At 42.1% G+C, this 127,832-nt stretch overlaps 1 protein-coding gene across 1 annotated transcript; it reads left to right on the forward strand.

Annotated features, from left to right (window-relative positions):
* Positions 1–25,687: 25,687 nt before the first annotated feature.
* LOC129783035 (CDC42 small effector protein 2-like) lies at positions 25,688–88,655 on the forward strand. Its single transcript, XM_055792704.1, has 5 exons — positions 25,688–26,267; positions 39,136–39,453; positions 76,103–76,204; positions 87,290–87,407; positions 87,847–88,655. The coding sequence occupies exons 2-4, from the start codon at positions 39,400–39,402 to the stop codon at positions 87,386–87,388; spliced, it is 255 nt and encodes an 84-aa protein (XP_055648679.1). The 5' UTR covers positions 25,688–26,267; positions 39,136–39,399; the 3' UTR covers positions 87,389–87,407; positions 87,847–88,655.
* Positions 88,656–127,832: the final 39,177 nt, after the last annotated feature.

The following is a 127,832-nucleotide window of genomic DNA, read 5'->3' on the forward strand; positions in this document are numbered from 1 at the left end:
ATGGGCAGGCAGGTGTTCAGCCATCCCCAGGAAAGCAGGGCTCCATCACGCGTAACAGTTACTCGGGAAGACAAAATGCCATAATGCCAAATGTCCCCCCCCTTCCTTCTTCTTCCCCCAGTTTATATACTCAGCATGATATCATATGGTATGGAATACCTCTTGGCTAGTTCGGGTCACCTGTCCTGGCTGTGTCCCCTCCCAATTTCCTGTGCCCCTCCAGCCTTCTCGCTGGCAGGGCCCAAGAAACTGAAAAGTCCTTGATTTAGTATAAACATTACCCAGCAACAACTAAAAAACATCAGTGTGCTATCAACATTGTTCTCACATCATAGCCAAAACACAGCACTGTACTAACTACTAAGAAGAAAGTTAACTCCATCCCAGTTGAAACCAGGACAGTGACTGAAAAACCTCAGCAATATCTGTAACTCATCTTCCCATAATGGTGACTTTTTATTTTCCACTCAAATCTGTTAAAATTACAGCACAGCAAAACCTAAATATTTTCCCAGCTAAAAATAACCAATCAAAAAGTTATCCCTTCTTCTTTCCTCTCTCAGCCACCTGCTCCAAATATGCTTTTTGGTATGAAGATACTGGCATCTCAAATTATATCAAAAGAAAGAAAACCAATTGTACAGTAAGACAATAATATTAAGAATGTAAGTCAGCTAAGAAGGTAAGAGGTTTCTTTAAAGAAACAAATTCATATTTCAAATATAGCCAACTTTATAAAATTGTCTAGAACTTCCTGTATATAAACCATAGGATCTTTCATGCTATAGCATGCATGCTGATCTGTCCTATTGTTCAACTGTGGGAGAACACTCACATTGCTATATTCTTATTCACATTTTCTCTTTTGCAAACAGTTTTCTATGGAGAAATATTTTTTCAGTTCTGCTTTTCAATAAATCAGCCCTACAGAATCTTCTTGGGTAAAGAAGAAACACTGTCTTTTAGCTTATCTGTTCATTCAATGAGAAGAAAAAAGAAAACAGAAAATATATTTATAATTCTTATAAAATGCAGGAATAATAATAAAAAAGCAAGTTCTAGCAGCATTTTTAGCATTATGTTTGATTCAATCCAAACCTGCTTTTCTGCAAATCGACAAAATACTCTTATGTAAATAAGCATATACAGGTCTATAGTACTGTTACTCTTCAAATGGGGGAAACTGTAAGAGTGTGAAGGGAAAGACATTTGAAATATTCTGAAAATTTCTTGTTTTCACCAAATGCAAAATGCTTAGGCTTCCTTATTACTTGATAATATTTTTTTTTTTCTTTTCTGGGCTATACTGTATCTCTGTATTTTTGAGTCACCCTAGGGTCTATTCATAACCATAAAACATCAATTCTCTTCTAAGAAATCCAATTTACAGACCCACTATTGCCCTGTTTTCCTCTTCTCTATAAATGGTCTTTTGTATATACAGTCTTTCAGGAAATTACTTCATCCTTCCCCACTCACTCTCTACTATCCTACTCCCTGACTTGTACACACACACACAAATCAACACTAGTGAATAACTGTATTTTTGTTGGAACACTTCCAGCTAGTCCACATGTTCCACTCTAGAAGCAGTAAAGCTTTGGCGCACTATTCTTGATTTAAACACAAATATACACACAATCATTCTGAAAGGGAAGTAAACCTCATCAAGCTCATTCCCCAAATATCAGCCTTTCACTTCTCCCTCATACAACTTCCTCTTTTGTTAAAAAACACAGGACTACCAAGTTAAAAAAAAACAACAAAAAAACCACAACAAAAACCCACAAACCAAACCATCTTATTTCAATATTCTACTATCAGTGTTTTGAAACACTGTTTCTTCCATTTATTATTCCTTCACCTGCTAGTAAATTACCATTTCTGAGACAGACAGCTACCCCTGGTGCCAACACTTCAGTGATTTCTTTTCCAGTGAAATCTATAGAAAGTCATTGTGATGATTTCTCCAAGGCATTTTTCCTCCCTTTGAATGGCTGAAAGCTAAACTGAGCAGAAACTCTCATGTTTTCTGGCTCTTGAAATCAGATGCTAGCATGCATTTTTCCTTTAATGAAGACCTTTAAAAATAGTTAAAATCATATCTTCCTTGAATTTATCAGCTTCTGAACTCATGCTGTCAGTATAACTCACTGTTGACCAGATTACAGCTGACTTGTGCCTTGGGAAACAGCAAGTTAACTCCCCCCACCTTCCCCCTCAAAAAAAAAAAAAAAAAAGAGAGAGAGAGTGTGTCTTGTGAATTCAACAAATTACAACTAAGCTGCGTGGAAAGGATTCCACCCCTTTCTGAACTACACATAAGCAACTGTCCTGTAAAAACAGCACCTTAACAGAAACTCTTATTTTACTTGCCAGCAGTTACCTTTTATGCATTTCATTCCTAATATTTTAGTCTCTATAAAGGGTGGAGTTTTTTTACTTGTTACAGCTTGCAAATGTGTATGAGAGAGCAAGCATATGAGACCAAAAAACCTCTGAGTGTGGAACTGTGTGTGATTGCCATAACTGACAGTTTGGGACTCTAATAACTTGCAGTAAAATCTAATTTAAATCAATTAATTTTTAAGCTGAAATTATACATTTTAACATTAGTTATTGTCTGGAATTAGTTCTGTAGCATCCACAATTTTACTGACTAATACAGGATGACTAGAATGACTAAAGAAATGTTTAAAAGATGATAAGCAGTAGCCTTCTTTTGTGTAGTTTAAGCTAAAGCTAAAGAATTATTTTACTTTTTCCTTTGTCCATGTTAAATACATGGTGCTATCTACTCTGAAAGGAGTAATTAATCTTTGTTTCTTGAAAAAAATTATTTTATTTCTTTGTGTTACAGACACACACCCCATTAGTGAACATCATTATTTTTAGAGACATATTACACAACATTGTTGTACAGCACAGCAAGATAATGGGTATCTTTTACAACATTCCCTATAATAGTCAAACAATAGAAGTTATGAACAGAATACATGCCTTCAGTAAAAAAGAAGTGGGAACTATTTTCTGATTGGCAGTTTTCAGTAAAATTGCAGTGTAAGAAGGAAATATCTTTTCTTATTTATTAATTTATTTTTAGTATAGCAAACAGAACAAAACCTCAGTGGAAATGTTATTGTTCAAAAAAAAAAAAAAAAAGAGGCATGATCTCTCAGAAGTCCTGATTACACTACCAGCTCAGACATGCAATCAGCTTCTATGTGGGGGCAGAATTCCTATCTAACTACAAATAACAAAAAGAGTTTTGAGGGTCTTTGTGTAAGTAATGTTATAAGCAATTAGTGAGTGTGCTACTGCAGTCTAGCCAAGTAGAAATAAGTATATTTCAAGATGAAGTCAGAAAGTTTCAAAGCTGTCAGCTGCAAAAAATTGGTCCATGTTAAAAAAAAATATTTAAGCACTTGAGACTGTAACATTCAGATATATTCATTACAGCTTATATAAAATTCTAAGTGGGAAGGATGGTCTCATAAGTAAAAGTATGCAGTCAGGAAGGACAGTATGAATTCTTCAACCAAGGCAAATTTGCTCTGTGAACCAGGGTAAATATTTCAGAAAGTGAGTAATTTTTGTGCTATTTTGAGTGATTTTATTTATGGTAAAGACTACCTTTTGCTATGTGCCTAACAAAGGCAGATTTCATTTTAATTAAAGACTCTTGGTGATGCTGAAATATTTTTATTTGTAATAAGCACAACTCCATGGGTCTCTTAAGGACACTCTTCAAGAAGCTGTCTTCCATAAGCCTTATTACCTAGCATGTTGTGGCAAAGCATAGTAGTTGTGTCCTTCAAAGCACAGAGAGTAAAAGGGAATATTACCCCAAAGGATCAAGAAAAAAATAATTATAACACATGACAAACTAAAGCCATGTTTTCAACTAAAAAAAAAAAAAAATATTACTCTTCCACACCTTCCTGTTCCCTGAACACTGCTGTAGGTTAATTACTGGACAGTAGATTGAAACAATTCAAAAAAGCCCACACAGAATAAAGAAGAAACAGGAAGAAACATGTTAGTCTAGATGAACTGTAATAGCCTTTGGGGTCATCTCATTAAAGGAAGTCTTGGTAGAGAGATAAAATAGCCAGAATATAACCTGGTATCAAGAGTCTTCCATGAATAGATTTGCACAATGGATGTCTTTTTCCTTGTCGTGGTTTAACCCTGGCTGGCAACCAAGCACCACACAGCTGCTCACTCACTCCCCCTCACCCAGAGGGATAGGAGAAGAATCGGAAAAGAATGTAAAACTCAAGGGTTGAGATAAGAACAATTTTAATAGGTAAAGCAAAAGCTGCGCACACAAGCAAAGCAAGGAATTCATTCACTACTTTCCATGGGCAGGCAGGTGTTCAGCCATCCCCAGGAAAGCAGGGCTCCATCACACGTAACAGTTACTTGGGAAGACAAATGCCATAATGCCAAATGTCCCCCCCTTCCTCCTTCTTCCCCCAGTTTATATATTCAGCATGACATCATATGGTATGGAATACCTCTTTGGCTAGCTTGGGTCGCCTTGTCCTGGCTGTGTCCCCTCCCAATTTCCTGTGCCCCTCCAGCCCTCTCGCTGGCAGGGCCCAAGAAACTGAAAAGTCCTTGACTTAGGATGAACATCACCCAGCAACAACCAAAAGCATCAGTGTGCTATCAATGTTGTTCTCACATCATAGCCAAAACACAGCACTGTACTAGTTACTAAGAAGAAAGTTAACTCCATCCCAGCTGAAACCAGGATACTCCTATTGCAGATGACAGATGGACAAGGACAGATAATGAACCTTGCAATTAAACATCAGAAAGTACTGTAGTTTTAGATTTCTGAAATAGTTTGCAAACTTTAAACCTCTTAAGAAAGAAGAGAGAAATCTGATGAGTCTCTTCTATTTCTTCTCTACAGAATCAAGATTGCATCTCCTTGATCAGACCTGTTCCTTTTGCATATAGGGTCTTAATTCAGATTTAAGAAACATTTTTTTATATTTTCGCTTTGGTTGCTATATTTCTTAAAACACATCTGCCACAGCTGAAAAGACCCTGAACAGATCAAAGAGAGTTTAGGTAAGTAATTTTCTGATCTTATGTTAAATAATGGCTTCTACTGGCATTAGATCACTAGGGCATTATCACCTTCAGTCTGCACCCAAAGAACTCCAATAAAAGTAACAGAATAAGACACACAAAAATTAAACAGAAAATCTGTAGACAATGTCCTTACCCAGGTAAGAAATGACACTATCTGACCTGCAGGTAAGAGACAGTTACCAAAGAATCCATACTGATTTTCAGATCCTGTGTTGAATAAATAACCTGGACACTTAAAAAATTCTTTTAATTGTAAACTGTGAATGTGATATGGAGTAGGAAGGATGACAAAGAATAACAAAACTCTAAAAATAGAATCTGTAGGCAAACCTAAATTTCTTTAGGACAAATTCTCTCTCTCTCTCAAAAAAAAAAAAAAAAAAAGGTAACTTCCTAAAGTGTTGGGATTAAAATCCACCACAAATTTGAACAGACACTATATCTGACAGAAGACCAGAATTCTCAAAGGAAAATTAAATATAAGTTGTGTGGTCAAACACGCACAAAAAATAGGTTTACATACTCATTTTCAGTGGTTAAAAGCCATGAAGCTGAGTAAGATAAAGGGGTAGAGCAAAGTGTGGTCCTTTACACACTCCCTCCTTAAATACAAAACTTCAGTTGTAGATGATGAGTTGTAAATGTCCCCATTCTGCTAACACTAATGCAAAAATACCAAAGAACAGGCTGTAGCCAGGCCTTGGCTTACTATAGCAATATACAGGATATTCTTAAAGAAGGATGGGTAGCTGTGGCAGAACCTCCCCTACCCAGCTTAAAATCCTCCTCATGTTTTGTTTTTCAAAGCACACTTACACACCTCTGTTTACATGAGTATTTTCCTAATAGATGGCACCTAATAGGTGGCAAATCTTATTACATTTTTTATAATTATTTATACTAAACACCAGAAATTATAGCAACCCAAAAATCAGTGCTGCAATTTCTGCCAAGAAGATACTGAAGCTTAATGCTGAAATATCATAACAGTAATGATTTGGTTTACAAAAAAGAGGAAGCAGCACTACTGTTGTCTGTTTGTAAGGCTTTAACTAACATCCTCTAGTTTTCAAATTCTTTCTTGTTTTTCACTATAGATATTTACATTTTTTCCCTCTTTTTCTTTTTTAAAGTAAATAATTTTTGTATCAAGATGAGCAAATGCTTCCCACAATGCATCTGCCTCCATGTACACTGATTCCCTCCTCCATGATAAGGTCAAGACCCAGTTTGAGTGCTCTCCCAGAACACTGCATTTCCTACCAGACTGTCCCTTCTCCCACAAAAGTGTTTCTCTTAGGCTCAGTCATGTAGGTTAAGAGCACATCACAAAAAAATTCTTAAAAAGATGTTAGCTTACCTGCTCAGACCTAAATGATCTCTTTGCTTAGCCATAAAGTTTAGCCTCATTAATTTGCTGAAGTGCTTTTGTAAAGTAGGACCAATAAGTCAGTGGATTTTGGCACATAGGCTTCTAGACACTTACTTGGTCAATGTAGCCTGAGAAACAGAGTAGTCTTCAATGTGGAGTCTCTTTTTATTCTGGGCAAGGATACTAAATATTCTGGCCAGAGAAGATGGTGAAAAGGAAAGCTGGTACTGCAATATATTCCAATGTTTTTCCTTCAGGATACTTCCAGGGAAGGCAAGCCCAAAGAATTCCTCAGAAAGCTTCAGGTGAGGGTTTGCCCCTGCAATTCATACCACCATGGTGTAGACATCTCCAAAGCTGTAAGCAAGAGAGCCAACACAGGAGTTTAGATAAGTGTCTTTGAAAAAAAATATAACTTAAAAACCAGCACCATTTCTTGCAGCCAGAAGAGCAACAGAAAAGATGCATGTGGAAGTAAGACTGTTTGTAGCTCCCTAAAAATGCAGAAAAATGTGTAGCATAAGCAAAAAGAAAGTAATTACCTGTTTTTTAGATGTTGGACACTGCCTAGACACTTGAACCGTCCATTGACCATTATTGCCATTCAAGTGCACAGGGCTTCACTTTCTTCCATACTGTAAACAGAAGTAACCTCATTAGCCCTGAAAGCAGCACTGAAAAGCAGAGCAGCTGAGCTGACTTCAATATGTGATCCCAGTAAATGCAATGGCAGGGGTAACAACACAGTCAAGTTGCTACATGCCTGTGAGATGTGATCACCACTGATCCCCCTTCCTTGATGATGCTCAGAGCACAGTTCCATAGGAAATGCCGTGCTTTGGGATCCATCCCTGTTGTTGGCTCATCCTGCATAACTGTAAAACCATATTTTTCAAACTAGTTTTATCTTTTACTGATAAATACCATCAAATCTGAAATTACTTGTTTGTTCTCATTTCATATACTGGAAATAATAAAACATAAGGAAAAAGTCTGAGTATTTATCTTTCTGCTTTTCAAAATGTAAAAATGGGAGCTGGAAAATATTGTTTATCCTGCAATTATAACATGTTGAAATATACAACTCTGAAACAGGTCAAATTCAGTTATCAGAAGTTGAAATAGAGCATTAGACTAATTTTTTCTTATACTATTGTCACCGAAATCGGGAATAAGAAACTCCTTAACACCAATGTAGCATTAAGAAGCAGGCATTCTTTATTGCAGCGCTGGATTCACAGGGGATTGCTCCACCTAACGTGCATAGCATCCTTCTCTCAGGTAGCTCTTTTTATGCAGTACACATGTACATATTAAACAAATTTCCCAGAAAACACATACATATTCATGAGATTACCCAAAACTAATTATAACATTTTCCCTCCCCCTCACATGTGGTGACGCAAGTCGAGGCGGACTTAAAAGAAACACTATGTCTGCGTGGCTGGGTTCGGACAAAATGGCCTTTATTGTTTATACAAACTATTTATATATCTTAGACAGTGCAGGTGTTAGACCCTGATAGGTTTTTGTGTCCTTCTTCTTGCTTGCTATTTGCTGTTGCTGTAGGTGCCCGTATGCTGCGGTTCTAAGTTCCGGTTCTTCACATCCTGTTTACAGACCTGACAATTTGTGGCTGTCTTAAAGGTACACGGCTAAGTCTTTGAAGTCAACTAACTTGTCTGCAGACCCGCTGCAGACCCCAACAGGGGGGGACATTTGGCATTATGGTGTTTGTCTTCCCAAGTAACCATTATGCATGATGGAGCCCTGCTGTCCTGGGGATGGCCAAACACCTGCCTGCCCATGGAAAGCGGTGAATGAATTCCTTGCTTTGTTTTGCTTCTGTGCGCGGCTTTTGCTTTACCTATTAAATCTCAACCCTTGAGTTTTACATCCCTTTCCGATTCTCCTCCCCATCCCTCTGGGTGAGGGGGAGTGAGCGAGTGGCTGAGTGGTGCTTGGTTGCTGGCTGGGGTTAAATCACAACAGGGACCATGGCTTTGGAAAGGCACAAGAGGTTAGCTTTTCTGGGGAAACTTGTACACACACCTGCTTGTTCTGTCTCTCTAGAACTCCTAAATATTCAAGAAAGGACACCAAGGAGCAATAAAGCTCTGAAGACACCTAATGCATTAACAGTTAATTACTCACGCTATTGCAAAGACTGAAAGCTCATTGATACTCTGGGGGCAGGACAACAGGCCAAAATCAAGCAATGTGAAAGTACATTTTTAAAAATGTCTGTGTATCAGAAAAGGAAACCATTCTCTAGAGCACTCAGCAATACCAAGTTTTAGAGATACAGTTGCTTCTGTATTGACACAAAGTGAAAAACTGAAAACAAAATAAATCAAAGATCTAGATGAGAGATTTCCTGAGTCACTCTTATTTACTCCACAGGCATTTCTGAGCTTTGGGAAAGCTGAATTTTTAAACTAACTGAAAATGTTAAATTTCATTCAGTATTAAATGGCTGCTCTCAAACCAGGCAGCACAGAAAGCCCACCCATTCAGAGGCAAATATTGAACTATGCTAAACCATAATCTTCCTATACCACTGCAACACCATGTGAAGGACAACGGGGAGGGAATGAAAACAACAAAAAATAAGAATGGAAAGTGAGACCTAGAATTTTGCATTGCCATGTGCAAGCACTGCATTATACAGATACATAGAGATGCACCTGCTCTTACTGTGCAAGCAAAGATTCATTTAATCATTAATAAAACCCAACAAAACAATACAGATTCTGGCATATCAGAGACACACCTACTGCACCTCAATTCAAGGAACACTTATAACAGCTATTAGAAAGCAGACAGGCTGCACTGAAATAACCAGATGCAAATTAGACAGACAAATACAAAAACAATGACAATTTATGTAAACATTCAATTCATCCAGAGATTTTTCTTTGGGAATCTCTCACCATTTTAGTACTACTCTAAATAGAGAGACAAGAAGAAAGAAAAAAGAAAATTTGAAGTCTTGCCTGCAATTTGAAAAAAAACCCAACAAACCAAAAAACAAAAAGAAAAAAAGAAAGCCTGCCTCATACACACCAACACATCACAAACACAACAGCATTCCAGAGGCTCTACAGCTGTCAATTACATGAGGCTGGAGAGTCAGACTCACTCCTAAAGACTAGGAAAGAAAAAAATACAAGCTAGAGACTGCAAAAAAGGTCCAGATTCATTGTGAGAAGGTGGAAAAACAACAGCAGAACTTAGAGTATTAAACTCAGTTTTACAGAGAAATTCTTGCTATCCACTTGTTACTGAAAGATTGGTGAAAGAAACTTTCTAAGACTTGTTTTGAAGTTCAGAAAGCAGATGTTATTACAGTGCTGGGAGCACAGAGGATATCTCCTCCTAATGTGCTCACCTTATCCTCAAATACATGTTCTTTATATTCTGTATAATCACATATATGCATTGTTTCCCCAAAATGCCATACATATTTGATTATTTCCCAGAATTCATTTACATTAGATCCTCCTTCTTTTGCACATGTGTAGTTTTCTTCTGAATTGAGTCAAAGGGCGGCTTTTGTGACCACAGACCCAAATCCATTTCTAGATACCTCATGACCTGGTCATCTTAGTCCTCTTACGATGTTTTCTTGGCAAAACCTGCTAGGTTTCCATGAGATTCAATCAGTTCTTTTCTTTCATCCTAGATGTTCCTTTCAAGTCAGACCATAAATCTCATTCATACAATACCAGGTCTTCTTGATAACAATCTAATAATTATACTGCTACAAGGACTTCTTGGTTACAGTCTAATAATTATACTAAGGCTTTACATATACTAAGGTTATACATTAAACTTCTAGTATCACTGGTAACACATTTTTTCAATCAGTCCAAACAATTATTTTTTTTCCACTAGTGTTACTGAAAATTGTAACCAGGAAAACTCTCCAAACCCAATGATAGTTTAGAAAGCTGACATTGGTTTATTGCATCACTGGGTGCATGGGGGATTTTTCCTCCTAACATGCACACCAAGTTACTCGAGGGTACACATTATATACAGTAGAGTACCTGCATATTCATAGTACATAATCATTTTCATTCACGCACAGGATTGGTTACAAGTTTTTTGCTTCTAATGCAAATTAGAGCACATCCTCAGATAGCACTACTGAATTTTTTTACCAATTACGCATGCTTTCCAAGCAGGATTTGCGCTCTCTTTTTTTTTTTTTTTTTTTTTTTTTTTTTTTTGAGAAGGGGGGTTGGTGGCTATTTGAGTTGGAGGTCAGGCTCTCCCATTACCACAATTACCTTTGTCCTACTTTCAACTGATTTTCTGAGGATTGCAACACCTTATCAGCTTGTCTCCTCTTGGGGCAAGAACTTTCTCACTTGGAGACACCTTTCTGCATAATTTAGATAACAGTGTTCTTATTATCTGTTCTTTGTTTCCCAAGGCTGGCTCCCTTGATCAGAAGTCCTTTCATTCATCAGTTTTGATGACTTGAGAGGATGGATCAGCTTTACCTAAATATTGTGTACATACTTGTTTAACATATAGTTAAACACTAAATCAGAGGTCAGCAATACAAGAGTTTAGGCAACACTGACTGGGTGCACCATACAGCAGCCAGAGAATTAAAATTGAGCATGTCAAATTCTTGCAAGGTTCAGACAACAAATTACTCAAACCTCCTAAACAGGAACATCCTTGTATTCAGTTAAAGGGAACTTGGGTATTCTGAACATCTGCAGATTCGAGCTCACCTTTAACACATGCTTGCAAATCAGAAGGATGCAGACACAGGAAGTGCCTGAGCAGACAGCCAAAATATTACATCCTAACTAAATCTAGCACGTGACTTACAAGCTGGTCACTCACCATGCTACAACAAAATCTACAACCTTGCACAGAGGCCAATAAAGCGCCATGGACAAGCTGCGGCAGAAATTAAAAGAATGAAAGGATACAGTTTAATTAATACTTTTAAAAAAGAAATGCAGTGCTAAAAGTGGAGTGTTCAAAATACATTTTCACGATCAGCAATTTGACAAATTTTCCTCTTCCCCCTAAAACACAAATGCAGTGTTAATATGCTTTCAAGAGCAGACCATGCGCTCTATCTTTATGGTGGGTTGACCTTGACTGGATGCCAGGTGTCCACCAAAGCCATTCTATCACTCTCTGCTCAATTGGACAGGGGAGAGAAAAATATAACAAAAGGCTCGTGAGTCAAGATAAGGACAGGGAGATCACTCACCAATTACTGTCATGGGCAAAACAGACTCCACTTGGGGAAATTAGTTTAATTTTACCATTCACATCAGAGTAGGAAAATAAGAACTAAAAATCAAAACGTAAAAACACCTTCCTCCCACCCCTCCCTTCTTCCCGGGCTCAACTTCACCCCCAAATCCTCTACCTCCTTCCACCGAGCAGTACAGGGGTATTGGGAATGGGGGTTGCAGTCATTTCATCAAACATTGCTTCTGCTGCTCCTTCCTCCTCACACTCTTCCCCTGCTCCAGCATGGGGTCCCTCCCACAGGATGCAGTCCTTCAAGAACAGACTGCTCCAGCCTGGGTCCTCCACAGTGTCACAATTTCTGCCAGCAAACCTGGTCCAGCATAGGCTCCTCTCCCATGGTATCACAGGTCCTGCCAGGAGCCTGCTTCAGCATGGGCTTCCCACAGGTTCACAGCTTCCTTCGGGCATCTACCTGCTCTGACATGGGATCCTCCACAGGCTACAGGTGGATATCTGCTCCACCATTAACCCCCATGGGCTTCAGGGGAACAGCCTGTCTCACCATGGTCTTCACCACAGGCTGCAGGGTGTCATGGTTTAACCCAAGCTGGTAATTAAATACCACGCAGCCACTTGCTCACTTTCCCCTCATCCAGAGGGATGGGGAGGAGAGTTGGAAAGGAATGTAAAACTCAAGGGTTGAGATAAAAACAATTTAATAATTGAAACAATAAAAATTAAATAATAATAATAATGATGACAATAATGAGGGAAGGGGTTAAAGAAATTTTAGTAGATCTAATTGCTTAATGATTACCTAGATTGTTGTTGATAAATAATGCTTTGTTTTACTAACCATTGTATAAATTAACTGAAGCAAGGAGTCTATAGTTCCTCCTGAAAGACAGTTCGTGATGAGAACTAGCTAAAACCAACTCTATAGTTTGGACAAAAAAACAAGGAACAACTGAGTTTGTGCGAAGAGAGAAGGTAAAAAGTTCAGAGCGAGGGAGACTACCAAGCCTTCATCCCCACGACCCCCACCAAGAGGCACCACACAAGCACAGTTGGGAGGGACTTATGGAAATTACTTTTTGGAACTAATTTTAATATGAAGCAGGGCTAAATTATGAATATGTATAGGCATATTTGGAAATCTTATGTATATGCAACATTTAATTGTACAAATTGAGGCAAGTTGTTTCCTCAGGCATACACAGCTTTGGTGGGATTACCCTCTGTGCTGCCCAGTGCTGAATAAACATACCTACTTTACAATCTGATAAGATTATGGAGTCTGATTCTGCACATCAACAATAGTTATAATGGGGGGGAATAAATCCAAATGGACAGGAAGAAAGAAACACATGATACACAATGCAACTGCTCACCACCCACTGACCAATGCCCAGCCAGTCCCTGAGCAACAATCTGCCTACCCCAGCCAACCCCTCAGGTATATATACCAAGCATGACATCCCATGGTATGGAATACCTCTTTGGCTAGTTTGGGTCAGCTGTTCTGGCTGTGTCCCCTCCAAATTCCTTGTGCCCCTCCAGCCTTCTCACTGGCAAGGCCTGAGAAACTGAAAAGTCCTTGACTTAGTATAAACATTACCCAGCAACAACTAAAAACATCAGTGTGCTATCAACATTGTTTTCACATCAAAGCCAAAACACAGCACTGTACTAGCTACTAAGAAGATAACTCTATCTCAGCTGAAATGAGGACATGGTAATCTCTGCTTTAGCACCTGGAGCACCTCCTCCTTCCCCCTTCTTCATTGACCTTGGTGTCTACAGATTTGTTGCTCTCCCATAGTCTCACTCCTCTCTTCTGCTGCAATTTGTGTTGCACAGATATTTTTCCCCCCCTTATTTAATATGTTATCCCAGAGGCACTACTGTTGCAAATTGTCTTAAAGTTTTACTGAATCTTTCTATATTTTGTGTATATTTGTGAAACAGTTAACTATAGGAACATCTTGATTTTAAGAAGCCAGCCTCTATGTTAGCGTTTTGTTAACACTTATTAACCAGTGATGAATGGCTTGTTGTGCTACTTGTCATTTGAGTCTGTGTTACTTGAAGTCCTTATTCTCTGAACCATAACCAGAGCACCTGGGTTCTATTGTGTATAGGTTGAGTTATTGGACAACTTGGCAAGGTAGATACCTGGCCATCCAACTTGGCAACAAAACTGCCTTTTAAGGTGTCCCAAATTGAACTACCTTCATTATAATACTAAAACACACACCCACAGGTCAAGAAGACCCTTGCCCAGGTGAAGACCTGTAGAGGAATGAAGGCAGTGGGTTGATTAGCATTGATAATATGCAGCTATGGCCTTGCCTCAGAGGCAGTGGGTTGATTGACATGGATGATGTGCAGCTGTAGCTTGTTCCCACTAAGTGGTTAAATAGCCCTGAGGATTAGGGGAGAGGTGGTTGTGCAGAGGAGGGGTAGTGTGATCTGGTCTCTAGAGGAAGGTGAAGCAGTGTGGATGGTAGAATCTGATTGATGGTAAAAGCCTTGTAGCTTATTAGTTTCTTTGTGCTGCAGTGATTGGTGCCCCATGTGAGGCTGAGTTGGACTGCAACAACTGATACCCAATGTAGCTGAGACAAGCAGGAGAACCTGTGACCCATAACAGACACTGTGGGAGGTGAGCTGTTGACAACTAATTGATATGGGTGTATTGCAGTATTTGTTGTCTATTTTAACTCGAGTTGCAGCTTTTGATGCCCAATGTAGATGGGGGCTAACTGATATGGGTGCAGAAGAAGAAAATTCTATGTTAACAGTGCTTATAGATATATTTAAAAAAAAAAGCATGAAGTATAACAAGAAGGCAATAAGAACTTTACTAGGCTGGTGCAAAGTAAGTGATGTGCTAGTTATGCTGAAAAATGTCTTGTGTGTTCAGACACAGCAAAATGCTGGAAAAATACTTTGAGGCTGCCTTGAGGGGAGATGAAGTTGCAACAATGTTGCTAACGGCATGGAGGTTAGTCTTAGACTTACTAAGAACAATTAAGAGTGGACAGGGAGACAAATTATATATTTGCAATGCTTATGGATGTATTTGAAAAAAGGTGTAAAATATGATAAAACAACAATAAGAATTCTGTTAGTGTGGTGTAAAAAGTATGACTTGCCAGTTACAGTGAAAAAGGCTTTCAGCATTCAGACATGACAAAGCATTGGAAAGGTACTTTTTTGGGAGGCCTTGAGGGGAGACAAAATTGCCACAGATTTGTTAACAACATGGAGATTGATCATAGATTTGTTAGGACAATCAGAAGTGGACAGAGAGACAAACCCTATATTAAAAATGCTAATAGACATATTTGAAAATAGAGGCATAAAGTATGATGAGATGGCAATTAGAAGTCTGCTAGGGTAGTGTAAAAGGAATGATTTGCCAGTTAGGGTAAAAAATGTCTCCAGCATTCAGATATGGCAAAGTGCTGGATTGCTATTTTTGGGGGCTGCCACAAGAGGGCACAAAATTGCTACAGCGTCATTGACAACGTGGAGATTGGTCTTGGATTTACTAGAACAATCAGAAGTGGACAGGGAGACAAAGGCTGCAGTTGAAGCAGCCACATCCCTGGTTGCAGAGATGATGCCCAATAAGGTACCTTTGGTGCCATCGGATTCTCTGTCATCACCCGATTCACGAAGTCGGGGCCAGCAGGAGGAGCAGAGCGATGCCAGGTCAAGTGGGCGGAGTCAGTTCCCTTTGGGGTGGCAGGGAGATCCGGTCATTGTCCTGTTGCCTAGCTATGATCCTGAGCCATCTGTGATAGGTTTATTGGAGGAGACCTCAGGTCATGTTCAACAACCAGTCCAAATTACAGCATCGGGACCAGATCCTGCCAAATTCTGGAAAAAGATGTGGGAGCAAGCACTCATGGAAGGGGATATCGATGCTTGCAACTGCCATGGGGGGCAGGGTGTTAACCTGCCCAGTGCTTTGAAGGGATGATAATGCCCTGTGCCCCCCGCCCTCCCCCCCCCCCCCCCCCCCCCCCCGAAGTGGGGACCTTTCAACTGGGGAGTGATAAAAGAGTTAAGATCAACCTGTATACAGTATGGAATAGGCTCACCCTATGCTCTATCATTGTTATGTAGTATTTTCACAGCAGAGCTTACTGCTCATGATTGCCATACGATTGTGCAAATTATTTTGACCCCTATGCAAATGTCAATGTTTGAGTCAAATTGAAGGTGCTTGGCAAACGAGCAATCATTGATGAATTTAGAATACCCCAGGATGATCCATGTTTTGGGGCAGGGGTTCCACAATTGATGGGGGAGGCTCCAGTTAACTCTCCTCAGTTACAAGCTCACTTACATCATTTAGTCCTGCAGCAGGGAAAAGAATTGGCTCTACAAGCTTTATTGCAGGTCCTGGATCATGGTGCTCCACAATAATCATGTACCACAATAAAACAAGGCCCAAGTGAGGGGTACGTGTCATTCCTGGATAGGCTGAGAGAGTCCTTGGACAAGCAAATACAGAATGGGGCAGCGAAGGAAGCATTGTTACTTCAATTAGCTAAGGACAATGTGAATAAGGATTGTAGAAAGGTGGTTGCAGGCATGGTGAATTGTAATCCCACTTTAATAGAATTAATGGATGTATGTGGGAAGGTGGGAACCACTGCCTTCCAAATGGAGCATCTGGCAAAGACCTTTGCTGATGCAGTCAGGGTTGTCTGCTGTTACACGTGTGGGCAAGAAGGTCACCTAAAGAAGGACTGTCTAAAGAGATTGAGGCCTGGAAAGGCTGATGGCTCTGGTTTGGTATGTGGTTGATGTAACAAACCAGGGCATTTTGCAAAATACTGCAGATCTAAATCTAACACTCAAGGACATTTACTTGCAGGTGGCAACAAAAAGCAGGGAAATGGGGGGAGGAAACATATGATGATACAAATGAATCCTCCACAACAATTCCAGGCTTATGTAGCCACCTCACAGCCTGAAATTCAGGGAGCGCCAGATTGCATGTTACCACAGCAGCCACCATCACAATAGAGGATGATAAAGTACATAAGGTCCCACTGAATGCTGTGAGACCTATTGGCAGTAAATTGAGTGCACTGTTGCTTGGATGTTCTAGTGCAGGGGTCCTCAAACCTTTCAAACTGGGGACTGGTTCACTGTCCATCAGACACTGTCATGGGCCAGACTATAGTTTGGAAAAAAATGAATGAATTCCTATGCACACTGCACATATTTTTATTTGTAGTAGTGCACAAAAACAGGGAAAAGAATGCAGTGTTTTAAATGAAGAAGAATTGTAAGCAACAAAACCAAATATTTCTATGTGAACTATAAGCCTGCTTTTGGCTAATGAGATGGTCAATGTTAGGTTCCATATTTGTCACTGCCAGTCGTAGCAAGTGATGCAAGTGTTCATCAGTTAGTCTGGATCTGACTGGAGATTTCAGATGTTTCATTCAGGGAAAAAAGTCTGCTCACAGACATAGGTGCTGCCAAAGATGGTTGCAATTTGGAGTGCATGGTTCCTGAGATTATGATATGTCTCTGAGGGGAGAGATGCATAGAAATTAGTAAGGCTGCTTGATTTGAATGCATCTTTCAGCGAGTCACAAGTCTGTAGCTCGGCCAATTCCATTTGGTAAATCAGATCAACAGTTTCAATGTCAACAGAAAATGGGTTCCGGAAAAGCTGCATGTCCTGTTCATGGAGACGAAGCCCTTTAAATCTAATTTGAAACTCCTTTTGCAACATTTCTAGTACATCCATACATGTTTTGTTTGGGAATGCAGCTGCTGGTTTTTCTGCAGACAGGTTTTGAGTTGTGGGGAGATGGCAGAAGTTTTCCTCCTTTACTTGGTTAATGAGCAGGTCTAATTTGACTTGAAATGCTTTCACATGTGAATACATATCACAGATGAGCTTCCCCTTTCCTTGAAGCTGGACACTGAAATTGTTGAGTAGCTCTGTTACATCTGTCAGAAACGCAAGGTGCCATTTCCGTTCTGCATCTTTGAGCTCTGGTACTTCTTTGTTTTTAGAAAGCACAAAATCATAAACCTGTGGAAGTAACTCATAAAATCGTTTCAAAACTCTCCCTCGACTCAGCCAATGGACTTCTGTGTGGTACAGAATATCTTCATAGGCAACATTTAGCTCAGACAGAAATTCCTGACACTGTGGTTTAGTGTGTGAGATCTAATGCAGTTAACACAAGAAAGCACAATTTTCATGACAGAGTCCAGTGATTTACAACACAGGGCTTGTTGGTGGATGATGCGGTGTATGGCTATTGGATGTGAATGGCTGCGTTTGTCCATCTCTTTGTTAATGTGTGCAACCACTCCTTTCATGGACCCCACCATGCTAGGAGCACCACCAGGTGTCACACTGAATAGTTTACCCCAGTCCAGCTCCAAATCGTTCATAGTTTGGCAAACTTTCTCATGGATATCCTCTCCTGTAGTTGTTCCTTTGGTGCTTTTCAGTGCAGCAAGCTCCTCTGTGTCTTCGAAACGATCATTTGTCCCACGAATGAAAATTAGAAGTTGTGCAGAATCACGAACATCATTGCTTTTGTCGAGTGCCAATGAGAAACAGCAAAGTTTTTTTGAGGAGTTTTGCAACTGCAGATTCAAACTTTCACCCATTTCTTCAGTCCTTCGTGTAATTGCAGGTCCTGAAAGCCTCACTGTACTAAATAAATCCGCCTTCTCTGGACACATCTCTTTGGCCACAGAAAGAAGGCATTGTTTAACAAATTCTCCCTCTGTGAATGCTCTGCCAGTGCGCGCTACGAGCTTGGCAACTTGATAGCTTGCTCGAAGTGATGACATGTTGAGCTGCTTTTGCTTCACAAACGTATTTTGCTGAGTTGTCAATCCATGTTTCAGTCTTAATATTTTATCTTTTCTCACTTGTCCGACCAAAGAATCATATTTACCTTTATGTTGAGTTTCGTAGTGTCGACGCAAATTGTATTCCTTTGACACAGACACTGAATTCTGGCATATCAGACAAACAGCTTGCTCTTTGTACTCCGTGAAAAAATAATCAGAAGTCCAATTTTCTTGGAACACCCCGCACTCGGAGTCAATTGTTCTTTTTTTTTTGACATGATGGTACGCGCGCTTCCCACTGGTGCTGGCTTGCTTGTCCTGCCTGGGAGCTGGAGGGAGGGAGAGACGGGGGAGCTGCCCCCCTCGCTGATGCCGCCGCCCCCCTCCTCAGCCCGGCCGCGCAGTCCGGACAGGGTGGCTAGAGGGGACTGAAGGGACTTTACCGCGCCGGGGCTCTGGCGATTCGCCCGAGTTGGCTGGACCTCGCAGTGCAGAGGCTGCCGACTGAGCTTGCCCGGCAGAGGAGATGGGGGGAGGGGGCGGGGGGGTCTGTAAATACCGGGGACCGGGTTGAGGACCCTGGGGGGCTGTATCCGGACCGCGGGCCGTAGTTTGAGGACCCCTGGTGTTGAGTTTGTTAATTGTCTCTTTAATACTAGCATGATTTCTTTGTAGATGCTTTGTTAAACATGTTTTACAGATGTATAGGATTTTGCCTGTTATGTCGTATGATAAATTTTCAAATTCGGTGGAATCAGAAGAACCCATAGACTCAAAACAGACACTTTGTGATGATCTGGAAAACCATGCGGGTAGTCAATAAGACCAATTGTTGGGTATGTACACATTTCCCAGAATATTCAAATAAGGGGAATACCCCTTCCTGTTAACATATACTGGAATCATTTTTTGGAAAATACTTCCTTTCAAAGAGATCCAAAGATAGACCTGCAAGAATGGAACGTGGATATTCCCAGAGTAGATCTAGGAGCACAGTATATCCAACGGTGTAACCCTCCAAAAGGATTATGAAAGGCAGATTGTATGAATGAAGCCATCTTTCTAAAGAAATAAGTCATGTACAAAAATTATAGGTGTAGGAACGGCAAAAGGTCAAAATTATGCTTATGGACCTGTACCTGCAGGAAAGGGCTAGATTTGGTTATGTGAAGACAAAGCTAGGAAATCCCTACCCTCTAATTGGAGAGAAACTTTTACTTTAGGTGCATTAGTCCCAAATATAACTATTATTGAGAAGTTAAGACTGCATTCAAAAATTCTTGTCTATGTGAAGGTGCATAAACAAAGTATTGATAACCCCCTTGTGGAAAGAAATACTGGTTTCCACTCATTTGTCAGATGGTTTATTCCATGGTTAGGAGTCAGTGAATGAGAAAAAGTAATATTAAACATATAAGCAGAATTAGAAATAATTGAAAATTGGACTGCTGACACTATATTAGCTTTACAAGAAGTAGTTTTGGAAGCAGGAAAGGTAGCCTTAAAAATCTCATGGCCTTGGATATGCTATTAGCCTTACAAGGTGGAGTTTGCACCGTAATTAATACTAGTTGTTGTATTTATGTGGATCAGTCTGGGAGAGTTACTACTGATTTAGAAGAGATTTGGAAGCATACTTAAATCTTGCATGAGATCCAGAAAGATGATACCTCTTATGGATTTCAAGAAGTTTGGAATTGGCTAATGTCCTGGTTTCCTGATTTATGCCTATGGATTAAGTAGTTAATTGTAATTATTGTACTTGTGATTGTTATATTTGTATGCCTGTATGTTACATTACAATGTTATATTGCTACAGCTGAGAGGAGTTCAGAGAGAGCGGGACATACTTGATATAAGGATATATATAAATAAGTCCCAAAGAGGGAAATTGTCTAAAACCCCCAGATTCTTGAACTCCGATTTAGTGCTTAACTACATTTGCATAGAGTTTAGGTCAAGCTGACCTTCTAGAGTTGTCAAGAATGACGAATGAAGGGGCTTCCAATCAAGGGAGTCAACTTTGGGAGAGACAAAACAAAGAACACCCTATCTTCATGATGTAAGCCATGCACACTTAGACTACCTTGTTCATGTTAAACTCAGGTTAGTCAGCTCTTATGGTCTTTAGCCTTGCCCTAGAAGTGAACTATCCTTATTATAATTCTAAAAATCACACCCCCTAAGGGAAAGACCCAGGCCCACTAAAAGACCCTTCCTCAGAGAGCATGCATGGTAGTAAGATAAGTTAGGTAATGGATATGCAAATGCGTAGTCAATAAAGACCTGCCCTCTGGGCAGGGAAAGTGTGATAAGATTTTGCATATAATGTTTGTAACTTTGTACTGCAGTATGCTAGCTTTGTTTGCTAGCATCCAGACTTGTGCAACTCTGTAGTAGAACAATATCTTGTCTCAGTGTGTAAGACTGGCTTGTTGCACACTGGGAACAGACTCGCATTTTAGAGACAACAGCTGTGTATGAACACACCTGACACATCCTTGTTCTGTGAGAGGAATTGCTGTGGGGAGTAGCTCAAATCATGTGTCATAACAGGATATGATAAAAATGCCACAACTCTTTAAGAAAATACAGTGGTACTCCTAATGTGGTGTGGTGGGTTAACCTTGGCTGGATGCCAAGTGCTCACCAGGCTGCTCTATCACTTCCCCCTCCTCAACTGGACAGGGGAGAGAAAGTATGACAAAAGGCTCATGGGTCGAGATAAGGACAGAGAGAGATCACTCATCAATTATTATACAGGCAAAACAGACTCAAGTTGAGGAAATGTAATTTATTGCCAGTCAAATCAGAGTAGGATAATGAGAAATAAAAGCAAATATTAAAACACCTTCCCTTCACCCCTCCCTCCCAGGCTCAGCTTCATTCCTGGTTTCTTTACCTCCTCCCTCCAAATGGCACAGGGGGACAGGGAATATGGGTTGCAGCCACTCTCTGCCACTCCCTCCTCACACTCTTCCCCTGCTCCACTGTGGGGTCCCTCCCACAGAAGGCAGTTCTCCATGAACTTCTCCAGTGTGGGTCCCCATGGGGCCACAAGTCCTGCCAGAAGACTTGCTCCATGAGCATGGGCTCTCCATGGTGTCACAGCCTCCTTTGAGCACATCCACCTGCTCTGGCGTGGGATCCTCCACAGGCTGCAGATGGATGTTCCACTGTTAACCTCCATGGGCTGCAGGGGGACAGCCTGTCTCGCCATGGTCTTCACCACGGGCTGCAGGGGAATCTGCTCTGTTGCCTGGGGCACCTCCTCCCCCTCTTTCTTCACTGACTTTGATGTCTGCAGAGTTGTTTCTCTCGCATATTCTCATTCCTCTCTTCTGGCTTCTGTTATGCAGCAGTTTTTTCCCCTTCTTAAATATGTTATCATATAGGTGCTACCACTGTCACTGATTGTCTCAGCTTTGGCCAGCAGTGGGTCTGTCTTGGAGCCAGCTGGCACTGGTTCTGTCTGACATGGGGGCAGCTTCTGGTATCTTGCCCTGCAGCCCTCCTGGTACCAAAATCTTGCTACACAAAGCACTGTCCACATGTATTGAGTTTATGGGGATTGTTAACATGTCAGCAGGTTTGGCCTAAGATTCCTGTGATGTTCCTATAATTCACATGCTCCTGCATGAAATTTGGCCAATAAGAGCTGGAAGTTCTTACTTATGTCACGTCTTAGATGCACAATATTGAAGTGACATATTGCATGCTTGTCCTCCCCCTTCTTGGTCTATACAGTTAACAAAGCAGGAGGATATTTCTGTAGAAAGTTTTCTGTGTAAATATGCCTACTCACAAGATCTCCATTGAACTATAGTTTTCTGCATGAGCTGTTCCTCAACAGAATATCTGTTGGCATTTTTTTCTTCAGTAATACTTTGCTCCTTCTCCCATTGTTCAGGAGTGATCTTTTTTAATAAAGAAAATGAGCTTGTGGTTAGACTGAGTGGATGTACTGGGTCTGGCTGGGATGGAGTTAACTTTCTTCGTAGCAGCCCATATAGTGCTGTGCTTTGCATTTGTGGCTGGAACAGTGTTGATAATGCGCCAATGTTTTGGCTGCCTCAGGGCTTTCTCTCCATCACCTCCACCCCCAAAGGCCAGTAGGCTGGGGGTGGGCAAGAGGTTGGGAGGGGACACAGCTGGGACAGCTGACCCCAACTGACCAAAGATATTCCATACCATATGATGTCATGCTCAGCAATAAGAGCTGAGAGAAAGCAGGGGACAGGGGAGGGCACTGGTGGTTAAAGTGCTATGTGTACTGAGGCCTTGCTTCCCAGGAAGTGGCTGGACATTGCCTGCTGCTGGGAAGTAGAGACTAAATTTCCTCTTTTTTGCTTTGCTTCCACACATGGCCTTTGATTTTGTTATTAAACTGCCATTATCTCAACCTACAAGCTTGTCCATCTTTTTTTCTCCCCTGTTCTGTTGAGGAGGGGGAGGGAGGACTGGCAGTGAGCCAAGGTCAACCCACCACACTAGATCCGCACTCAAATTCTGGATTAAATTTCTGGGTTTATAATGTACTACGTGTATGACCTGAGGCAAGGTATATTGCCTCTTTATACAGCAATTTCTCATCTTGAAAGTGGAGATAATATTTTCTCTACATGACAGGATTCTTGTGAAGTATAGTTCATTAATAATAATTAGAAGCTTAAATAAAATGGTAACAATATTTGCAACAGTTCTTTGTATTCATCAGATAATGATACTCCATCATCTAATCATGTGCAAGTGAAACACCATGAGTAGGGTATAGTGCTGGGACTGGTGGTTTTCAGTGGCTGGATCTGTAAAAGGGAAGATGAGTGACTAGATCTGTGACCTGATTCAAACACCCCTCACGTGGTCCTTCAGAAGGTAATTCAGAAATAACATCTGGTACCTCAGTGGCTTAAAGGCCTCTAAGAAAAATGTCCAAAATCATAAAAGAAGTCTGTAAAAATATAAAAAAAAAAGGCAAGAGAGCAAGGAAAATCAATTGAAGTCATTGCAGGAGCACAGTCTTATGCATTGTATTTGTCAGTTGATACAGCTTTTATTAAAGACATGAAACCCATATTGTTAATAAGCCTAAATATCAGGCATATTCATATACACTAAAAACAGAGACCAAAAGTTTTTTAATAATTTTTATACTTTTCAGACTGTTTTATAACAGTTTGCTGATTTAGGTATAGACAAGGAAACTTTCTACTCTATAATCGGTCTCTGTGTCTCTATGATACTGTCCGAGTTCAGCTTAGTGGAAACTCTTCAACACTGCAACATATTCCATTTTTACCAATGCAGCTGAACCACACATAATCTGTAAAAGAAGGGCAACTAGCACACAGGTGAGATGGAGGAGGACGGCAGCTTCTTTTAATTTGGAGAACTGGAACACAAGAGAACCGAGGTGTCTCTGGGTATAGCTGCTACCAGTTCCTTGCCACTCAGTGGGGAAGATCTGATCTTGCACGTTGGTCAGATTTCATGTTTGAGTCATGCTTGCCACTTTTAGTGGCAAAGTGAAACCTTTTTTCTTCTTTTTTAAGGACAATATATGGTCCAGTCTAATGGAGTGGAATAAGGTCTGTTCAAGAGTCAGTGTAGCCTAAAATATTTTTTTTTTTGCTTTACTAACCTTTTGTTAGAATAAAAAATAGGTCAATATAACATTTTTGGAATGTGCAGCTGTGGCCTTCTGTGGTGAGAAAAGGAGGTTTGAAGATAAGAAAGTAATAAATAAGAGAATCGAGGGTTGCTCTTAGAGATAACAGGAACAAGGACAAGGCTACAAATTAGAACAAACCAGCTCAAGACTGACATAATTGTACAACTCCCTAGAAGACCCCTTGTGAGCATGCCTGGACCCTGAGGTCAACGAGTAGACATGGTGAAGATGACTATGGATCACTGCTAGAGACCCCTAAATGATCACCGACTTATTTCATGATGCGTGTGCAGAGTGTATTAGCATATATTAGCCTATATATGATGATTCTGGGAAATATAATGAATATGGAAATGGTTTAATGAATATGTATAACTCAAACACTATATAACCTATGTGATTTCGGGCGATGGGTGCACTCAGCTTTGTGAAACTATTTGCATGTGTGCCCAGCGCTGCAACAAAGAATGCCTGCTTTCTAAAACTCCAAAATGAGTCTTAGAGTTTCTCTGCTGACTTTTACGGTAACATAGTGGTGCAATACCTATTTTGAATCAGTAAGAGCTATGGGTGTGGAGAAGTCAACAGGAGCCCTAATCATTCTAAGTCAGGCTCGTATTGCTGCCATAGACTGAAATCATAATCCTATAAGGGGAATAAGTAAGGTGGGAAAGGTTGTCAACTTACAGAGAGGGTTTGCTGCTGTAAATAGCCTGAGATCACATGCCAGAGCATTTTGTCATCATTTTTCTTTTCTTGAAGGTCTGACCTGGATCATATCAATTCTCATTAATGTATTTCACATGTCTCTCAAGGCCTTATGAATGCCAGAACAGAATTAACTGTTTTTTATGCTAACTGTCCTGTGATGTGCAATTTCCTGACAAAGCAAAGGTGAGCATCTGAGCAGGTAAGATGACTCCCTCCTCTCCTTCCTCCAGATTCTTTTCTCTCAATTGACTTCAGGAGGAATCTGGAATGCTGGCTTTACCCAGCTCCCTAACTTTATGGACCTGAAAGGAGAGGAATCCTACTTAGGGAGAAGGATTCTCCTGGCTGGACACGGAAAGCTCTCTGGTAGACAGGGAGAGTTTGTCCCCAGGACCACCCATGCATGGCACCAGCTGAAGTCTTATTTCCCAGATGGCTCAAGTGCCCTATTAAGATGATTTCAGAAAACAGGATGAGGCAGATGCGAGGAAGCTCTAGGAGTGCCTTGCTGACCAGGGCCTGTGGTGATGAGAGCTGTGTAGGAGGAACATACCCCACATAACTGAGCATAGCTAAGGTGGACCTGCCAGGCCTGCTCCCACTGGCTGACCCACCGCCGCTCCCTGACCCAACTCACCGCCCCAGGCTGGCAGCAAGGGGCCGCAGAAACGACTATATACCCTAGGCCACCCCATCCAGCTGCCCCCAGCGGGGCTCGTGCAGCGCCCCGGCGGTGCCGCGCGCGGCGCCAGAGGGTGCTGCGGTGCCGGCGGCTGCCTCGCCGGGCCCTGGCGCTGCGGCCATGTCCGGCGCCGGTTTGAAAGTGCGGCAGCAGAGGAGCGGGTTGTATATAAAGGCTGACAGACTAAAACAACTGCTTTAGTTGATTAGTCTCCTTTGTTTCTTATCTTCTTCGTCGTGCTGATGAGCCCAGGTGGTAGCGTGGAGCGAACCGGCCTGGTGGATCCGTTCCCATCGCTGCACTAGCGCCGCTGAGGTCGCCATTTTTACCTCCTCCCAGACCCTCCCGGCTGGGCTCGCCGTGCCGCGGAGGGAAGGCGCTTCGCCGGCGGCAGCAGACAGTGTACGGAGCTTAGCTGCGGCAGGGGAGTCGGCCGGGAGGGCGAAGACACACTAGCGCCGTTCCTGCCCGTTGCGTATGACCGCCCGGTCGTCGCCAGTTTCCTCCATTGATTTTGTCTCCGTCCTCCTCTTGGAGGGGTCCCAAGCGCCGTGGGGAGGGGGCACGGGACTCCCGAAAGGAGGGGAAGAAGGTGCTGAGGAGAAGCGGACAAAGAGAGGCTGCCACTGCGGACAGTGGTGAGTAACCGGGACAGGGATTTGGGTTGCCCCGTCAGCCCAGTCGGCGGTTTTACCACCCCCTCCTTCCCCCGTGAGCCCGAGGAGAGGCCTGCCTGCCATCAGGGGTACCACTGGGGCTGGATTGGGCCGGGGGGTGTGAAGCAGGTACCTGCGGCCGGCGGCGAGTCGGGCTGTGCCTCGGGCACCAGAACTGGGCACTCCCTTTTCCCTTGGACCGGGGGGCTTGGGTTTCTGCCGGCTCCCCGCCCGCGGAGCGAAGCAGGGGGGCAGCCCTGGCAATCTCTCCCCGTGGAGTCCCCAGCCTGCAGGCGGCAGCTCTTTACCGATGAGCCCACTGGTATCTTCCGTACTACAAGGCCTTAGCCCTGCGGCTGGGCTGGGCGAGGAGCGACGGCGGAGCGGCCGAGGCCCAGGTGAGGCGTTATGAGAACAGCCTCCTTGCAGGGGTACCTACCCTCAGAACAGGTAGGGTCTTTGTCAGCAGTGCGGTGAGCAATACTGTTGAGTCGTTTTAAAAACTGTTCTCTTAGGACACTCTTAAAACCAAAAGTAATCCCCCGCCTCCTACCCACCCCACTCGCCTCCTGCTCCCGCTCCCGTTTCACTACCCTATGTCACATGAGATTATCTTAAAACTTCACATTTTAAAATAATCTCGGATAGTTGTCATCTGTAAAGTCAACCTACCAGAATTCATTTCCCTCCCATACAAAATGTGTAATGGTTCACATAAATGTACAAAAATAGACATAGTAAAATAGACGCAGCTCAGTCCAGCGCATAAATGTTTCATCTTTACCAAGCACAGTGAATCTTTTGAAATGTAATTTATGTCCAAGGAGCAATGTCTCAATCACGCTGAAAATTAAACTGATTTGAAGAATCAGTCAGCAATATACAGGCAAGCGGAGGTTATCTTTATTCAGCAGCGCCGGGTGCATGGGGGATTGCTCCACCAAAGTCATGCACACCGAGGGGACTTTTCAGTCCCCCCTTTATACAAGCAACTCATACCTATTCATTAGTTTTCCAAGAAATCGTTTACATATTCATTACAATTCTGAGAATTCATTTACATATCTCGTGCCTGCGCAATGTCCTTGAGGAGTTGTCTCTACGCAGACTCTATTCCTCAGCGGCCGTGTTTAAAGTCTCCATCTTCGCCACGTTGCATGTACAACAGGAATCTAAGACCAAATGTCCCTTTTTAAAGATAACCAACCCAAGGACTTAGCAGTCTGTGCATCCGTCATGTGGCAATGAGGGTCCTTGGACATCTCCTGACTTTTAACTAAACATAGGTGCGTCATCCTTTACATAAGTGGTACAGCATTCACTGTTCATTCCCCCCTTTTCTAACAGCTATTGTAAATTCTTTTACAAATACAGAAAATCATCATATCTTATGATCATTCTTTGACAGCACCAAACAAAACGTTGAAGTAATATACATATTAATATTCCTAAAACTACTATAATAAGTATTATAACAAAAGCATGCTTTAACCATTCTAAATTAGGTAACCACGAAGTCAGTTTGTTCCATATAGCTTCAAAACTGCATGAGAAATTGTATTTAGTAATTTCATGCAAAATCTGAACCTTGTTCCATATCTTATGGATGTCTGTTTCAATTTGATTACTTTGGTCTATGTATACATAACAACTTTGATTTATTATCATACATACTCCTCCTTCCTTTAAGGTAATTAAGTCTAGGGCCATTCTGTTTTGAATTACCACCTTACTCAAAGATTTTACTTTCTGGTTCAATCAGCTGATTGCATCTGTCGTTAGATTAAACATTTGTTCAATTTCTGCAGACATGTTTACTACAGTCTTTTCTAATTTACTAACTCCTAACCATGGGATAAACCCCCTAACAAAACTGTGGTATCCAGTATGTCTCACAACAATGGGGTTTTCACTTCTCTTAACACGTCTCCAGACATTATGATAGATTCCTGGAGGTGGAGACATTTGGTTATAAATTCGATCTTGGGTGGTTAAGTATCCTACGGTACACATACCTGACCATCCTGGGGGAAGTTGTTTCCTGCTAAATCCATCCCCACATAACCACCAATAACCTTGGGGAAGTTTGCAAGGTCCATGTGTTGCAGTTAAATTTGCTCCTAAGAATCTCCCTGCTTTATACCAGCCATAAGCCCAATTAGCATCTTGTCCTGATGGATTGTGACCTTGTAATTGGGTATTATTACAAAAATCTATTACTGTTATGTTTCTAATTTGATCCACGTTCCAATTTCCTACATAGATGGTAGTCTTATTTATCCAATAATCATTCCATCCATCAGATTGTGATCAAGTGTTTTGCCCTGGATTCCCAGGGCATGGTCCTCCTGTTTTACTTTGAGCTTTCCAATGGCAGTTATTATCACTTTTCATAAATACTGTGGTGGTTAGGTTTAATATTTGTAAATCAAATCTAGGACCCAACTTATACGTTTTGTCATCATATAGACAGTATCCTTTACCATTGCCTGGCTTTTTCCAAAAGTCTGGCCATGTAGGCCGTTTGCCATCTAGAGAATTCCAGTTTTGGGAGGCCACCCCATACAGGGGTGTTACCAGGCCTCCCTTAGGAAGAGAGGTACATATCCAACATTCCTTAGCTTTCAAAACTGCAATGTATCCTCTTTATATATTCCATTATTTTTTAAATAATACACTTAAATGGTTGACATTTAGCTATGAGGCTGAAGGTTGAATCTGAAAATAAATTCTGTTGTTTGTTCAGTATCCTTTTAGATCACAACTTTTGTCTTCTATTGTATATAGCAAATTTATCTTTTTATAAGAGTTATATCTCTTTATAGAGATGTATTGTTTTTACACATTGTTTCTGTTTAGAATAAGTCTTTGAAAATATGCAAAAGCACAGCATAAGCATGAAACTGTAAATACATTACAAGACTGTCCAATTCTGTGTTTACATAGTCTGAACAGCTATTTAAAGCTATTATACACTGCAAAACTTCTCACTATACAGTTTCAATTTCCATACCATCCTTTCTGTTGAGCATACTTACAGGTCATATTCTGCTAGAGGCAATTTGAAAACATCAAATACTTCCTTATTCTTCATTAAGTAAACTGAATGCAAGTAGGATACAAAGCACTGAAAGGAAAATAAAAGTATTTTACAAAAAAAGAAATTATTAATTCAGTTACCAACACATGAAACTAACATTCTGCTGTTGCTCTAAATACAAAGTAGAATTCTACCATTAAATGTTCTAACATTGATTTCAAACTGAAATTCTTTTAACTAATACCCATCATCCAAAATTTCAGTACTACAGAAGTGATGTGTCTTCAAGTATTCAAGTATTTCATTAAAAGCACATTAATTGGCTGAATTTACCAGTGGTATGTCATTTTATTTTCACTAGAAAGAAAATATAGCAAATTAGTCATAAGGAAACATTATTGGGTTTTTTCTACCAGTTTTTCTGAATGTTGTTATGCTATGATGACATCTGAATTACATGGAAGCAAGATGACACTGTATTGCTATCAGTCTGAGGTGTCCTGACTTAATCTTGGCCACTAACAGAAGTGATTCAACTCAATGTAGCTGTCTTTCACTGTAGCCTAGAAAAATTCACATTACCTTGCATTTGCCATCAGCTAACCACATACACGCAGTCAGTGAATGCAACTCAGCTGACCAACAGAAATTCACTATACAACATTTACTAAAGTCCAATCTTGAAGTTTCAATTAATCCCAGACTTTCACTATAGAAAACTGGAAGCACTGCATAACAGAATAACTAACTTAATCTTGTGTTATTTTTTCCCTCCATCCTTCCCAAAAGGAAAGATTCTTTTTCTTCTATTAGGCATCTTCTCATCTTCTTTCATTTACATAGTCTATTTCTGCCTATCATCAGCTCATTTCTTAAAATAACCATTTCTGTCATCACTGATAGTACTAGATAAATCTAATTACAGTTTATTCCTTTTCAAACTGCAGTAAAAGAAAAAAAGCTAAAAAACCCACTTTATAAAATTTCATAGCTCTTTCTTGCTGCCAAAGCAGGGTGATGTTCTGATAAATTACATTCATTAGTCAGTAAGTTGCATTGTTTTTTCCAATGTAGTAGTCTGTGGTTTTTGTTTTGGGGCATCAGTTGAGAGAAGTCAAATCAGCCACCTATTCCTCTTTTTATTCACTAAGGGCATTCTGAGATGGCCTCTTGTGGTCTGACGTGTAATACTACAAACTTATTTTTTCTTTTCTCCCCCTCCCCCCCATCTAAAAATGATTCTTTAAATCTATTAAGCAAGAATTCAGAGTAGTTCGTATCACTAGTACAAGCACTTGCTGATACATGGGCTTAATCTGATCTCCCAATAGTGCTGTAAAATAACATGTGATGTTATCCATAGAGAGTATTACAGAGACATACAGAGTATTTAAGATACAAATGTATGAAATATGTTTCACTCAGACATAAAGGTTTGTCTTGCCTTTCCATGGCTACATCTCACCATCTAGTAGCAGCAAAATCTGCACATTCCTTTGTTAGCATCTAGAGGCAGCAAATCTGGAAGTAAACAAACTTTTAAAACATCTGCAGTTTAAAAACTCTTTGCATGTTTACTGGTTCTTTTATTTAAATATTGTGTTGTAAATGAAGCATGGGTTGCTTTGGTGTTTGGTGGTGGGTTTTTTTCAAAAGATAAAGTTGCTGAAGATTTGAGAGTAAAACAATTTCTAACTCTCTAAAAGCTGATGCCAGAATGTTTCTGATGCTGTTCTTTTTTAACAACTGTGTCTTTCATCTCCCTGCTAGAAATAACAAAGAAAAGCAGAAGAAAACAAACAAACAAAAGAAAATGTGTTCTTAAGTTAATTTAATACTGTTGATTTACCACAGACTTAATTTAGAAGAGTCTTGGCTAGTGTGAAACCACTACAAAAAAACCATATAAGTATACGCAAACTTTTTCCCCCCAGTTTAAAAAGTTTGACGTAAAAACTATTCACACAGCACATGTATGCAGCAAAAATTAACTACCCAAAATAATAGCAACAATACAACATAAAAACTGTAATATTTTAAGAATCAGAAAAGATCCTTACGCTTCTGTCATTTGTAGCCTAATTTCTGACACATGCCAAAACTCCTGATGACTTGGAGAGATGAAGAGGCACATGATGGAAGGCAATAGTTGAAGCAACCACCAGATGGCTTGAAACATAAACTGTGCCTCATGCCACTGCCCAGAATACAATGGTTGCTTCCACCATTTTAAGCACATGGTGCTTGTCTTGGAAGGTTTATGGAAGTGTGATATAGTCAGTCTGCCAGGCCTCCCCATATTTATATTTCAGCCATCGTCCTCCATACCAGAGAGGCTTTAACCACATGGCTTGCTTAATTGCAGCACATGCTTCACATTCATGAATGACCTGTGTGATACTGTCCATGGTTAAGTCCACCTCTCGATCACAAGCCCATCTATAGGTTGCACCTCTTCCTTGATGGCCTGAAGTGTCATGGGCCCATCACGCTATAAGTAATTCACCCTTATGTTGCCAGTCCAGGTCCTCCTGTGCTACCTTAATCATAGCAGCCTGATCTATCTGCTGTTTCTTTTGATGTTCTTTAGTGGCCCGACTCTTGGGTATGTGAGCATCTATGTGATGTACCTTTACAACCGGGTTCTCCACCCAAGTAGCAATATCTTGCCACAATGCGACAGCCCAAATGGGTTTACCTCTGTGCTGCCTGTTACTCTGCTTCCACAACTGCAACCACCCCCACAGGGCATTTGCCACCATCCATGAGTCAGTATAGAGGCAAAGTATTGGCCATTTTAGTTGTTCAGCAATGTCTAAAGCCAGCTGCTTTCACCTCTGCAAACTGGCTCGATTCACCTTCTCCTTCAGCAGTTTCTGTGACTTGTCATAGGGGGGGCCTTCCACCTCCGATGCTTTCCTACAATATGACAGGACCTGCTGCGGGCATTTCGGGCGAGCGGGAGTCAGATTCAAATACTCACAGAGTTCAAGATCTGATCCGTTTATTGTACAAACCAGGTAGACTTTTATAAGGCATTCTATAAGCGTGCAATAATGTGGTTGGCTATTTTACAAGCGTATAATAATATGATTGGTTAACAATTGTTTACTGGGAAGATTTCTGTTTCTGCTTGTTCTGGCATGTAGGCTCCTTTCTGCGGTTTCCCAGCTCCTCTTATCACGTCCCGTTGGCCTTGGTTTTGAGCAAACATCTGCAATTTGCTCCTTTTTCTTCATCCCACTGTTCTGGCCGTGACCTCGTCTTATTTCTTCAGTATTTTTCCACTTGCTTCAGAGTTCAGCATAATCATTCAATACAGCAAGAGCCCCAACACCTCCCCCTTTCTTTTTAAATACAGCATTAATACTGCGTTCCACACAGCTCTGAAAACATTGTAAAAGGCAAGGCACTAAAAGTAACAAAAGAATAACAAACAACAATATAGACAGACCTTGTTTCAATAAATCCCTCAACCACCCTCAATTCTTGTTGAGGTAAATAAATTGATACATTTAAACGGTAAATCAACTGTTGCAAAAAATACGTATTTTTAACAAGTGTAGTATTCCACCAGGTACAGTTATCACTAAAGCCAAAATTCGTGTCATTATACTTCTTATCTAACCAACCCCAATATGATTGATTTATAGCCGTATAGTTTACTCCCAAAGGCTCAAAAGCTAGTTCAAAGCAGAAACGCATTTCTTGTAGGTGACATCTGAAGCACCTTTTTTTTTCTTTTTTTTTCCTTTTTTTTTCTTTTTTTTTCTTTTTTTTTCTTTTTTCTTTTTTTTCCTTTTTTTTCTTTCTTTTTTCTTTCTTTTTTTTTCTTTTTTTTTTCTTTTTTCTTTCTTTTTTTCTTTTTTCTTTTTTTTCCTTTTTTTCTTTCTTTTTTTCTTTTTTTCTTTTTTCTTTTTTTTTCTTTTTTCTTTCTTTTTTCTTTTTTTCTTTCTTTTTTTCTTTTTTCTTTTTTTTTCCTTTTTTTCTTTTTTTTCTTTTTTTCTTTTTTCTTTCTTTTTTCTTTTTTTCTTTCTTTTTCTTTTTTCTTTTTTTTCCTTTTTTTCTTTCTTTTTTCTTTCTTTTTTTTCTTTTTCTTTTTTTTCTTTTTTCTTTCTTTTTTTTTTTTTCTTTCTTTTTTTCTTTTTTCTTTTTTTTTTCCTTTTTTTCTTTCTTTTTTTCTTTCTTTTTTTTCTTTTTTTTTTCTTTTTTCTTTCTTTTTTTTCTTTTTTTTCTTTCTTTTTTCTTTTTTCTTTTTTTTTCCTTTTTCTTTCTTTTTTTTCTTTCTTTTTTTTCTTTTTTCTTTTTTTTTCTTTTTTCTTTCTTTTTTTCTTTATTTTTTTTCTTTCTTTTTTTTTCTTTTTTCTTTTTTTTTTTTTTCCTTTTTTTTTTCCTTTTTTTTTTTTTTGGGGGGGGGGGGGGGGGTTGTAATCAAGTCCGTATTTTTCCTTGAGAAGCTTAAGCTGTTCCTCTTGTTTCAGGAGAGTTTCCAACTCTGATTCGTCGAATAGGTCCGTATTTCCCAAATAAATCATACATTTCCTCCGCTGTGATTTTATACGGCAGGTTCCGAATATAAAGGATCCCATTGACCTCTGGGGGCAGCCAGATGTTAGCTCGCTTGGCCGCTTGCATCGCCATGGCGCCGATCGGAGCGGGGGGGGGGTGCCGCCTTGGAGAGAAACCGCGACCGGGACGGGGCCTGCCGGGCCGCACGCCGCCGCTCGCCGCTTGTTCCTTTTCAGGACACCAGGGTGGTAATTGCGCGACCATACCCCGTACAGCTCGATACGTGCGAGCCAAAGTCTTTACCCCCTTAGTCCCAACTTGCACAGATTCCCATAAGTCCTCTCCTACTTTCTTCCATGTTTCATTATTATATACATCTTGCGTAGAAGCAAGGTAACCACGGCGGCGACTCCAACATAGCAGATCAACTACTGCCTGCCGTGAGACTGGCGTTTCAGTTTTTTCTGCCAGTTTCATCAAACTGTCTACGGTTGCTTTTTCCACCACTGATGCAGTGATTCCCATCCTGCTTAAATTTCCTGACTCACCGGTCAGCCGTGCACGTTCCGCCTTTCTTCGGGCGCCCAGCTCTCTCTCCGCTGGCAGCAGGATCCTCGCCGGCTCCGCAGCTCGTAACACGATCCTTAATGAATCCTCCTGACCTTTTAACCGATCCTGTCGACCCTCATCGGATCACGTCGGGGGTCACCAGATGCTGCGGGCATTTCGGGCGAGCGGGAGTCAGATTCAAATACTCACAGAGTTCAAGATCTGATCCGTTTATTGTACAAACCAGGTAAACTTTTATAAGGCATTCTATAAGCGTGCAATAATGTGGTTGGCTATTTTACAAGCGTATAATAATATGATTGGTTAACAATTGTTTACTGGGAAGATTTCTGTTTCTGCTTGTTCTGGCATGTAGGCTCCTTTCTGCGGTTTCCCAGCTCCTCTTATCACGTCCCGTTGGCCTTGGTTTTGAGCAAACATCTGCAATTTGCTCCTTTTTCTTCATCCCACTGTTCTGGCCGTAACCTCGTCTTATTTCTTCAGTATTTTTCCACTTGCTTCAGAGTTCAGCATAATCATTCAATACAGCAAGAGCCCCAACAAGGACCCATCAGTAAACAAGGCATATTGCTGTTCATTTTCTGCCAATTTATTATATAGTAGGGCCTCTTCAGCATGCATCACCTTATGTGGTGACAATCTGAAATCTTTGCCTTCTGGCCAGTCCATGATCACTTCCAAGATTCCTGGATGACTGGGATTTCCTATTCAAGGTCACTGTGTGATCAGTGTGACCCACTTGCTCCATGTATCATCAGTTGCGTGATGTGTAGAGAAGACCCTCCCTTTAAACATCCAGCCCAGCACTGGTAACTGGGGTGCCAGGAGGAGCTGCGCTTCAGTACCAATCACTTCCAAAGCAGCTCAAACCCTTTCATAAGCTGCCAATATCTCTTTTTCAGTTGGAATATAGTGGGCCTTGGATCCTCTGTATCCCCAACTCCAAAAGCCCAAGGGTCGACCTCGAGATTCCCCTGGTGCTTTCTGTCAGAGGCTCCAGGTAAGGCCATTCTCCCTGGCTGTAGTGTAGAGCACAGTTTTTACATTTTGCCCAGTCCAGACTGGCCCAAGCACTACTGCTTGAACTATCACCTGTTTTATCTGTTCAAAGGCTTGTCATTGCTCAGGGCCCCGTTTAAAATCTTTCTTCTTCTGGGTGACTTGACAGAGAGAGCTTATAATCAGACTGTAGTTTGGAATGTGCATTCTCCAAATGTCTAAGAAAGCCTTTGTTTCTTTCTTATTAATTGGTGGAGATGTTGCTGTTATTTTGTTGATCGCATCCACTGGGATTTCTCGACATCCACCTTGACATTTTATTCCCAAAAACTTGGTCTCCTGTGCCGGTCCCTTGACCTTACTTTCTTTTATGGCAAAACTGTCTTTCAGAAGGATTTGGACTATTTTCTTCCTTTTCTTAAAAGTTTCTGCTGTTGCATTGCCCCACATGGTGATGTCATCAATGTATTGCAGCTGTTCCAGAGCTTCACCCTTCTCCAGTGCAGCCTGGATCAGTCCATGGCAGATGGCAGGGCTGTTTCCACCCCTGGGGCAGTCGATTCCAGGTGTATTGGATGCCCCTCCAAGTGAAAGCGACCTGTAGTCTGCACTCCACAGCCAAAAGGATTGAGAAAAATGCATTTGCGATATCAGTGGTGGCATATCACTTGGCTGCCTTTGTTTGCAGTTCATATTGAAGTTCTAGCATGTCTGGCACGGCAGCACTCAGCGATGGTGTGAATTATTTCAGGCCACAATAGTCTACTGTTAGTCTCCATTCTCCATTAGACTTTTGCACTGGCCATATGGGGCTGTTAAAGGGTGAGGGGGTCCTGCTGATCACTCCTTGACTCTCCAGTCAGTGAATCAGCTTATGGATGGGAATCCCTGAGTCTTGTTTTGTGCAATATTGCTGCCAGTGCACCACTGTGGTAGTGATCGGCACAGTACTTGTTCTTCTTCGACCTTCAGCAACCCCATAACAGAAGGATCCTCCAAGAGACCAGGAAAGGTAGAGAGCTGCTCAGTTTCCTCCATCTCCAAGGCAGCTATACCGCAAGACCACCAGTACCCTTCTGGTTCTTTGAAATACCCTCTCCTGAGATGACAGCCTATGCCAAGGATACATGGAGCCTCTGGGCCAGTCACAATGGGGTGCTTTTGCCACTCATTCCCAGTCAGGCTTATTTCAGGCTCCAATACAGTTAGCTGTTGGGTTCCCCCCGTCACTCCAGAAATACTAATGGGTTCTGCCTCTTTATAGCTTGATGGCATTAGGGTACACTGTGCACTGGTGTCTAATAGAGCTTTATCCTCCTGTGGAACTAATGTGCCAGGCCATCGGATCCACACAATCCAGTAAACCTGGTTGTTCCTCTCCTCCACCTGGCTGGAGGCAGGGCCTCTCTAGTCCTGGTCATAGGATTCTCTACTTATTCTTGTAAAAACAGATTAGATTTCCTTTCCATAGGATCAGGAGTAAGATCAGCTCTTCCACTCTCTCTGGGAAACTGCCCACTGGAGACTGGAGCAGCAGCTTTCCTGGAATAACTCCTGGTTTTGTTTTTCTTTGCAATTCACTTACCCGTGTCTCTTGGGTTGAATTAGGTTTTCCATCCCACTTCCTCATGTCCTCTCCATAGTACCACAGATAAAAAACCACAGGGTACCCTGTGGTGTGTACCTTCTATATATTCTCTCTGGAGCAAAAGTACACCTGTTGTTAATAGCTGAAATGTAGGTCTGTACAGTGGGGATTAGGATCTATCCTTGTCGAGTTGCTGGACCAATTTCTCCACAGCTGAGACAAGGGAGGAAGAGAGATTGTCTTCATATTCTCAGAGTTGGTGAGCCACTTCACCATCAGTGCCGCTTCATCTCCATCTCATCTACTGCTAATGAGTTGGCATATGATGGTGTGCTCCATACAAATGTCTTTCACATGGGTCATGTGCATTGGACTTCTATGGGTATCTGTGTTTTGTTCATGTCATAGTAAGTCACCTCTAGCATGTCTAATTCCCTCAGGTACTGGATACCTCTCTCTGTTGCAGACCACTTGCCTGGGCGTCATATAACATCTTCTTTGTAAGGATACCTGTCTTTCATGTTTGACAGGAGTTGTCTCCAGAGGCCGGTGACCTGTGTTCCTCTTCCAGTTGCCTTGTCAATGTCCCCTTCCCTAGAAAGAAATTCCAGCTGCTTGGCTTCCCTACCCTCTAATTCCAAACTATTAGCCCCATTATCCCAGCCTCGGAGCAGTCTCACCTGGACAACAGCTGAAATCTTTCCGCATATCCCACAGCTCACTCAGGGATAGGGATTGAGTCGTTCCCTCTTTTTCTGCCGTGTGGATAACTGGCTAGCTGAAAAGGGTCACATAGACATAGTCCAGCTGGCTGGACAAAAATGCACATCGCTCTCAGCTTATCTGAAGTAAAGCAAAAATACACTGTCTTTGGCTGTCCTTGTTACACAATAACAGGAAGATTTCGGTGGGAAAAGAATGTTGCAGGTGGGAACAGATAACTACAGAAGAGAAACAAGGGGCGGGCTTGGTATTTAGGCAACTAACCAATAATGAGCTTAACTTTTGTAATATGTATGAGCTAATTATAACAAGGCATAAAAGGTGACTGTAAGGGACAATAAATGAAGTCTGCTGATCACTCATATTGAGTGACTGTGTCTTCCCTCCGTCGCAACACTGCCGCTTACTCTTGTTCCTGTGATGGTCCTGCTTCCTCCTTTACTAAACGAGATGGTTTTTGTGTCCATTTCTTCTTGTGTATAGGGGCAACTGATATCAACACAGGTTGGTCCTCTGGTTCAGCTGCATCACCCATCACTAAGGTTGGAGTAGTAGTGCCAGTCACTGGGTTTTGAGTAGGTGCAGTACCTGTTTCCAAAGTTTGAATAACTACAGTGCTTGTTGTGGGGACTGATGTAGCTGCAGTGCCTGTTGCTGGGGTTTGAGTAGCTGCAGTGCCTGTCACAGGAATTCAAGTAGTCACAGTAATCAGCCAGCTCTTTCAGTATCCTGGGATGAATCCCTTCAGGCCCCATAGACTTATGTGCATCCAACTGGAGCAATGTCTCGAACAAGTTCAGAGTGGGCTGGGAGTTTATCATCCCCCCAGTCACGGTGTTTCAACACAGGGCTTCAGGGGTCTCAGGACTCATCATCGGTGTTAAAGACAGAGGTGAAGAAGGCATTAAATGTTTCTTCTTTGTCTACATCCCTGTTTATGAGGTGACTGACCTCATCAAGTAACAGACCAATGTGATCTCTGATAGTCTTTTTGATATTATCATATTTTTAAAAGCCCTTTTTGTTGTCCTTCACAGTGCTGGCCAGCTTGAACTGTAGTTGAGCTTTGGCTGCACTAATTTTCTCCCTACAGTGGTGAACAGCATCTCTGTAGTCCTCCCATGTTGCCTGCCCTTGCTTCCAGTGTCTATACACTTTCCTTTTCTACCTAAGTTCTAGAAGAAGATCCCTGCTCAGCCAAGCTGGCCTGCCCTGCTTGCTTGACTTCTGACACTGGAATTGCCTGCTCCTGTGCTTTTAAGAGATGTCTCTTAAAAAAAGAAATGTGCGTGGCTTGTTTGCTCTTGTCTCTCCACTCTGTAGTTCAAAATATTATCAAGGAATCACTGGTGTGGGTGGCTGTCTGTGAGTATGAGATTCTGTATCTTTCTTTCTGATGTAATATGCTTCTTTCTTTTCAGGTTCACATAACGCTAGGGATCAAAGAAGCACATGTAACACTTATGTGGTGCTTGGACCAGTCTTCTGAAAGAAGACTCCAAAATAAATTATCTTCAACCTGTTTATCCTGGAACTGACTTTTCTTTGGAAAAAAGCTCAACAGAGAAACTTTTCACACTGGAACCATTATAAATAAATCTATTTAAAGAACTTGCTACCTGGAGACACTTTTGCAGAGATTGAGTCCTGCATTTCATCTGTGTTTGCACTTCAGACTGTAAACAATGAGTGAGTTCTGGTTGTGTTTCAACTGTTGTATTGCAGAACAGCCTCAGCCTGTAAGTATGAGTATTAGAACTGTTTTGTGTATTAATTCAATACATTGTTCAATTTTTCTTTTTTTTGTTTTAGCTTCTTAAATTAGTGCTGTTGGACTAAGCCTAGTGAGAATTAAGAAATTAACTATCATCTTGGTTTAGCTGTGAAAGAAGAGTCTGGTCTAGACTTTTGTAGAGATTTTCCTATCTTTAATCATAAATCTGTCTGAAGTCTTTGAAAAGAGCCTTTATATGTTTGCACTGTAGAGAGGGAGAAAGGAAGGTGAAGGGGAGGGTGAGAGTGAGGAGGACCTAAACTGTTGCTCTAACATCTGCCAAAAAGCAGGTGGAAATCTGGAAATGTCATGATGTCTGATACTGTTTAAGGCTTATTTTCTTATGTGGTTGGACAGTGGTGAAGGAAGGAAATATTTCTGTTAAGAGATATAGGATAAAATCTATTCTCCTCTGCATTTCATAGAATTCATTTAAATGAAGTTAGAGAGAGGGCGGGCAAGAGGGACAGTGGCAGAACAAGGAGGCAGACAGATGAGAGAGCAGTGGCAGGCGGGAGGGAAGGAGCACAAGTCAGAGAGCAGGCAAGAGTGAGTGAGCAGGTGAGAGTGAGTGGGAGTGAGTGAGAGAGGGAACAAGGAGGAGGGAGCACAGGGGAATGAGCCTGTGAGTGCAAACGGGGGGAATGGGAGCACAAGAGAAAGCGTGGGTGCTTGTGAGGGCAAGCAAGCAAGGGCATGAGAGAGTGAGAGCTAGAGAACGAGCTGAAGCAGAAGTGAGAGCAGGAGAGAGTGCAAGTGCACAAGCAGGGGAGCACAGGTGAGCGATTACGAGCGAGTGAGACCAAGAGTGAGCAGGAGAGTGAGCATGCGGTGGGAAGAGGGTATGGTTGTGTGAGATCAAGAGTGGGGGAGGGAGCAAGTGCAACCAAGAGATTGGGAGTGTGAGAGGGAGGATGGGAGCAAGGGGATGAGAGAGTGGGGGCAAGAAATTGACAGTGAATGGGGTGAGTGGGCGAGCAAGTAAGTGAGCGGGAGGGTGAGAGGGTGCAAGTGAGCAGGAGGGCAAGGACAAGTGAGAGTAAGGGAGAGGGAGGGCATGAGGGTGGGCGGGAGGGTGAGTAGGAGGGTGCAGGTGGGCAAGAGGGCAAGGGAGGGTGAGAAGGAAGGTGAGGGCAAGCAAGAGAGTGAGGGTGAGAGGGAGATGGCGAACAAGAGAGAAAGGGCAAAGAAGCAAGGGGGTAAGTGAGAATTAGGAGACAATCACAAGGGAGCAGAGGGGCACGAGGGGTGAGGGGATCAGGAGGGCGGTGAGGGGTTAAACAGGGGCAAGTGGGAAAGGAGGTGATTGGGAGCAAGGAGGCAGGTGAGAAGTGAAGCGAGTGGGCAAGGAGGTGGGCAAGGGGGTGAGCCGGGGCAAGGAGGCAAGCAACAGGGGTGAGCTGAGTGGGGATGAGAAACCAAACAAGACCAAGGGGCGAGGGGGCAAGGAGGTGAGTGTGAGGAGATGGACTGAGGGGAAGAGGTGAACATGAGGAGGTGAGCATGGGGTGACAAGTGCTAGGTGATGAATGCAGAAGGGAGAGGAACAAGGAGAGCACAAAGAAGAGAATGAGGGAGAAAGAAAGGCGATGAATGTGAGAAGACAAGCTGGAATGAGAGAAGAAAATGAGCACGTACTGGAGAGTGAGGGAGGGGGGCTGAGTAATGAGAAAGAGCGAGGCAGCGAGAGCAAGAGACCAGGAGGCAGCGGGCAAGAAGAGGCAGAAAAAGAGTGCAAGCAAAAGAGGAAGAGAGGGAATGTTAGACAGCAAAAGCAAGTGAGACAGCAGTTGTGAGACAGAATGACTGCGAGTCACCAGGGGCAAGAGAGTGAAATTGAGTGAGATGGCAAGTGCAAGACTGAGTAAGAGAGGGTGAGAGAGAGAGCGCGAACATGAGACAGCAAGTGTGAGACAGCATGCAAGAGGAGGTGAGCACAAGTGAGAGACAGTGAGCAAGTATGAGACTGTAGGAGTGAGCATGATTTGTCAAAACAGTGAGTGTGATGAGCACACTTAAGTGAGCATGAGACATGGAGAGAAAGCTAGTGATCACTAGATGGAACAAGAGTGAGGCAGCAAGAGTGTGACAGTCACAACTGTGAGACAGTGCAACTGCAAGTAAGTGCAAGCAGGTGAGAGAGAAAATGAGTGCAAGGTGTCATTAGCATGTGTGAGAACAAGTGCAAGATTATGGGAGCAGGCATGGGGTGGCAGGCGACACAGTGAGTGCGAGACAGTGAGAGCAAGTGAGTGTGAGTGAGCCAGAGAAAGATAGATATGGAGGAAGAGAGCAAGTGCCACAGATTATGCTCAATGTTCTTGCTCAGACTGAGAGAAACTAAGAGACTGAATGACTGAGAGACAGACAGATGGGGGGGGGGCGCACAGAGATAAACAGGGAAATGGAGTGAGACAAAATTCAGAGATGGAGACAGGTGGAGAGATGTGGCAAATGAAGAGACGGGACGTAGCTTGATGCAAGCAAGATGTCAATTTATTGTACACAATCACGAGTTTATATATGTTTTCAGAAGCTGCGCGCTTTAAACAGATTGGTTCTTTAAGCTAAGCATTACATACTAGGCAATCTCTGATTGGTGGTTAACTACAAACAAAGGACACTAAGTTTTTACAGTCATCAATTAACAGCAAGGTGTTACCTCTCCTTGGCTCCACCAGTTCCCTTATCTTTTCTCGGCATGACTCATCCTGTTGATTGTTATCTATTCACATTCCTTGTCCTCCGGGGGTTTGTGGCCTACAAGCTGGAGCACATCCCTTTCAGCTAACTGATTGGTACTTATGGTCCTGATTTCCAGGCCCCCTCCTGCATCTCCCCCTTCTTGTTTTTGAGCAATCGAAATCCAGTTTGTTTTAAACATGCGTTCTCGTTGTAAGCATTGAAACAAACAAGGAACACATAATACTAAAACCAACAATACTGTCAATACCATCAACGCTCCTTTGATTATATTTTGTAACCAGCCCCCTAACCCAAGGCTTGAAAGCCAGTCCGTTAACCCGTTCTCAGTCTTTATACCCTGTACATTTTTTCTCAAGTCAGCAAGCTGCTTATGAATAGAGTTTGAGTGATCAGTCAAATTCATGCAACACTTTCCATAGTGCTGTTCACTATAGGCTACTCTCTACTGTTCATGCTGTTTCCTTATCTTCTAGAGGTGAGATCACATTCCTCCTTTGTTTCTGTCTCATCCTAGTTTTTCTTCTCATACTCCCTCAAAGTTATTTACCTCTTTGCTGCAGGATCGCAGCTGCACATCGTCAAAGCAAGGCCAAAGCTGCACATTATCAATGTCAAAACAACCCACTGTCTCTGTTCCATACAATTCTCCAATTTCTCCTTTTTGTTTTTGAACAGCTAGTACCAGGTTTGCCATGTTCTGCAGGGCCCTTGCAAACATGATGGCAACCAAGGCAATAGCAAACAAACAATACTGCCAATTGAGTGAATGGATGCCAAAAAGGCTGACATTTTCTCAGATTTTGATAACATGTTGCTGCAATGGGGCGCGTAAAATCCATTCAGCACATACCATCAAAATCCTCATAGCCATGTCCTTGAGCCAACAACAAAAAGCAGTGGCAATTTTTGACTCGCATTCTTAACTGCCTAACAAAGAAGGTGATTTAACTCTAATGCTTTCCCTGCAGTTACTCCGGATAAGCGCACCTTCCCATCATAGCCTCCTACTACATTAGCATCTACATAAAGACAATTATCAACATTCAAATTGCAAACAATATCAACTTTTTTTGGATTAACATTATACAGAGGTAATCAATTATCCCAAATATCAAGGCTTTCAGTAAGATTCTTCATTCCCCACATACATTCACTTTTTTGCAACAATGTCTGCAAGTCAGTTTCAAGGAAGGGCACACCAAACAAGAACTGGTTCAGTCAAAAAGTTCAAAACATAGCATGCTTCATACTTTCTCTGAACGTGCCTCTGGGGTCATTCCCTTTTTTTTTTTATATATATATATATATTGACGTACGGAATTAAACTGTAACTCGAAAGTTATAAAGTAGGTATGTTTATTGCGCGCAGATGCACGGGGGATCGCTCCACCACAAGCGTGCATGCCCGAAGTGACGAACCATCTCACATTTATACAATAAAACAAATGAATATTCAATTAACGCCTATACATATTCCTTACCTAAACCCGCTTACTCTCGCTTCCTATGTTAATTAGCTTATCAGTCCTTTGCCTGGAATGTGGTGGTCTTGCAGGTTTGTAGGTGATTCATGTCCTTGTGACCATCTGATCTTCTCCAGCAAGGAGACTTAGCACTCCCTCCCTCTAGATAACATTGGAATGTCTCTCATCCTTTTCTCATCCTTTTTATAAATAGCCCCTTTGTTAGAGGAAGAAGGGTAGGTGTCTCCTCAAAGCTGTGTGACTATGTGACCATACACCACACCCATGACCAGTCACCATACCCACATTCCTTGAGCAGACATATACAATCACGATCGATGTCCATTGTCCCCATTTCACACTATTTCTCCATATCAATCCCCCCTTTTCTATCAAACTAAGTAAATTCTTTTACTTAAGCAGTCTTCCCGAATGATATAAAGCATCATACATAAGTGTTACCCTTTTAAACATTCTCCAAACCCACAAATATAACATAATGGTTAGTATTAAGGAAATTCCTAAACTGATCAATAAGATCACAATGGGGTGTACCATAGTGTTAAGAATTCCTGTTGCAGAAGGTGACCAGCCAAAGAGAGTATCCCACCAATTATGGTTTCCATCAGGAAATCATTTACATATTCATTACAATTCTGGGAATTCATTTACATATTTCGCTCCTGCCCAATGTCCTTGAGGAGTGGTCGTCTGGGGGTCTTCAGGATGAAGATCAGGAGTCTTCTTCCAGTGAACCTTTTTTACCTTCTTGTTTCTGCACAGACTCTGTTCCTCGATAGACTAATGAGCATGATTCAAATTCCTTGTTTAGGTAGCGTTATATACACAACAGAAACTTAGGACCAGATGGCCCTTATAAAGATAACGAATCCAAGGACCTTGTGTCTAGTACATCGGTGGTGCTGACACTAAGGGTCTTGGTGTATTCATCATGTTGACAATAAGGGTCCTTGAACACCTCCCAACTTTGGATAATTATATATAAGCACATCATTTTCTAAAAAAGTAGTATACCATTCATCACTCATTGAACGTAGCTCATTATTCAATCCCCCCTGTTCTAAAAACTATCATTATGCTCTCTGATCATTCTTCGACAGCACCAAACAGAACATTGAAGTAATAAGGAGTATGTAATTCCCAATGCTGTACTCACTTGTACTATTTTGGCAAAAAAGTGTGAGTCTCTATTGGAAGAGATTGTTGCCAGAACCCCAAAGCGGGGGATAATTTCATTTAATAATCCCTTCGTTACCTCTCTTGCTTTATTTGTTCAACAAGGAAAGGTATTGGCCAACCTGAAAACGTATCAGACATAGCTAATAAATATTGGTACCCCCCTTTTCTTGGGAGTTCGGAAAATCAGCTTGCCACTGTTGTCCTGGATAATTTCCTCTACTAATGTTCCCTAGTTTTATTTTATTTGCTGTATTGGGATTATTGCGTAAACACATTTCACATTGCTGAGTCACCTGTTTTATTACAGTATACAAGTTTCGCCCTATCAATTTCTGATTTAGACTTTTATGTAAAGTATCAGCTCCCCAATGCATCTTATTAATAATAGGGCTGTGGTCCATATTAAATTGGATGGTACCACTATACGACCATCCCTTAAATAAGTCCACTTATTTATTTTTATTTTATCATTCGTGTCCTGAATTACCTTTAAGTTTTCTTTAGAATAGTTTGGCTCCTGAACTGTACTTACAGTTTGGATTTTATCGTCTGGTATAAAGGATAATTCCTCCTTTCCTACCTCCTCTGTTACTCGTCTGGCCTCATGGTCGGCCAGGCGGTTTCCAATTTCCAAATCAGTGCCTCAATGGGCCATCTTATGTTCTTCCTTCCTGGATGACCCTCTTATAACAGAGGGGGCCATTCCTCACATCAAGGTCTGGCACGGCATATGTTCCCACCGCTCAACGCCTACTGGGTTGCAGCCAACAGCGGAGCTCAAGATTCTCCTTGGTGGCAAACACAGAGGCCAACCCAGTCTTGCCCTTGACTATGGTAGGAGGCACCTGACCAACCTTATTCCTTGTACTTCGTTGTCAATGCAGAGTTTCATCTGCACATCCCATAACAAGTCACTGTCATGGCAAAACACACAGATTTACATTAGTAGAACTACTACAGAGTGTATTTTATTTCAGTTTTTCTGCCAATATCCCCCACAGCCTTGCTGACCAAGGGATATTGTTTTATCTGAACTGGGCAAGCCTCCCCCTTATCATTTTTACTGTAACAGGTAAAGCATTTTTCACCTTTCCTGGAATTTATTTTCAGGTACACCTGGTTAAAATTTCTTTTACTTCAGGGAAGTCCTCTTTTCCTTTTTTCTGTTGAATTAGAGATAAGCTCAATATTTCAATTACTTGATCATTTTAAACTTTTAGTTTCATTTCTCCTTCTTTAAACGTCTAGATGTTCTAATACATCTCATCCCAACAAAGATTTTGGTGAATTTGGCATTCTTATTTGTTTTCTTAGTTTGTACTTTAAAGGTTTCAGGATGTTTTCCTGGTGGCCGGCAGCTACCACAACTGTAACAAATTTATTTATTTTTTTTTACTGAAGTTTAACAAATAAGTTGGTTTTGTATTCACTAAAATTCCACTTCATTTTTCCTAGTCCCTAGTTCACCAGAACCCCTTGATGGTTCTTTAGCTTAGGGCGTTCTCGCTTCCGGTGCCCACTTTCCCTACAATATGCACAGTGATCCGATCCCATAGGAGAGGGATTCACTCTTTCACTTCTGCCTGACATTCCTCCTGTCTCTGCCTCATCTCCTCTACCAGTTTAGCACGACCCAGCTCTTCTTCTCTTACCTTCTGTACACGTTCCCTGTTCCTTCTATCAACTTTTCTATATCACGGTTACCTAGTAACTCGAACCTTTATCTAGTCCTATTAGATCATCCTGACAAATCTTTCATAACCAACTTTCAAACATCTAAATTTCCCATCATAGATTCACCTTTATTCTCCTCAGACCCGTTGCCTACCCTCCTAAAGGGGCCGTTATCGGTCCTGTTGTACTGCAAATGCTGCAGCAATTGGGGTGACATTGTCAGGTCCTTCTGCTCAATCGTCAGCAACAGCAACCCCCTCCTCCTCACCATCAGAAGGTTTCGGGGCAGGAGATGCTCTTCCTGCTCTGCAGGTTACACAAGCCTGCCTGTGCAACAGCACTTCTGTTTTAACTCTTTCTTACCCTGAATGCAAATCTGCTCCTTGTTGCTTTAAGTCTGTGTTCTTACATATCATGCCTTTGCAGGCAAACAGAAAACACCCTACCATGCATCCCAGCATGATTCAGTCGCACCTTCGAGGGGGTACGGGGGTTTGTACAAACTCACCCCAATACTTTAACACTTTCACAAGGTCTTTGATTCTCCACCCACCCCCACCCCCCACAGGTTTTACATACATTAGTACAAGTTTTTATCTTACAACGTGTTTCATTCTGGTTGCTCCACAGAAGGAACCGCAACCTGAGCTTTTTAACACAAAATTTTCAACAAGAACATCTTTCTAGTTTGGGTCTCAGGTTTTTTTTTCCCATCCTTTTCTAGAGCCATAATCAAAGATCAGGTGATGTTAATCCCGCACTCTTTCTAGTGCTAGTACCATAGGATCCCGAGGGGGTACTACTCCACAGTCCTTTTGCCACTCAGGTTTATCCCGGAGGACGAAGAACATGTCTGCATATGATACTTCATCCCATTTTCCCTCTCTTCTCAGAAACAACATTAATTGCAGGAGAGTGTTATAATCTAATGTTCCTCCCTCCTGAGGCCATTTCGCATCACTCCCCAATTTATACAAAGGCCACCACTGATTACAATATTTAACCAATTTCCTTCTATTTTCGGTACCACCATGTCCTAAAATATCACTCCAATGTTTTAATATACAACCCAAGGGCGATTTTTCACAGGGCTTACTCCTTCCATTTCCTATTTTGCAATTTTAATTACTTTGTTTTTCTCCGGCCGCCTTAGCCACCCAAGGTCGGAAACGCGGATAGAGCTTTTTACTCGTTTTGCACTCAAACACGCGTCTCAAGCACTCTTGCACTCACACTTAGTCAAAATAATTAAGCTATACACGGAAAATCAAAATGTGCATCTCAATCACACCATTCACACTCTCCGGGCAGCCCTCAGTCACACAAGCAGTATGTTATACGGTACCGTGCACTTATGTACAAACTCTTAGGAACACTAACAGTTCACAAAGTATGCATTTCAATGAACAATTGCCAAAAAAACAAACAACAGATTCTAGTTTTTCCTGATCTTAAGCAGAGTGTTAATTTTTCCGCTATTTGCCTAGAATTACCAGAATATTATTATTTTTCAACATACATTTCATAACTCCAAGTTTTAAACATGTAACAAGACAACACATAGAACAAACAAGACACAGAGCGCTATTTCAGTTGTTACATTCTAGGAATTCCCCAATTCTTAAGACAACCTAAAGGAAGTTTTTAGCTTCCCCCTTTTTTCTTTTTTTTTTCTTCTTTTTTTTTTTTTTTTCGACGCTAAAGTTTCTGTTTCACTTTTGCTCTGAGGTCCCTCTTGTTACTGTGAGATTCCACCTTATTCCGTCCCGCCCCCCGCTTTCCGTCACGAGGCCTCCGGGCTTTTAGGAGTGGCAGTAACCTCGGATTTGCTCGATCTGCCCTCAAGATCGCTAGCGGCCACCCCTTGGTCAGCAAACCCCCTCCCAAGGTACCTTTCCTCCTGGGGACTACTCTGCGCGCCGGACGTCTCCGTGCGTCTCACCAGCCGCCCCGTTACTAAACATACCGTGTTATCCGTGGATCCAGGGGTTTCTCTTCTGCTCCCGGGTGAACAGCTGAGAAGAGGAGGCTCCTCCGAGGAAATCTCCCGGGGCGCGCCTAGGAGCATCCGCTCCGCAGCTGGTCCCTCAGCTGAGCAGAAATACTCCTGGCTGGCTCGCCAAAATGACGTGCGGAATTAGACTCTATAACTCGAAAGTTATAAAGTAGGTATGTTTATTGCGCGCAGATGTACGGGGGATCGCTCCTCCACAAGCGTGCATGCCCGAAGTGACGAACCATCTCACATTTATACAATAAAACAAATGAATATTCAATTAACGCCTATACATATTCATTACCTAAACCCCGCTCACTCTGGCTTCCTATGTTAATTAGCTTATCAGTCCTTTGCCTAGAATGTGGTGGTCTTGCAGGTTTGTAGGTGATTCATGTCCTTGTGACCATCTGATCTTCTCCAGCAAGAAGACTTAGCACTCCCTCCCTCTAGATAACATTGGAATGTCTCTCATCCTTTTCTCATCCTTTTTATAAATAGCCCCTTTGTTAGAGGAAGAAGGGTAGGTGTCTCCTCAAAGCTGTGTGACTATGTGACCATACACCACACCCATGACCAGTCACCATCCCCACATTCCTTGAGCAGACATATACAATCATGATCGATGTCCATTGTCCCCATTTCACACTATTTCTCCATATCAGATGCATACAGGTGTTATCCTCGGGGTTTAGGTTGTCTGCCTGATCCAGCCAGCAAGACGATCGTTCAGCCAAGGCATCTCCTCTGGAACGCAGCCCTCTTCCACGACCTGTCTTTTTTATCGACCAGTTCCATCCTTATTCTTCCAAGGCTTCGGAACACCACCATAGGGGTCACCATTTGAGGAGATTGAGGCACGGACTCCCGAATCTGACCAGAGGACCCTTTATGAGTCCATATACATCTCTTTCTGGGGATGAAGCCCGATTCCCCGTTTCGGATTTCCCACAGCTCACCTCAACTCCGGAGGGATTTCAGGCCGGCTGGCTCCCGCTCCCTTTCAGCTGTCCATTCAAAGTTCTGTGGGATTCGCTGCAAGTCGCTCAGGCGATTCGAGAGCCCTTCATGTCGGATCCTTAACCAGATCACGTCGAGGTCACCACTTTGCAGCGAATGAAGAGAAAGGACCCTGCTTGATGCAAGCAAATGTCGATTTATTATACAGAAGCACGAGTTTATATATGTTTTCAGAAGCTGCGCGTTTTAAACAGATTGGTTCTTTAAGCTAAGCATTACATACTAGGCAATCCCTGGTTGGTTAACTACAAACAAAGGACACTTTAAGTAAGTTTTTACAGTCATCGATTAACAGCAAGGCATTACTTCTCCTTGGCTCCATCTGTTCTTCATTCCCTTATCTTTTCTCGGCATGACTCATCCTGTTGATTGTTATCTATTCACATTCCTTGTCCTCCCAGGGTTTGTGACCTACAAGCTGGAGCACATCCCTTTCAGCTAACTGATTGGTACTTATGGTCCTGATTTCCAGGCCCCCTCCTGCAGAGAGACAGTGAGAAAGTTGGAGTGTTAGGGGAGAGACAGAGAAGGAAACTGAGCAAAGGTGCAAAAGATAGTGAGAAAGAAGGAAAACTCTTTTTTCATCTTGTTTTGGGGAGGGTGCTGATTTTTTGGTTTGGATTTTTTTTTTCTTCAAAAACTGATTGACTTCTGGATTATTTTACTTGGATTAATGCTTGCCCAGGATGCTGTTAACTGCTTTGACATCCTCCAAGGAAAAGTACTACAGAATACTGTAAAATATAGAGCTCTTGGACATTGATAAGTAGGTGTTCGTGGGGCATTTGTATAAGCACCATGACTTTTTATTGAATGTAGTGCAGATTAAATGTTTTGGCAAACACTTCTTCTAGCTAGATTTTAAATTAAATGATAACTGTATAAGAAAACCATCTTATTTTTTTAAATTGACATCAGGTAAGTAGTTTAGATATGGAAAAGCTGATTAGACTTAGGAGATGTATTAAAATACAAAAAGAAATTTCTGAAGTGCATAATACTTATGTGAAATTAGTTCACTGTAAAATCTGCAGTACTGTTTTACAAATATGAGAGCCTCTTAATTATCCTTTGAAGACAGCACATCTGGTCTCCTTGTATGCTGCTAGTATCAGGCTTCATTTCACAAAAATGATCTTCTGCAGTATTTAGATCTCTCACTCTCTCTTGCACACTCTCTGCCCTTGAAATTTGCACTGGTTTAAATATTTATTTCTATTTAGTCTGTTTGATGTAAGCCCTTCTCTTCACACTATCTGAACCATATTATTTTAAAGAATAGGAAAAGTGGCCAAGTACTTAGGATATCTTAAAATATATAGTAACTTATTGTTGTGGGTTAGCCCTGATAGGCAGCTAAGCACCACACAGCTGATCACTCCCCCCCCCCCTCCCCGTGGGATGGGGAAGAGAATTGGAAGGGTAAAAATGCAAAAATTTGTGGGTTGAGATACAGACATTTAATAAGTAAACCAACAGCTGCATGCGCAGGTAAAGCAAAACAAGGAATTCATTCACTACTTCCCATGGGCAGGCAGGTGTTCAGCCATCCCCAGGAAAGCAGGGCCCCATCACGCATAACGGTTACTTGGGAAGACAGATGCCATAGCCATGAGCACTCCTTTCCTCCAGCTTTTATTGCTGAGCATGATGTCATATGGTATGGAATATCCCTTTGGTCAGTTGGAGTCAGTGTCCCAGCTGTGTCCTTGTTACCGAAATCTCGGAATGAAGAACTTATCGACACCAATGTGATGTAGATAAGCAGACACTTCTTTATTGACGGCCGGGTGCGTGAGCAAGTCCTCTCACGATCAGCGCACACCAGGTCTCAAAATCAGACACCATATATAGAACTTATTCATACATATTCATTAAGTATTCATGCATAACCATGATATTTCCCATAAATCATTAATATATTCTCCTCCTATATCTGATTCTGCGCAGTAAAGCTTAGAAAGGTCTAGAAATGGGTCTGGGGTACGATTTGGGTAGGTGGTATATGAGTCGGTGGTCGCGATCTCCCCCTGCCGGAATTACCTTTTACTAAAGTTCACAGTTTCTTGGCAGGTAGCCACAAGCTATTCCAGTCGACTCTCCCCGGTTTCCATTCATCTTATATTCTGACATTTCAATACACCTTCTACATACAGAAGACTGGTCAAATACAAAGAAACCTTTCAAACCCTGAAGTTAATACCTAAGTTTTAACAATGATTCTAGCCCATTCTTCTGGCCTTGGTACAGGATGTACAGAGGATCTCATAGCAGCTTTTACTGTGCAATTATAAGTTTCATTAAAATATATTTCTTATCCTTCTATATTTCTATTCTATAAAATAATTTTATAAAATCAAATAATCTTTCAAATAAAGTCAATCAATCTTAACTTATTAGCAAATCTGTAACATCCTCTCCCAACTTCTTGTGCCCCTCCAGCCTACTTGCTGGTGGGGTAGCATGAGAAACAGAAGATCTTGACACTGTGTAAGCACTCTTCAGCAATAGCTAAAACATTCCTGTATTAACAACACTGCTTTCAGCACAAATCCAAACCAGCACCATACAAACTACTATGAAGAAAATGAACTCTATCCCATCCAAAATGATTACACTTATGTTCTAGAATTAGTGAGGTCATATTATTTCTCAGTGGAAAAAAGAATTATAAAACAAATGAGATTTTTTTTTGTCTTTTTGTCCTCCTAATTTTTATGTAATCAGACAGATAAAACTTTTCCTTTGAAGTTTACTGTGTAATACAACCTTAAAATCTTTTACCATATAGTATTTTGTTGCTCCATAAAATGTACGTCAGATGATTACATTTTACAAGGAAAAACTTTTTAAAATGAGTAAAACTTCCAGTTGCCAGGGCTAAAAATTCAGTCTGCATTCAGAGAGTTCAAGCACGATCTTTTTCCCACATTGGTACAGTATGTTTTCTGCTATTAATCCCTTGCTTCATCTCATTGGGATTTAGTAAATAATTTAGTCAGAGAATCATGGAACAGTTTGGGTTGGAAGGAACCTTTAAAGGTCATCTAATCCAACCTCCCCTGCAATAAGCAGGGACATCTTCAAATAGATCAGGTTGCTCAGAGCCCCATCCAGCCTGACCTTGAATGTTTCCAGGGATGGGGCATCTACCACCTCTCTGGGCAACCTATGCCAGTGTTTCACCACCCTCATTGTAAAAAATGTCTTCCTTATATCTAGTCTGAATCTACCCTGTTTTAGTTTAAAACCATTACCTCTTGTCCTGTGGCTACAGTCCCTACTAAAATGTCTGTCCCCATCTTTCTTATAAGCCCCCTTTAAGTATTGAAAGGCTGCTATAAGGTCTCCCTCGAGCCTTGTCTCCTCCAGGCTGAACAACCTCAACTCTCTCAGCCTTTCCTCATAGGAGAGGTACTCCAGCCCTCTGATCATTCCTCCTCTGGACCTGCTCCAACAGGTTCATGTCCTTCTTATGTTGGGGGCCCCAGAGCTGGACAAAGTACTCCAGGTGGGGTCTCACCAGAGTAGAGTAGAGAGGCAGAATCACCTCCCTTGACCTGCTGGCTCATGTCCAGCTTTTCACCCACCAGTACCCCCAAGTCCTTCTCTGCAGGGCTGCTCTCAAGAAGGAATAGAAATCGACTTAGACTTTTAGCTATGTTGGCTCTGCAGGCAGTATAGGGGTGAATATTACTAACAATTGGTTTTGTCACCAAACTCTGCAGATGTTTATGTTTGTAATGCTTAAGGGAAGAAATGCTGCAGGAAGCACTAAATGTGGTGCAGTTTATGCTGTTACTGTTCCCCAGGTTAACAACCAACCATATCTGTTTCAGATTGTGTTTATGCAAATTTACTTATTTCAATTTCTTAAACAACTGTGTCCTATAATTATGCAGTCTCAGCTCAAAGAAGAGTCATCTGAAAATGAAACCTGCAGTGAAACAGAACTGGGAAAGGCAGAAAGGTAGATACCTGAGAGTGAGTTTCTCAAAACTTTTTTCCTTAATGATTCCAAAGAGGGAATATTGAGAGTCTTGATGATAATGTATGTCTTTCAACTTTTTTACTCTTTTAGATTTGTAGCTGGAAAACAAAACCCCTCTGTCATGTTCTTAATGGGGAAATTTATATGCTTGTACATCAGCTTTAAAGACACACTAGAATTATAAATTGAGCTTAAAGTTTTCTTGAATTTTTAGTACAATATGTTACAATTACCACTTTAAAACTTAGATGGATGTTTAAAAATTTCTAGAAAAGGATCAATGATAGGGAGTGATCCTTATAAGTATGTTGTGGGATGCAGATATCAGTTATCTGGAAGGATGAAACTTTTTTGGACTGGGGTATGTGTGGGTATACATTCAGCAAGGCAGTAAAGAGAGGGATATGAAGTGAACACCAGAGAGAAGGAAAGATGTGAAAAGGAGCACCACAGCATTTTCATTTTCAAAATTGTTTCTAATGCACTATTTCCAAACATTTGGAGTGAAAGAGGCCCTAGGAAGCTCTCTATAGGGCAACTATAAAATGATAACCTGTCTTTTAGTAATTCCATATTAGAAAATTCAGATTCTTCCCATTAAAGTGAGACATTTCACATTGATTCATTTCTTCTTGTCCTAAATTATTTTGATATGGTATGCAGTTGTCCTTAGTGTAAAATTTTGAAGCGATGGAGAAGTACGTAGACCTAAATGACTTGGACAGTAGTTGTAGAAGGCTACTCTATATCCTGTGTCCATGAATCTTTGGGCACTTTATACCAAGAACTTTGGGGAGTTTCAATGAAACAGAGAAGTGTTTGTAGTTGGAGGTGAGGCACAGAGACCATACAGGAAATCTGGGAAGAGACAGATGCATATTCTGTGCCTTGATTGTGGAAGCATGCTTCTGAGTGGCATAGTTTGATGACAGTGTGGTACAGGGATCTCGTAAAATCATCTTATAAGATCAGAATTTGGCAGTTGTCATGTTGATGAACCATCTGTTCAAAATTAACTTGTTTTATTGGCATTGCTGCAAGAAAGCTCTGGAGACCTATCTGTTGGTAACAAGGTATCTGACATTCAGGCTATAAAACATGGAGGAACGTGGGTTTTTTATTTTAGCATAGTTTTATTTTTTAAATTTAGGAACAATAGAAGTTTTTCTATCAGTGATTATGATTGAGTTCTGTGTCCATAGCTCTAGTTGATGGGGAAAATAGAGTTGTCTGCCTATCTTTTTAGGTTTTACGTGGTTACATATTCTGAAAAGTACAAGGAAAAATATTTACTATAAATAATATACACATTATTATGCATCCAGTTTGCAAATTCCCAGTCTGCGATGCTTTAGAAGACTTGTTTTGTTCCATTCTGTTTATTGTTTTTTCTCTTCTTCATTCTCTGATTTATTTTTTTAACTGCTTGTGATTGTAAATCTGTAGCAAATAACTGATGCTGGCTGTCTTTTATAGAAGCTAACTACATTCATGGAACTTGGAAGCAGTTGCCTTGAAATTACCAGTAGTGCAAGGACCTGGAGGAGTTTGCGATCTCTGTGGTGCTTCCTGTTCCAATGCCAAGCTTTTTCTTTTGATGATTACTAAAGAACCGTCTTTTCCTATTCCATCTTTCTTAAGAAGCTCTTGAATATAGGTTTATTCTGGCAAGACCAGTAGATCTGACATACTAGGAAATCCACTAAACTTCCTGCATTTCTCCAGTGGATGCAACTTCAGAATTAGATTGAGAGAATGGTGTCCATAAAAGTATGCAAATAGGAGACATTTACACAATAGAAATTCTGCCATCACAGTAATCAGTTACTTATAGATTAGTTCTATCTGTTGAGTTCATAATTTGTTAAAACTTGTTACTAAACCATGGAAAGACATGAAACTTGTGGAACAGGAAATGAATTTAGCTCATTAGCTGAACTAAACTGGTACTTGAGGTTTCTTTTTCAGTGATGTTGAAGTTTTGTTAAGACAGACTATTGCTGTTGAAATTGAATCCATTTCTGTTGCTGGCGTGGGGAAGAACTTATTTGTATTCCACAGACTTATTAATTGCATGCTGTGTGGGGAAAATATTGGTCAGGAATAGCTTAATGACTGCTGCTATAACATGGTATGGAATCATGACTGAGTACTTATTTCCTTTGCACTTTGCTTTCTTTATGTCTGAGTTGAAAATTTAACTTTGAACTAATGGAGGAAATTCAGGCCCTCCAAAGAAATAGGAAAAGCAAGTCTAGTCTGAGGATGTCTTCCCAGACATGTTAGATTAGTGTGTTTGCTGTAAGGATAATGAAATAACTATATTCACATAGAGAGTTGTCATGATGCTCTGTCATGACTACTTAAGATACTTCCCTGGAAAATCAGTGTACTTGCTGCATTTTTGTACTTTTATTTAGTTTATCATATAGCATCCTACACAAATATAGCACAATGGTTTTATTGCATCATTCTCCCCCCTCCCTTGTAGTAACTGAAAACTACAGAAATTCTGAACTTCTTAAGCCAGCAGATTTCCATGCTTCATTCTTCTGGATTCCCATAATTTCCCCTATATTTGGTTAGTGCTATGTACTGGGTCTGTCTGGGATGGAGTTCACTTTCTTCATATCAACCCATATGGTGCTGTGCTTTGCATTTGTGGCTAAACAGTGTTGATAACACACCGATGTTTTAGCTATTGCCAAACAGTGCTTGCACATCATCAAGGCTGCCTCTGTTTCTCACTCTGCCCCTGCAGTAAGTAGGCAAGAAGCTGGGAAGGGACACAGCCAGGACAGCTGACCCAAATTGACCAAAGAGATATTCCATGCCATATAATCTTATGATCAGTCTTTACTGGGGGGATAGTCTTTACAAGGTTGCCATTGCTCAGACACCAAACAGCCTGGCATTGGTCTGATTGTAGGACATGGTGAGAGATTGACTTTGCATCATTTGGTTTTTTTCCTTTTTTTTGCTCTTCACTTATTAAACTGTCTTTATCTTGATCCATGAGGATTTTTTTCTCTCTTTTGCTTTTTCCATTGTCTCCCCCATCCCCCTGGTGGGGTGAGTGAGCGAGTGGCTGGTGGGTGCTTAGTTGCTGGTCAGGGTCAACCCATCACATGCCATTATCAGATTCCAGTTAAAACTGTAAAGAATGCTCTGTGAAGAACTGATCATGAAGCAGTAATTGCAGAGGTGCACACCATTTGAAGAACAAGCAGTGATAACAATGTTGAATGCTTCTCAGTGTTGTTCCTTATGTAATGACTGCTTGTTATATTTTGCAGAAGACCTGCAAAACAGGTTATAGCCTTGTCAAAGAGATGGAAAAGAAGGCAGAAAGACTTTCTTAACATTATGAGCAGCCAAAAGTGCCTCTGAAAATGAATGTGTCATATATTTTAGATGCTACTTCAAGACTGGTGGTGAATTCTGAATAATGAAAATATCTGAGATTTTGTCCTTAAAACTTCTGTATCTTTGTGCAGCTAATGAAGAAGTAAGGAGCTGTTGCTACTGTTCCTGATTACTTTTCACCCAGACTGTATTTAGAAGTGTAAAACTGAACAAATAAGTTTGTGCTACATGTGGGCTCAGTATCTAAGCAGCCCTAAAAATATCTACTGGACCATCTGTTCCTAAATTGTGTTGCATGCTTGTCTTCTCATGCATCCCTCACAGCATCCTTCTGGACAAGTTGTCCAACTGTGAAATGAGCAGGTACATGGTGCACTGGGTGAAGAACTGGCTGAACGGCAAGGCTCAAAGGGTTATAGTGAATGAAGCTACATCTGGCTGGCAACCAGTCCCCAGTGGTGTTCCTCAGGACTCAATTCTAGGGCCAGTTCTGTTCAATATATTTATCAATGATCTGAATGCAGGAGTTGAATGCACCGTTAGCAAGTTTGCTGTCGATACCAAACTGGAAGGTGCTTTTGACTCTCTTGAAGGACAAGAGGCCTTGCAGAGGGATCTAGATAGATTGGAACATTGGGCTATGATTAATGGGATGAAATTTAACAAGTCCAAATGCTGGATTCTGCACCTAGGACGGAGTAATGCCGGGCACAAGTATAAATTGGGAGAGGAGTGATTGGAGAGCAGCCCTGCAGAAAGGGATCTGGGGGTGCTGGTTGACAACAGGCTCAATATGAGTCAGCAGAGTGCTGTGGCAGCCAAGAGGGCAAACCGCATCCTGGGGTGCATCAAACACAGTATAAAGAGCCAGTCAAAAGAGGTGATTATCCTGCTGCATTTACATTGGTGTGGCCTCACCTTGAGTATTGTGTTCAGTTCTGGGCCCCACAATTTAAGAAGGATGTGAAGATACTTGAATGCATCCAGAGGAGGGCAAAAAACCTGGTGAAAGGGCTGGAAGGCATGTCCTATGAGGAGTGGCTAAGGACTTAGTGTTACCGAAATCTCGGAATGAAGAACTTATCGACACCAATGTGATGTAGATAAGCAGACACTTCTTTATTGACGGCCGGGTGCGTGAGCGAGTCCTCTCACGATCAACGCACACCAAGTCTCAAAATCAGACACCATATATAGAACGTATTCATGCATATTCATTAAGTATTCATGCATAATCATAATATTTCCCGTAAATCATTAACATACTCTCCTCCTATATCCGATTCTGCGCAGTAAAGCTTAGAAAGGTCTAGAAATGGGTCTGGGGTACGATTTGGGTAGGTGGTATATGAGTCGGTGGTCGCGATCTCCCCCTGCCGGAATTACCTTTTACTAAAGTTCACGATTTCTTGGCAGGTAACTACAAGCTGTTCCAGTCTACCCTCCCCGGTTTCCATTCATCTTATATTCTGACATTTCAATACACCTTCTACATACAGAAGACTGGTCAAATACAAAGAAACCTTTCAAACCCTAAAGTTAATACCTAGGTTTTAACAAGGGTTCTATCCCATTCTTCTAGCCTTGGTACAGGATGTACAGAAGATCTCATAGCAGCTTTTACTGTGCAACTATAAGTTTCATTAAAAATATTTCTTATCCTTCTATATTTCAATTTTATAAAATAATTTTATAAAATCAAATAAAGTCAATCAATCTTAACTTATTAACAAATCGATAACATTTCCCCCCTTTGAAAGTGTTGAAAATCATTATTTCAATACTTTCACATTATTCATATATCTTTTGTTTCAACATAATTTGGTGATGGACTATACCTTGGTGGAATAGTTGGTACTTCTCTCATAATCATACGATTGACTGCAATTCTATTGGTAAACTGTTTCTTCAAACATGCATATACTAGCATGATCATCAAAAAGACAATTAGTAACAGAAACAAAGTTTTAATTATAGATTGTATCCATGAGCTCAAATTCCATCCTAATTTGTTAAAAACTTTCCCTAACCAGTCTTCTGACATATCTTCTTGAATTGATTCTGTTTCTTTTTCAATTTTATCTAATAAATCCAAATCATGTTCCACATCTTGTGTAACATTTGGAATGTGGATACAACAGTGGTCCAGCTTATCCTTGAGATATCCACATACTCCATGTTCTTTAAGTAGGAGCATATCTAATGCCATTCTATTTTGTAAAGTCATTCTGGTGGTTGCCTGCAATTGTATATGCAATTCCTTAAACCCCTTTTTGGTAACGTTTGCTAATTTTTCCACTTGACCAGTTAACTGATAGAGCCATGCTCTGTTTCTATATGAAGCTATAGGATTTAAAAGTGATTCAAGTGCCCAGCCAATTTTCACTCCTGTAGATGGTTCATTCCAAATATCATCATTTATCTCAGATCTCTTTATTCGTTTCAATTCTAAATTCTCTAAGGATCCTCTAAATGGTGATTTCTTCCAAACTGGACACAATGTTGGCATGCCTAAAGTAATTTGTTTCACCTTACCATCTAATGGTAAATGTGTGGTCCAGGTTCCATCACTTAATGCCCAAACTAAATGTCCTGGACTTCGAATAGTAGTTTTTCTGCAACTAAACAAAGTTCCTTTTCTAACTGTAAAAGTGCTGGTTAAATTGAGAGTATTCTTAAGACCTCGACAGAAACAACCATATTTTAAGGCAGCAGCCAACGGAGGAATTACTTGGATTACTAAGTCTGCATTACTGCAATCATACACTTTTTCACATTTCCACCATGGCACTATTTTATTTTCCTTCTCTCCCGATGAAGTTGATCTATCATTAACCCAGGGTAATACTGAAAAAACCTTTCCATCCCAGGTAAAACACCAAGAAGTTCCTGCCATATACTGAAAATGGGAAGATATGGACATAGACCATATAGAGTCCCATTGTTCTACTAATTGGGTACCTTGGCCAGTTTTGTTACACTTCTATTCCATGACACTTCTACTCACATTGGTTTTAAATTGTTCATCATAGGAACACCATCCTAACTAGGGATTTGGACCCCCAGGAAGAAGAACTCGAGCTATGGCACTAGGTCGGGATCCTGTTATAAAATCATAATTCAATAGTTTTTTACAATCTGTTTCTTTACCTGGCGACTTCCACTGTTTTCTAATAACCTTTACTTGTTCATACCATTGAGTTACTGGCCTTTGTTCACAATAGGTGGTCTCATTTTTATGTTCCAGATTGGTCAGATTCATAGTTAAAATTCCCCATGGAATAGATTCACCTACTGCCCTCGGTATTGGCAAACAAGCAGTGATCTGCGTGACATTTTGTAAATTGGCAAATTCTTTAGTCAATCCTACCATCATATTTTCCTCAGCCATTTGTTTGGGAATGTCAATCACTTGTTCTGTTTCTACTTGTCTTTTGTTCCTGTCCACCAAGTCAGCCCATGATCCCACCAACACTACCGACCAAAATAAAATCCAATATAAAAATTAGACATGTTTCAGTGTCAATTTTAAAGTCTCTGGGTCACGATTGACAATCTTCCATGGAGTAGGTGCTTTCTTCACTCGAGTATAATGTATCCAAGCATCTGATTCTGCTATCTTGATAGCTGTAAAAGAGGTTAACAGTACTTGGAAAGGTCTTTTCCAACGTTCCTGCAAAATTTCGGAGGTCCAGGTCTTCACATAGACATAGTCTCCTGGTTGGAAATCATGCACTGAATTTTCCTGGAATAAAGGTCTATTCCAAATTACTGCACTCCAAATTGCAGCCAAAGTTTTCCTTAGAAAAAGCAAATAGTTATACACATCTTGTTTTCCTTTTACATGTATGTTTAGATTTGGTTCTGGAGACTCATATGTTTTTCCATATAATAATTCATAAGGACTGACTGAGGTTCCACTCTTTGGCTGTACCCTGATTCATAATAATGCCAATGGAAGTGCCTGAGGCCACTTTAGACTGGTTTCTTGACAAATTTTACTTATTTGTCGTTTCAAAGTTTGATTCATCCTTTCCGCTTTCCCACTAGATTGTGGTCTCCAAGACGCATGTAAGTCCCAATTAATACCCAATACTTTGCTAACACTTTGGACTACTTCAGCAACAAAGTGTGGACCTCTGTCAGAGGAAATTCCAATAGGAACTCCAAATCTTGGAATTATTTCTTGTAATAACCACTTCACAACCTCTTTTTGCTTGTGTGGTGCGACAGGGAAGGGCTTCTGGCCATCCTGTAAAAGTATCAACCCCTACCAGGATGTACCGGTACCCATTTTGTCTAGGCAGCTCTGAAAAATCTACTTGCCAATAATCTCCAGGTTCTGTACCAGATTTCAGTCTACCCATTTGAACCTTTTTCTTAATCACTGGATTATTTTTCAAACATACCTCACACTTTGCAGTTACTATTTTAGCTATTCCCAACATCTTAACTGATATTACTTGCTTTCGTAAAGATGTTACTAAGGCTTCTGCCCCCCAGTGACATTCTTGGTGTCTCATTTGAATTATCTCTCTCATCAAAAGAGGTGGAATTACTACCTGTCCATTAGGAGTTACCCACCATCCAGCTAAGTTTTTCTTAGCATTTAATAACTGACCCGATTTGTCATCTTCCTCTGAATATCTCGTTTTTTCCCTAGGAAGGGTTACTGTTTTAGAAGGAATTATTGCCATTTGCAATGCTTGTTTCTTTGCTACCTTTTTTTTTTTTGCTGTTTTATCAGCTAAATTATTCCCAGCTATTATTTTTGTATTCCCAATCTGGTGTGCTTTACAGTGCATGATTGCTACTTGATCTGGCTTTTGAACTGCTTGCAATAATCGTAAAATTACTGTTTGATGCTTAATGTTTGATCCTTGAGAGGACAATAACCCCCTCTCTTTCCACAAAGCTCCATGGACATACACTACCCCAAAGGCATATTTTGAATCAGTCCAGATATTTACTTTCTTGTCTTTGCTTAGTTCTAAGGCTCGAATTAAAGCGATGAGTTCCGCTTTTTGGGCTGATGTGGTACTCGCCAATGCTCCTGCTTCTATAACTGTAGTCTCTGTTGTTACCGCATATCCAACGTATCGGACTCCTTGTTCCATAAAGCTGCTTCCATCAGTATACAATTCCCAGTCTGATCGCTCCAATGGTACATCCTTCAAGTCTTCATGACTGGAGTAAACATACTCGATGGTAGCCAAGCAGTCATGTTCCAGTTGTCCTTCTTCCTGTATGGAACTTAAAAACACTGCAGGATTTACCAGGTTAGTTGTCTTTAGAATCACATCATCTTGTTCAGTCAGTACTACCTGGTACTTCATCATTTGGCTCGGAGACAGCCAGTGTCCCCCCTTTTGTTCTAAAACAGTTATCACCATGTGTGGGACTTAGACTGTTATTGTTCTTCCCAAAGTCAATTTCCGAGCTTCTTGTATGAGCATCACTGTTGCTGTCACTGCTCGAAGGCAGTTTGGCCACCCTTTACTCACTGTGTCCAGTTGTTTAGAGAAATACCCGACTGGTCATTTCCAGCTTCCTATCTTCTGAGTTAACACTCTCAGTGCAAGGTGTTGCCTTTCATGAACAAACAACTGAAAATCTTTGGTTAAATCCAAAAGTCCCAAAGCAGGTGCAGACATTAAGGCATGTTTTAACTCTACAAAAGCCTTTGCTGTTGTGTGCCCCATACAAAGGGAGAATTCTTTTGGGCCTCATACAGCGGTTTAGCTATTAGCCCATAGTTCATGATCCAAAGGCGACACCACCCAGTCATTCCCAAAAATGCTCTGAGTTCATGAATATTTCTCGGCTCAGGTATACCACAAATAGCTTCTTTGCGATTTTTTCCTAATTGTCGTTGTCCTTTTGAAATCTCAAAGCCGAGATATATCACAGTCTGGTAGGCTATTTGGGCTTTCTTCCTGGATACCTTATACCTATTTAGTCCCAGGAAATTCAAGAGGTCGATAGTCACCTGTATACAAGTAAATCTTTCTTCTGTAGCAATCAGTATGTCATCCACATATTGTAAGAGTAAATGTCCAGGCCTTGATATATCCTGTTTCCAGATTTCAAGTTCCTTTGCTAACCGATTTCCAAAAATAGTTGGACTGTTTTTAAATCCTTGGGGTAATCTAGTCGATGTCAGCTGCATCCTTTGCCCGGTTTGAGGATTTTCCCATTCAAAAGCAAACAGTTTTCTACTTTCCTTTCCCAAAGGTATACAAAAGAAAGCATCTTTTAAATCAAGCACTGTAAACCACTGATAAGTCTCCCTTAACGCTGTTAACAGTGTATAAGGGTTTGCTACTACAGGATAAATATCCTTAACTATTTGATTTACTGCTCTCAAGTCTTGCACCAGCCTATATTCACCCGAGGGTTTTCTGACTGGTAAAATAGGAGTATTATACTCAGATTCACATTCTTCCAAAATTTTATACTCCAAAAATTTATCAATCAATTTCTTCAATTCCTGTCTCACTTCTGGTTTGATTGGATATTGTTTAATTCTCACTGTTCCTGCGCCTTCCTTCAAATCTATTTTAACAGGTTCTGCTAGTTTTGATTTACCAGGAATATTTGTTTCCCATACAGTAGGGATCACTGCCAAATCCACCTCCGGTGGAATTTCTTGTTCCTTTACTTTTGCTTGTATCATCAGGATTTCTCCCGTTTTTGACTCAGGTATTTTCAAGAAAAGTTCTCCTTCGTCAAAAACAATTTGTGCATTTAATTTGGATAACAAATCTCTTCCTAAGAAGGGTATCGGACATTCTGGTACATACAAAAATTCATGTGTAATTATCTTATTTCCAAATTTCAAATCCAGGGGTTGCAGGAATGGCCTGTTTTTGTTCCAATTTTTCCTTTACAGGTATTTAATAAAAAAAATGTCGCTCCTGTATCCACTCCCAATCTCACAATTTGAACAACATTTTTTTTCCCACTTTCTTATTATCAGAAGTTATAGCCATTACCAAATTATCTCTAATAGTTAGCTCTCAGAGTTGTTGCGCTTGTTCTCAGAGTTCCATTATGTAACACCTTACTTGCTGTATGTGTTCCTTGTTGTTTATCATCTCTGGGGCCTGGGCTAAGGTTATCATTGTGTTGTACTTTGTAACACTGGCTTATGATATGATATGATAGAATTGCTGGTTGTGAAACTAATCTGGTCTGTGTACTCAGCATTGCCATCACCTCTGTACTTCAGGAGTCATCTAATGGGGACTATTAAAAATTACACTTTTTGCCTTTTTTCCTTGGAGAGCCAACCTATGGAGGAGAGATCTGTCTCTTCTCCTCCAGGCCAATCACAGAAGTGTTTGAGAATTTTGAAAATTTTTAATGTCCTTAGGATGTTGAAACCAGCATGATCCTATTGCTAGGAAGTAGCATGTTGCTGAATGTCTTCAGATCTTGTTTAGGGTTAAGCAACTACTTGCAGCTATTCCAAACCCTGTGACAAGCACTGAGGCTACTCAGACTCCAGCAACTCCTTCTCTGGAAACATTCTGCAACCTGCTCTAGGAGAACCTGCTTTAGCAGGGGGTTGGACTAGATGATCTCCAGAGGTCGCTTTCAACCCTGACCATTCTATGATTCTGTGACAGGCACTGCAGCTGTTGAAACCCTGGCGATGGGTGATGCAGCTGAACCAGAGGACCAACCTGCGTCAATATCAGTCGCCCCTATACACAAGAAGGAATGGACATGAAGACATCTAATTTAGTAAAGGAGGACGAAGCAGGACCATCACAGGAACAGGAGGAAGAGTCAGAACAAGAGGTAACCACTCGATCCCTATCCCTGAGTGAGCTGTGGGATATGCAGAAAGATTTCAGCCATCATCCAGGTGAGCACATTATCACCTGGATGCTCTGATACTGGGATAATAGAGCTAATAGTTTGGAATTGGAGGGTAGGGAAGCCAAGCAGCTGGGATCACTTTCTAGGGAAGGGGACATTGACAAGGCAATTGGAAGAGGGACACAAGTCCTCAGCCTCTGGAGGCGACTGCTGTCAAGCATGAAGGAAAGGTATCCCTTCAAGGAAGATGTTAGATGTCACCCAGGCAAGTGGACTGCAATAGAGAAGGGTATCCAGTACCTGAGGGAATTAGCCATGCTAGAGATGATTTATTATGACCCGAACAACATGCAGTGACCCACAGATCCAGACGAAGTCCAGTGCACACGACCCATGTGGTGGAAATTTGTACGGAGTGTACCATCATCATATGCCAACTCATTGGCAGTAACGAGCTGGAGAGACAAAGCAGCACTGATGGTGGATGAAGTGGCTCGCAAACTCCAAGAATACAAATATAATATCTCTACCTCCCTCATCTCAGCTGTGGAGAAACTGGTCCAACAGCTCAATGAGGATAGATCCTATTCCCCACCTGTACGGACCCGCATCTTCAGGTATTAACAATAGGTGTACTTTTGCTCAAGAGAGAATATATAGAAGGTACACATCACAGGGTACCCTGTGGTTTTATCTGTGGTACTATGGAGAGAACATGAGGAAGTGGGATGGAAAACCCATCTTGACCCTAGAGGCGCGGGTATGTAAATTGCAAGGAAAATACCTGGCTCCAGGCCTGGTGTCACTGGCTGAATTTTGGGTTTTTTGATCATGGGTCAGTTTCCACAGCACCAGGCCTGCTGGCAACAGATGGGGTTCACCTGTCTCAAAGGGAGAAAAGGATTATAGGTCAGGAGATAGCAGGGCTCATTTGAGAGCGCTTTAAACTAGATTCAAAGGAGGAAGGGAATAAAACCAGGCTCACTAGAGATGAGCCTGGAGGTGGCATGCCTGTGTTGGAGGCAAGATTGATAGCACAAGTGAAGTGCATCTACACCAATGCCCAAAGTATGAACAACAAACAGGAGAAGCTGGCAGCCATTGTGCAGCAGGAAAACTATGACATAGTCGCCATCACAGAAATATGGTGGGATGACTCACGTGACTGGAGTGTTGCAATGGATGGCTACAAACTCTTCAGAAGGGATAGGCTAGGAAGGAGAGGTGGTGGGGTAGCTCTGTATGTTAGAGAGTGTTTCAACTGCCTAGAGCTTAATGATGGTAACAACAAGGTCAAATGTTTATGTGTAAGGATCAGGGGGAAGGCCAGCAAGATGGATATCCTGGTGGGAGCCTATTATAGACCATCCAACTAGGATAAAGAGGCAGATGAATCATTCTAGAAGCAGCTAGGAGGAGTCTCACAATCACTAGCCCTTGTTCTCGTGGGGGACTTCAACTTACCAGATGTCTGCTTAAATACAACACAGCAGAGAGGAAACAGTCTAGGAGGTTCCTGGAGTGTGTGGAAGAGACCTTCCTGAAACAGCAGGTGAGTGAGCCAACGAGGGGACATGCCCCACTGAACCTGCTGTTTACAGAGAAGGACTGGTGGGTGATGTGGTGGTCAGAGGCTGTCTGGGCACAGTGATCACGAGACGATAGAGTTTTTGATTCTCAGAGAAGTAAGGAGGGGAGTCAGCAGAACTGTTGCCTTGGACTTCAGGAGGGTAGACTTTGGTCTGTTTAGAATCCTGGCCAACAGAGTCCCTTGGAAGACAGTCCTGAAGAGCCAAGGGGTCCAGGAAGGCTGGACATTCTTCAAGAAGGAAGTCTTAAAGGCACAGGAGAAGGGCATCCCCATGTGATGAAAGACGAGCCAGCAGGGAAGACTGACTGGCATGGCTGAACAGAGAGGGTTTACTGGAACTCAGGGAAAAAAGGAGAGTTTGCCATCTTTGGAAGAAGGGGCAGGCAACTCTGCAGGACTATAAGGATGTCATGAGGTTATGCAGGGACAAAATTAGAAAGACAAAAGCCCAGCTAGTACACAAGCTGGCCACTGTTGTAAAAAGATAACAAAACATATGTTTACAAATACATTAGAAACAACTGGAGGACCAAGGATAATCTGCATCGTTTATTGCATGCAGAGGGGGACATTGCCACAAAGGATGAGGAAACGGCTGAGGGACTTAATGACTTCTTTGTCTCAGTCTTTAATAGTAACACCAGTTACCCTCAGGGTACTCAGCTCCCTGAGCTGGAAGACAGGGACGAGGAGCAGAATGAAGTCCCCATAGTCCAGGAGGAAACGGTTAGTGACCTGCTGCTCCACCTGGACACACACAATTCTATGGGGCCAGATGGGATCCCCCTGAGGGTACCGAGGGAGCTGGCAGAAGAGATCGCCAAGCCGTTCTCCATCATTTATCGACAGTCCTGGCTAACCAAGGAGGACCCAGAGGACTGGAGATTAGCCAATGTTGCGCCCATCTACAAGAAGGGCAGGAAGGAGGATCCGGGAAACTACAGGCGTGTCAGCCTGACCTCAGTGCTAGAGAAGGTTATGGAGCAGATCATCCTGAGTGCCATCATGTGGCATGTGCAGGACAACCGGGACATCAGGCCCAGCCAGCATAGATTTATGAAAGGCAAATAAATGTGACCCAGTTTCACCTCATATGCTGCTGGGATACCCAATTCTACAATGTAATAGCATGGATACCTTGGTTTCGATAATCTGCATTCCTTTTAAGGGTTGATTTAATGGCTTTTTTAAAGTAGTCTTAAAATTAAGGGAAACACTTATACAAGACTGGAAAATGAATCTCAGGAAGTTAGTTTTACTGTGCATCAGTTAAGGTGCCAAAGCATGATTTATATTTTTTTTCCTGATTATGTATCAATGTTGTTTGCTAAAATACAAAATATGTTTCTCATTATTTTATTGAGAAAGGAATATTGTAAAGCAGAGGTATTATGCCTCAATAAATGTAACTTTCTGGCTTTTCTGCATGTGTGTGTCTGTGGCAGGCTTACAAATTTTGTATTGAAATGTCTTAGCAATCTGTTATTTTGGCTTTTCTGTTATAAAGAGTAATAGAGATATTGCAGGGTGAGCAGAAATGATGACAGAATGCTACAGATAATTAGACAGAATGAAAGACAAAGAACTGTCAAAAAATAAAGATGCATCTGTCTTGGTTTCAGCTGGGATGGAGTTAATTTTCTTCTTAGTAGCTGGTACAACATTGTATTTTGGATTTAGTATGAGAATAATATTGATAGCACACTGAGGTTTTAGTTGTTGCTAAGTAGTGTTTATACTAAGTCAAGGAATTTTCAGTTTCCCATTCTCTGTCAGTGAGCAGGTGCACAAAGAGCTGGGAAGGAGCATAGCCAGGACAACTGACCTGAACTAGCCAAAGGGATATTCCATACCATAGAACAGGTGTCCTCAAACTACGGCCTGCGGGCCGGATACGGCCCCCCAGGGTCCTCAATCTGGCCCCCGGTATTTACAGAAGGTCTCCCCTCAGCCTCCTTTTCTCCAGGCTAAACAACCCCATTTCCCTCAGCTGCTCCTCATAGAACTTCTTCTCTAGACCTTTCACCAGCTTCATTGCCCTTCTTTGGACATGCTCCAGCACCTCAATGTCTTTCTTGTAGTGATGGGCCCCAAAGTGAATACAATATTTGACGTGCAGCCTCACCAGTGCTGAGTGCAGAGGGACAATCACTTCCCTAGTCCTGCTGGTCACACTATTTCTGACACAAGCATTATATTTTAAGGTTAATTTATGGTAAATTACCAAATGGAGTTTGGGGCATGGACGAAGACTAACTGGAATTTATTTCAGCTGGGCTTATCAGCTTGGGCAAATGACTTGCAAGTGTAGAATAGGCACAAATGATACACTGAGGGAAATTAGCATAGCTGTGCTATTAATTTATTCTAAAGCAAAAGATGAATGTGCTGCTTTTGTACTCCTTTCAGTTTAAATATACTAAATTTATTGAAGTACCAATCTATGTGTCACTTCCTATTGTTTACAGAATAACAGTGCTGCATATATTCTTTAAGGTATAGGGTCTCAGAAAATACAACTTCAGAATAATAATGTTTGTAGTCCCATCTGTAAAAGTTTTGTTGCCTTTCTAAGTATACTCCCCCAGTCTTGTTATAACCTCCTAAAACAGGTGACTTCTTACAGTGTTCTCCATATCCAGTCACCTACACTAGTCAGTCTTTTTAGTTCTCTGAATGAGTCTATGTTTTCACTAAGGAGTAGCACATCTTAACAGGAGCAGTTTTGTAGAGTAAAACAGTTGGTGTTGAGGAACCAAGGTGAACTTTAGATGTGTTTCAGGGTTTAATTCAGACTGGCTCATCTAGTCCTCTGGCCTCAATGTCCATTAGAAATTGGAGTGTATCAGCTAGGAGAGTGTCTTCCAGTTCAGCTTCATACAAAAGAAATGCAGTTTATGCACTCTAAGATTGCCCTGAAAATCAAACTGAAGCACGATAGACAGGGACTGGCAAAGTCCCTTCAAAAACATGCTTCTGATCCAAGCTAAAACACTGATGTAAATGCAAACTGAGTGCTCCTGCAACCTAAAAGCATCAGTTTTATTTGCTTTTAGAGTGAACTGCTTTGGGGTCTTTGTTTAGCAGAGCATTTAAATATTGTTCCATTGCTTTAAAGAGTGGGCACATGCTAAGATGTAACTGGCTTAGATGGCCACTGATTAGAAACTTGCTTAAGATAAGAATCAAGGTTCGATGGTGATTCAAACTAGTGGTTACTGGTTCGTTCACTAGTTTATGAGTGGAGAATTATTTAGGCATTCACAAAATCCAGCATTTTAATGCTGTTACTGCTATAACAGCATTCTTAGCAACAAGTAAAGAAGAAAATAAGTTGAGTTGCTCAAAGAAAGAGTTTAGTTCTCTGCATATCAAAACCCCAGCATTTCAAAACTCCATTAAAACCAACAGATCATGGAAGTAGTATTTGTACACACAAATGCCTTTGGCTTTCTATTATTCTACAAAAAAAAGGAAATCTAAATTAAACTTCTACAAAAATGAAACAATTTAAAGTATTTTAATTGAGGGAGTTCTGTTTTCCAGTAGCATGTGACTTTCCAGAGATTCTTCCCACTTTAGAATGAGGACTACAACACAGACAAACTATCCCAGCATTTTACATTATTATATTATGTAAATATAGTAACTATGTATTTGAAGTAATCATTACGCCTGGTGAAGATGCTTCTAATACTGAACATTTTAAATTAGGAGTTTTCATCCAGTGTAAACAAACTGAGTAAAAGATGTCTCCACTCAAGTTAGTCACATATGTTTTGCTATTTTATATCATGCATAAATTAAGAATTAGTTAGCTTTATATATGTAAGTTTGACTTCTAGATTGAAATATTAATGTGTTGGGACATGGCAAGAGATTCTTTTGTAACTATTTGTCTCTATGAAATATATCAGTTTTCTGTATTTGAGTCATCTAAATTTCCATGAATGCTTTCTCTTTGAAAGCCCTTAAAAATGACATGACAATGTTTTCATAGCTATGGTTATTTCATTTGGTTGATCCTGTCAAATTAGTTTGGTATAGAGAATTCACTAATAGTTTACGTATAGAACAGGTCATTTTGTTTTGCTATTCCTCCGTAAGCAGTTTTGCTTCCCCCCACCCCATGGCTGTTAAATACTGATGCAATAAGGAGTTTAAACCTGCTTTTAGCAACAGTGAAAAGGTACAGGAAAGGATTAAAAGTGGTTTTTATTTGCTGGCTAAGCTCCATAATGTATTCTTATAGCTGCAGGCTCTGATTCATAAAGATTCATTTGTGGCTGTGTTTCAATAGCAGTGAGTCCACTGATGAGGCATGTACATTCCTGTGTGAGTCTGGGTGTTCTTAAGATCTAATGGCTGACTAGAAATGGACATTGAACAGACTTTAAGAGGATGAGAAGCTTTTAATTCATCTTAAGTAGTTTTGTAGCTATTAAACTGCATTTTGTTTAACATACTGTAAATTGAAATATCCATATTATGCTCCATGACTGTTCTCATCTTTTAAATACAGGATACTGGCTTGTAGTGGTTGCAGGCTGCGTGGTTCACTCTATTCAAGCTTTCTGGCCTAAAAGATGATAGTATTTTCCATTGTATCCTTTAGATGCTCAGCTAGAAGCAGGACACCAAAGCAACTTTTAACTAGAGGAAGTCCTTACTGACTAATGCAGTTGCATTCCCAAACAAAACATGTATGGATGTACTAGAAATGTTGCAAAGGGAGTTTCAAATTAGATTTAAAGAGCTTTGTCTCCATGAACAGGACATGCAGCTTTTCTGGAACCCATTTTCTGTTGACATTGAAACTGTTGATCCAATTTACCAAATGGAATTGGCCGAGCTACAGACTTGTGACTCGCTGAAAGATGCATTCAAATCAAGCAGCCTTACTAATTTCTATGTGTCTCTCCCCTCAGAGACATATCATAATCTCAGGAACCATGCACTCCAAATTGCAACCATCTTTGGCAGCACCTATGTCTGTGAGCAGACTTTTTCCCAAATGAAACATCTGAAATCTCCAGTCAGATCCAGACTAACTGATGAACACTTGCATCACTTGCTACGACTGGCAGTGACAAATATGGAACCTAACATTGACCATCTCATTAGCCAAAAGCAGGCCCATAGTTCACATTGAAATATTATTTGGTTTTGTTGCTTACAATTGTTCTTCATTTAAAATATTGCATTCTTTTCCTTGTTTTTTGTGCACTACTACAAATATAATATGTGTGGTGACGCAAGTTGAGGCAGACTGAAAAGAAACACTATGTCTGCATGGATGGGTTCGGAAAAAATGGCCTTTATTGTTTATACAAACTATTTATGTATCTTAGACAGTGCAGGTGTTAGACCCTGATAGGTTTTTGTGTCCTCCTTCTTTCTTGCTATTTGCTGTTGCTGTAGGTGCCCGTATGCTGCGGTTCTAAGTTCCGGTTCTTCACATCCTGTTTACAGACCCGACAATCTGTGGCTGTCTTAAAGGTACACGGCTAAGTCTTTGAAGTCAACTAACTTATCTGCAGACCCACTGCAGACCCCAACAACTCCCCCTTTTTGTTTTTTGACCAGCTAGTACCAGGTTTGTCATGTTCTGCAAGGCCCTTGCAAACATGACGGCAAGCAAACAATATTGCCAATTGAGTGAATGGATGCCAAAAAGGCTGACATTTTCTCAGATTTTGGTAACATGTTGCTGCAATGGGGCGCCTAAAATACATGCAGCACATACCATCCAAATCCTCACAGCCATGTTCTTGAGCCAACAACAAAACCCAATAGTTGCTCTGTTTTGTATATAATGGTGGCAAATTTGACTCACATTCTTAACTACCTAACAAACAAGGTATCGACATTCAAAGTGCAAACAATATTGACTTCTTTTGGGCTAACATTATACAGAGGTAATCAATTATCGAAAATATCAAGACTTTCAGTAAGATTCTTCATTCCCCGCATACATTCACTTTTTTGCAACAATGTCTGCAAGTCAGTTTCAAGGAAGGGCACACCAAACAAGAACTGGTTCAGTAAGGAGGCCACACATTGGTTGTTGGGTTGACTGGCGGCAGCAGTGCTCCCACGGTCTGGCATGCTAAGCTCAAGCCACACACAGCGAGCAGGTATCCATCGTGGACCTTCATCTGTAGAAACACAAGCATAACCTCTCCCCCAAGTTAACAATTCATGCGGTCCCGACCAATGCCCGGTACGAGGGTCTTTCATGCGTACTAAGACACCTTCATGCTTTCTGTAATCGTGCCTCTGGGGTCATTCCCTTCATTCCCCCTTTTTGGGTGCTGGGGTTTTTTTGTGGTTTTTTTTGTTTGTTTGTTTTTAGGTTTTTTTGGGGTTGTTTTTTTTTTTAGTTAGTGCCACTTTATTAATAGACTCACACCAATGTGTACCCCCAGCTAAAAATACACACACTACGCAGACTTTGTTATTTAAAAGGTGATAGGTTAAAACTACTTGTTCACATGCTTCCATCTCATCCTAGTTTCTTCTCATACTCCCTTAAAGTTATTTAACTCTTTGCTGCAGGATCTCAGCTGCACATCATTCAAAGCAAGGGCAAAACTGCACATTATCAATGTCAAAACAACCCACTGTCTCTGTTCCGTACAATTCTACAATTCCTTATTCCTTTTTTTTTTTTAAAAAAAAGAGTAAAATACATTTCAACCACTGTAATACAGTAGAGTATAGACAGCTTTTCTGCGTGACAGAACAGTCACCCTGTACTGAGAAACAGTTTTTTGCAAGGCCTGTACTACTTTCCAAGCAAATGGTGTGTGAACGTGAGGATTACCAGCAGCTGCATCTCCCAATACAATAGGACATGCGTGCAGTGCATCGGTGGAAGGAGTAGGAAGATCAAGGAGCGGTCCGCCTATCTGTTCTACTAAATCCCAGTTTCCGTCTCTTAATACCCCATCTCTTACAGCCTGCCAAAATCGCCGAGTGTCACGCGTCATTACTGTACCACTGGAAACTGGATTTTTACCACCTCCACCTTCTTCATTGCCTGTGACTGATAAAGTTGGCGTAGCTGGACCCGAATCCGGGTTTTCGGCATTTCCATCCTGCGCAGGCAGGGCCGGAGCTGAGGGGGCGGGCGGGGGGGGCCGCAGCAGAGGGGGGAAGGCGTGCGGGCTGGGGGGAGTCAGGGGGGCCTGAATCGGTCCACCGAGGTTTCTGCTTGCTGTCCTCGTCCTCGGAATCGGTATCAAGTATAAGTCGATGCAGTTGGAGAGATTTAGGGGATTCGGGGCATTGGGGAGTGGCGTCTGGTAAGGGACACAGTCTCTCCCCCTCCCCCACCCCCTCATCCTCTTGTCTGTGTTCTGGAGGGGGATACAGGGGAGGTTTGAACGATGTACCCTCATTCGCATTTTACTGACTTTTTAAGTCCCCACTTGCTTCTTGCGGAGTTTGAAAGTCCCCACTCGCATTTTGCCGACTTTTTAAGCTCCCACTCGCGTCTTGTGGACTCTGCAAGTCTCCACTCGCATTTTGTAGATTTGGCAAGCCCCCAGTCGCATTTTGCTGATATTTCAAGCCCCCATTTGCATTTTGCTGATTTTGCAAGCCCCCATTTGCATCTTGCGGATTTTTGAAGCCCCCTACAACATGTCTAAGCAGTCCCCATGTAGGCAAAAACCCGGACGCCTCTTTGTCCCCTTTTTCCAGAGCTTCTGACAGTGTTGATCCTAAATTGTCCCAGGTCCACACACTAAGAGCAGTCACGGGGGACATTTCCACTCCATGTGTTTTGGCCCACAATAATATATCTTTTAACCGAAGCCCATCTAAAGTAATTCCACGCTTCTCTAATACTAATTTCCACGTTGATAGCACCATGGTATCTTCTTTAGATAACTTAGTCCCCATGCTGTCCCTGGTGGCTCACCTTACCGGTGTCAGTTCTCCCGCGATCTTGCAGCCACTTGCTGCGCTACTCCGCTTCACCAGGCTCCGCCTCCCCAGCAACCCGCTGGTCACAGTCTCAGGATCGCTCCTGACACCCCTTACCGGGGTTGCATCAGCACAGTCTCAGGGTCTCTTTTTGATACCTTTTACTGGGATCATATAGGCACGTCGGGGTCACCAAATGTGGTAACGCAAGTCGAGGCAGACTTAAAAGAAACACTATGTCTGCGTGGCTGAGTTCGGACAAAACGGCCTTTATTGTTTATACAAACTATTTATATATCTTAGACAGTGCAGGTGTTAGACCCTGATAGGTTTTTGTGTCCTTCTTCTTGCTTGCTATTTGCTGTTGCTGTAGGTGCCTGTATGCTGCGGTTCTAAGTTCCGGTTCTTCACACCCTGTTTACAGACCTGACAATTTGTGGCTGTCTTAAAGGTACACGGCTAAGTCTTTGAAGTCAACTAACTTGTCTGCAGACCCACTGCAGACCCCAACAAATATGTACAGTGTGCATAGGAATTCGTTCATTTTTTTCCAAACTATATTCCGGCCCCCAACAGTGTCTGAGGGACAGTGAACCAGCCCCCTGTTTAAAAACTTTGAGGACCCCTGCTCAAGGGTATGGTCATTTTCAATGAGAAACTGTGACGACTAGCTACTTAACAGTGCAGGTTTATTAGTGCAAGAGATATACAGGTTTCTTTGATTGCCGGCGATAGTGACTGTTTGCAAAAAGGCACAATGCAAATAAAATGTTATAAAGTAAAAAATGTGTGAAAAAGTTACAAACAATACAGTCTGGCTACAAATATTAAAAAGTAACTCTAGAGATAGAAATATCTCTAGAGTCTCCCGAAAAAGTGCTTAGTTTAAGTCTCACCCAAGGCGTTCCAGTGGGGGGAGAAGCAAGGCTCAGCCCGTCGGCCAATCCCAGGAGTCAGTCTCAGTGGCATCTTTCCTTAAGTTGTTCTCAGTGGTGTCTTCCCCACTTGTTCCCCTCATTCATTCACTTTTTATGCTTCTCCTTTTTATGCTTCTCTTTACTCTCAGGTGGAGCTTGAGTGACTCTAGTCATACATTCCTTTATTATGATTGGTGTAAAGTTATCTCGCTTTCATTTAAAGATACAGTTCACTCTAAATTTCCTACACATGCTCCCCAAGCGGGGTATTCACTCTCTTTGGGGGGGCCATTTGAGTAGGAGGTAGGAGGTTGCGATCTCCCACTACCACAATTATTTTACCCTAGCATCCTTGAGTCTTGTCTCTTCAGCAGTTTTTCTTTTAGCAGTTAGCATGTCTTCGTCAGAAGGCTTTGAAGTGCTGAGGGGGCCTAGTTCCCAACCTTCTCTCACTGATAATGAGGCTCTTGCTTGGTCTTTGCCACAGTTGTTGGCTCAGCAACAGACATCTCATATATTTTACAGCCGCTATGCAGCTTATCGGCTGTATGGTACCATCATGTTCCCAATCCTGCAGGGAGTACAGCAGAGCCTGGCCGTGGTGTCTCCACTCTGCTCCACCCTCCACTGCTCCTCTAGGATAGCAGGTTGTGTTGTGTGGTTTAGGGAACTGTGGTGATGTAGATTTTGTGCATGCCAACCATCTGAAAGTGGCAATTGTTTATTTCCCTAAAAAGCTTTCTGTAATACTATGCTTCTATTAGGACTCAAATTTTCTCTAATCCCCCCCCCTCAAGGTGATTTTCCCACATACTCCTATGAAAATAGCCTATGGTGTATGAAATTATCTATGGGCAGTTAACTTCTACATGTATGTCAAATGTGTTTTTAAATGAATCTCAATCAGATGGTTTCTTTACATGCCTTTCAGAAAAGACGACGGCGGATTGACCAAAGCATGATTGGGAAGCCAACAAACTTTGTTCACACGGCTCATGTAGGATCAGGAGACCTATTCAGTGGAATGAACTCAGTAAGCATGAGTGGATGACGAATATTTCATCTTTGATACAATATGGGAACATGACTATTGCGGCTGAAACAATTAGTTGAAGGAGTGGTTCTCAACTGAGTTATGAGTTTCTGTAAAGCTGAAAAACAACCTGCTAGTGTCTTAATTCCAAGCCTTAACCACTTGCGTTTAAGATTATGGAATATCATATTAACAATTCCTACATTTACTGACAACACAAAGTACAATTTTTTAAAATTATACAAGGTATATGTAGAGTACTTCTTAAATTTATTCCAATAACATGTATGAACTAAAATAGAAGTATATATTAAAATATACTAGAGTATTTCAGAAAAAAATCTTTTAAAGTATCTTAGAATTCCAATTAGATTTCTTAAATATTGTTAAAATGTTGTTTATATAAAACTCTGTAACTTTCCTTAGTTTATAGTTCACACAAATATTCTTATTGTGTGTACTTATTGAGCTTCTCACTATTTGTGATGTGAATTATTTCCAGAGCAAGCAACGCTGATGTCACAAATGGGGTTTTGTGGCTTCCTGTAGATGATGGGAACTATAAGTATTTTTATGTCTTTGAAAGTGGAAAACAGAGACTGAGTGGTGGGTTAGCCTTTGCCAACAGCCAAAATCCCACCTAGCCACTCACTCACTCCCCCTCCTCAGTGGGACAGAGGGACAAAATAGGATGAGAAAGCTTGTGGGTCGACATAAAGACAGGAAATCACTTACCAATTACTGTCATAAGAAAAACAGACTCAACTTGGGGAAAAATAATTTAATTTATTGCTAATTAAAATAGATTCATATAGTGAGAAACAAAAAGACAAACATCAAACCAACAAGTTTTCTCCTCCCTTTCCCAGGCTGAACTTCACTCCTCCTTGACCTGCCCCAATGAGCTCTGTGTGTGTGGAGAGGGTTATGGTCAGTACATAGTGGTTTTTCTCTGCACCCTTTCCTTTTCACAGAATCATAGAATGATTTGGGTTGGAAGGGACCATCAAAGATCATCTAGTCCAATCCTTCTGCCATGGGCAGGGACATCTTTCACTAGACCAGGTTGCTCAAAGCCCCGTCCAACCTGACCTTGAACACTTCCAATGATGGGGCGTCCACAACTTCTCTGGGCAACCTGTTCCAGTGTCTCACCATTCTTATTGTAATTTCTTTTCCCCTTACGTTCAATCTAAATCTACCCTCTTTCAATTTAAAAATGTTGCCCCATGTCCTGTCACTACGGGCTTTGGTAAAAAGACTCTCCATCTTTCTTACAAGCCCCCTTTATATATTGAAAGGCTGCAATAAGGTCTCCCTGGAGCCTTCTCTTCTCCAGGATGAATCCCAACTCTCAGCCTTTCTGCATAGGAGAGGTGTTCCATCCCTCTGATCATTTTTGTGTCCCTCCTCTGGACCCGCTCTAAGAGGTCCATTTCATTCTTGTGCTGAGGTCCCCAGAGCTGGATGTAGAACTCCAGGTGGGGTCTCACAAGAGCAGAGTAGAGGGGGAGTCCTCTGCAGGGCTGCTCTCAATCCATTAATCACCTAGTCTGTACTGATATTGGGGATTGCCCTGACCCAGGTGCAGGACCTTGCACTTGATCTTGTGGAACGTCATGAGATTCGCACAGGCCCACTTCTCCAGTATGTCATGGTTCCTCTGGATGGCATCCTTTCCCTCTAGCATATCAACTGCATCACTCAGCTTGGTGTCATCTGCAAACTTGTTGAGGACACTGTCTACATCATTAATGAATATATTAAACAGTACCAGTCCCAATATGGACCCCTGAGGGACACCACTTGTTACTAGTTTCAATTTGGACATTGAGCCATTGATTAACTCTCTGGATGCAGCCATCCAGCCAATTCCTTATGCACCTAATAGTCCATCCATCAAGTCCATCTCTCTCCAATTTGGAGTCAAGAATGTTGTGAGGGACCACGTCAAAGGCTTTACAGAAGTCCAGGTAGATGACATCTGTAGCTCTTCTCTTGTCCACTGATGCAGTCACTCCAGCGTAGAAGGCCACTAGGTTGGTCAGGCACAATTTGCCCTTGGTGAAACCATGCTGGCTGTCTCCAATCACCTCTCTGTCTTCCATATGCTTCAACATAGCTTCCAAGAGGATCTGCTCCATGATCTTACCAGGCATGGAGGTGAGGCTTACCAGTCGGTCATTCCCAGGGTCCTCCTTTTTAAAAATGGGTATGATATTCCCTTTTCTTCAGTCACTGGAGACTTTGCTTGACTGCCATGACTTCAGATATGATGGAGAGTGGCAAGGCAACTACATCTGCCAGTTCCCTCAGGACCCTGGATCCTACGGGCTTGTGTATGTTCAGGTTCCTCAGGTGATATCAAACTGGATCATTTCCTACGATGGGAAGGACTTTGTTCCACAGTCCCTGCCTTAAGGTTCAGGGACTTGAGAGATGTGGGAACAGTGATTGCCAGTGAAAATGGAGGAAAACAATCAGAGTACCTCAGCCTTCTCCATGTTGGTTGTCACTAGATCTCCTGTCTTATTTATCGGAGGGAGGTGAGGGTGGTATACATTTTCTTTAGCCTTCTTTTTCTGACCAATGCACCTGTAGAAGCCCTTCTTATGATTCTTCACATCCCTTGAAAAATTCAGCTGCAACTGATTCCCACTGTAGGAAGCAACTCAGAGTGGGTGAGTGAGTGAGTCCCACTGTAGGAAGTGGGTTAGAGTTAGTGAGTGAGTAAGTCCTACTGTAGGGCGCGGGTTTGAGTCAGTGAGTGAGTGAGTCATACTGTAGGTAGCGGGTTAGAGTGAGTGACTGAGTGAGTCCCACTGTAGGAAGCGGGTTAGAGTGAGTGTGTGAGTGAGTCCCAATGTAGGAAGCAGCTCCGAGTGGGGGAGTGAGTGAGTCCCAATGTAGGGCGCGGGTTTGAGTGAGTGAGTGAGTCCCACTGTAGGAAGCGGGTTAGAGTGAGTGACTGAGTCCCCCTGTAGGAAGCGGGTTAGAGTTAGTGAGTGTGTCCCACTTTAGGAAGCGGGTTATAGTGAGTGAGTCAGTGAGTCCCCCTGTAGGAAGTGGGTTAGAGTGAGTGAATTCATCCCACTGTAGGAAACGGGTTAGAGTGAGTGAGTGAGTCCCACTGTAGGAAGCAGTTTAGAGTGAGTGAGTGACTGAGTCCCACTGTAGGAATCGGGTTAGAGTAAGTGAGTAAGTCCCACTATAGAACCAATTCAGAGTGGGTGAGTGAGTGTGTCCCACTGTAGGAAGCGGGTTAGAGTGAGTGAGTGACTGAGTCCCACTGTAGGGCGCTGGATAGAATCAGTGAGTGAGTGAGTCCCACTGTAGGAAGCGGGTTAGAATGAGTGAGTGAGTCCCACTGCAGGGCGCAGGTTAGAGTGAGGGAATGACTGAGTCCCACTGTAGGAAGCGGGTTAGAGTGAGTGAGTGAGTCCCACTGTAGGGCGCAGGTTAGAGTGAGTGAGTGTATGAGTCCCACTGTAGGAAGCGGCTCAAAGTGAGTGAGTGAGTGAGTCCCACTGTAGGAAGCAACTCAGAGTGGGTGAGTGAGTGAGTCCCACTGTAAGAAGTGGGTTAGAGTTAGTGAGTGAGTAAGTCCTACTGTAGGGCGCGGGTTTGACTCAGTGAGTGAGTGAGTCACACTGTAGGTAGCGGGTTAGAGTGAGTGACTGAGAGAGTCCCACTGTAGGAAGCGGGTTAGAGTGAGTGTGTGAGTGAGTCCCAATGTAGGAAGCAGCTCCGAGTGGGGGAGTGAGTGAGTCCCAATGTAGGGCGCGGGTTTGAGTGAGTCCCACTGTAGGAAGCGGGTTAGAGTGAGTGACTGAGTCCCACTGTAGGAAGTGGGTTAGAGTGAGTGAGTGAGTCCCACTGTAGGAAGTGGGTTAGAGTTAGTGACTGAGTAAGTCCCACTGTAGGGCACGGGTTTGAGTCAGTGAGTGAGTCCCCCTGTAGGAAGCGGGTTAGAGTTAGTGAGTGTGTCCCACTGTAGGAAGCGGGTTAGATTGAGTGAGTGACTGAGTCCCACTGTAGGAAGCGGCTCAAAGTGAGTGAGTGAGTGAGTCCCACTGAAGGAAGCAACTCAGAGTGGGTGATTGAGTGAGTCCCAATGTAGGGCGCGGGTTAGAGTGAGTGAGTGTGTCCCACTCACTTTCCTGATCCCATCCCTACACATTTGGGCAGCATCCCTATATACTTCCCAGAATTCGTGTCCCTGCTTCCACTGCCTATGCATTTCCTTTTTGCGCTTCGGCTTGACCAGAAGGTCCTTACTCAGCTATGCTGGCCTTCTGTCTTCCTTGCCTGATTTCTTATGCATGGGAATCAAGAGCTCTCGTGCTCTAAGAAAAATGTCCTTAAAAGCTGCCAGCTCTCTTCTGCTCCTTTATCCCTGAAGGCAGATTCCTAGGGGGTCCCATCCACTAGTTCTTTAAACACCTGAAAGTTTGCTCTCCTAAAATTCAGGGTCTTGACTTTACTCTTCACCTGGCTCATATCCCTTGAGATCACAAATTCCACCAGGGCATGATCACTGCAGCTCAGGCTGCCTCCAATCTTGACCTCTCCAAATAGTTCATCTTTGGTGGTAAGCAACAGGTCCAGTAATGCTTCTCTGGTTGGGCTGTGTATCACCTGGATTAAAAAATTATCCTCACACTCCAAGAGTCTCCTGGACTGCATACAGCTTGCTGTGCTGCTTGTCCAGCAGATGTCAGGGTGGTTTAAGTCCCCCAGCAGGATCAGAGCCTGTGAGTGTGATACTTCTGGTAGTTGAAGTAAGAACACTTCATCAACATCCTCCTCTTCATCAGATGGCCTATAGTAGACACCAACCATGAGGTTTCCTCTGTTGGCTTGGCCCCTAATTTTCACCCATAAGCTTTCAACCTGTTCATCGCTGTCTTTCGAAGGCAACTCTGTGCAGTCAGTCCATTTTTTTACATAAGGGGCAACCCCCTGCCCCTCCTTCCTTTCCTGTCCCTTCTGAAGAGTTTATAGCCATTGATCACAGAGCTCCAGTCATGTGAGTTATCCCACCAAATTTCAGTGATAGCGATTAGGCCATAGCTTTCCAGATGCACAGTGGCTTCCAACTCCTCCTGTTTGTTACCCATTCTATGTGCATTGGTATAGAGACACTTCAGTTGGGCTGTCAACTGTGTCACCTTTTTGGAAGTTCAAGCCCCAATTCCTTTGCGGCATTTCTCAGGTGTTCCCTTGTTGGTTCCTAACACATCAGTAGCCCCTGGTTCTTCTCTGTTGCTCAAAACTCCATCCCCTTCCCCTACTGAGTCTAGTTTAAAGCTCTGTTTGGGCATGGGTTCTCCACAAGCTGTAGTCTTTCAGGAATATCCATGTTTGGTGTGGGTCCTCCACAGGCTCAGGGAGTATCTGCTCCAGTGCCTGGAACACCTCCTCCTTCTCTGACCTTGGTGCTCCCTCTGTTGTTTCTCTTTTTGTTCCTCCCTCCTCTCTCTCCAGTGGTTTTTCCCTTTCTTAAATATGTTTTCACAGAGGAATCACTAACTTTGCTCATAGGCTCGGTTTTGGCCTGCAGTGGGTCTGTTGTGGAGCCTGCTGGAACTGGCTGTATCTGACACAGGGCAGCCCTGCATGGGAAGCCCCTCTTCTCACAAAGGCCACCCCTGCAGCCCCTCTGGCTACCAAAACCTTGCCACATATACCCAATACACTAAGATATATATTGAAAGTGACCTTATGAGAATAAATTTATTTTGTACTATTTCATATTTTCTGTGGAATGTCAATATATTTTTAAGGTCATTAATACACAATCTAAGAAAAGAATGGCATATAGATAAGGATGAAAAATACTTCTTGACCTTAATAATCCCCTTTAAAGAAGTCATTTCTTTATGGTGGATTTTAGCAAAGGGGAAGAGAGAGTTCTGTCAGGGGTATTAGAATAAAGAACAGAGCTGTAAAGAAAAAAGTCAGTTTTAGTGTAGGCAAGTGAGGTCATTTGTAGCTTCCTAGAAACTAGTTTGATTTTTTACAGCTTACTGCGATCAGAAGAAAACTTTCATAACTCAGTAATCATTGGGGAAGGGCAAAACTGGGAAATCTGACATGGCAAAGAAAGTACCAGGTTTTCCCTGAAAGCAACATTATGGATTGGAAGTAATTTATACTAAAACATCTGTAAGCAAGTTAAATAGACAAGCACTGTTTCAGCTTGATAAAATTAAATTAAAGCTAATTATCTATTTAATGAAATATATTACATTAATATTTAAAACTATGTTTAAATTACAATAATTAAATGAGTGGTGTTCTTAATAAAATTTTAAAAATGCATGGCTTTTTGCTTTTTAGATGTTTGCTGCTCTTCCTGTGAGAACTTTTCCCATTGTCACAGCTGAGCAGCCTCATGGGAGGCTTGTGTTGGTTGTCTGAAGCTTTACTCTCTCACTTCAGACTTTTTCCCCTACTTGCCCTCACCTTTGCCTTGCATAACACCCAACTCATCTCCAGATAGTAGATAATCATTATTGTCTCTCTATATGGACTTTTTCTTTCATTTTAACACTCATAACTGTTTGTATCTCTTTCTCTTTTTTTTCTTTTGGATAATGTGCTGCATCAGTGACTAGAGTGATTTTTCTGAACCCAGATAAGAAGAGACAGCATGCAAAAAATAATCTATTTCTCTCTCTTTTTAGAATTACAAATCTCTACTTTTTCATATTTGCCTATTTTCCTGCCTCTTCCTTGGTGACTCACTGTGGTAATATTTCATCCAGTCTCTGTGTTAATTCTTGACAGTGTAAATTCCAAGATCACAGGCTTCTCTTCATGTGTTTTTCTGCTACTTAACTTCCTTTATAGTATGGATGTTATATTACTTCATGAACTTACTTCTGCCTTCTCTCTTCTGAATATCTTAGGAAGACCTCCTGCAATTTCATTAGCTTTTTCCCATATAAATTTGTGAATAAATTCGAACTGCTCTGAACCTTTTTCATCAGCATTGTTATTTATTATATATCCTCATGCTTCTGAGTACAGTAGTTTTCTGACTACTGAAATATTTTGGGGTTTGTTTGCCTTCTCTGTAAAGAACCTTGCTATTTTGTCAAAGGCAAAATTATACAGTAGGAACCCTCTGTGCACCGTTCCCTTCTCATTCCCATCACCTTCTTTTCTTAGTTTTTCTCATTTACTTAGTTTTCTCTTGTTTACTTTCTCAAGGACCATCTTATTTCCTGATTTTAAAGGGGAGGGAAGAAATTAATTAGCTAGATATACAACATAACAGATTGTATGATCTTTAATTGGTGTGATCCCTTTCAAAATTCTTGAATCCTTATCCTATCTAAATTAGACGTAAAACAGAAAAGAACCTTTGTTATTATGTATCATCATAGGGAAGGCAATGCTGTCTTTGAAGGAAAAAAGCATTTTATTGTGCTTGTTCTTGCAGTTTAGACTGTCTAAAAAGGAGAGTGCTTCAGAAAGAGTGCCACCTTGTCAGCCCACAATTCTGTTAGACATGCATTTTAGTCAGTGTTTTTGACATTGTATGTATCCTACATAAATTTTCATATAGAAGATGGCCACTGAACTACTAATGCAGTCAAGCTTACATTTGCTGGAGTTTATTTTAGGTGCAACAGCCTCTGCATTTTAGACTAATACTTCTTTACTCATTAACACAAACATGCATGTGAGGCGGCAGGCAACCCCCTCCTTGCCCACCTAGCCTTCCCAGGTGCCTCTGTACAAAAGATATGAGTCTCTGGATGTGGAAGACCAGTCAATGGATGATGTGGATGACGGTCCATCTCTATCAGAGGTGTTGCCAAGGTCCGAAAGGTCTACTCCCTGTATCACGACCACCTGCACAAGGAAGAAAAGATGGGTTATATTTGTATTTGTAGGTGACTCCCTTCTGAGTGGAACAGAGGGTCCAATATACCAGACAGACCCTCCTCTTAGGGAAGTCTGCTGCCTCCCTGGGGCCCAGGTTAAGGACATCACTAGGAAACTTTAGCCTGGTATGGCCCTCAGACTATTACCCACTGCTCTTCCATGTGGGTGGCAATGAAACCACAACGTGTAGTCCAAGGGCAATCAAAAGACACTTCAGGGCCATGGGATGGTTGGTAAGGGAATCTGGAGCACAGGTAATTTTTTCCTCTATCCTTCCAGTTGCAGAAGAAACAGAATGACCCAGTCTATTAATACACGGCTCTATGGCTGGTGTCACCACCAGAATTTTGGATTTATTGATAATGGGATGGCCAACACGGTACCAGGGCTGCTGGCATCAGATGGGATTTACCTTTCTTAAAGGGAGAAGAGGGTCTTTGCTCACAAGCTAGCAGGGCTCATTGACAGAGCTTTAAACTATAGACTTGAAGGGGGAGAGGGATAATATCAGGCTTGCCCGTGACAAGCTGTGGAACAACACACCAATGTTAGAGGGACAGGATGCTAGTGAGGGCCTTCAACGTGTTGCTCCAAGACGTGCTGGGTACACTGGAGTACACTTGAAGTTTTATGGAGATGACCCAGGGGCTCCTGAGGTAATAGGAACCAAGAGGGAAACACTGGTGAAATACCTCAAAGGAATTAAGGGGTGTTCCTCTAAGAAGATGAAACAGCTGACAGCCCAGAAGTGCCTCTACACCAATGCATGCAGCATGGGCAACAAACAGGAGACGTTGGAAGCCACCATGCTGCTAGAAAGCTACGACCTAGTTGCCACTACTGAAACTTCATGGGACAAATCCCATCACTGGAGTGCAGCTATCAATGGCTACAGGCTGTTTAGAAGGGACAGGTGAGGAAGGAGGGATGGAGGGGTTACCCTCTACATCAAGAAATGGATAGACTGTGAAGAGCCGGCTCTGAAGAATAGCCATGAGCAGCTTGAAAGTTTATGGGCAAGAATTGGAGACCAAGCAACAAAGGGAACCTTGTGATTGGTGTCTAATACAGGCCACCTGATCAGGAGAGCCTATTGACAAAGCCTTCTTACTCCAGCTACAGGAGGCATCGCACTTGCAGGCTCTTGTCCTGCTGAGGGACATCCACCACCCTGATGTCTGCTGGAAAAATAGCATGGTGAGCTGTAGGCAATCCAGGAGACTCCTGGACTACACTGAGGATAACTTCTTAAGCCAGGTAATAGACAGCCCTACCAGAGGGGATGCGATACTGGACCTGATGGTCACCAATGAAAGTGAGCTAATCAGTGATGTCAGGATTGGAGGCAGCCTGGGCTGCAGTGGTCATGCACTGGTGGAGTTTGCAGTCCTGAGGGATATTGTTCAGGTGAAGAGTAAAGTCAGGACCCTGAATTTTAGGAAAGCAAACTTCCAGCTGTTCAAGGAGTTAGTTGATAGCACCCCCTGGGAAACTGCCCTCAGGGACAAGGGAGGAGAACAGAGCTGGCAGATCTTTAAGGATGCTTTCCATAGAGTGCAAGAACTCTCAATCCCCATGTGTAAGAAATCAGGAAAGGAAGGCAAGAGATCAACATGGATGAGTCAAGACCTGCTGGTCAAACTAAAAGGCAAGAAGGAAATGCACAGGCAGTGGAAGCAGGGACAGGTATCCTGGGAAAAGTATAGGGATGTTGCTCAGTTGTGTAGGGACGGGATCAGGAAGGCCAAGGCACGGCTGAAGCTGAACTTGGCAAGGGACACAAAGAAGGTATGTCAGCCAGAAAAGGAAGGTCAAAGAAAGTGTACCCCCTCTGATGAACAACACTGGCAAACTGTAACAACAGATGAGGAGAAGGCCGAGGTACTCAACAACTTTTTTGCCTCAGTCTTCACTGGCAACCTCTTTTCCCACACCTCTCAAGTGGATGGACCACAAGGCAGGGACTGGGGGAGTAAAGTCTCTCCCACTGTAGGAGAAGATCAGGTTCATGACCACCTGAGGAACCTGAACGCACATAAGTCTATGGGGCCTGACAAGATGCATCCCAAAGTCCTGAGGGAACTGGCTGATATAGTTGCCAAGCCACTCTCCATCATATTTGAAAAGTCACGGCAGTCAGGTGAAGTCCCCAGTGACTGGAAAAAGAGAAACATTGCACCTCTTTTTAAAACAGGTAGAAAGGAGAACCCTGGGAACTACCAACCTGTCAGCCTCACCTCTGTGCCTGGGAAGATCATGGAACAGATCCTCCTAGAAACTATGCTAAGGCACATGGAGGACAGGGAGGTGATACGAGACAGCCAGCATGTCTTCACCAAGGGCAAGTCTTGCCTGACCAACCTAGTGGCCTTCTATAATGGAGTGACTACATCAGTGGACAAGGGAAAAGCTATGGATGTCATCTACCTGGACTTCTGTAAGGCCTTTGAGACAGTCCCCCACAACATCCTTCTCTATAAATTGGAGAGATATGGATTTGATGGATGGACTGTTTGGTGGATGAGGAATTGGCTGCATGGTCGCATCCAGAGGGTAGTGGTCAACGGCTCAATGTCCAGATGGAGCTCAGTGACAAGTGGTGTCCCTCAGAGGTCTGTATTGTGACCAGTACTGTTTAATATCTTCATCAATGACATAGTGGGATTGAGTGCACCCTCAACAAGTTTGCAGATGACACCGAGCTGAGTGGTGTGGTCGACACACTTCAGTTACTAGGTAGATATTTTATAAATTGATTATTGCATTTTTAATGTAATGGTATTAACTTCACTGGTTTATCATGCTTGGCAAAGAATGTTTTCCATATAACAAGCTAAAATACAGCTTGTCAGGCAGAGTGGAATGGATACTGATAAGATTGGATTAATTTTCTTGATTAATCAAGCAGCTCAATGAGAGCCTGAATCAGCCAGTTTTCTTTGGGATAGAGGAAAAACTTCTGCATCAGCACCACTTCTTCTGTCTCTCCTGCTGTGCTGCCTGCAGAAGTGAAAATTCCAGAAAGCCTACTCTGCGTATATCCTCATGCAAAAGTAATGTAGCTTTAATGGTGAGAGTGCACTTGAAAAACAAACCAAAAAATAAAACCAAAAGCAAGAAGAATCCATAGTTCACTTCTGCTTGTCTGCCTTGTTTTCTCTGACCCCCTTTCCCTTCTGTCTCCAGGTGAGCTCAATTCAGAACCAAATGCAGTCCAAGGGAGGCTATGGAAGTGGCATATCTGCAAGCATTCAGATGCAGCTTGTAGACACTCAGGCAGGATAACCCTAGAGAAACCTTTCCAGTAAGTATTACTGTCTGCTTTTCAGGCACTAGTAAAGTAGTGAGGAAGAACATTCTGCCACATATCGTGATTAGCTCCCTATAAACAGCTGTGTCCTTATGAGGCACTATTAAAATGTATTTCTGGGTACAACATTCAATAGCATGTGAGCATGTTGATTTTTATTATATAATGAACAAGACAGTAATAATTCAGTCCTGACTGCAAAGGTGTCCTTAAACTTGTTTTATGTCCAAGAATTTATTGTAGGTAAATCTTTGCAAGAGAACTTAGTTGTATACCAAATTTCAAAAGAGTTTTGTGATATAATTAGGATATAATTTTTGCAACAGTACCATTTAATTAAGCAAAATATGCGTGGTGGTAAATATGTTATGGTAGGAAAATCATCACTATCAAAATGTTCAAAACTCAGTTTAATGTGTTTTTTGTGTTACAGGTTTATTTTCCTCTTTTACCTTGGTCACTGCTTTATGTTCATGATGAGAGAAGTGATGGCTCATTGTTCACACTTTGTGATTACTGCACTGAAAAGTTGCTGTTCTGCTCTGATGATGCCATTTATGAGATTGGTCCTACTGTGCCTTTCAGTGACATGCACACATTGGCCTCCTACCAGTACCATGGATGTAGAGCTGTTTAGGATCAGTTTTAGCTGTTTATTAAAGCAAATTAAAGCACCAACCTTAGCTTCCATCATCAATACCTAATGCACAGCATTCTGTTACTCCTTATTCTTTAAATATTTTCTCCAATCAAGTAATTTTAAAATAAGTAAGTGTCCATTACTATTTTTAATCTCTCATTGTTCATATCCATTTTTGAAAGGCCAGTTCCCTGCAAGCACAAATTATTATTTCATACAAAATCATCATAACAGATGACCACATGTTTTGTGGAGCTGTTTTGTGTGGTGGCCTGTTTGGTGCCAGAAAAAAATTAAATTGCTTACTGCAGACTGATGATACTGTTGTTGGTGAAAAATTTAGCTGTGGCATGTCTCATGCCTGGTTTTGAAAAAGGACTTGTATCTTATCTGCTTCAGAGTTAGGTTTTTATTTTAAGTTTTATCCAACTGGTCTTGAAATAATAAAGAGAAAACTTGCATTCATAAGACATTTGTTATAAATGTTCAGTGTATTTATTTTGAAAGACTTGACCTCAAGACTGTAAACTGGTGTAGTATCTAAGTATTGTGGAAGTGTTTTAGTATATTTAAAAAATAAAATAATCATGTTTGGCTGCTTCTTTTTTTTTTACATTTTTTCTTAATTTTAGGCTGTATGGTCATTTTCAGTAGCAGTATGTCAGACTGCCTGCAGTATTAGCTGAAAATTTTAGTAGCCCTCTCTAAGTAGTTAGCAGTTTCTGTGTATTAAATACTTAGGGGCCATGGAAGTTGCTAAAAGCAACATAATAATCTGGCAGAACAAATGCCAGTGAAAACAACATACAGGGTGACTTTTTACAAAGTTGACAAAAAGCCTTTTGCTCAGGTTCCAAAGCATGTTTCTCTTTCACATGTGAAAACTGTATTTTGATATTGCACTGGTTTTGAATTATCTCTGTAAATCATCCTTTTTCTCCTTGTTGGTGGTTTGAAACAAGTTGATGGTTTGAAACCTGACTGAGATTTTTATATGGAAAAAAATTATCCTAAGGCATAACTGAGCCTAATAGTTTCAATTTTTATGCATAAACACCCATGTGTTTATAAATAAAGATTGCTTCATAAATTACTCTTTATTCTCTCCCTCTGCTTTCCCTGATTTCACATTGCAATAGTTATCCAACTGATTTAAACATTTATGAACCTACCTACTCTTCTCCTCAGTTCACAAAGATCAAGGGCTACGGAGGTAGCTGGCCTTCCCTAAGTTGTATTCCAGTGTATTCAGTTAGGTTGGATAGTCTTCACTGATAAAGGTACTGATTCTTGATGACACAAGATCAGATGTTTAGTTGTCTGGGGTGCACAAACACATAGCAATGCAGTGACATTTTTAGGAGCCAGCATTTCTCATGCAACTTGATCAATGAGTCTTAAATATACTATGATTACAAAGTTATTTAACTTTGTCATCAGTAACTGCAGCTTAAATTTACTTGCCAAAACTATCTTGCATTCCTCAACATGTCTTCAGATCAATAGCCAGAAAAAAACTGACATTTTTAAAAGACATACTTTTTTGTACAGTGTTCATTCTTTATTAAAGTCAGTTCAGTGCTGGCTTGTAGATATTCAAAGGAAAGCATTGACTTTGATTCATGAAATGTTTTTCTTTCAGTTGGTGGCCTGCCCTTTTTCTTTTTCATTAGTTACATTTGCATCAGAAAAAAACTTGTAGCCTACAGACAAATGCGTGGTGAAAATTCTCTGAAGAGTAACCTGTTAGTGTGAGAAGAAAGTAATTTTCAGGCTTGAGTTTTTCATTCCACTTGACCCTTTTGTTGCCAAAGGGATTAAACCTTAATTTTATTAGCTGTTTTGTTTCATTGATTTAATATGTTTACCAGAGTCCTCTGCAAGTATCTCAGAGTTTTCTTACTAAGAAACAAATTGGAAACCTTCCTACAGGATTTCTTCACTTTTGACTACAACTAGTATGTGTGTTTCCTTGCTTACCCTTGATAGTGATTCATATTCTTTTACTCTGGGGATCAGAAGACCAATTAAATACATCATCATAGCAATATGTACATCTCCATTAAATAGATGTGCAAAGCACAGTACCATCTACTCCTGTATTTTGCTCAAATGTACTTTTTGTTTGACACTCTCAAAGTTAATTCTTTAAGAACTAATTTATTACTTAAAACTTCATGCTAAATGACCGAAAGGACTTCTAATCAAGGGAGTCAATCTTGGGAAAGAACAGATAATGATAATAACACTGTTATGTAAATTATGCAGAAAGAAGTCTCCAAGTGAAAAAAGTTCTGGCTGCAAGAAAAGACAAGCTGATAAGGTGTTGCAATCACTAATTTGCACTAGAAGTGAGAAACTTGTAAACAATCCTCTGTGTGAATGAAATGAATATGTAATGTGAATATGCAAGTACTCTACTGTATATAATGCGTACCCTCGAGTATGTTGGTGTGCATGTTAGGAGGAAAGATCCCCCATGTACCCAGTGCTGCAATAAACCAATGTCAGCTTTCTAAACTATCATTTGCTTTGGAGAGTTTTCCAGGTTATGATTTTTGGTAACAGAATTTGGCAACCCAGGTGTGGATAACTGGCTAGCTGAAAAAGGTCTCATAGACATAGTCCAGCTGGCTGGACAAAAATGCACATCGCTCTCAGTTTATCTGAAGTAAAGCAAAAATACACTATCCTTGGCTGTTCTTGTTACACAATAACAGGAAGATTTCGGTGGGAAAAGAATGTTGCAGGTGGGAACAGATAACTACAGAAGAGAAACAAGGGGCGGGCTTGATATTTAGGCAACTAACCAATAATGAGCTTAACTTTTGTAATATGTATGAGCTAATTATAATAAGGCATAAAAGGTGACTGTAAGGTTCAATAAACGAAGTCTGCTGATCACTCATATTGAGTGACTGTGTCTTCCCTCTGTTATAAATTGAGACCACAACGGATCATAATCCAATTAAAATTTTATTAATTATAGCAAGTAGAATATGAGCAAAAACAGCGCTGGACGACAGGGGAGTCTGCGCTCCGCCAACTGCCGTCCTGAGCAGTTCAAACAGTCCCTTTTTATACATCTTTACTCCCGTGTTCATGAGGTAGTGGAGGTACTCTGCGCATGCTTCTGTTGTTGTTAGGGGGTCGTTTTCTGCCTTCTGGTGGTCGTTGAGGCCGAAGTAAGAAGTCTTCCTCCTTTGTCCCATAGTTGACCCCTCACTCATATGTCCTTATATGGGGTAGTTTGTCCTGTTTCTGTCGGTTCCTGGACATCTGGTGGTTATCTTATCTTGCACAAGCGGTATCTTGTGGCTGTTTATATCTTTTGCTGTCTGACCTTTACATTGGGCCTAACATAAATCTTTATAAACAATACCCTAGTCCATAGTTTCTCACACTGTCTGACCTTTACATTGGGCTTAACATAAATCTTAATAAACAATACCCTAGTCCATAGTTTCTCACACCTCCATCGCGACAAATGGCGCCCGAACAGGGACCCTAGAGAGGGCTGAACCTGCGAGCCACGGTTCGACGGAGATTCGGGTACTGGTCCTGAAAGCAGCGCAGGAGGCGGAAGGGCACAGTCCCCGCGCCCGGGAGCACCTACAGAGGGTCCCGCCGGCCACGCGTCGCCGAAGTCTCGCAAAGGCTGCAACAGCGCTGACGAAGGTATGGAGAGACAAGCGACGTACGATTCGCTCAAATGCTTTTTAGAAAAGCGGAGCGTTCGGGACATAGATTGTAAAAAGGAATTACCCGGGTTATTAACGTATGGGATAGCATCCGGGACCCCCGCGGCAGCGGCGAGCGGCGACGCGCAGCCCGGCAGGCCCCTTCCCGGCCGCGGTTTCTCTCCAAGGCGGCACCCCACCCCCCCTCCGATCGGCGCCATGGCGATGCAAGCGGCCAAGCGAGCTAACATCCGGCTGCCCCCAGAGGTCAATCGGGTCCTTTATATTCGGAACCTGCCGTATAAAATCACAGCGGAGGAAATGTATGATATCTTTGGGAAATACGGACCTATTCGACAAATCAGAGTTGGAGACACTCCTGAAACAAGAGGAACAGCTTAAGCTCCTCAAGGAAAAATACGGAATTGATTACAAACCCACCAAAAAAAGTGCTTCAGATGTCCCCTACAAGAATTGGGTTTCTGCCTTGAACTAGCAAACATCTCTGTGCTTAAAGAGAAGCCTTTTTGCCTTGATGGAGATAATTTATTCTGTATTCTGTATTTATGCTGTATTCTGAATGTGGAAATTGGTTGGGACTAGGAGGCTGTCTTAAAGGCATTTTGCAAACGGGATTATTATTTTTGATCATTATTGTAATAATAGTTTCTTGATCAAAACCAGCCAAAATTATTTGTAAGCATTAGGCATATCTGAAGAGAATGCCTTTATTTGAATCAGCACTTAAGGTGTAGTTTAGTCTGATGCTGTGGTTTTATCTGCTTCTGGTGAATTTTTGAAGTGATGAAATCACAGATACAAGATATACTAAGAGTTATGAGGTAATAAGGTAATAATCTAAGTAAGGGTGCTGTCTTTTAAGTCTACAAGTGCAATATGCTTTTATGTAGCAGAGAGAAACTTTAACAATAATGTTGCTTGAGTGAGATGTGCATGTGACAACTTGGGAAAAGGGATATCACAACTGGAGTGCAACAGTGTTTCTATGTCTGGCAGAGTGAAATCTTTCAAGACCTGAGTTTAGACAGTCTAAAATAAATTGTTAGTGTTCAGAAAACCCATCTTAAGCCTCTTTTGCTTACATAGTGTTATGGAAGTCAACTGCTATTGTAGAGAATTAATGATTTTTTAATACATATTAACAAATACTACTATTTTAACTTGAGGCAGTTGAGTGAGAAATACTCACGTGTAGCATGAGGGAATGTCAGCATAAATCGCACTTACAGTAAGACTGCATTTTTAATTACTGTACTCGTTAAGATTCGATGATGCCATAAGGCTAAGGCCTTTTATCACAGATCGGTTCTGAACTAAAAGGTGTGTGCACATGTAGATATGCACATTTGTGTTATTTTCCTTAATTGGCTACAAAATAATATAATTAGGTCGGGGACTAGATCTTGGGAATATGTCTATTTTACTTCTGTTTGTTAAGGAACGTGCATAACACACAGCACCCATGTAGGCTTGGCTTGTGGCATAGTTGTCAAATTTAGCATAGACATTCAGACAGATAAGCAACGTACTCTTCTTGTGTGTATCACCTACAAGCCATTATGGCTTAGTGTGTAAATCTGTATGTAACTATTGAAAAATCCACTTATGAATGTATATAGCTTAGAACTATTTTTTTCCCTTTGTTAATTCTTTGATATCAATGAGGTATTCTTTAGAAAATGTATGGACTGGTTGGTTGCATAAGGGCAGTTGTTATTTGGACAGAAAATTGTTAATGGTCAGGGATTTTCCACTAAAATATTTGCAAATATTCCTAGTCAAACATCAGTTTGGTTTCTTTTTCGGTTTTGAGCTTGCATTAGTCCATGTTCAGAACTGTAAAATTACCTTTGAATTTTTTAAACTTTTTATATCACTGGAACAGAAAGAGCATCTAAATTAATCTTCAAGCTAACTTTATTTTTCAAGTATTTCTGGAATTATACTTCTGAACTGAGATTTTATAAGTTGGCTGTGTATTTTCCTGTGTTAAAACGCTATTATTGAAAATGGTCAACCAGGCCTATGTCGCCCAAAATAAAAACGGGGGAATTGTGGATAACTGGCTAGCTGAAAAAGGTCTCATAGACATAGTCCAGCTGGCTGGACAAAAATGCACATCGCTCTCAGTTTATCTGAAGTGAAGCAAAAATACACTGTCTTTGGCTGTTCTTGTTACACAATAACAGGAAGATTTTGGTGGGAAAAGAATGTTGCAGGTGGGAACAGATAACTACAGAAGAGAAACAAGGGGCGGGCTTGATATTTAGGCAACTAACCAATAATGAGCTTAACTTTTGTAATATGTATGAGCTAATTATAAGAAGGCATAAAAGGTGACTGTAAGGGACAATAAACGAAGTCTGCTGATCACTCATATTGAGTGACTGCGTCTTCCCTCCGTCGCGACACCCAGGTGGGACTTGCTCTCCAGAATCTTGAAAGACCAGAGGAATCGTGAGGACCCCAAGCACGCATCGAAGTATTTTGGGGAAGGCTCTCCAATTCATTGACCAGGTGAGTTTCTGCAACAGGTCTCTGGGATATTAACAACTTTGGTCATAAATAATTAGGTTGCTTACAAATAACTTGTATTGGAGAGTAGGTTAGAGTCACCCCTGTGGGTTAGAGTCCCCCCAGAATATTCAAATTATATACACATTGTTGAGCTATTGGTATTGTAGGTTAGGGTCCCACCAGGATATTTGATGTGCAAAACTGTGTAAATCCATACACTATTATGAATTTACATACGCCCAGAGTCTGGATTTTGGGTATTGGTAATTTGAAACTTTATTGGAATTTGAAACTTATGGATTTACATACACCCAGAGTCTGGATTTTGGTTTTTGGTAATTTGAAACTTTATTGGAATTTGAAACTTTGTTCAATATTGTTTTCTAGATTTTGTGTATAGGTAATTTGAAATTTTATTGGCAATGTGAAACTTTTTTGAATTTTGTTTACCAGATTTTGTCTCTATTGGATTTGTTTGCCAGATTTTGTTTAAGTGTTGGGTGTCTGTAATTTTGAAAACTTTGTAACATGGGGACATTCTACTGAAGGGGGGTGTGTTCTTAAGAGTTCTCCATTGGGCTGTATATTAAGATATTGGAGCAAGTTTGGGGGTGATCCCCTCACTCAGAAAAAAATTGGTAGAATATTGTAATCATTGATGGCCCTTGTATACCTGTAGATGATCAGGAGAAATGACCTAAGAACAGAAGTATAAATTATAATAAAGTATTGCAATTAATGGTGGTTTATAGATGTGAAGGAAAATGAAGTCCCATATGTGGGTTTAGTGGTTGTTTTTTTCCTTGAGAATTTATGAAAGAAGAAGGAAATATAAATTGATGATATTTGATTCTAATGTATTGATGATGATAGAGGATAAAAAGAAATTGCCTCGGTGTTGTTCTGCTTGTAGTATTGGGAAAAGATGTTTGAAAACGAAAAATGAAGAAGAGAATGTGCACTTGATGGTTTCAGGATAGTATTCTTAATAATAGGAAGAGATTTTTGCTTAAAGAAAAAAAATGGTATTGGAGAAAGCTCAGGAAAAGAAGAGGATAAATGACTTATATTCCTTTGTTTGTGGGGCAGTCTGCTCCAGATATAAGAAGAAAGTTGCAAAAAGTAGATGGTACGTCTGGAATGTTGATATCTTAGTTGACAGAAATTGCTTATAAGGTTTATAATAACAGAGAGGAATTGGGGGGGGGGGGGGAAGAGAGGGAAAAAAGAGGATAAACAGAAAGAAAAAGAAAAAAAATGCCGCAATTTTGGCAGCTACATTTACCCAAGCCCAAACTTCATCTCAGGGAAGAGGTTTCCTGAGACGACAAGGGTGTGGAAAAGGACAAGGAATAAGAGGAAAAATAAGGAATAGAATCTCTCTGGGGAAAGATCAGTGTATGCTTTGCAAGGAAAAAGGACATTGCAAAAATTAATGTCTAAAGAAATAATCAACTAATTGGATACCCTTCGTCTGCATCCATTCCAGAGGCAGACCTACTTATGATTGGTATGGAAGATTCAGATTGACAGGGAGTAGGGGTGAGCTTAGAGGCATCCCCAGCAGATCCCCTGGTGCCAATAAAGCTGGGAAATAAAACTATAGATTTCTTGATAGATACAGGAGCAACTTATTCCATAGTAACTAATTGTAAGGGGCTTCTCAGTAAATTTAATATTCCAGGTTTTGGGGTTACTGGAAAGAGAGAATTAAGGCCATTTTTTAAACCAATGGAATGACAAAATGGAGGTAAAACTTTAATACATGAATCCTTGTATATGTCGGAATGCCCTATACCTCTCAGGTTGGGATTTACTTAGTAAACTACAGGCCCCAAAAACAGTTGTTTTGAGAATTCCATTCAGTTGCATATCCCACCGGAAAATGCCTGGAAGGTGCAATTATATCTGCTGCAAGGGGAACAACGAAGTGAACCAGAAATCTCCTAAGAAATCCTGGATGCTGTATTTCTGTTGATATGGGCTACTGAAGTACCGGGGAAAGCTAACACCATACCAATAAAGGTAGAATTAAAACAGAACTCAAAAATGGTAACAAAAAACCCCAACCAAACAAAAGAAAAGCAAACAATATCCTATGAAAATGGGAGCAAAAATTGGATTAGAGACTTTGATTTGTACCACATGCTGTGACCTCAGTGCTGGAACAACAAGGACATCACTGGTTATCACCTAGCAGAATGATCCAATGTCAAGCAGTATTATTGGAACTGGACGATGTCAGTTTAAAGGTAACAACCTCTTTGAATTCTGCTATTTTGTTGCTGGTATCTGATGATACAAACCTAGAGCATGACTATATATTAACTATTGAACAAGTCTTTTCCAATAGGCCAGATCTGAAGGATGTTTGACTGGAAAATCTGGAGTAGATTCTCTCAGTTTTGTGCTGAATGGGGAGCGACGATCCGGATATGCAGTGGCAACTCTGGAGGATGTGATTGAATCACAACCCTTGCCATCAAATACTTCAGTACAAAAAGCTGAATTAATTGCTTTGACTAGAGCTCCGACATTGTCACAGGATAAACAAGCCAATATCTATATACTGACTCTAAATATGCCTTTGGAGTGATACATGCGCATGGGGCAACGTGGAAAGAAAGAGGACTTTTAACCTCACAAGGGTCACCTATTAAGCATGGATCAGAAATATTGAAATTATTAGTAGAAGCAATTCATAAACCTAAGGAAGTGGCCTGAATTAATTGTAAGGCTCACCAACCTGGGCATACTGAAGTCATACGAGGGAATCGTAAGGCTGATGAACCAGCAAAGAGAACGGCCAACGAAGCAATAATGGGAGCCTTGATTCCTCAAAATGTAATGAGAACTGAAGTGCCCAAATACAATGAAAAGGAGAATGAATTAGCTAAGATGCTAAAATGTAAAAGGACTTCAGACAGATGGCGGGTAACATCTACTGGACAATGTTTGGTAACAGCTCCCATAACACAGAAGTTGCTACAGCAGACACACAAAGGAACTCATATGGGAGCAGATGCTATAATCAATCACAAGTGTTAGGAGATACGCAGTAGGGCCAAAGATGGAAAGCTATGCTGATCAAATAGTAAACCAATAAGTAATATGTTGTAAAATAATCCTAAAGTGGAATTAAGACCTCCACCTGGAGAGGTAAAGAAAGGTAATATTCTGGAAGAATATTGGCAAATTGATTTTTCTGAATTACCAAAATGCAATAATTATAAATATCTTTTGGTATTGGTAGATACCTTTTCAGGATGGCCTGAAGCTTTCCCGCACCGGACCAATCGAGCTAGAGAGGGAACAAAGAGATTATTAAATGAGATTATACCAAGATTTGGAGTTCCAAGTGGGATCTCATCAGACAGAGGCCCACACTTTATAGCAGAAGTAATACAGACAATTTCTGCCCTTTTAGGAATAAAATGGGATTTACATACAACTCAGAGACCCCAGTCTAGTGGGAAAGTAGAAAGGATGAATAGATCTTTAAGAAACAACTGGCTAAATTGTATCAAGAAACTAATTTAAAAAGGATAGATGTTTTACCTATCACTTTAATAAGAATCAGAATCACCCCAAAAGTCAGGGAAAAGGTGAGTCCATTTAAAGTATTATACGGAAGACCTTATGCTGTAAATTTAACAGGAAAGGAAGACCAAATGCATGTTACTGGTGATCAGGTGTTAACTGAATATATTGTCTTTGGGAAAGACTCCTTCCTCATTGTACAGGTATATTCAACAGAGAGCACCTGTACCATTGGACATGCCGGTGCATCCTTTCCCACCTGGAGATCAAGTGCATCTTTGAACTTGGAAGGACGAGTCTTTGAAGGAGCAGTGGAAAGGACCATATTTAGTATTACTGATAACTAATAATGCAGTAAAACTTATGGGAATTGATTCTTGGATCCATTACACCAGGATGAAAAGGAGTTCTGAGGTAAAGTGGAAATCAGAAGAAGCGGCTACTATGAAAATAAGTTTCTCAGTAACTGGGAAAATTCCTACACGGTGTGTTCAACCGTAGATGAGGCTTCTGGCCCAGTCCCAGAGCTTGCCTGCCTTTATACTCAGTGAAAAACAAAAATAGTTTACACACCTAGTGTATGCAAACGTTTAAGTTTAGGCTAAGTGCAGGCGTGCAGTACCTTATGATTTTTAAGGTTCACACATGCCAGGGATATTGGCCAGACGCTCAAGCGTGGTGGAGTTACCGTCATGGCACAGCTGCACACAATATTTATTGTCTGGATGGTCCTGTTCATATCTTGCTTGTTCGGGGGGCTCAAGACAAACACCACCTGCTCATTAAGGTTGTCCTTGAGCTCCCTAAAGCTCACTGTCCAAGTTAAGCAATCCCTAATTAAAGACAAAGGCTTTTTCATAAGCAGCAATCAATTTAATAAGTTTTCACCACAGTGGTTTATTCCTTGGTTGAGGGTTGCTGAATTGGAAAAGAGAATGATAAATATATCTGCAGTAATGGAAGGGAGAGCCAGCAACACTGCAGATGCCATAAAGGCTTTGCAGGAAGAAGTTTCAGAAATAGTTTATATAGTTATTTGAAGAGGGTCCCCCGTGGAGAGTCGGCCAAGTCACGACAATCACACCAATATGGCTACATGCCGTGCTCACTTTATTAAACAAACAGGTCATATTTATAACTTAAACCGACCACTCACACGACTTTACACACAGGTGATTGCATAAAAGTTTCTGGTCACGCAGGTGTCTGTGTTGCTGATCGGTGAGCATGCTGCAGGTGCCTGATCAGAGTGTGCCGATGAGAGTGTGTTGATTTCACGGTTCCCAGGGCTTGCTCTGCACCTGGCTTCTTGTTTGTGCATAGCTTGTTTTCTTTCTCACCCTGCGTGTTCCCAGGACAATTTAAAGTTGCTCTGCAGCTTTAACTATCAGGCCTGGGTTGTCCAACCCGGACAATGGTAACATATGTCTTTAAAAATTCCTCTACATATCCCCCTTTTCTTTTTGGACAACCCTTGTCTGTTTCACAATAGATGTTAAACCTTTCTTCAAACAAGAAAATAAACAGCCAAAACCTAAAAACATTACAACAATGATTATAACAAAGAGTATTCCTTCCATCAATAACGTCTTTAACCATCCTGTTATCCCCAATCCTCTCAACCATTCATCAAAGGGATTATCATCAGCAAGAATATGCTTCATGTTTCCCTGCAGTTGTGACAACTTCTTGTGCATCGATATGGAATGATCGGAAAGGTTCATACAACACATCCCTTCAAAATCCTCACAACCATGTCCATGTGCTAATAATAAAAAACCTATTGCAGCCCTTTTCTGTAGCGTAGCATGCCTAACACTATCTACATCAAGCAATAACGAATTTAAAATCTGTGATGTAAGATTAAATTGTTTCTCTCCCCAGCACACTAACCTTCGTATATTCTTAGCATTTAATGCTGCTATTGCCCCCGGCATAAATATGGAGGCTAGGACATTTGCTGTTACAGACTGTAGATCGACTCGGTCATTACATGTTTCATCAAAGGTGCGCAGTGTCCTCTGTGATCTGTGAGACTGTTGAGTCATTTTTAATAAGTCTTTCATATGCGGAGCAAACATAGTCAAACGCCCTAAATAATATGGTCCACTGACAGGATACAAAGGAACCCCTGGCCACGCTCTGTCCCCACATGTCGCGACAGAAGAAAGACACAGTCACTCAATATGAGTGATCAGCAGACTTTGTTTATTGTCCCTTACAGTCATCTTTTATGCCTTGTTATAATTAGCTCATACATATTACAAAAGTTAAGCTCATTATTGGTTAGTTGCCTAAATACCAAGCCCGCCCCTAGTTTCTCTTCTGTAGTTATCTGTTCCCACCTGTAACATTCTTTTCCCACCAAAATCTTCCTGTTACTGTGTAACAAGAACAGCCAGGGATAGTGTATTTTTGCTTTACTTCAGATAAGCTGAGAGCGATGTGCATTTTTGTCCAGCCAGCTGGACTATGTCTATGTGAACTTTTTCAGCTAGCCAGTTATCCACACCCACATATCAGAAAGACTCCCGGTGGCAACTGATAACCCCTTGATACATCTACATGGAAACCCCCAGTTTTCAATTCTCCCCAAATAGGTGAACCGGTTAGATTTTGAAACCCTGTATAAAACCCCCGTTCACCTTGATGTGTTAGCCATAACTGCCACGGGTCACCAAACCAAATTGCTCCAGTGCCATTCACGGGTTGAAGTGGTGATGACATGTGGGTACAGTCTGCCATACCAGTTGCAGTAACATTGACATATTCAACAGGTACAACGCTAGCCAATAGGTCTAAACTCCTGCAAAGATAAATGATGTGGCTGATTTAAATTCTCTGTAACCATCTTCTGCCACGCTGCATTACGCATAGAAGGCCAAACATATTGCCCATTTGGACTCAGACATGTACCATTCTGATTGGAAGACAGATTCACTGCTTTAACATTCCAAAAACCATCAAAATTGGTTTCATTCTCTTGCTGGGGAATACCAATTAAACAAGTTCTAAAGGGGTTGTCTGCCTGTTGCAGACTTAAACAAAAGTCTGTTACTCCCGTGATATTTGCCCATGTCACCCATATGTTTGTCCTAGGCAAGATGTCAAAAATACTTTGGCCAATGGGTAAAAACTTCATCAAGACCGTAAACTAAGTCCACCACTCAAACATGTTTACTCCTACAATTTCCACAATTTTTTTTCAGCCAACTCGTTTTAAAAAAATCTTTTTAGTTTCTTCCCAATCCTGTTCTAAAACAGACCAAATTTCATATATAAAAATGGGTTTACTATGTTCCACACCGCAAATCTGGGTTTTCACAGATTCTGATGATGTGTGCTGTCTCCAATCAGCATAGTATTGCACTAGTCATATGTTTCCTTTTGCTTTATGCCTGGTTACTAATCAAACGCACAGTACTCAATTTACTGTCCATACACCCTTCACACCATTTACATTTAAGCTTTGGCTTACAGAACCGTTTTACCCCACATAGCATACATTGGCACAATACCTGCAGTTTACGTCCCTTACAACATAGACAGTTTATTCTGTCTGCTCACTCTGAGTCTTCTCTTCCGTCTTCTGATCTTGACATACAGGTCGCACAAACTTGCTAGGGACCCATATAGGTCCTTTATCTGTGGAGATACAAAAATAACCTCTACTAATAAATAACACCGGATTAGGTCCTTCCCATACACCTGAAGCCATATTTTTATACAACACATTCAAACCAGGAACTGTAGTTGTTTGGTTCCCTCGCGCTGTTTGGTGATGTATAACAACAGGTGGTCCCTCTCTATCCTCCGTTAGGGAGAGATAGTTTAAGGTAAACAACACCTTAGTCAACCGTTTAGTTACATCTGTGTCCTGCGATACTTTCTGTCTCTGAAGATAATCCTTCAGGGTACGGTTTGCCCTTTCAACAACTGCTTGCCCCGTTGGGGAGTGAGGAATCCCTTTAACGTGTTTAATTCCCCAAGTTGTCATAAACCTAGCGACTCATTGACTACTATACGCTGGGCCATTGTCTGTCTTTATTTCTACAGGTACTCCCATGACAGCAAAACAAGACATTAAGTGTCTCTCCACATGTAATGCCTTTTCACCGGTTTGTGCAGTGGCCCATATAAAATGAGAATAGGTGTCAGTTGTGACATGCACATACTTAAGCTTCCCAAAGTCAGGCACATGTGTTACATCCATTTGCCAAACCTGAAGTGCCTTCAGACCTTTTGATTTAGTGCCCACCCCTAAACCAGGTCCATGATGACTACACTGAGGACAGGAGCGGACAATACCCTTTGCATCTGCTATGGGTATTTGATACTGTCGATGTAAAGACTTTGCATTCTGATGAAACATCTCGTGGCTGTTACGAGCTTCTTCAAACTTATTTGTTGGAGGAGTTATTGCCAGATAGCTCACTGCTTCATCATCTCTAGCATTACCTTCGCCCAAACCAACGGTCCACTGATGACTTCTAATATGCATAATACAAAATTCATGTTTTCTCTGTCGAAGAATACTATGTAGTTGTATAAACATTTCACCAAGATGTTGATTCTTTGTCTCTCTCAACAAGGTATCTTCAATGCGCTGTACTACACCAACTACGTACAATGAGTCTGATACTATGTTTACAGGTGTATTGTTCCAGCTTCCCAATGCCCAACACGCTGCTTTCAGTTCTAAGGTTTGAAGGTTGTCCCGTGGTTCACCGGTGATCACGTGTTTCTGCCACTGATTATCGGATTGCCAAACACATGCAGCCTTCTTCATCTTTTGTCCTGCATCTGTGAACACCGTTGGCCCTTCAACTGGTCCTTCTGAGCATAACAGTCTCGCAATCCACTGGTAATGTTCTAACATCTTCCAGAGAGGTCCTTTTGGCCAGTTGTTGTGTACAACACCTGTATAACCCATCAAGGCTTCCTGTATGGCTGTTGAATGTCTCAGGAGCCACTCATAATCATCACCACTGACTGGAATACTGATATCTGCCGGTTCAGTCCCATCAATTTCAACAATCCTGTCTCTTCCTTTTCTCACCAAGGCTGCTACTGCTTCAGGACAACTCTAAAATACGATGTCTGGGTTGCAATGGCAAAAACAACCACTCTAAAATGATCGCCGTATTTTCCCCCTTTTTCTTTTGCCATTGTAAAATAAGGGCAAAAGGTGAAGTGGCAACATTAAAAACCAAGAAAGATAATGGATGATTCGCCATTCGGCGACCACACCAGCCAGTCTGAATCTTGCGGGACACAACTTCTAGGGCAGCCCGCTGTTCTGGTGAACAAGTTTGAGGACTGTTGGCTTTGGTGCCATGCAACCAGGATCCGAACGGTTGCAAATCATCGTTAGTGAGGCAAGCTACATTATGAACCCACTGTAGGTCTCCTAAAAGCCTTTGAGCATCATGCAGAGTAGTTATTTGTGTAGTAGGGGTCACCTTCTGCGGTCGGATCTGAGCATCCGAGATGAGCCAGCCTAGGTATTTCCATGGGGCCGAACGTTGAACCTTCTCAGGCACCACAACCAAACCACATGATAGAAGGTGGTCAACAAGCCATTTCAGTTGATCATCTGAAATCCCTTGTTCAGCGGCCAATAAAATATCACCCATATAATGGTAGATCAGGACGTGAGGCCAACGTTGTCATACCAGAACAAGTGCCCAATCTACAAAAGTCTGACACATCGTAGGAGAGTTCTTCATTCCTTGTGTTAAGACAACCAATTCATACCATTTGGCTGGAGCGGCACGGTTTATTGATGGCAGAGTGAATGCAAATCTTTGCGTGTTGTCAGGATGTAAGGGAATCGTAAAGAAGCAGTCTTTCAAGTCTATCACAACAATTTGCCAATTCTGAGGGATCATTGTAGGACTTGGAAGACCAGCTTGCAACGCTCCCATCGCTAACATCTTATCATTAACCTTCTGCAAATCATGTAATAAACTGTATGATCTGTCGTGCAGCCTCTGAACGCAGACTATGAGTAGTGACCGTTTGCTTTGCCTGTTGCAATATTTTCCAATCATGCGACTCCCATTGTGCACCAAGGTTATTAATCAATACTGGACAAGTCACCTGCCAGTCATCCTCCAAAATAGCATCACGAACAACAGCAGACCAACGCTGTAGAATTGGATCTTTTTTCAAGTTCAGCATCGGAGGGGTAGTTGGGCTAACTGGAGGAACTACAGGTATTGAAGTAGTAGGCAGGTTCATTTCAACTCTCTTTTCCATTTTTCTTAATTTATCTATTATGTCCTGTAAAGATTTATCTGTATTTTTATCACAAAGCTTCTCTCCGCCTTCCTCCTCAAATTCGTCTGATGATGTTACAGGAAGGGGAGGATACGACATTGGATGGCGCTTTTGCCCACCTTGATTTTATCTGTGAGCTGTTGCCACCCTCCATTTTGGTCTTGCTCCACCCACAGCTCCGATTGGTGCAGCAGGAATCACTGCTCCTCCTTCCTGGGGAGGCTCAACAGCCTCTTCCAGTTTCGGCTCAGTTACAACAGACCCCTGAGGAGTAACTTCCGGTTTGTCTGCTGTATTATCTAAAAACTCCTGTACTGTTGAACTCGCAGAGGCGGACATACCCTTCATAGGACGAGTATGCCCAACTCCAAAAAATGTAGCCAAGACAGAAGGCTTAGGTGAATCATCCTTCTGCTCTACCAACTTTTCTACCACATCTCCCCCCAACACTTCTATGGCTGCCGCCGCTACTTTTTTTCCACCTTCATAGTTTCCAGAGTGTTAACTATCGACCACCACGTAGCTCCTAACGCTTTAGCTTCTTTGCCTTCTTTGCCTCCCTCGATCGTAGTATCCCAGAGGCAATTTCCCACTTCATTCCATAATACTAAACAATAACACGGGCTCGGGAATCTTACCCTTTTTTCGTGCCCAGCGAACTAAAGCCTCCACTTCTTTTTCTCTAGTGCACTCAGCTCTCTTAAAGAGGATACTAGTTAACAGTTTAATTGCCGTGTCTAATTCCATCGCGGTCTTCCTGAGTGCTCTCCCCTCTCTCAGAGAGGGTATCAGTGGAGAGCCCTGCCGCATTTTATTCATCACGGTCTTACCTCAGCAGGGGTGCAAACCGCAGCTCTACACCGAACTCTGGACTTTGCTTTTTGCCTTCCAGGTTCCGCCCGCCTCCAACCTCCAGCTCCCTAATTGGACAACTTCCCTTCGGGTCCGATGCACGGAGACTTCTACATTTAAGCAAACAGCATTTAAGCTAAACCACATTTAAGCAACTTAATGGGTCCATGTTCGGGCGCCAGACGAAGAGGGTCCCCCGTGGAGAGTCGGCCAAGTCACAACAATCACACCAATATGGCTACATGCCATGTTTTCTTTCTCACCCTGCTTGTTCCCAGGAAAATTTAAAGTTGCTCTGCAGCTTTAACTAACAGGCCTGGCTTGTCCAACCCGGACAATGGTAACAGTTATGCAAAACAGAATGGCATTAGAAATGATGTTGGCATCTCAAGGTGGAGTTTGTACTATTGTTAATACTAGTTTTTGCGTTTACGTGGATCAATCTGGGAGAATTTCTACTGATTTAGAAGAGATTTGGAAACATACTAAAATCTTGCATGAGATCCAGAAAAACAATCTCTCTTATGGATTTCAAGAAGTTTGGAATTGAATAACGTCCTGATTTCCTGATTTACACCTATGGATTAAGAAGTTAATTGTAATTATTTTACTCTTAATTGTTATATTTGTATGCTTGTACATTATATTACACTGTATGGTGAAGGGTTGTATTGCTGCATTTAAGAGAAGTTCAGAGAGACTGTGACTTATTTCGTATATATAATATATACAAAAAAGTCCCAAAGGGGGGAATTGTTGCCTAAACTCCCAAATTACCGAACTCTGATTTAGTGTTCAACTATACGTTTTTCCTGGTTTCAGCTGGGATAGAGTTAATTTTTTTCTTCTTAGTAGCTGGTGCAGTGCTGTGTTTTGGATTCGATGTGAGAACAATGTTGATAGGACACTGATGTTTTTAGTTGTTGCTGGGTAATGTTTATCCTAAACCAAGAACTTTTTGGTTTCTTGGGCCCTGCCAGAGAGAGGGCTGGAGGGGCACAGGAAATTGGCAGGGGACACAGCCAGGACAGCTGACCCGAACTAGCCAAAGAGGTATTCCATACCATATGACGTCATGCTGAGTATATAAACTGGGGGAAGAAGAAGGAAGAGGGGCAACATCCTACATTATGGCGTTTGTCTTCCCAAGTAACGGTTAGGCATGATGGAGCCCTGCTTTCCTGGGGATGGCTGAACACCTGCCTGCCCATGGGAAGTAGTGAATGAATTCCTTGCTTTGCTCTGCTTGCATGTGTGGCTTTTGCTTTACCTATTAAATTGTTCTAATCTCAACCCTTGAGTTTTACATTCCTTTCTAATTCCCCTCCCCATCCCTCTAGGTGAGGGGGGAGTTAGAAAGAAGTTGTGTGGTACTTGGTTATAGGCCTGGGTTAAACCAGGACAATGTTAAACAAGTATGTGCTCACAGTTTAGGTCGAGCTGATGAATGAAAGGACTTCTAATCAAGGGAGTCAACCTTAGGAAACAAAGAACAGGTAATGATAAGAAGCTGTTATCTAAATTATGCAGAAAGAAGCCTCCAAGTGAGAAAGTTCTGGCTGAAAGAGGAGACAAGTTGATAAGGTGCTGCAATACACATAAAATGAGTTGAAACTAGGACAAAGGTAACTGTGGTAATGGGAGATAGGGACCTCCAACTGAAATAGCCGTGTCCCCCCTGCCCCACCCCCCCTACCCCCCCCCACCCCCCGTGTGGTGAGGCAGGTGGACATGGACTGAAAAGTCACTATGTTTGTGTGGCTGGGTTCAGACAAAATGCCTTTATTGTTTATACAAATTATTTATATATCTTAGACATTACATGTGTCAGACCCTGATAGGTTTTGTGTTCTTCTTGCTTGCTATTTGCTGTTGTTCCGGTTCTTCACATCCTGTTTACAGACCTGACAATTTGTGGCTGTCTTAAAGGTACACGGCTAAGTCTTTGAAGTCAACTAACTTGTCTGCAGACCCACTGCAGACCCCAACAGTTCCCCCTTTTTGTTTTTGAACAGCTAGTACCAGGTTTGCCATGTTCTGCAGGGCCCTTGCAAACATGATGGCAACCAAGGCAATAGCAAACAAACAGTACTGCCAATTGAGTGAATGGATGCCAAAAAGGCTGACATTTTCTCAGATTTTGGTAACATGTTGCTGCAATGGGGCACCTAAAATCCATGCAGCACATACCATCACAATCCGCACAGCCATGTCCTTGAGCCAACAACAAAAAGCCAATAGTTGCTCTGTTTTGTATGTAATAGTGGGAAATTTGACTCACATTCTTATACTGCCTAACAAACAAGGTGATTTAACTCTCTAATGCTTTCCCTGCTGTTACTCCGGATAAGAGAAGAACCTCTGCAATACGTTCCCATCAGTTCCATAAATCAACTTGTCTGCAGACCCGCTGCAGACCCCAACAACCCCCCCACCCACTCACCCACACACACACACCAAGAGGGCAAACCCGTGCTTTTGGAGGATGTATGGTTGGTAAAAAACTTCAGTAGTGCTATCTGAGGATGAGCACTAATTTGCATCAGAAGCAAGAAACTTGTAATCAATCCTGTGCATGAATGAAAATTAATATTTAATGTGACGTATGGAATTAAACTCTATAACTCGAAAGTTATAAAGTAGGTATGTTTATTGCGCGCAGATGCACGGGGGATCGCTCCACCACAAGCGTACATGCCCGAAGTGACAAACCATCTCACATTTATACAATAAAACAAATGAATATTCAATTAACACCTATACATATTCGTTACCTAAACCCGCTTACTCTCGCTTCCTATGTTAATTAGCTTATCAGTCCTTTGCCTGGAATGTGGTGGTCTTGCAGGTTTGTAGGTGATTCATGTCCTTGTGACCATCTGATCTTCTCCAGCAAGGAGACTTAGCACTCCCTTCCTCTAGATAACATTGGAATGTCTCTCATCCTTTTCTCATCCTTTTTATAAATAGCCCCTTTGTTAGAGGAAGAAGGGTAGGTGTCTCCTCAAAGCTGTGTGACTATGTGACCAGACACCACACCCATGACCAGTCACCATACCCACATTCCTTGAGCAGACATATAAAATCACAATCGATGTCCATTGTCCCTATTTCATACTATTTCTCCATATCAAATGTACTATGAACATGCAAGTACTGTGCTGTATATAATGCGTACCCTCGAGTAACTTGGTGTGCATGTTAGGAGGGAAGATCCCCCGTGCACCCAGTGCTGCAACAAACCAATGTTGGCTTTCTAAACTATCATTTGGTTTGTGGAGAGTTTTCCTGGTTACAATTTTTGGTAAGAGGAGCACACAGCATATAGCATATTGAACACATTTGCCAAATGATCAACTAGGTAATCACTGATAGTCAATCAGCCTCAGGCAATGCATTTCTCCTGTTTCTGCCATTGCTGCTAATCCCATCCATCACCTCTATGTAAAACATGACTTCCTGCTTTCATACAAGTTGATAGAAATTATGAGTTCAGACTTAAGCAGGTTTTCAAATAAACCTGGAAAAGCAGAATGCTGATAGAGCTGGCAATAATTTGCTAAATGCCAAAGTTGCCTACTTAAATATGATGCAGAATAGTATGACCATATTTACGAATGATTAAGCTGTCATACAAAAGGTATGATTCAGTTTTAACATAGTTATTTGTGGGGGCTTTCCATGGTGAAGTTAGTCTGCAGCCAAACTAATTTTTTTTTTCCCAAAAAAATAATCTGTTGCTCTGTTCTTAGACATAAGATAGTAAGAGAGCCTATTGGCAGAAAAGTAGACTGCTATGTTTGGCATGTTATTTCTTTCAGGTGAAGTGGTTGCTTCACCTTTAAGACTTGACAATATTAGAAGATACTCCTGGTAAGCCCCCCCCCCCCCCCCCGAGAAGTATCTGGTAGATAACATTGACATCAGCTTACTCTGATTTTCCAACACTGCAAGAAGATCTTGGTGTAAGTAAGGACTGTGATTAGCTTTATGAGTTGAGTAATGGTGACTTTGAGGAGAGGAGGTGTTTCAATATGAAACAAAGAACTAGCTACTATGGGTACATGTAATTTTCCCTCAAAATGCTAAGCAATAAGAAAGATTCATATATTAATGTCTGCATTCAGGAAGTGTTGATTTTCTACCAGTGCAGAGTCATGGGCAACTGCTTCCTAGGAAGGTGCTTTGTTTCTTCCATGCTATGCTGTAAATATCATTAAGGGGCTGTTGGCTTTTGCTTTATTTTTTAAATCTCATCATTAAAACAGTCTTTATAGGTTATAATTAGTTTGAAATACCTGCTGGGCAGTATAAACACATTTTTTATTTGTGCATTTCCTGGTGGGAAGCTGATCTGAATGATTCCTGTTGATATTGATATGGAGAAATAGTGTGAAATGGGGACAATAGACATCGATTCTGATTGTATATGTCTGCCCAGGAATGTGGGTATGGTGACTATTCATGGGTGCGATGTCTGGTCACATAGGCACACAGCTTTGAGGAGACGTCCACAGTTTTGAGGAGACACCTACCCTTCTTCCTCTATCAAAGGGGCTATTTAAAAAAGAATGAGAAAAGGATGAGAGATATTCCAATGCTATCTAGAGGGAGGGAGTGCTAAGTCTCCTTGCTGGAGAAGATCAGATGGTCACAAGAACATGAATCACCTACAAACCTGCAAGACTAACATATTCCAGGCAAAGGACTGATAAGCTAATTAACATAGGAAGCGAGAGTAAATGGGTTTAGGTAACGAATATGTATAGGTGTTAATTGAATATTCATTTGTTTTATTGTATAAATGTGAGATGGTTCGTCACTTCGGGCATGCACGCTTGTGGTGGAGCGATCCCCCGTGCATCTGCGCACAATAAACATACCTACTTTATAACTTTTGAGTTATAGAGTCTAATTCCGCACGTCAGTTTGGCGAGCCAGCCAGGAGTATTTCTGCTCGGCTGAGGGACCAGCTGCGGAGCGGACGCTCCTAGGCGCGCCCCGGGATATTTCCTCGGAGGAGCCTCCTCTTCTCAGCTGTTCACCCGGGAGCAGAAGAGAAACCCCTGGATCCACGGATAAAACGGTATGTTTAGAAACGGGGCGGCTGGTGAGACGCACGGAGACGTCCGGCGCGCAGCGTAGTCCCCAGGAGGAAAGGTACCTTGGGAGGGGGTTTGCTGACCAAGGGGTGGCCGCTAGCGATCTTGAGGGCAGATCGAGCAAACCCGAGGTTACTGCCATTCCTAAAAGCCCGGAGGCCTTGTGACGGAAAGCGGGGGGCGGGACGGAATAAGGTGGAATCTCACAGTAACAAGAGGGACCTCAGAGCAAAAGTGAAACAGAAACTTTAGCGTCGAAAAAAAAAAAAAAAAGAAGAAAAAAAAAAGAAAAAAGGGGGAAGCTAAAAACTTCCTTTAGGTTGTCTTAAGAATTGGGGAATTCCTAGAATGTAACAACTGAAATAGCGCTCTGTGTCTTGTTTGTTCTATGTGTTGTCTTGTTACATGTTTAAAACTTGGAGTTATGAAATGTATGTTGAAAAATAATAATATTCTGGTAATTCTAGGCAAATAGCGGAAAAATTAACACTCTGCTTAAGATCAGGAAAAACTAGAATCTGTTGTTTGTTTTTTTGGCAATTGTTCATTGAAATGCATACTTTGTGAACTGTTAGTGTTCCTAAGAGTTTGTACATAAGTGCACGGTACCGTATAACATACTGCTTGTGTGACTGAGGGCTGCCCGGAGAGTGTGAATGGTGTGATTGAGATGCACATTTTGATTTTCCGTGTATAGCTTAATTATTTTGACTAAGTGTGAGTGCAAGAGTGCTTGAGACGCGTGTTTGAGTGCAAAACGAGTAAGGAGCTCTATCCGCATTTCCGACCTTGGGTGGCTAAGGCGGCCGGAGAAAAACAAAGTAATTAAAATTGCAAAATAGGAAATGGAAGGAGTAAGCCCTGTGAAAAATCGCCCTTGGGTTGTATATTAAAACATTGGAGTGATATTTTAGGACATGGTGGTACCGAAAATAGAAGGAAATTGGTTAAATATTGTAATCAGTGGTGGCCTTTGTATAAATTGGGGAGTGATGCGAAATGGCCTCAGGAGGGAGGAACATTAGATTATAACACTCTCCTGCAATTAATGTTGTTTCTGAGAAGAGAGGGAAAATGGGATGAAGTATCATATGCAGACATGTTCTTCGTCCTCCGGGATAAACCTGAGTGGCAAAAGGACTGTGGAGTAGTACCCCCTCGGGATCCTATGGTACTAGCACTAGAAAGAGTGCGGGATTAACATCACCTGATCTTTGATTATGGCTCTAGAAAAGGATGGGAAAAAAAAAACCTGAGACCCAAACTAGAAAGATGTTCTTGTTGAAAATTTTGTGTTAAAAAGCTCAGGTTGCGGTTCCTTCTGTGGAGCAACCAGAATGAAACACGTTGTAAGATAAAAACTTGTACTAATGTATGTAAAACCTGTGGGGGGTGGGGGTGGGTGGAGAATCAAAGACCTTGTGAAAGTGTTAAAGTATTGGGGTGAGTTTGTACAAACCCCCGTACCCCCTCGAAGGTGCGACTGAATCATGCTGGGATGCATGGTAGGGTGTTTTCTGTTTGCCTGCAAAGGCATGATATGTAAGAACACAGACTTAAAGCAACAAGGAGCAGATTTGCATTCAGGGTAAGAAAGAGTTAAAACAGAAGTGCTGTTGCACAGGCAGGCTTGTGTAACCTGCAGAGCAGGAAGAGCATCTCCTGCCCCGAAACCTTCTGATGGTGAGGAGGAGGGGGTTGCTGTTGCTGACGATTGAGCAGAAGGACCTGACAATGTCACCCCAATTGCTGCAGCATTTGCAGTACAACAGGACCGATAACGGCCCCTTTAGGAGGGTAGGCAACGGGTCTGAGGAGAATAAAGGTGAATCTATGATGGGAAATTTAGATGTTTGAAAGTTGGTTATGAAAGATTTGTCAGGATGATCTAATAGGACTAGATAAAGGTTCGAGTTACTAGGTAACCGTGATATAGAAAAGTTGATAGAAGGAACAGGGAACGTGTACAGAAGGTAAGAGAAGAAGAGCTGGGTCGTGCTAAACTGGTAGAGGAGATGAGGCAGAGACAGGAGGAATGTCAGGCAGAAGTGAAAGAGTGAATCCCTCTCCTATGGGATCGGATCACTGTGCATATTGTAGGGAAAGTGGGCACCGGAAGCGAGAACGCCCTAAGCTAAAGAACCATCAAGGGGTTCTGGTGAACTAGGGACTAGGAAAAATGAAGTGGAATTTTAGTGAATACAAAACCAACTTATTTGTTAAACTTCAGTAAAAAAAAATAAATAAATTTGTTACAGTTGTGGTAGCTGCCGGCCACCAGGAAAACATCCTGAAACCTTTAAAGTACAAACTAAGAAAACAAATAAGAATGCCAAATTCACCAAAATCTTTGTTGGGATGAGATGTATTAGAACATCTAGACGTTTAAAGAAGGAGAAATGAAACTAAAAGTTTAAAATGATCAAGTAATTGAAATATTGAGCTTATCTCTAATTCAACAGAAAAAAGGAAAAGAGGACTTCCCTGAAGTAAAAGAAATTTTAACCAGGTGTACCTGAAAATAAATTCCAGGAAAGGTGAAAAATGCTTTACCTGTTACAGTAAAAATGATAAGGGGGAGGCTTGCCCAGTTCAGATAAAACAATATCCCTTGGTCAGCAAGGCTGTGGGGGATATTGGCAGAAAAACTGAAATAAAATACACTCTGTAGTAGTTCTACTAATGTAAATCTGTGTGTTTTGCCATGACAGTGACTTGTTATGGGATGTGCAGATGAAACTCTGCATTGACAACGAAGTACAAGGAATAAGGTTGGTCAGGTGCCTCCTACCATAGTCAAGGGCAAGACTGGGTTGGCCTCTGTGTTTGCCACCAAGGAGAATCTTGAGCTCCGCTGTTGGCTGCAACCCAGTAGGCGTTGAGCGGTGGGAACATATGCCGTGCCAGACCTTGATGTGAGGAATGGCCCCCTCTGTTATAAGAGGGTCATCCAGGAAGGAAGAACATAAGATGGCCCATTGAGGCACTGATTTGGAAATTGGAAACCGCCTGGCCGACCATGAGGCCAGACGAGTAACAGAGGAGGTAGGAAAGGAGGAATTATCCTTTATACCAGACGATAAAATCCAAACTGTAAGTACAGTTCAGGAGCCAAACTATTCTAAAGAAAACTTAAAGGTAATTCAGGACACGAATGATAAAATAAAAATAAATAAGTGGACTTATTTAAGGGATGGTCGTATAGTGGTACCATCCAATTTAATATGGACCACAGCCCTATTATTAATAAGATGCATTGGGGAGCTGATACTTTACATAAAAGTCTAAATCAGAAATTGATAGGGCGAAACTTGTATACTGTAATAAAACAGGTGACTCAGCAATGTGAAATGTGTTTACGCAATAATCCCAATACAGCAAATAAAATAAAACTAGGGAACATTAGTAGAGGAAATTATCCAGGACAACAGTGGCAAGCTGATTTTCCGAACTCCCAAGAAAAGGGGGGTACCAATATTTATTAGCTATGTCTGATACGTTTTCAGGTTGGCCAATACCTTTCCTTGTTGAACAAATAAAGCAAGAGAGGTAACGAAGGGATTATTAAATGAAATTATCCCCCGCTTTGGGGTTCTGGCAACAATCTCTTCCAATAGAGACTCACACTTTTTTGCCAAAATAGTACAAGTGAGTACAGCATTGGGAATTACATACTCCTTATTACTTCAATGTTCTGTTTGGTGCTGTCGAAGAATGATCAGAGAGCATAATGATAGTTTTTAGAACAGGGGGGATTGAATAATGAGCTACGTTCAATGAGTGATGAATGGTATACTACTTTTTTAGAAAATGATGTGCTTATATATAATTATCCAAAGTTGGGAGGTGTTCAAGGACCCTTATTGTCAACATGATGAATACACCAAGACCCTTAGTGTCAGCACCACCGATGTACTAGACACAAGGTCCTTGGATTCGTTATCTTTATAAGGGCCATCTGGTCCTAAGTTTCTGTTGTGTATATAACGCTACCTAAACAAGGAATTTGAATCATGCTCATTAGTCTATCGAGGAACAGAGTCTGTGCAGAAACAAGAAGGTAAAAAAGGTTCACTGGAAGAAGACTCCTGATCTTCATCCTGAAGACCCCCAGACGACCACTCCTCAAGGACATTGGGCAGGAGCGAAATATGTAAATGAATTCCCAGAATTGTAATGAATATGTAAATGATTTCCTGATGGAAACCATAATTGGTGGGATACTCTCTTTGGCTGGTCACCTTCTGCAACAGGAATTCTTAACACTATGGTACACCCCATTGTGATCTTATTGATCAGTTTAGGAATTTCCTTAATACTAACCATTATGTTATATTTGTGGGTTTGGAGAATGTTTAAAAGGGTAACACTTATGTATGATGCTTTATATCATTCGGGAAGACTGCTTAAGTAAAAGAATTTACTTAGTTTGATAGAAAAGGGGGGATTGATATGGAGAAATAGTGTGAAATGGGGACAATGGACATCGATCGTGATTGTATATGTCTGCTCAAGGAATGTGGGTATGGTGACTGGTCATGGGTGTGGTGTATGGTCACATAGTCACACAGCTTTGAGGAGACACCTACCCTTCTTCCTCTAACAAAGGGGCTATTTATAAAAAGGATGAGAAAAGGATGAGAGACATTCCAATGTTATCTAGAGGGAGGGAGTGCTAAGTCTCCTTGCTGGAGAAGATCAGATGGTCACAAGGACATGAATCACCTACAAACCTGCAAGACCACCACATTCCAGGCAAAGGACTGATAAGCTAATTAACATAGGAAGCGAGAGTAAGCGGGTTTAGGTAAGGAATATGTATAGGCGTTAATTGAATATTCATTTGTTTTATTGTATAAATGTGAGATGGTTCGTCACTTCGGGCATGCACGCTTGTGGTGGAGCGATCCCCCGTGCATCTGCGCGCAATAAACATACCTACTTTATAACTTTCGAGTTACAGTTTAATTCTGTACGTCAATATATATATATATATAAAAAAAAAAAGGGAATGACCCCAGAGGCACGTTCAGAGAAAGTATGAAGCATGCTATGTTTTGAACTTTTTGACTGAACCAGTTCTTGTTTGGTGTGCCCTTCCTTGAAACTGACTTGCAGACATTGTTGCAAAAAAGTGAATGTATGTGGGGAATGAAGAATCTTACTGAAAGCCTTGATATTTGGGATAATTGATTACCTCTGTATAATGTTAATCCAAAAAAAGTTGATATTGTTTGCAATTTGAATGTTGATAATTGTCTTTATGTAGATGCTAATGTAGTAGGAGGCTATGATGGGAAGGTGCGCTTATCCGGAGTAACTGCAGGGAAAGCATTAGAGTTAAATCACCTTCTTTGTTAGGCAGTTAAGAATGCGAGTCAAAAATTGCCACTGCTTTTTGTTGTTGGCTCAAGGACATGGCTATGAGGATTTTGATGGTATGTGCTGAATGGATTTTACGCGCCCCATTGCAGCAACATGTTATCAAAATCTGAGAAAATGTCAGCCTTTTTGGCATCCATTCACTCAATTGGCAGTATTGTTTGTTTGCTATTGCCTTGGTTGCCATCATGTTTGCAAGGGCCCTGCAGAACATGGCAAACCTGGTACTAGCTGTTCAAAAACAAAAAGGAGAAATTGGAGAATTGTATGGAACAGAGACAGTGGGTTGTTTTGACATTGATAATGTGCAGCTTTGGCCTTGCTTTGACGATGTGCAGCTGCGATCCTGCAGCAAAGAGGTAAATAACTTTGAGGGAGTATGAGAAGAAAAACTAGGATGAGACAGAAACAAAGGAGGAATGTGATCTCACCTCTAGAAGATAAGGAAACAGCATGAACAGTAGAGAGTAGCCTATAGTGAACAGCACTATGGAAAGTGTTGCATGAATTTGACTGATCACTCAAACTCTATTCATAAGCAGCTTGCTGACTTGAGAAAAAATGTACAGGGTATAAAGACTGAGAACGGGTTAACGGACTGGCTTTCAAGCCTTGGGTTAGGGGGCTGGTTACAAAATATAATCAAAGGAGCGTTGATGGTATTGACAGTATTGTTGGTTTTAGTATTATGTGTTCCTTGTTTGTTTCAATGCTTACAACGAGAACGCATGTTTAAAACAAACTGGATTTCGATTGCTCAAAAACAAGAAGGGGGAGATGCAGGAGGGGGCCTGGAAATCAGGACCATAAGTACCAATCAGTTAGCTGAAAGGGATGTGCTCCAGCTTGTAGGCCACAAACCCCCGGAGGACAAGGAATGTGAATAGATAACAATCAACAGGATGAGTCATGCCGAGAAAAGATAAGGGAACTGGTGGAGCCAAGGAGAGGTAACACCTTGCTGTTAATTGATGACTGTAAAAACTTAGTGTCCTTTGTTTGTAGTTAACCACCAATCAGAGATTGCCTAGTATGTAATGCTTAGCTTAAAGAACCAATCTGTTTAAAGCGCGCAGCTTCTGAAAACATATATAAACTCGTGATTGTGTACAATAAATTGACATCTTGCTTGCATCAAGCTACGTCCCGTCTCTTCATTTGCCACATCTCTCCACCTGTCTCCATCTCTGAATTTTGTCTCACTCCATTTCCCTGTTTATCTCTGTGCGCCCCCCCCCCATCTGTCTGTCTCTCAGTCATTCAGTCTCTTAGTTTCTCTCAGTCTGAGCAAGAACATTGAGCATAATCTGTGGCACTTGCTCTCTTCCTCCATATCTATCTTTCTCTGGCTCACTCACACTCACTTGCTCTCACTGTCTCGCACTCACTGTGTCGCCTGCCACCCCATGCCTGCTCCCATAATCTTGCACTTGTTCTCACACATGCTAATGACACCTTGCACTCATTTTCTCTCTCACCTGCTTGCACTTACTTGCAGTTGCACTGTCTCACAGTTGTGACTGTCACACTCTTGCTGCCTCACTCTTGTTCCATCTAGTGATCACTAGCTTTCTCTCCATGTCTCATGCTCACTTAAGTGTGCTCATCACACTCACTGTTTTGACAAATCATGCTCACTCCTACAGTCTCATACTTGCTCACTGTCTCTCACTTGTGCTCACCTCCTCTTGCATGCTGTCTCACACTTGCTGTCTCATGTTCGCGCTCTCTCTCTCACCCTCTCTTACTCAGTCTTGCACTTGCCATCTCACTCAATTTCACTCTCTTGCCCCTGGTGACTCGCAGTCATTCTGTCTCACAACTGCTGTCTCACTTGCTTTTGCTGTCTAACATTCCCTCTCTTCCTCTTTTGCTTGCACTCTTTTTCTGCCTCTTCTTGCCCGCTGCCTCCTGGTCTCTTGCTCTCGCTGCCTCGCTCTTTCTCATTACTCAGCCCCCCTCCCTCACTCTCCAGTACGTGCTCATTTTCTTCTCTCATTCCAGCTTGTCTTCTCACATTCATCGCCTTTCTTTCTCCCTCATTCTCTTCTTTGTGCTCTCCTTGTTCCTCTCCCTTCTGCATTCATCACCTAGCACTTGTCACCCCATGCTCACCTCCTCATGTTCACCTCTTCCCCTCAGTCCATCTCCTCACACTCACCTCCTTGCCCCCTCGCCCCTTGGTCTTGTTTGGTTTCTCATCCCCACTCAGCTCACCCCTGTTGCTTGCCTCCTTGCCCCGGCTCACCCCCTTGCCCACCTCCTTGCCCACTCGCTTCACTTCTCACCTGCCTCCTTGCTCCCAATCACCTCCTTTCCCACTTGCCCCTGTTTAACCCCTCACCGCCCTCCTGATCCCCTCACCCCTCGTGCCCCTCTGCTCCCTTGTGATTGTCTCCTAATTCTCACTTACCCCCTTGCTTCTTTGCCCTTTCTCTCTTGTTCGCCATCTCCCTCTCACCCTCACTCTCTTGCTTGCCCTCACCTTCCTTCTCACCCTCCCTTGCCCTCTTGCCCACCTGCACCCTCCTACTCACCCTCCCGCCCACCCTCATGCCCTCCCTCTCCCTTACTCTCACTTGTCCTTGCCCTCCTGCTCACTTGCACCCTCTCACCCTCCCGCTCACTTACTTGCTCGCCCACTCACCCCATTCACTGTCAATTTCTTGCCCCCACTCTCTCATCCCCTTGCTCCCATCCTCCCTCTCACACTCCCAATCTCTTGGTTGCACTTGCTCCCTCCCCCACTCTTGATCTCACACAACCATACCCTCTTCCCACCGCATGCTCACTCTCCTGCTCACTCTTGGTCTCACTCGCTCGTAATCGCTCACCTGTGCTCCCCTGCTTGTGCACTTGCACTCTCTCCTGCTCTCACTTCTGCTTCAGCTCGTTCTCTAGCTCTCACTCTCTCATGCCCTTGCTTGCTTGCCCTCACAAGCACCCACGCTTTCTCTTGTGCTCCCATTCCCCCCGTTTGCACTCACAGGCTCATTCCCCTGTGCTCCCTCCTCCTTGTTCCCTCTCTCACTCACTCCCACTCACTCTCACCTGCTCACTCACTCTTGCCTGCTCTCTGACTTGTGCTCCTTCCCTCCCGCCTGCCACTGCTCTCTCATCTGTCTGCCTCCTTGTTCTGCCACTGTCCCTCTTGCCCGCCCTCTCTCTAACTTCATTTAAATGAATTCTATGAAATGCAGAGGAGAATAGATTTTATCCTATATCTCTTAACAGAAATATTTCCTTCCTTCACCACTGTCCAACCACATAAGAAAATAAGCCTTAAACAGTATCAGACATCATGACATTTCCAGATTTCCACCTGCTTTTTGGCAGATGTTAGAGCAACAGTTTAGGTCCTCCTCACTCTCACCCTCCCCTTCACCTTCCTTTCTCCCTCTCTACAGTGCAAACATATAAAGGCTCTTTTCAAAGACTTCAGACAGATTTATGATTAAAGATAGGAAAATCTCTACAAAAGTCTAGACCAGACTCTTCTTTCACAGCTAAACCAAGATGATAGTTAATTTCTTAATTCTCACTAGGCTTAGTCCAACAGCACTAATTTAAGAAGCTAAAACAAAAAAAAGAAAAATTGAACAATGTATTGAATTAATACACAAAACAGTTCTAATACTCATACTTACAGGCTGAGGCTGTTCTGCAATACAACAGTTGAAACACAACCAGAACTCACTCATTGTTTACAGTCTGAAGTGCAAACACAGATGAAATGCAGGACTCAATCTCTGCAAAAGTGTCTCCAGGTAGCAAGTTCTTTAAATAGATTTATTTATAATGGTTCCAGTGTGAAAAGTTTCTCTGTTGAGCTTTTTTCCAAAGAAAAGTCAGTTCCAGGATAAACAGGTTGAAGATAATTTATTTTGGAGTCTTCTTTCAGAAGACTGGTCCAAGCACCACATAAGTGTTACATGTGCTTCTTTGATCCCTAGCGTTATGTGAACCTGAAAAGAAAGAAGCATATTACATCAGAAAGAAAGATACAGAATCTCATACTCACAGACAGCCACCCACACCAGTGATTCCTTGATAATATTTTGAACTACAGAGTGGAGAGACAAGAGCAAACAAGCCACGCACATTTCTTTTTTTAAGAGACATCTCTTAAAAGCACAGGAGCAGGCAATTCCAGTGTCAGAAGTCAAGCAAGCAGGGCAGGCCAGCTTGGCTGAGCAGGGATCTTCTTCTAGAACTTAGGTAGAAAAGGAAAGTGTATAGACACTGGAAGCAAGGGCAGGCAACATGGGAGGACTACAGAGATGCTGTTCACCACTGTAGGGAGAAAATTAGTGCAGCCAAAGCTCAACTACAGTTCAAGCTGGCCAGCACTGTGAAGGACAACAAAAAGGGCTTTTAAAAATATGATAATATCAAAAAGACTATCAGAGATCACATTGGTCTGTTACTTGATGAGGTCAGTCACCTCATAAACAGGGATGTAGACAAAGAAGAAACATTTAATGCCTTCTTCACCTCTGTCTTTAACACCGATGATGAGTCCTGAGACCCCTGAAGCCCTGTGTTGAAACACCGTGACTGGGGGGATGATAAACTCCCAGCCCACTCTGAACTTGTTCGAGACATTGCTCCAGTTGGATGCACATAAGTCTATGGGGCCTGAAGGGATTCATCCCAGGATACTGAAAGAGCTGGCTGATTACTGTGACTACTTGAATTCCTGTGACAGGCACTGCAGCTACTCAAACCCCAGCAACAGGCACTGCAGCTACATCAGTCCCCACAACAAGCACTGTAGTTATTCAAACTTTGGAAACAGGTACTGCACCTACTCAAAACCCAGTGACTGGCACTACTACTCCAACCTTAGTGATGGGTGATGCAGCTGAACCAGAGGACCAACCTGTGTTGATATCAGTTGCCCCTATACACAAGAAGAAATGGACACAAAAACCATCTCGTTTAGTAAAGGAGGAAGCAGGACCATCACAGGAACAAGAGTAAGCGGCAGTGTTGCGACGGAGGGAAGACACAGTCACTCAATATGAGTGATCAGCAGACTTCATTTATTGTCCCTTACAGTCACCTTTTATGCCTTGTTATAATTAGCTCATACATATTACAAAAGTTAAGCTCATTATTGGTTAGTTGCCTAAATACCAAGCCCGCCCCTTGTTTCTCTTCTGTAGTTATCTGTTCCCACCTGCAACATTCTTTTCCCACCGAAATCTTCCTGTTATTGTGTAACAAGGACAGCCAAAGACAGTGTATTTTTGCTTTACTTCAGATAAGCTGAGAGCGATGTGCATTTTTGTCCAGCCAGCTGGACTATGTCTATGTGACCCTTTTCAGCTAGCCAGTTATCCACACGGCAGAAAAAGAGGGAACGACTCAATCCCTATCCCTGAGTGAGCTGTGGGATATGCGGAAAGATTTCAGCTGTTGTCCAGGTGAGACTGCTCCGAGGCTGGGATAATGGGGCTAATAGTTTGGAATTAGAGGGTAGGGAAGCCAAGCAGCTGGAATTTCTTTCTAGGGAAGGGGACATTGACAAGGCAACTGGAAGAGGAACACAGGTCACCGGCCTCTGGAGACAACTCCTGTCAAACATGAAAGACAGGTATCCTTACAAAGAAGATGTTATATGACGCCCAGGCAAGTGGTCTGCAACAGAGAGAGGTATCCAGTACCTGAGGGAATTAGACATGCTAGAGGTGACTTACTATGACATGAACAAAACACAGATACCCATAGAAGTCCAATGCACATGACCCATGTGAAAGACATTTGTATGGAGCACACCATCATATGCCAACTCATTAGCAGTAGATGAGATGGAGATGAAGCGGCACTGATGGTGAAGTGGCTCACCAACTCTGAGAATATGAAGACAATCTCTCTTCCTCCCTTGTCTCAGCTGTGGAGAAATTGGTCCAGCAACTCGACAAGGATAGATCCTAATCCCCACTGTACAGACCTACATTTCAGCTATTAACAACAGGTGTACTTTTGCTCCAGAGAGAATATATAGAAGGTACACACCACAGGGTACCCTGTGGTTTTTTATCTGTGGTACTATGGAGAGGACATGAGGAAGTGGGATGGAAAACCTAATTCAACCCAAGAGACACGGGTAAGTGAATTGCAAAGAAAAACAAAACCAGGAGTTATTCCAGGAAAGCTGCTGCTCCAGTCTCCAGTGGGCAGTTTCCCAGAGAGAGTGGAAGAGCTGATCTTACTCCTGATCCTATGGAAAGGAAATCTAATCTGTTTTTACAAGAATAAGTAGAGAATCCTATGACCAGGACTAGAGAGGCCCTGCCTCCAGCCAGGTGGAGGAGAGGAACAACCAGGTTTACTGGATTGTGTGGATCCGATGGCCTGGCACATTAGTTCCACAGGAGGATAAAGCTCTATTAGACACCAGTGCACAGTGTACCCTAATGCCATCAAGCTATAAAGAGGCAGAACCCATTAGTATTTCTGGAGTGACGGGGGGAACCCAACAGCTAACTGTATTGGAGCCTGAAATAAGCCTGACTGGGAATGAGTGGCAAAAGCACCCCATTGTGACTGGCCCAGAGGCTCCATGTATCCTTGGCATAGGCTGTCATCTCAGGAGAGGGTATTTCAAAGAACCAGAAGGGTACTGGTGGTCTTGCGGTATAGCTGCCTTGGAGATGGAGGAAACTGAGCAGCTCTCTACCTTTCCTGGTCTCTTGGAGGATCCTTCTGTTATGGGGTTGCTGAAGGTCGAAGAAGAACAAGTACTGTGCCGATCACTACCACAGTGGTGCACTGGCAGCAATATTGCACAAAACAAGACTCAGGGATTCCCATCCATAAGCTGATTCACTGACTGGAGAGTCAAGGAGTGATCAGCAGGACCCCCTCACCCTTTAACAGCCCCATATGGCCAGTGCAAAAGTCTAATGGAGAATGGAGACTAACAGTAGACTATTGTGGCCTGAAATAATTCACACCATCGCTGAGTGCTGCCGTGCCAGACATGCTAGAACTTCAATATGAACTGCAAACAAAGGCAGCCAAGTGATATGCCACCACTGATATCGCAAATGCATTTTTCTCAATCCTTTTGGCTGTGGAGTGCAGACTACAGGTCGCTTTCACTTGGAGGGGCATCCAATACACCTGGAATCGACTGCCCCAGGGGTGGAAACAGCCCTGCCATCTGCCATGGACTGATCCAGGCTGCACTGGAGAAGGGTGAAGCTCTGGAACAGCTGCAATACATTGATGACATCACCATGTGGGGCAATGCAACAGCAGAAACTTTTAAGAAAAGGAAGAAAATAGTCCAAATCCTTCTGAAAGACAGTTTTGCCATAAAAGAAAGTAAGGTCAAGGGACCGGCACAGGAGACCAAGTTTTTGGGAATAAAATGTCAAGGTGGATGTCGAGAAATCCCAGTGGATGCGATCAACAAAATAACAGCAACATCTCCACCAATTAATAAGAAAGAAACAAAGGCTTTCTTAGACATTTGGAGAATGCACATTCCAAACTACAGTCTGATTATAAGCTCTCTCTGTCAAGTCACCCAGAAGAAGAAAGATTTTAAACGGGGCCCTGAGCAATGACAAGCCTTTGAACAGATAAAACAGGTGATAGTTCAAGCAGTAGTGCTTGGGCCAGTCTGGACTGGGCAAAATGTAAAAACTGTGCTCTACACTACAGCCAGGGAGAATGGCCTTACCTGGAGCCTCTGACAGAAAGCACCAGGGGAATCTCGAGGTCGACCCTTGGGCTTTTGGAGTTGGGGATACAGAGGATCCAAGGCCCACTATATTCCAACTGAAAAAGAGATATTGGCAGCTTATGAAAGGGTTTGAGCTGCTTTGGAAGTGATTGGTACTGAAGCGCAGCTCCTCCTGGCACCCCAGTTACCAGTGCTGGGCTGGATGTTTAAAGGGAGGGTCTTCTCTACACATCACGCAACTGATGATACATGGAGCAAGTGGGTCACACTGATCACACAGTGACCTTGAATAGGAAATCCCAGTCATCCAGGAATCTTGGAAGTGATCATGGACTGGCCAGAAGGCAAAGATTTCAGATTGTCACCACATAAGGTGATGCATGCTGAAGAGGCCCTACTATATAATAAATTGGCAGAAAATGAACAGCAATATGCCTTGTTTACTGATGGGTCCTGTCATATTGTAGGAAAGCATCGGAGGTGGAAGGCGGCTGTATGGAGCCCCCCCTATGACAAGTCACAGAAACTGCTGAAGGAGAAGGTGAATCGAGCCAGTTTGCAGAGGTGAAAGCAGCTGGCTTTAGACATTGCTGAACAACTAAAATGGCCAATACTTTGCCTCTATACTGACTCATGGATGGTGGCAAATGCCCTGTGGGGGTGGTTGCAGTTGTGGAAGCAGAGTAACAGGCAGCACAGAGGTAAACCCATTTGGGCTGTCGCATTGTGGCAAGATATTGCTACTTGGGTGGAGAACCCGGTTGTAAAGGTACATCACATAGATGCTCACATACCCAAGAGTCGGGCCACTAAAGAACATCAAAAGAAACAGCAGATAGATCAGGCTGCTATGATTAAGGTAGCACAGGAGGACCTGGACTGGCAACATAAGGGTGAATTACTTATAGCGTGATGGGCCCATGACACTTCAGGCCATCAAGGAAGAGGTGCAACCTATAGATGGGCTTGTGATCGAGAGGTGGACTTAACCATGGACAGTATCACACAGGTCATTCATGAATGTGAAGCATGTGCTGCAATTAAGCAAGCCATGTGGTTAAAGCCTCTCTGGTATGGAGGACGATGGCTGAAATATAAATATGGGGAGGCCTGGCAGACTGACTATATCACACTTCCATAAACCTTCCAAGACAAGCACCATGTGCTTAAAATGGTGGAAATAACTACCAGATGGCTAGAAACATAACCTGTGCTTCATGAAACTATCCAGAAATCTATCCTGGGCCTTGAAAAGTGTTATGGTGACATGGTACCCCAAAAAGAATTCAGTCAGACAACGGGACTCGTTTCCAAAACAATCTCATAGACACCTGGGCCAAAGACCATGGCAGTGAGTGGGTATATCACATCCTCTGTCATGCACCAGGCTCCGGGAAAATCCAATGATACAATGGACTGTTAAAGACTGCACTGAGAGTATTGGGTGGTGAGACTTTCAAACGCTGGGATATACATTAAGCCAAAGCCACCTGGTTAGTCAACACTAGAGGATCTGCCAATCAAGCTGGCTCTGGCCAATCAAAACTTTTATGTACTGTAGAAGGAGATGAAGTTCTTGTAGTGCACATTAAAAATATGCTGGGGAAAATGGGTATTCTTGCCTCAGGCAAAGGAAAACTCATTCGTGGGATTGCTTTTGCTGAAGGACCTGGGTGCACTAGATGGGTAAAGCAGGACAAGGAAGTTTGATGTGTGCCTCAAGGGAATTTGATTTTGGGTGAGAATTGCCATTGAATTGAATTGTGTCATGTTTATAGCTATACAACACTGTATATTATCACTTCTGTATGCCCATCATTGTAATGGGTGCCTTGCAGTGCCCGGCTCTTCCACTCTGGATTTGGCGTCCTGAACCTGCTCCCTTCCGATTACCAAAGAAATGAAGAATGAACTTACATGAAACCAGACTAGAACAGCAGTAATAGAACCAGAAGTGGCTTCAACATGCAACAGTCCAACACCATGAATCATCTTTCCTGCCCTGGGAGGTGATGAGGAAGGCTAAAGGTCCATTTGGAAGTAAATCTGGCGAGGGAGGTCAAGGACAACAAAGGCTTATTCAAGTGCATCGGCAGGAAAAGGATGACTGGGGAAAATGCGGGCCTGCTGCTGAATTGAGATGGGTGCCCTGGTGACGAAGGGCACAGAGAAGGCGGAGTTACTGAATGCCACCTTTGCTTCAGTCTTCACTGCCAAGCCCAGCCCTCTGGTTTCCCAGACCCTGGAGGCAAGCGAGGAAGTCTGGAGAAAGAAAGACTTTTCCTTGGTCAAGGAGGATCATCTTAGAGATCACTTAAGCAAACCTGACACCCACAAATCCATGGGCCCTGATGGGATGCACCCCTGAGGGCTGAGGGAGCTGGCAGATGTTATTGCTAAGTCACTCTCCACCATCTTTGAAAGGTCATGAAGAACAGGAGAGATGCCTGAGGACTGGAGGAAAGCCAATGCCACTCCAGTCTTCAAAAAAGACAAGAAGGAAGAGCCAGGAAACTCCAGGTTGGTCAGCCTCACCTCCATCCCTGCAAACGTGATGGAACAGCTCATTCTGGAGGTCATCTCAAAGCATGCAGAGGAAAAGGTTATTGGGAGTAGTCAACATGGATTCACCAAAGGGAAATCATGCCTGACCAATCTAATAGCCTTCTATGATGGAATGACTGGCTGGGTAGACAAAGGGAGAGTAGTGGCTGTTGTCTACCTTGACCTCAGCAAGGCTTTTGACACTGTCTCCCGTAACATCCTCATAGGCAAGCTGAGGAAGTGTGGGTTAGATGAATGGACAGTGAGGTGGATGGAGAAGTGGCTGAATGGCAGAGCTCAGAGGGTTGTGATCAGCAGCGCAGAGTCTAGCTGGAGGCCTGTAGCTAGCGGTGTTCCCCAGGGGTCAGTACTGGGTCCAGTCTTGTTATAACTTATTCACCAGTGACATGGATGAAGGGACAGAGTGTGCCTTCAGCATGTTTGCTGATGATACAAAACTGGGAGGAGTGGCTGACACACCAGAAGGCTGTGCTGCCATTCAGTGAGACCTGGACAGGCTAGAGAGTTGGGCGGAGAGGAACCTAATGAAGTTCAACAAAGGCAAGTGTAAGGTCCTGCACCTGGGGAGGAATAACCCCATGCACCTTTACAGTCTAGGGGTTGACTTGCTGGGGGGCAGCTCTGCAGAGAAGCACTTGGGAGTCCTGGTGGACAGCAGGTTGACCGCTAGCCAGCAGTGTGCCCTTGTGGCCAAGAAGGCCAATGGGATCCTGGGGTGCATTAGGAGCAGTGTGACCAGCAGGTCAAGGGGGGGTGTGTGTATCCTCCCCCTCTACTCTGCCCTGGAGAGGCTGCATCTGGAGTACTGTGTCCAGTTCTGGGCTCCCCAGTTCAAGAGAGACAGGGAACTACTGGAGAGGGTCCAGCGGAGGGCTACAAAGATGATGAGGGGACTGGAGCACCTCCTTTATGAGGAAAGGCTGAGGGAGCTGGGCCTGTTTAGCCTGGAGAAGGCTGAGAGGGGATCTTATCAATGTCTACAAATATCTTAAAAGGCGAGTGTCAAGAGGATGGGGCCAGGCTCTTTTCAGTGGTGCCCAGTGACATGGCAAGGGGCAATGGGCACAAACTGCAACACAGGAAGTTCCATCTGAATATGAGGAAAAACTTCTTTACTTTGAGGGTGACAGAGCAATGGAACAGGCTACCCAGAGAGGAGGACACAATAACTTCTCTGTGGATAACTGGTTAGCTGAAAAGGGTCACATAGACATAGTCCAGCTGGCTGGACAAAAATGCACATCGCTCTCAGCTTATCTGAAGTAAAGCAAAATACACTATCCTTGGCTGTTCTTGTTACACAGTAACAGGAAGATTTTGGTGGGAAAAGAATGTTGCAGGTGGGAACAGATAACTACAGAAGAGAAACTAGGGGCGGGCTTGGTATTTAGGCAACTAACCAATAATGAGCTTAACTTTTGTAATATGTATGAGCTAATTATAACAAGGCATAAAAGGTGACTGTAAGGCACAATAAACGAAGTCTGCTGATCACTCATATTGAGTGACTAGGCACAATAAACGAAGTCTGCTGATCACTCATATTGAGTGACTGTGTCTTCCCTCCGTCGCAACAAATGGCGCCCGAACAGGGACCCTAGAGAGGGCTGAACCTGCGAGCCACGGTTCGACGGAGATTCGGGTACCGGTCCTGAAAGCAGCGCAGGAGGCGGAAGGGCACAGTCCCCGCGCCCGGGAGCACCTACAGAGGGTCCCGCCGGCCACGCGTCGCCGAAGTCTCGCAAAGGCTGCAACAGCGCTGACGAAGGTATGGAGAGACAAGCGACGTACGATTCGCTCATATGCTTTTTAGAAAAGCGGAGCGTTCGGGACATAGATTGTAAAAAGGAATTACCCGGGTTATTAGCGTATGGGATAGCGTCCGGGACCCCCGCGGCAGCGGCGAGCGGCGGCGCGGCCCGGCAGGCCCCTTCCCGGCCGCGGTTTCTCTCCAAGGCGGCACCCCACCCCCCACCCCCCCCCTCCGATCGGCGCCATGGCGATGCAAGCGGCCAAGCGAGCTAACATCCGGCTGCCCCCAGAGGTCAATCGGGTCCTTTATATTCGGAACCTGCCCTATAAAATCACAGCGGAGGAAATGTATGATATCTTTGGGAAATACGGACCTATTCGACAAAT

The sequence above is a fragment of the Falco peregrinus genome, chromosome W (genome assembly GCF_023634155.1).
Source record: "Falco peregrinus isolate bFalPer1 chromosome W, bFalPer1.pri, whole genome shotgun sequence".
NCBI classification, from domain to species: domain Eukaryota; kingdom Metazoa; phylum Chordata; class Aves; order Falconiformes; family Falconidae; genus Falco; species Falco peregrinus.

Bases quoted from the DNA above. Each gene is read 5' to 3' on its own strand.
- LOC129783035 (XM_055792704.1), top strand. From the start codon at position 39,400: ATGAGTGAGTTCTGGTTGTGTTTCAACTGTTGTATTGCAGAACAGCCT. The intron at 39,454-76,102 runs GTAAGTATGAGT...CATGCCTTTCAG, and splicing joins TTGCAGAACAGCCTCAGCCT to AAAAGACGACGGCGGATTGA. The intron at 76,205-87,289 runs GTAAGCATGAGT...TTCTGTCTCCAG, and splicing joins TATTCAGTGGAATGAACTCA to GTGAGCTCAATTCAGAACCA.